The 139729-nt window shown below is 31.8% G+C and overlaps 1 protein-coding gene and 1 long non-coding RNA gene across 2 annotated transcripts; one reads left to right on the top strand and one right to left on the bottom strand.

The window, feature by feature from the left end:
- The first annotated feature begins 4508 nt into the window (after positions 1-4508).
- LOC134696708 (uncharacterized) lies at positions 4509-6119 on the top strand. Its single transcript, XR_010103000.1, has 3 exons — positions 4509-4592; positions 5087-5158; positions 5997-6119. It is a non-coding gene; the product is annotated as an uncharacterized LOC134696708 (long non-coding RNA).
- A 22427-nt stretch (positions 6120-28546) lies between these two features.
- Positions 28547-106694, bottom strand: LOC134697125 (arf-GAP with Rho-GAP domain, ANK repeat and PH domain-containing protein 2-like). The gene is made up of 51 exons (XM_063559176.1): positions 106596-106694; positions 99746-99838; positions 86177-87765; positions 78190-78317; positions 76201-76244; positions 72333-72411; positions 71721-71783; positions 70200-70226; positions 68969-69044; positions 68090-68142; positions 66207-66260; positions 64603-64683; positions 63649-63755; positions 62898-62982; positions 61685-61745; positions 61188-61241; positions 60488-60573; positions 59127-59300; positions 58756-58824; positions 57881-57914; positions 57153-57193; positions 56629-56656; positions 56227-56258; positions 55162-55237; positions 54769-54830; positions 53814-53884; positions 52009-52095; positions 51199-51270; positions 48575-48686; positions 48038-48127; positions 47671-47727; positions 47103-47148; positions 46455-46536; positions 45844-45916; positions 45157-45174; positions 43131-43221; positions 42630-42707; positions 41808-41942; positions 41422-41527; positions 40959-41046; positions 40513-40590; positions 39944-40045; positions 37530-37598; positions 36156-36264; positions 34981-35111; positions 34292-34408; positions 33551-33633; positions 32389-32412; positions 29906-29944; positions 29448-29538; positions 28547-28717 (listed from the first exon to the last, which is right to left on the bottom strand). The coding sequence occupies exons 3-51, from the start codon at positions 87744-87746 to the stop codon at positions 28694-28696; spliced, it is 5157 nt and encodes a 1718-aa protein (XP_063415246.1). The 5' UTR covers positions 87747-87765; positions 99746-99838; positions 106596-106694; the 3' UTR covers positions 28547-28693.
- Positions 106695-139729: the final 33035 nt, after the last annotated feature.

Raw genomic sequence — 139729 nt, 5'->3', positions numbered from 1 at the left:
AAACTTTTTTTATTCCAGCGTCACTGATGGGTCTTTTGTAGACGAAATGCGCATCTGTCGTAAATAAAAAAAAAAATTTATCCTGGTATCTATGATGAGTGTATTTGCATGATATAGTATCCTATTCATTTCTGTTATGCTGTGTTATTTTTCTTCTCCTCTGACCAAGCAATTGTCTTTATTACTTTTATTATTCCTTGAAGTGAAAATACATTTTCCCTTCAAAACCCAAATTTTCAGTTGTTTATACATTAAGTTTCCGATCTTCACCACTCATTATTCCACCTTTTATCTCCACATGATTGTTTTTGGCCACATCTTTTAATGTGATCTGAGTACATGGTCTTGAACTTAAGTGATGTTTTTCGACAAGTTAAGGTCATATGAGTCGTATGAGTGATAAATAAAGGCAACTGTTGCAGTAATATAAAGCTGTTCAACAACAATTAGAATCAAATCTCAGTCAAAATGGCACGATGGAAAATAAGACATAATCAGTAAATTTACAATACAGACGATTGTTCTGCTATCCCAAACAGTTAATGTGTATCTATAGTTCAATATTAGGAGTCTTATCTCTTGATGTAATCTTTGGTTCATTCTTACACCTCTCATTGTTCTCTGAGAGTTCAAAATGATTATTGGTAAGTACATCTGAAATTATAAAACTATGTGGCAGATAATATGTGAATTCATGACTTTTACATTCAGATAGTTGTACTTAAACAGCCAAATCTCGTGTGACTTCCAATAATGTTGGTAATAAGATTGACTTTCATCAATTCTTTAGTCTAAATCTTTGTATCAAAAACAATCCTTTTCTGTCTCATTTTGTTATATTAACGCTTCTTATTTTTTTTTTTACCAAAATTCAAGGTCAAATTAATAACCAGTTTTGTTGAAATCAAAAATGTCACTGCAGCAGGGTCATGTAAAATTAGTATGAAAAAATACATATTGATTGACATTTAATTAGAAGGAAAGGGAATATCTCCGTTCTAAAAAAAACATGAAACGACAAAACAAAACATCTACTGAAGAGTTTCTCTTTTGAAAAAGAAATACTCAAGCGAAGAAAAGACAATTAGTAGTGTTTATATAACATTTTATTGTAGTCAGTTTGTATGGGGTAATGCATCTTTTGTCAATTGATTTATTACCTAGGAACTGAATTCTCAAATTAAGGGGAAATGGTTTGTTGAAAACGATTTTCCTTCCAAAATTATTAAGTTTAAAAAAAAATGATTATGTTTTTGCAAATAATATGACATATTTTTAGCTCACCTGGCTCACAGGGCCAAGTGAGCTTTTCCCATCACTTTGCGTTCGTCGTCGTTGTTAACTTTTACAAAAATCTTCTCCTCTGAAACTACTAGGCCAAATTAATCCAAATTAACTTGGCCACAATCATCTTTGTGGTATCTAGTTTAAAAAATGTGTCCGGTGACACGGCCATCAAATCAAGATGGCCACCACAGCTTAAAATAGAACATAGGTGTAAAATGCAGTTTTTTTGCTTATAACTCAAAAAACCAAAGCATTTAGAGCAAATCTGACATGGGGTATAATTGTTTATCAGGTCAACACCTATCTGCCCTGAAATTTTTAGATGAAACACACAACCTGTTGTAGGGTTGCTGTCCCTGAATCGGTAATTTTAAGGATTTTTTTCTTATTTTGGTTATTATCTTGAATATTATTATAGATAGAGATAAACTGTAAACAGCATTAATGTTCAGCAAAGTAAGATTTACAAATAAGTCAATGACCGAAAAGGTTGACCCCCTAAAGAGTTATTGTCCTTTATAGTCAATTTTTAACAATTTTCATAAAATTTGTAAATTTTTATTAACATTTTCCAGATTAAAGTTTGCAGATTAAAGGAGGGCTGAAAATCAAATCCCCGAAGATTTAAGAAAACCAAATTGTCTCTTTGACACAAATATCGTTTGACTTCCAATTGTTGGTAATAAGATTGACTTTCATCAATTCTTTAAGTCTAAATCTTTGTATCAAAAGCAAATTCCTTTTCTGTCTCATTTTGTTATATTAACGCTTCTGACATTTAATTTTACCAAAACTCAAGGTCAAATTAATAACCAGTTTTGTTGAAATCAAAAACGTCACTACAGCAGGGTCATGTAAAATTAGTATGAAAAAATACACATTGATTGACATTTAATTAGAAAGAAAGGGAATATCTCCGTTCTAAAAAATACACAAAACGACAAAACAAATCATCTATATACTGAAAAAAAAGTAAATTCACAAAAAAACTGAACTTAGAGGAAAATCGATTCGGAAAGTCCACAATCACCTGGCAAAATCAAATAACAAAACGAATCAAAAACGAATAGACAAGAACTGTCATATTCCTGACTTGGTACAGGCATTTTGAAATGTAGAAAATGGTGGATTAAACCTTGTTCTATAGCGCTAACCCTCTCACTTTAATGATAGTCCCATCAAATTCTGTTATATTTACATTGATGCGTTAAATAAACAGACACAATACATAACATAGTCAAAATATGGGTACATCAGTCATCATCGTAAAACAATTTTAAAAGGAACAATTTAACAAAACACAAAAAAAATCTACTATCTACGAACACATTCATTGATTTGAGTGTCTGACGTCAGATTTGTTTTTACGTGACATAAATTTGTTGTTCAATATGCATATACACAATTCTAAAATTTAATGGCAATGTCGGCATACAGGGTTAAAAAATCAAAAGTATGTAAGAATAAATTTCAGAAAATAGACCGAATTTAAACTAGTCCAAAAGTTATATTTAGAATTTATAAGAATCCACAAATAGCTAATTCCACTAAAAGATTGAATGATTTTGACGTTTGTGGTTCGACGTATATTGTAATTCATAATAGAAATATATCATAACGACATATAATAGAACAATATCATACTGACGGTATCTGTTAAAATACAGAATCACGTTAAAAGAACAAAAGAAATACAAAAAGTCGCATATAAAAAACAAATCACAAAAAAAATGTAAACCAATACAAACACATGGACGAGATGTCAAACGGATATTACATAAAACCATTCAACAGTAAAAGTAATATTAATAATAGAACAAAGATAAATGAAAAACTATAAAACACGTGGTTAAGATGATAAACAACATCAGTACGCAGAATCTATACATCAAGACCATCGTGTATTATTTGAGAAGTTGACACGGAATATTTATTAACAAGGTCTTGGTACCTTCCGATGAAGAGTTTCTATTTTGAAAAAGAAATACTCAAGCGAAGAAAAGACATTATTAGTGTTTATAAATTTTTTATTGTAGTACGTTTGTATGGGGTAATGCATCTTATGTAAATAGATTTGTTACCCGGGAAATGAATTCTCAAATAAAGGGAACGGTTTGTTGAAAACGACGTTTCTTCCAGAATTATAAAGTTTAAAAAAACTGATTGTGTTTTTGCAAATAATATGACATATTTTTAAAAGTATCATGGGGTAAACTGATTAAAAAACCTTAAATTAAACTCAAAGATACCATATTATAGAAACGTTTTTGCAAAATACTAAGCAGTTACGGACGAATAAAAGTTGTCCAAATAAATTACCGAGCAACTGATGTTAACTAATTGCATTAGTTCAAAATTAATAATGAAGTCAAATGGTTATATAAAGTAAACGATGACGTCATACTGACAAAAAAAGTTTGCAGATTAAGGGCAGGCTGAAAATCAAATCCCCAAAGATATAAGAAAACCAAACTGTCTCATTGACACTATTTCCACGTCTTATTATTTTTATCTTTTATTCTCTTCGAACAAAACATTTGACAAAACTGATCTCTTTGTCTCGCCTTGAGAATATCTCATTTGGTGCAGTGGCGTGATCTGAAGTTATCTCAAAATTATATTTTGCATAAGAAATTAATATAGATATCTAAAAATATATCTTTTATTTTCTTTTTTCAGGTTTCTCATTGCTGCTGTTGGTTTTTAGTCATGCGTTTAACCAATATGGTACTATGTTTTCTCTTTTTTTTCTTCAAATCTGTTTGATTGTATTAGGAATTTCTATGATTTCTAAGGAATGTTAAATGTGACAGGTAAATAACACAAAATAACAATGGAGAAAAAAAAATCGGAAAGGCTAATTAGATGAGTATAACAAAAAATCTTTTATTTGTAAATTATGATAATTTAGATTTTACTTTTTAGAAAAGAGAGACGAAAGATACCAAAGGGACAGTCAAACTCATAAATCTAAAACAAACTGACAACGCCATGGCTAAAAAATGAAAAAGACAAACAGAAAAACAATAGTACACGTGACACAACATAGAAAACTAAAGAATAAACAACACGAACCCCACCAAAAACTAGGGGTGATCTCAAGAGAAGTTGATTTACATAAAACGTAAGATATGTACTAGTATTTATCCATTTGATAATTGAAAAACATGTGGATATGAGTACATGTACGTAGAAGCAATATGCATTGGGCTTTTTTTATAGACTGTGCTGTAATATGTTTTTCCTGCACTGAGATGTTAGAAGACGAAAAATGTCAACACGTTACTACATGTCAGGACAATGAGGTAACTTTAAAGCTATGTCTGAACCTTAACTTGGATAATCTAACTATTTTGAATTAGATATTTTTAAGACCTTTTCCGTTTGTTCTTATGCTCATCTAACATATATTTTTATTCTTCGATAAACTTTACAATAGTTTGACAGTAGAGGTTGTTACGTGTTAGCACTTTTCATGTCTGTCATACACCTCCTTTTTATTTTGCTCGTACTTTGTTTTTATGAGAGAGAAAAAACTCTTCTAGTTTTCTTAACCTGTCTCCAACAGAACAACCAATTTAAAGGGACATGAAAAACGTATAAGTCGAAGTAGAACTGACATATATGGCAGCTCCCGAAGCACGACGAATGGACAAATTAGCACTGCATTATTTTGAAATGGAATGTGTGCGTAATTATAAGCATATTATTTCATATTTTTTTTAAATTTTCTTAAATCAAAGTTATTTTCGAGATGTAGTAGATTTTCCTTCAAAAATGCTTCTTTGGTTTATGATAGGTTTGCTTCATACAAACATACAGGACTGCTGATAACAGAAGACTATACGACGTAGGATGTACACACAATCAGGTATGTAACGTGGCTATGCTACAGTGAGTTTTAATTCACTTTGTGGTACATAATTTAATGACATGGATTTAACCAGAAATTTACAAAATTGGAAATGGCATTACAATGAGTAAGCTTTTTTTTTACATTTGGTTACACAGAAAAGTAAACTGAATTTTAAGTTTGTTACTCAAATGCAAGTCATATATAAAAGTTAACAAAAATATAAAAAAAGAAGAAGATGTGGTATAATTGCCAATGAGACAACTGTCAACAAGAGACCAAAATGACACAGAAATTAACAACTATAGGTCATCATACGGCTTTCAACAATGTGCAAAGCCCATACCGCATAGTCAGCTATGAAAGGCCCTGAAATGACAATGAAAACAATATAAACGAGAAAACTAACGGTCTTATTTATGTAAAAAAAAACTTTTCATAAAACACAGACTGAATATTTTGTATATAGTTCGTATGTTGCACTGTTTGTATTGTCGAAATGCGCATCTGGTGCAACAAAATTGGTACCGTTGATTTTATTGCACGGTACAATTAATTCACAACGTTTCGTACTTATATTATGATAGCTTTCTCCATTTAAATCACATCCACAATTCTGTTGAATATAAGGTCTAAATCTGACTTTAACGTATGAGTTTAGAATAACCTTAAATGTAGTTAATACATGTTCTAGTTTCATATGTTATACTTGATTTGCAAAATCCCAAACATAAATCAAATTCAATTTCAAAGAAAATGTATGAGAGTTTGTCTGATTTAACTATTAAGGTCATGCTAACAGTACTTATCACAAATCATTTTGTTGAAAACTAACATATAATTAATTTATTTTTAGCTTTGCCCATTAAACAGTACAGCGGTTGCTTTTGGGAGACGGACTGTAGACCATAGCCATATAATGTGTCACGAGTGTTGTAATGGGAACGTGTGCAACTCTGCCTTCACTTGTGACGACCACTCAAAACGTAACACATTAGGATTTTTTTTTTTGTATTTGCATGAATCGAACATATCTATAATACTAAAATTACGAGGTCCAATTTGTCAGCCGGCATCACGTAAAAACGACGAATCAAAGAATTCAACTTTATATATAAGTAATATAATACAAAGGTGTAGATTAAAAATTACACCACTCCAGGCCCTTTTGTTTTCCACGTAATTAATATTGCCAATAATTAAGAAGTTCCGGGTCGAGTCCGATACCGATACCAATAGTATATTTACCTGTTACCTATTACCTTATCTGTACGTTCCGCATCTGACAGGCGCACCACCAAACGGTGTATTCAGGATTAATATGCTATATACACGGGTCATAATCACAGGGTAACGTTGACACTACTAAATTGTCAAATTCTTACCTATTGTAGTGTTTTAATCAGTAAGACTTTCTAAGATAACAATACGAATACTAAAAATTTGTACTGAAAATAAGGCGCAAAGGTACAGTTTTCAATTTGTTAGCGGGCATGACGTAAAACAGCAAATCAAAAAATTCAACTTTATTTATAACTTATATGGGACAATGCTGTTGATTAAAAAATACTCCATTCCAGGACCTTTTGTTTTCCAAATAATTAATATTATCAATAACTGATAAGTTCCAGTTCGACGGGTTCAAAAAGAAAGATTTGAAAGCAGAGAAATAATCGGCATGACTTTATCAGATTACAAAACTAATACTAAAATAAGGCTCGCGCATAGTTATATACTTTAATTCAGTCACGAACCCGCGATATCACGGGTGTGTTCTAGTGTTATTAATAATTTTCTTTCATCTTGTAATGGTTAGTTAGCAACCTACATCAAATCTGTCAATAAACGGTGTTAAAAAGCTTATTAAAGAGTCAAGGCTATACAATTTGATCCAAAGCTTGTGTTTTTGTCTATTTTGGATCGCAGGGTAATAACATTTAACGTGAACAGTCTTTTCTGTTGACTAACCTTTCAAATTGTTTTACGTAGCTAAACTTCTTGACTGTTTGTCTTGTGGTGGGGTTGTCGATGTCCACAACTGTAGCACTTCAACGACATGTGAAATAGATGAGGTAATATATTTCGAAAGATTTTAGAATGAAACCTTTAAATGTGGAAACTTGAGTGTTGGGTATATCACAATGCCTTTTTATTATTTTTTTGTTATTGTTTATGTTGTAGATAATAGATACATGCAACAACCATATCTTGTAGTTATTGAGTAACGAATCAATATGATTAAAAGAACTTGTGAATTTTATTTATACTTGCCTTTAATTCGAAGCACTGATCTCTTCTGTCATCACGTAATAAATGCTATCATACTGAAATGTTTATATTCAATATCTGTATATATCATACGATATCGTCTAGTTTGATCTAAGAATGCAAAGTCAACAATTATAGTACTGCATCTATAATATAATTCTGTTTTTATTAACGGTTTCATAATTTTAGTTTAAACTTTCGAGCACTCCAATTTGAGCTTTAGTTATTTTATAGGTTTCAATCAATCCTTATTGGAAGGATAGTCCTACTTATTAATTTTTATTGAGATTGCTCCTAATATTATGATATCATATGAAAGTAGACGTGATTCAGACAGCAGTCAAACATTAATATATACAAAAAAAACATTATCCGCAAGCATACAGTCTCCAATAACCAGCAAGTGTAATATAGCATAAGTAAGGCTAAATGAATGTATGTAAGGATGAAATTTTGTGGTACTCTAATGAAAGTGGAGACGTGGTCAGTATGATGGTATTAGATGTATGTTACTTGTTATGCACTAACCTTAATTGTACTTTTTTTTTTCAATAGGTTTGTTTAATTCAATAGGTTTGTTTTATTCAATAGGTTTGTTTTATTCAATAGGTTTGTATAATTCAATAGGTTTGTTTAATTTATTAGGTTTGTTTTATGCAAAAGGTTTGTTTTATTCAATAGGTTTGTTTTATTCAAAAATATCGGACATCAACGAACAAAGAATTCTTTGATCTCGGATGTAAACGTTCAACGGTAAGTACAATCTACTAAAATGATTATCATTAGATGTAAATATTAACTACCGTGATTAAGTTTGATTTATTTCACACTCGTTTAACTACATTATGATTTCTCGAAAATAAAGTCGTTTTACTCAAACTGACTGTATTTGTGAATACATTAAATTATGTTGATGGAAAAGGTAACTGTGTTTCAATATTTTGACTCGTAGCCTCCATCGAAGTTGATGCATTTCTGCATACAATAACCCTATCGACACAACTGGGTTTGCTCTCTTCGGTCTTGAACGAAACCCTGAATTGATTACCATTCCTTGATCTTTTTCTTCTAAACTAATTTTTGAAATAGCATTGGCAAACAGTAGTCGCCTTAATTAACAATATTTGATAATCGACAATTAAGTTAGAAAGAGGCAATTGTAACTGTTAACAATATCAAAGCAATACAATGGGTGAGCTGAGGCTTGATTTTTTTTCTAAGTTTCTATGAGATATTCTGCACAAGGAATGGATTGCTTGAGCAGTTTTTGACAAAACTAATAGGAATTTGGGTCATCAATGCTCTTCAGGTTCAAATTTTGTTCGACTGGAATACCTTATTAGATGGAGAGCACGTTTGAGCACAACGTTTAGACAAGTTTAATCCTGATATCTATGATAAGTTTAGTTTAGTGATTGTGTATGTTCTTCTTCGGCTTAGTATTTTTTTATGATATTTTTTTAACAAACAGTTAAGATAAATGCAGTTTAGGGACAATTTATAGGGTAAAGTCAACATTATCGTCGGAAAAATGGATCTTTTGTAACAAAAATTGATAAAAACATTAATCTATTGATTAGATGTGTCTTAATAGAAACCCGTCAAATACTTTTGGTCGACGTACAGAAGAAGAGCGACATTTATTGTGTGAATTTTGTTGTACAGATGGATCCCTTTGTAATCGCAATTTGGATTGTGGACGTACTCATAATACCTGTGAGTATTTAGTCCTGTGTATTTATTGTGTAGTGACAAACGCAATGAATAAATTCGACAATATATGGATTTCAGAGGCATGTTTTAAAATATCTTGACAAATAAAAAAAACGCCTGCGATGGAATTCATTTAAACCAATTCTCAGATCTGCAGTGACATCACAACATGTAACTGACCAATCAATGATTAGCATTTTTGTTATGTAAACAATGTTGATAGGTGCTGCGGATAAGATTCCTCTAGATTTTCCATAGACTTATTGCAAATTAATTTAATTGATATATATCATAATAAAATTGAGAATGGAAATGGGGAATGTGTCAAAGAGACAACAACCCGACCAAAATAAAAAAACACAACAGCAGAAGGTCACCAACAGGTCTTCAATGTAGCGAGAAATTCCATAACCAGTTGAATATAGTAAATTTACTCTTTTAATACTGTTAAAGACACTATATACTATCTCCATTTTGATTTTTAACATACTATAACCTCTGGTTAAAAAATAATCGGCAATATAAATAATCAGTTATCCCCTTCAAATAGATGAAAAATCTAGAGGATTCCGGATTTCATCACCTCCTGACAAATGTAAATGCCAGGATGTCCGGATCTGAGAATGTTTTAGAAAGCTATCATGTACTTTAGTTATGTATAAAGCGATTAGCATAAAAACAAATACGAAAAAGGAGAATGTGCATAATTTGCATTTTATAAATCATTGTTTTATCATCGATATGGGATATTGTTTAATTTGTTATTATTTAATCAAAAATTAAAATGACTCAAACTCAGCAAAAAATACAAAACATTAAGTCCCTAATCTAGTGGCAAAATCAAAAGCGCAAACACATCAAACGAGTCATATTTCTCTTATCGAAAAAGGTGGATTGTACCTGTTTTGTTAGCTAGCTAACTATCTCTCTTGTATGACAGTCGCATCCAATTGCATTATATTGACAACGACGTGTGAACAAAACAAACAGACATAATTAATAAAAATGTCAAAACGCAGTGTACAGCAGTATTCCTGGCTTACATTTCAGATCCATCAGAATGTGCCGACTTATCTTTTCAAAAAGATGGTGTATACAGCATTTATCCACAAGGAGAAGATTATCCAAAACCTGCATATTGTGTCATGAGAAATGGTATTAAATGGACGGTACGTGTCGTGTTTTTTTTCCTTTTCATTTTGATTGCAACTATAATCCTTATTTTAATCCATATACAAAAACTGTCACATTTCCGTCTTTTTCGCTCTACATGAAGTTCTACGACTCAAGACTTATAGTTTTCACAATAAGATATGTACATGACAAATTTCGGACATAATCAATTTTTGAATTATCTATTATGAATGAAGGCAAAATATTTAAAGTCTGCAGATTTTGAAAAGACAAGAAGTGTTTTGATAACATTAACGGTACCAAATATTCTGCACACGAAGCGCGCTACGACAATAAATGTATCTTTACATATTTTTCCAAAGTATGTGAAAATCAAAAACTATAAAAAGAACGAATAGCTTATAAACTAATAAAAAAAACAAATATATATAGATTAATACCGGACAACATGGACAAGGAATGAAGTTTTCATAAGGAGATGTATTCCATTTTTAAAATAATCTTCAAAATTTGAGCAATACAATATCCCTATTTTCAATCTAGTTTCGGACTATGCTGATGAGTCTATAATGTATTTGTTTTGATACAACAAGATAGCATGGATACAATTATAAAATGTTATTTTCCCTTTAAGCAAGTTTAAATCCTTTTTCAATGTTAAGCTACCTTGTTAGTAATAGTTATCTTTTTTGAAGGTTATTCATCGACGGTTTGATGGCTCAGTGGATTTCAATCAAACTTGGGAAGTATATAAACAAGGTTTTGGAAATGTGACAGGAGAATTTTGGCTAGGTATGATAATAGCACTATTTATGAGCATCTAAAACCTACTAATCTAATTGATTATCGCAACTAAGTAATACGTAGTTTCACTGTCTTTTTGCATACTATATGTTTTGTGGTATGCGTCGATGCAACAGCCAATCAATACCAAAACAAATAAAGTAATCTAGTGTTAAACACAATACGTTTAAAAGTATACGAGTTTCGATAAAATATGTAATCTGCAATAAGCCCCAAGTCAAAATAAGACGTGAAAAGATTCACAACGACTGACAGGAATCACGAATTATCACGCAATATCATGCTGGACAAATATATACACGTTGGACTCTAAATAAAAGCAACAGTATTCCGTTTGAAAAGTCGAATATCAATTCGCCGTTTCAGAATCTAATGCATCCTGGGTAATATTTTCAAAAGCGTACACCAAAGCGTTTTGATTGGTTGAAAACGTCCTAAACAATCGAAATTCAACCAATGACGTAACGTTATTTTCATTTTGGGGTACGAACAATGAAATTACCCATGATGCTTTAGATTCTGAAACAGCCAAATTGAGAGGAAACAAATCACGGTGACAAACTAAAACTAAAGTATGATATTACTCTGAAATACGATAATCACGCTAAATTGTGATGGTCTTCGCTAGTGTACGATGGTTGCTTATTTAAGCCCGATTATATGACATGTTACGGTGCGAGAGTATGGCATGCTAAAGTGCGATGGCATAACTAGCTGATTTGCGATGTTTGTTTGTTTTGTTTAGTACAATGACAAGTGCGCAAGTACAAGGGTTTGACATGATAAAGTCAATGGTTTTTCATGCTAAATTGTAATGACATACCACGCTAAAGTGCGATTGAAATAAATAAAGTACATATAAACTCATCATAGATACCAGGACTAAATTAAGTATATACGCCAGACGCGCGTTTCGTCTACAAAAGACTCATCAATGACGCCCGAATCCAAAAAAAGTTAAAAAGGCAAAATAAAGTACGAAGTTGAAGATCATTGAGGACCAAAATTCCTAAAAGTTTTGCCAAATACAGCTAGGGTAATCTATGCCTGAGGTAGAAAAGCCTTAGCATTTTTAAAAATTCAAAAATTTTTAAACAGTAAATTTATAAATATAACCATATCAATGACAATTCATGTCAGCACAAAAAATGCTGACTACTGGGCTTGTGATACCCTCGGGGAAATAAATATCCACCAGCAGTGGCATCGACCCAGTAGTTGTATATAAACTCATCGTAGATACCAGGACTAAATTTAGTATATACGCCTGACGCGCGTTTCGTCTACAAATGACTCATCAGTGACGCTCGAATCCAAAAAAGTTAAAAAGTCCAATAAAGTACAAAGTTGAAGAGCATTGAAGACCAAAACTCCTAAAAGTTTGGCCAAATATAGCTAAGGTAATATATGCCTGAGGTAGAACCTTTAAGCCTTAGTATTTCAAAAAATTCAAAAATTTGTAATGACACTTTTAAAACGAATTAGAAAACAATTGTTATATAAAATGAATATTAACTGATAGAAATTCAGATACAATATAATTAATAATAAAATCCCACCGACAAAAATCTAGGAGCTACAGGAATCGTTTTCAAGGCTCATCGACATACATCTTATTTAGAAATCGTTAAGGTAATAATGGTCATATTTCTCTTCGACACTTTCTGCTTGTAATCATCATTGATCTTCAAATATTCGACTGTGAGCGTCGTAAGAAATTCATTAAGTGTTGTTTTCATTTTTTATTATTGATATGTACTGGTCAGATAGAATTATCTTATGCCAAAATGACAGTTGCCGTTGTAGAGAGGTTGTGATTTTGCATAATTGATAAGGATTTTGAGTATTTTTATGGCAGTTTTATTGTTGAAATGTTCATGTTCATTGTTCATGTTATTTTCTTGTGTATTTTATAACATCACTGATGACCTAAGGTGTCTGTATCAATTTTATATATTTTGTAGCATGTATGCGCTAGGAAATTAGTATATACCACTCATATTACTGAAATAAAAACCTCATTATAAATTTTACAATAGGAAATGAGGCAATACATTTAATATCAACAAATGGAAAACACAAGTTACATATTGGTTTAGAATTGAGAAACGGAAGCCGATTTTACGCAGATTACTCTTTGTTCAAAGTAAATAATGAAAGCAGTCAATATTTACTGAATGTTACAGGCTACAGTGGAACAGCAGGTAGGAATTGAAGGTTACTCGTATGTTTGTAAATAGAAATTTCAAATGCCAGTTAAAAGACAATTGTTCAGAGAACATATAAATGTCTTGCCACATCAATTAAATAACATTTGGACGAGAAGCTACTTTCGTTTTACACAATGTTACTTTTGACGTTAAAGCAAAGGTTTCTTTATAAGTAAGGTGACCAGACCCATTTTTTTTAAAGATTTAATCGTCAAACATACTATATGGCTATATTATATATCATTGAATTCGGAAAAATTAGTACTTTTGAAATATACATGTCGTCAAAAAGAAATGTGGTAACAGTTTTGCATGAGGTCAAAGATCAAATTCTGTTTTTATTTTATTTTTTCCATTCTTCCATACAACAATTTAGTTAAAATTTCAGAAACATGCATTTTTTTCAAATCAATTAACAATGAATTATCTTGAAAGTGTAAAAAGTTTTAATTTAATTTAGGAAATCGATTTTTCTGGAAATTGGCGTTTTTCAAACGCTTGATCTATTATACACATATTCTGTTAAAGTTACAGTAGTTACCTTGCCGGTTGCCGTTCGACCTCATCAATAAAGGATAAATATTATTATTTTACCCGAAGCCTACTATCATGAAGGCGTTTTTTGCATAAGCTCATTCATGTAATTCATTAAAACTAAAAAGCACTCAATACCAAGAAAACAGTTGCAATTCAAAAATGCAATCAAAGAGATCCACACAACAGAATTATGCCAGGAGTATTTTTTGGTTCATCTGTCGAGGAACATGATTTAAAATTTCCATATAATTATGAGCCTTTACAGGACATATAAAATTGTGTTGTGAACAAACACATGACTTTTTACATGGAGATTTTCCCTTCAATGAAAACACAAGATCCTGCAAGAATTCAGCTGACATATGCCCTTTGAAATACACGAAATGTAATGAATCATTTAACTCTCACCAACCGTATAGTAAAATTGACGGAAAAGGGGTTTAGCAATGTGTAATGCAGTCCAAATTTTTAGTTGGAATCGAAGTAAGTCAAACATGCTGTTTCAGTGTTGCCTCACAGGGAGGTAATCTAAAGAAACGTTTCTGGTGTCAAGATTGATGCACATTTTATAATTATTATGATGGAATGGTTTCAAAGACATTTTTCCAATCATAAAGCTTTAAAATTAACTTGCATGCCTAAACAAGGGCTTCATTTTTGCCAATATTACCGAAACTTTAAAAAAAACCACTGAAATAGTCGTGCGTTTCCTTCAGAGTCTGGTAGACAGTTTGTTTACCTACTCTAAACATAAACGAAGTTGTGTCGTATCCGGTAAGTGCATGTATAGCAGGCAATAATTTACAAATTGTTGGGGAAAGACAGACACATAGTTAGTGAATGGTTGAAAATCTTCGGTCATCCTTTACACTGCTAATGTTCCCAATCTGCACCCACAGCTCGCTTATATGTTTCATGTATTTATAGTAGTAAACACACAGAACAATCACATTTGTATTAGAGGTCCGTATGATTGTTCTTCCGCTATTTCCCATTTCTCTAAACTTCGTGTCTAAGTTTAAGGCATTACGTATCAGCCTCCTCTTGAGTGCTAAACAAGTTAAGAAAGTCATTAACAGTGTTGGTATAAATAACTTTAGCAGTTTTGGAATTTACAAACGTTCTGGCAATGTAAAGCTCACATCAGGTGGAATCATAGGGGATTTGTCAAACTTTTCCAGTTAGGATTACTTCTCTCCTAAATATTTTTGATACATTTTATGGAAGCTGTAGACTTTTTGTGGCGTTCCCTTTCGGCAGACTTCATAGAGTTGTTCATGTCGTAGCGGTCAAAACATCTGCTTTTTTGTGCGCTGTAGAAATTTATTGGGACATATTTTTTTTTTTATAGCTGCAAGGTCACCGAATGTTTGACCTTTTTTAACATCAGTACATGATCTCTGAGTTTTTAGTGCTGGTGTAAAGGAAGGCAGGGAAGGTGCACAAGTTTAAATTTAAGATTTGTTTTTGTGGTCATGTTAGCAAACATTGTTAGTTTTGACTTTGATATTGGACTATAAAACTCCGTATTGATCTAAGGACAAAGCACAAGTGATGAAATGTGTAGACATGTTCAAGCCTTCCTCGACAGCTGTGAGCAAAGAATCCCAAATATCTCTTGTAGCATACATTCTAGAAGAGATATTGATAAGACAGGGAAGATGGGATTTCACAACAAAGGGATCAGATCAGCCACTGATCATTCAGATGGTCCACAATGGCAATAACATATTCTTCATCTCTTTTCATTGCTGTTAATTATGGTTCCTCTTGAGAATTTGCATCATTTCCAGCTCTTTTCAGTTTAACACGACTAAGGGATTCTAGGAAATGTCTTGTAAGGGTCCATCAAACAAGCGCACACTTTTGATTTGTTATGCCTACAGTGCCACCCTTGAGGCTTTTATAATGGTCTTTTCTGTTGCCATGTCAGTCCATATACCGTTAAAATGTCCAGATTTCTGTCCAAAGACAAAGTAGCCATTTATAAAAGGTGATCGAATATTCTCAGAAAGTTGAAGAATATCGAGTATGTAAACTTGCACCCACCTTCAGTAATTGGTACGGTTGGTTACAAAAACATAAGATAAAATTTTAGATGACGATCGCAAGGAAGTTACCAATTACCATCTCGTTCTGCTCTATCATTTGACAACAAAATGTCTACTACTTCAAGGAAAATATCCCCGTATTTGAATGTATGGGATACAGCACATCCCCATTACTTATATGTATTTATAAAAGGCTATATATGAGATTCGAATTGCTCCGTCATATGAGCGTTAGGACTTGTGTCTTGCTTGAATTGTTAAAATAATGCTTCTGAGATAAATGAATTTGATATAATTATTTAAAGAGGTATGAAATATCATATAAATGTTAATTATTTCACATTTTACGTTTAAGAAAAATGATGAAATTGAATTGAAACGTACTCTATTAAATGCAAAATATTCGTAGTGTTTATCTTTTATATAGACTCTTTAATGACGGGCTAATTTTGCTAAACTTTATTTGAAATCGATAAAATAAGGTGTAACAGCAATGTATATAATAACAAAAATTATATCACGGATGTTAATTTACAATGAAGACCTAAATACTTTTCTAAGTCGATTTTTCGTTCAATTAAACTAACGTACTTCAAAGCCCATTTTACGAAAACCTTTGAACTACTAGTACCTATACTGTGATGTTTAGCCGTATACTCCGAATGACGATTAAACTCCTTAAATAAGCGACTTTTTCTTACTTGGTCACCGTAATCTATACTGATTTGATAAATGAATGTTTCAATTTTTGTTTTGCCTGTCAAAAGGTAGATAATCGTAAATTTCGGGTTAATAAATGACACTTTCGGTGTAAAATGATAACCTTATCTACACTGATTCCAAAAATAAATGGTTCCCATATACTTTTGCCTTTAATATGGAAGATAGTAGGTACTTCCGGTTCAGTGAAATTTACTTTCGATCTCAAATGATAGATTTATGTATGCGTATCTAAAAAAAACATTTGTTGTACTTTTCACATAAGCAACACGACGGGTGCCACATGTGGAGCAGGATCTGCTTACCCTTCCAGAGCACAAGAGATCACCCCTAGGTTTTGGTGGGGTTCGTGTTGTTTATTCTTTAGTTTCTCTGTTGTGTCATGTGTACTATTGGTTGTCTGTTTGTCTTTTTCATTTTTAGCCATGGCGTTGTCAGTTTGTTTTAGATTTATGAGTTTGGCTGTCCCTTTGGTATCGTTCGTCCCTCTTTTCCAAGAAATAAGTGCAAAACTAGCTATTTCCAGTTTTCTGAAGGTCGCTTCCGGTTTTCAATTTCAAGGTCACAGGGCAATCAACAGTTTGCAAAAGACCTTATGGCTTTATCAAATACCAAGTTGGAGTAATAATCAATTAACCTTTAATTGAATCATTTCAGCGCCAATAATAAGATTTTTCAGACCAAATGTATTCTATCTTATTCAAAATAAGGCAAACATTAATATTTTAATCTTGACCTTTGACCTTGACCTAGTTGTTTATTCTTTAAACTGATGACCTCAAATCAACAGATGCTTGGTCTCTATCCCTTATGGTTTACCACTTACAAATGCATATGGGTAAATAACTTTCAAATGAAGTCTTCGTATTGCTTCCGTCTAAATTGAAAAAAAAACACATCCTAATGCTGAGTTTACACGTAATTCGAATTCAATTCGCATTAACTAATTTGAATTAATTTAATTCGCATTCGAAACGTTTTACGTCCTAACGTCAATTATAATTCGAATTACAAAGCGCGTCAAATTCGCTGTACTGTCTTAACGACGTTAACCTTTAATTCGTTTTCACAAAAGCGTATTTCAAATGCGAATTGGATAATTCGAATTAAAAAAAAGAAGAGTGTGTAAACGCGATAAGAGAATTCGATTCGCAGTCGATTCGAATTCAATTCGAATGAAATGTCCGTGTGAACGAGGCATGAGAATATAGCCAGCTATTTGTTAAAATTCCGGTTTTGACATGAATATCAATTATATAGTCTTCTTTTTTTTATTAATTTCCTGTTTACAAAAGTATAAAGTTTTCGAAATACTAAGGATTTTTTTTTATCACAGGCATATCATTATGGGATTGACTTAGTATAGGAACGTCGTAAGAAGAATGATAAAAAGTTTTAATAGCAATATCCCTCAACTTTACTTTCCGTTATGCAGATGATGTTATCTCACTAAATAATTCAAAATTTGGTGACTATGTTGATCGAATCTATCCCATCGAACTAGAGATAAAAGATACAATAGATACAGTTAATTTTGACTTACATCTAGAAATGGATAATGAGGGTCGGTTTAAAACAAAACTTTACGACACACGAGATGATTGTGAACTTTTCTTTTCTAAGTAGCAACATTCCCGCAGCACCTGCCTACAGGGTATATATTTCCCAATTGATACGATATTCCTGTGCTTTTATTTCCTATCATGATTTTATTAATAGAGGGTTGCTGCTCACAATGAAGCTATTTAACCAAGAGTTCCAAATAGTGAAGTTGAAATCATACCTTCGTACATTTTACGGACGCCACCACAAGTTGGTTGACCGTTATGGAATACCCGTTTCACAGATGATATCGGATATGTTCCTTTCGTCGTAACTACAATCCCCTTCCCTTTTAAGAATGTGACCAACCGAATTAAACTATTTGCCGGATTTGCTATAACATGAGCAACACGACAGGTGCCACATGTGAAACAGGATCTGCTTATCCTTCAGGAGCACCTGAGATCACCCATAGTTTTTGGTGTGGTTCGTATTGTGTTTTTTTAGTTTTCTATGTTGTGTCATGAGTACTTTTGTTTGTCTGTTTGTCTTTTTCATTTTTGGGCATGGCGTTGTGTAATTCGGTAAGTCGTATTCCTGAAAGGGAAGGGGATTGTAGTTACAACGTAAGAAAAACATCCGATATCATTTGTGAATTTATAAATTTTGAACTCGTGTTCTTATATCTGTATATAGCAAGTTAAACACGATAGTGCATCATAAGTGTCTTTGGCTGGTTGAATCATTATTCGTATACTCAATGTACATTATATTGTATATATATATATGTAGCAGACGAAAGAGGTTATTCATCTATGGCCCATGTATGTTATTGTACATGTATTAGAAGATAGCTCTAACTGCAGAGTAGATTGTTTTTCTTTTTCTGAAAGAATTTTCAAAAATTTCGAAAATAAAGTGTTTTGTATTTATTGATTGACCAATAGACAAAATATTTAGCACATTGTAGTGTATATTATAGGATCAAGTCTTATAGAAATTTTATCTTTTTCTGTTTATAATAAAATTATTGTAATTCAAATGTAATTGTAGATGACGCCATGGACAATGTTTATTCGGCGTATAGAGCGAATGGTGCTCCATTTTCAACAAGTGACAGAGTAAATAATAAAAATACTTGCGTCAAGGCATTTGGTGGTTGGTGGTATGTTGGATGTAGTATATCTAATCTTAATGGTAATTATTCTAAATACACAAACTCACTGCAATGGTGGAACATGAATGATTTTGGACATACTGGAATAAGACTGAGTGAAATGATGATAACTAAATATTAAAGCACTATCTGTATCTAGTATACTCATAGTTGTGCAGGTTAAGAACAACTTAAAGGTCAGATATTTACATGCAAACAGTAACACGATGAATTCCATGGTGTAGCTGTGGACCTGCTATGGTTTCAGTATCTTGTGGCTTTTGTATTCGGTGCTGTAATATTAAAGTCACACTGTTGTTTACATCTAAAATGAACTTGTCTACAATTTCAACAAGAACGAGATTTTTTTTTATTCCCAATTTAACATACGGATAAGGAGAATTTTGTTGGGAAGTGCATAATTTAAATTGTACATTTAGTATGAAAAAGTAAAAACACAAAAATACTGAACTCCGAGGAAAATTCAAAAAGGAAAATCCAAAATCAAAAGGCAAAATCAAAAGTCCAAACACATCAAACGAATGGATAACAACTGTCATATTCCTGACTTGGTACAGGCATTCTCTAATGTAGAAAATGGTGGATTGAACCTGGTTTTATAGCTAGCTAAACCTCTCACTTGTATGACAGTCGTATCAAATTCCATTACATTGTCAACGATGCATGAACAAATGTTCAGTTCAAGGAATAATTTAATAAAGAATTGAATGCTTCTTTTTATAACTTCACGTGGTTGTAAAAGCGTTGACCGAAGTAAATTTTGTTTGAAGCGCGGGAGCGCTTTATTCTAAAAATTTGCGCACGGTCAACGCATTTACACCCTTATGAAGTTACACAAATAAGAATTCAATACTTATAATCACTTTTGCTTAGCTAGGATCATCCAAATATGATTTCTATCAAGTTTTTCTTTTAATTTCCTGTGCACTTTATTGAGGGACATCGTGTCATCTTCATTGTGTAATAAAATAATTTCAGAAGGACTCGACATTGCTGTAAGCCAATCAAAATAACTGTATCATAATGAAACATACATCTTATGTAATTATTTTTGCTTAAACTACTTTGTTTACTGCTCGATTACGTCCCATTCATTTTCATGCTCTTGACTCATTGTTTTCTTTTTCTTCCCATTTCTTTTCCGGGGAACCAAATGTTAAGGCCCTAGGCTTACCTGTATAAACGAATGGGATATAAGAGGTATTCTATGTACCAAATAAAGTCACAAAACACAGAAGAACGCTATGATAAGGATTCTCAAAACCATAACACATCCATGTATGATAAAACCACAACTTGAAGCGATTAGAAAGAGACACATCAAGGTAACAATAAAACAAACTTAAAGGAGATGCACAAACAACAAAAAATTAGACTTGACGCGTCGACATGCAAATTCTCATTCAGACAAAATGTAATAATCATGATAAAAAACAAATACTAATTTGCTTTACTTGTATTTTTAAGTGTGATAACATGTTTTTGTGAATAGACACATCGTATCGATTTACCAATTCTTTATGTTGAACCCTACATGTAGCCGTATCTTTTCGACCATTTTGAAGCAACTCAGAAAACCCCAGTTCTTTGGTAGGGTTCGTGACGCCCAGTCGATCTTTAGTTGTATTTCTTTTTGTATAGTTTTATGTTTTTCGTCGTATTTCCGTTTCTAATGTTTTCCTGTCATGCCATGAGTCTGAAAATCCTTTTATAAAATTCCCTTCTCTTTTATTAACTGTCGATATCAATCGTTTTTGTTCATAACTCATAGATGCTTTTTGTATGGTCCCTAATGGGATAAATGAATCTAGAAGTTACAGAAAAGAAAACACGCAGTTATCAAGGATACTATTATAAAACAGTAGGTAGGAATATGGCAGTTGATATCAAATAGTCCGTGTACCTTTGTTGCAGTTCTGTGTTTGTTGTTCCGTTGTCTTCCTTTTATAGTTGATTTGTTCCATTCGGTTTTATTTCTCCTAATCAATTTATGACTTATTAACAGCGGTGGGGTACCGTTGTCGTTTATTTGTTTGTACATTAAATGTTCTTGATAACCATTTTTTTCTTGATAATTATTAAAACTAATCAGATATTTATTTATAAGTAGATGAACGCACTATTTTCCATTTAATTTCATTTGGATTTTTTTTTATACCTTAATAGCATTCAAATGAATACACTATGAATTCGTAAATCTGAATAATTCGAAATTTGGTGACTTAATCCTTAGGCTATATACTTTTCAAATTTATTTTTTTATCTTCTAACAAACTTTTCCAATCATTTAATAATAGACATAAATTTTGACAAAGAATTCACATATATAGTACATTTAATCAAAAGTTTCGGTGTGTATATAGATAAAGGGAGTGTATGTGAAATTATATCCCAAGTGTATATACCAAGGAACCATTCCCGTATCCAGACTGTCCAAGTTAGATGGAAGATGTTACAAAAAAATAAAAACAATCAGTTGCAAAACCAATTTGAAAGTTAACTGGTTGAGAATTATTCATAATATGATTATTTAAGAACCTAAACGATGCCATTAACAGTCATTCGTTTTGGCAACAATACAAGTTTTATTGGATAAAAAGGTAGAAGTTGTTTACTTATGGTCGATTCGTTGCTTGTTTGATTGATAGATTGGCTCGTTATAGAAAACGCTTATACATCTTTCATTTGTTGATAATATATGACTGAAAATAAGAATTGTTTCCTTATAGGTCTGTTATCAATAATGATTTTATGTAGATGAAAATCCAATTTGGCCATGAAATTCTGTTCGTTTTGGGTGATTTATAATTTTCCATTAATTTCTTATTGCGTCAACCTTCAATTGACCGATATGTGAGGCCTTATTAAACGGGTCTACTTTTATAATGTAGATGTTTATGTAGTTATCAAAGGTACCAGGATTATAATTTAGTAAGCCAGACGCGCGTTTCGTCTACATAAGACTCATCAGTGACGCTCATATCAAAATATTTATAAAGCCAAACAAATACAATGTTGAAGAGCATTGGGGATCCAAAATTCCAAAATGTTGTGCCAAATACGTATAAGGTAATATATGCCTGGGATAAGAAAATCCTTAGTTTTTTTAAAAATTCTAAGTTTTGTAAACAGGAAATTAATAAAAATGACCACGTTATTGATATTCATGTAAACACCGAAGTGTTGACTACTGAGCTGGTGTTACCCTCGGGGACGAAACGTCCACCAGCAGTGGCATCGACCCAGTGGTGTAAATAGTTATCAAAAGTACCAGGATTATGATTAGGACGCCAGACGCGCGTTTCGTCTACACAAGACTCATCAGTGACTTACGTGTTCATAAATTGCCAGACGTTCTACTCAGATGAACTATCAGTTTGGAATGCATTCCTGTCAGCTTCTTTCATTTCAAATCCCCGGTACGCCAATTCGCCGTTTCAGAATTTCAGAATCTAATGCATTCTAGGTAGTATTTTCAAAAGCATACACCAAAACGTTGTGATTGGTTAAAAACGTTCTAAACACTGGAAATCGATCCAATGACGTAACGTTATTTTCATTTTGGTCCACAAATATAGTCATCTTGATTCTGAAAAAGGCGAATTGGCCACGTTGTGAAGCGGGGATCATCAACTATCCAATATGAAGATATAACTTGATTTTAAATGGATATATATTTCAAAAGTTTCCCTACCAGGTTTAACAAATATCTTCATAAGAGTACATTTATTTTGTAATGATAGTAACACCACAACTTTTAATGAGAGATTTTTAAACATTAATATAACCTGAAAAATCTAAATACTGGTGCCAATTTTAATCCTTTGTGAAATTATTCCTTTCATTTAAAGGCTAATTTAGTAAATGTTTGCCTCTGATCATGCATATTGTGGAAGGTACAAGTCAGAAAGGTAGGGCTAAGTGTTTGAAAGTGTAAATACATTCAGGGAAAAATTGGTTATGAGAGATCGCGTCGTCTGTCAATTGCAAATTCTTATATTTTCCTATCAACTATAAAAATCTACTATTAGTGTTTAATCAGTCTGTAGATACAACAAGAGTCAATAAATAATGCAGTGAACCCAAAGACGTTTGTTTTGAATTGTTACTTTAATAACTTATGAAGAAAAATGGTGGATTAAACCTGGTTCTATAGTAACATGTAGCTTAACCTCTCATTTGTATGACAGTCGCACACATTTCATTTATATTGACAACAATGTGCGAACAAAACAAACAAAACAGGTCAAAATAGTGTACAGCAGTCAACATTGTTGTATAAACTATAAAACAAACAAATATGTCAACAAAGTCAAACAAAATGGCAGATGACATAGCACATAAGCAAAATGGAAGGACAAGAATACTAATTATAACAGCAAATAGCACAGCAACACATTGACGGGAAGAATAAGTGTCGAGCCACGCCAAAAGGATATTACCAAAATGCACTAAACATTAAAGATAAATACTTTACAAAGACAATTAAAATAACACTTTAACACGTTATTGACGTATATTTAAGTTTATGAAGAAATTTTCTTTCAAATTATATCATTATATAGTCGAAATCAACTTCATGTAACACTTATTTTACTCTAAATAATTAATAATGAAGCTCTGACTATATTAAATCATTTTGTTTGTCAATAACTGTAAATAATATGATAGAGCTGACACTTTTCCTGTAATAAATAAACTGTTATCACAGAGATATGTCTCAAGTTTTTGTAATTTCCATAATGGAAATGGTGAAATTAAAATAGCAACACTTTAAAATGTAAGTTTGGCAAATATTCAAAGTCAATGCACCATGGCTGAAGGTTCATCGCTAAACAAACACCATGGAAATGAGATGTGCCAATGCAATACAACTGCATACCAAATACTATTAACTTAAACAAACCTAAACACATACTAATACATGTAAACTAAGCAACACTCAAAGTCAATAAACCATAACTGAGGGGACAAATAATATCCATGGTAATGAGACGTGCCAATGGCAATGCTGATACAACTGCATTCCAAATTTCATTGACCTACCACTAGTGGTTTCCCTAAACTGACCCAATCAAACTAATTTATGAAAACTAAGCAAGTTTAAAAGTTAATAGCCATGAGTGAGGGGGCGGGGTCAATAAATCTCCATGGAAATGAGATATGCCAATGCTTATACAACTGCATACCAATTGTCATTAACTTACCACTATTGGTTTCCCATAAACTGACCTAATCACAAACTAATACATGAAAACTCAACAAATATTTCAAACTCAATAGACTGTGATTAAGGGGGCGGGACCAAATCATCTCCATGGAAATGATATGTGCCAATATTAATACAATTACCTACCAAAAAGCGGTTTACCATAACTAGACCCAATCACAAACTAATACATTGTTGAGGTGGATTAGTGGTGACTTTAAAAATACACCAAACAGTATTACATGCTTTCAAGAAACAAGAGGAGGATGTAGATCCCGGAAAAAAACATAACAAATATTATACATAGCTGTTAATGAAAAGTCTAACTAAATTCAATTAAACAGACATAGAATAGACACTATAACACCTGTTCTTTTTAGTGCAGGGTAAAACTAGCTTGGATAATATGCTTTGTTTATTTGCCTTTTGTGTGTCTATGTTATATGCATCGGACTTTGTCTAATGCTTAGTTCGTTTCTGTGTGTTACATTTTAATGCTGTGTCGTCATTTTCTTGTATTTAATGCTCATGATTTTGTCTAATGCTTAGTTCGTTTCTGTGTGTGTTAAAATTTAATGTTGTGTCGTCATTTTCTTGTATTTAATGCGCATGATTTTGTCTAATGCTTAGTTCATTTCTGTGTGTGTTACATTTTAATGTTGTATCGTCATTTTCTTGTATTTAATGCGTTTCCCTCTGTTTGGGTTTATGACCCTGATTTGTTTTTGTCTATCGTTTATGAGTTTTGAACATCGGTATACTACTGTTGCCTTTATTTATATGATGTGGCTCTGTACCTTGTACATCCCAACTTGTGTTATTATGCTATGGTAATTTATTGTATACATGTTTTTCATTTTTGCTAATGTGCTTTGTGTAAAGGCCTTTTTGAGCTTCTTTGTTACATATTTGTTTGTTTTCATAGTGATTAAGATTAAAACACAATATTGACTGCTGTATCCCTATTTTTTAAATTATGTCCTTTTGTTTTGTTCACACATCATTGTCAATATAATAGAATTGTATGCGACTGTCATACAAGTGAGAGGTTTACCTAGCTATAAAACCAGATTTAATCAACTGTTTTCTACTTAAGAAAATGCCTGTATCAAGTCAGATATTTGACAGTTGTTATCCATTCGTTTGATGTGTTTGAGCGTTTTATTTGTCCATTTGATTACTGACTTTCCATTTGAAATTTTCATTGGAGATATTTGGTAATTTTTCTTTTTCAAAGCTCTGTCTACTTTTTGAAAAAGAAATAAAAACTTTTAAAATAAAGTTTAATAAAAATTCATCTTAATCAGATGAATCCAATATTTTTACAAACAAAACATACATAAAATTATGCATCATTAACAAATATTATATAAACTTCATATAAAATATAATAACAATTTAACTTATTCAAATATAAATTTATTGTGCAAGATATAAGCTAATTGGAGAATTCTGCAATTGATGCCATGCACAATTTCTTAATATGTTATCATTTAACTTCAAATATCCCAACTATCAATTTTTAGAAAGATACAAAAGGTGTGGCATAATTGGCAATATAAGTTAACTGTTGAAAATTCAAAATATGGAACCAATGAAGAATGAAAAGTTTAGACCAAATAAGCATACATGTAACCAGTTAAATAAAGTTTAAATATGTTAACAATAGATTTGGACAGCGAATTAGAATGTCTTTTGAGTAACTTATTTCAAAATTTACTTTCTTTGATTAATAATAAGGTTGCATTAAATCACAACGGTGTTGTGTTCTGTAATCAGTTTCATTTTATTACACAAGCATGCTCATAAGTTGTTATATGGATGGATAATACAAAGTTTCCCTGTAATCATGGATAATAATGTTTATTTCACCTTATACAGGGAAAAGTAGCACATGTTACCTGCCTATCATCACGAACATTATTTTGAGTTCTGTAAAAATGGTTCACCAAGTTTTGCTATACAAATTGGTCTAACTAAGGCAGTATTGCAGAAGTTTTCAATTTGCTTCTTCATCCTAAATCTAAAGGTGCATCATTAAATCTCTTATAAAATATAAATAAACAACATCATTAATTTTGCACCATTTATAGCTTTGTCATGTTGCTCAATTCTGTCTGTTTGTCACCACTTTAATTTGGTGTTAATAATTTGATTTTAGCAAGACTTTAACAAATGTCTCTATTAGTATACTGACATATGCATATTTAGCGTATATTCTAACACACGCTCACTTCTTTCTTTCTCAAAAGTAAATAAAAAAAGATAACAATTTCTCTGTCAAATGGAAGACTGGTAAATATTCAACCAATTGTAATTTCTATATCAGAAGGTTGTTGATTGAATACAAATGGAAGACAGGTAAAAAATTCAACAATATTTAACAAATTGTAATTTCTATATCATCAGGTAGATGTTTGAATACAAATGGAAGAGTGATAATATCTGAGATCACATGACTCCTTATAAAATTGTCTTCAAAACTTATTATTAAGACAATTTTAATTTAGAATGAAAATATCTAAAAAAAAAAAAAAAAAAAAATAATAATTTGTAATATTGATCTGTATTTTGTGGTCAAATAGGAATACTCAAGGAATGTAGACAACTATAGTGGAATGTAAATTTCAAGCAATGATCATTTTTTTATAATTTATAAAACATTGAATTATATTATGCAAAACCTTAAAGTAAAGCACCATTGATTAATCAAACCTAAGTGTAACAAAGCAGATTTGTGGCATTACGGCCCAACATAGTATTGCAAAATTAATGTTTAAAAAATTGTGACGGTCGTAAAATAGAATATCAGCATGAATTAAAACACCTTTTTACAAGCCATGAATAATTCTGCAATGAAATTGTTCAATAATAACTGATGTTGCAGAAACATCAGTTTTTATGGAAGACCTAATGCAAAAGGCACGACCAACCTGTATTGGAAAAAGTCAATATATAATGAAATGAAAAATGTGTTGACTACATGTATATGATAATCTAGTAATAACTTCTGGTTTTGACTGAGATAAAGTAAATTGTATAACCAACCTGTAAATTAACAGTCATGCAATTAGATATAATTTTTACAAAAACAGTGATGACTGCATGAATATGTAATGGATATTTACAATTGCTCTATGAAATTGACCTTCAAAATATATTTAATGTCACAGCATTACATGCATAATATATATTTTTGATGATAAAGATTTTAAATGGTAAAAAGGCAAATGTGAGATTAAAATTCTAATAGATTCAAAACCCAAATCATTATAAACCACCAATGTTGACTCAATGATACTGGTTCACAAATATATATTTAGAACAATATGTTTCAGGTATTGTTCATAGAATTGCATTTTTGATGATTAGAATTTAAATGGTAAAAAGGCAAATGTGAGATTGATATTCTAACAGATTAAAAACCAAAACCATTGTAGCCCACCCATGTTGACTCATTGATACTGGTCCATAAATATCAATATAGAACAATGTTTCATGTTTTGTACATAGAATTGCACAATAATAGAACACAATCCCAAATTACATCAATATAAATTATTATGACAAATTAATATTATAGTATGTAAAAATATGAAAATAAATTATAAAGCAAATTTAACGGCCAGCACTATCATTACACTATCATTAGTATCACATTTACTCAAACTCCATAACTAATCCACTCTATTATGACTCAAATTTTCACTAACATAAACAACAAAGTATGCTAAAACTTCAATTCATCTGGTACAGCATGTTTATAGCATTCTTAAGCTATATTTTGGCAATTTCACAAATCACCTTAATCTTTCTTTCACAATTTGGCTGTATTCAAATTTGACAATTTTCACTAATTATTCACAATCCAATTTTTCACTTAATACACTGTAAATTTTCATAAAGCTTTTAAAATCACAAAATCTTTTGGCGTTTTCTTCCTTCTTCAAACTTTTATCAAAATCATATAAAGCTGTTCATAAAGACTGAAATGTATTTTGGATGAAAAACAAACTTTACATTCTTTTGAATTTCTCCCTTCTTAAAGCACTCAGAAGATCGAGTATCACTGCTCTTCCACACTGAAGGAAAAAGACACAACAAGAACACAGTTTTGTGTTCTTTAACTGGTGCCCTGTTGAATGGTTATCAGTTCATATTGCACAAATCCTATTTTGCAAGTCCTTGTCATGATAAAAATCCATCTGGATGCTGCAAAAGATTAAAATGATAATACTTAATTATATTTTCCATGCCAAATTACCATTACCTAAGTAACTGCTTCATAATACAATGTATCACTATTTGTCTGCCATTATTGGACATCACAAAAATTCCCTTAAATTTTCGCATTATCTATCTATCTATCTATCTATCTATCTTCCCGTCAAGGAGTGGACTCATATTTGAGTGTATATACTCCAGCGTGTGTGAACAGCTAAAAACCTTCAAGTATGTACAGTTAAAAAGAGATCTGTATGTACAGTTAAAAACGGTGCTGTAATTTAGATGTGGAGTAGTGTCGACACGCTGACATCTTGGATGGCGTGTCAGAAGTGTTCCACAGACAGAGAAGCTCGGATATCTGGAGGTATGTTGTTCCAGGATATGATGGTGGCTGGGATGAATGAATATTTAAAGCAGTCCAGTCTGGTTCTTATCTGCCTGATGTTATTTGACATGGAACCGTGGGTTCTGGTATCATGATGACATTAGGAAGTATATGATACCTCAATGGAAAAGTGATTGCTGTTAGCCTTTGTGAAAACCAAAACAAACACAAGTCAGTGTTCAAAACACAACATAGAAAAACTTAAGATGGTACTCTGGAAGTTGCAAAAAATTGTGAGTGGTTCCTTATTTACAAAAAAACCTTATCACACTAACTTTTAAATTCTAGTCTATGGTTTTCAATATATTTATTTTTGACTTTCTACACTACCTTAGCTTTTAACAAGGCTGCCATCCAATTCACCAATTCAATTTCTGTTGTACAACAAATAGTCCTACCAAATAATGGCATATCTCCCTTCCTGAAAAAATACAGAATTTATATACCTTAGAATAATTTTTAAATCAAACCTGCAATTTCAATAGAACAATTATCTGTGTATATACTAGACAATCCCTGCTTGCTCTTTATTGCTATGCTCCAAGAATCATGAAATTGTGATCAAAACCCTAATTTAGCATATATTTTGAAAGTTCACATGATAATGATCATGTGGTAATGTTACACTACCGACTTACGTAAAGGTGAAGATTGGCGCAATTTAAAATCATTTCAACCCTGCAGCATTTATATGAACCTGTCCTACTTGAGGAGCCTGTTGTCCAATGGTTGTCGTGTGTGGTACATAAGTGTATTTTTTGTTATAAAAAGGAAAAAGAAATACTCACCCAATTTTTTCTCCTTTTATAAAGAATGAAAAGGCAAACCTTAAAAAGAAAAGAAAAAAAAATCATATTTACAGACTTGTTTAACTTATATGGTGGCCGTTAATATCATCAAATTGAATATTTTGTAAAAATGTGCTAAATTGTGTTCATATACCATGACCATGCCAAAAAAATCTACAGAATCTTAGAAAAAACATTTTAAAAAAACCCCAATATTCAGTGAACAATGGCACAATATTATCAACTCTATTTAAAAGTGTTTTTTTTCAATTTTTCACCCATCTTTCTGAGCAATTAATCTACATGTCTAAGCTTTTTTTGGTGATTTAGAGAGTAGTGTGAGAATGCAAAGTGTCATGAGCTAAAATCATTGACAATGCATAGAAAAATAGCAATTGCAGGTCTTCTGATTAATGTTGTTCCAGGGCTTTTGTCCTTTTATAGGATTGTGCCTGAAAAATCCTTAATTTTTTTCAAACCATAGAAAAATCTGTAAGTATAAGTGCATTTATACAATAATTAAAAATAAACAATTAAGTCAGTGTTGGACTCTAAACCAAGAAAAATTCTTCCCAGTTCAAAATTTTAGTTTTTTTTCTAAATTAATGTAATTAAATAAGATAAGTACTGTGAATTCAATTTTCCTGGAGTGAGGATAATTTTATAGATATTTTTAAGTGTTTTTTTGATCTTGAAAAAAAATGTAACATCCTTGTTTCAACAGTTTACATACATGTTCCAATATGAAATCCATGAAAATTGGTATCCCACTAAAATAAATCCATTTTACTACAAAGGGTATAACTACAAGTTCTCTGTTATAGTATTGTGTTAGGCATAATCTACACTGGTAGTTCATAATGGATACAGATTGCCGACCACCTAATTATATACAACATCACCAATCAAATGAACTCCTCAAAGTTATTGAGTTATAAACAAGGAATTACTTGCATCTGGAATAATTTTAAATTCTGGAAAATTGATAAGAAATAATTGATGAAAATGTGTGCGTAGATGGGGGCTCAGTTAGTCCATTCTGATTTTTTTATGTGCCAGGCTAACTTATTTTAGTTAGGTTCGTTTATCTTACTTTTGTTATATATTTTCCAGAGTTTAAAATTATTTCAGATTTAATTTCATAAAATTCCTTGTTGCTAGATTATCTTTTTAACCATACAATAGTTTTTACAACCTCATAACAAAACCACACGATTCAGTGAAATTTGTGAAACTGACAATACAAATATCACAGATGAAAAAGTGAACTTTATTGATTAGTAGAATTTAAAACACAAGACTGGCAAAATGTTAAGGGTACCAAATACCTTGACTTAAATTATTTGATTTTCATAAAACTTTGACAAAATATTAACTTTGACCCTTTGACTAAAATTATCTGAATATACATGAAGGATTGAACTTAGCTCATATATATGTCCTCATTACTAGTTTGTCAAAATGATAACATACTTTACTAACATAAGTAAAATTACTGAACACGATAATTTCGATGCAAAAAAAAGTTTCAAAATGTATTACACTTTAAGTTAAAAGTTTTTCACGGTCAATTCTAAAAAATTTACTTCAAGCAAACGGAATGAAGAAAAAAACAAGAAACTAGACACACAAATGTCTTTGTTTAACTGAATACTGTAAATTCAGAAATTATTGTGTGCATTTCTTATTGCAATTCTGTCATTTTAGACTAAAATGCAATTTTTAATTTTTGCAATAATCATGATGAGAAAAATTCTGTTTAATTCATATAAAAAATTTCAAAACACAAGTTTAAATCATTGAGATTGTAACCTTGTCACATTTTTTGCAATAACAAACACATGGCAATAATTTATGAATTTACAGTATTAAAATCACAACAAATCATTACGGTATATATATAAACTGCAAACTGATTTACTCATGGCTTCTAGTGTAACTAATAATCTTTTGCACTTTTACATTATGTACACCCTTTTCTATTGAGATAGATGTTTTCTGAACCACATATTGTTGATTCATTTATTTAATCAGATACAAATTTATCTTGGAGTGAAACACATATGTTTTCCCATAGGTATTTGATTTTATGGTTTTACCAATTTTACTTTGTTGAACACTTAAACCTGTGGTTGACCTGTACTTAGTGCAGTGGCGGATTTAGCCATTTTAAAAAGGGGGGTTCCCAACCCAGAGTAAAAGGGGGGGGGGGGGGGGGGGGTTCCCATGCAAATGCATTGATCATCCAAAAAAAGGGGGTTCCAATCCCCTGAACCCCCTGGATCCGCCACTGTAGTGATCCATAAAAAAAAAGAAATTTGGTACTGCAAGAATAATATTGCAAGGCAAATAGGCAGAAAAAAAAGAGAAGATAATGTATATGAACATCCAATATGGGAAGATTTTAATCCATTAGCCCTTACAAAAGAAACCATGAGATATATCCCCTAGTCTACCAAGCATATTAGTACACACATACTTACTGTAGATTTTGGGGTTTAGAAAGTCTAGTATGCAGAAAAGGAAAAGAAAATATATTTATACATAATATAGAGGAATATATTGTCTTCTCTCGCTAATTTTTGTCACTTGTCAATCTGAATTTAACCAATGAGCTGCGTTGGATAGAAATCAACTTTTATGCAAATTAAAATCAAAACATCTGTTAACCTATTTTGGATTTAAAAAAAGTTACAGTGGCAAGTATTGGACTGTTTGCAAATTGAATTGTTAATCCAGTGCTTTTAAGAGTTACCACATTTTTTTTTATTTCGTTGTAATTTCGTATGTAAATGTTCCAAAATCAATACAAGGTAAGAGTATTTAACATGTATATCTTTAAGTACACTTGGTATAAAGAATGATTTCTATGTAACACAGCTCTAATAGCTATTTAAAAATTTGAAAGGTAAGGGAACCAAAATCAATTAGGTGGAACTTATTAATTTATTTGTGATTTGAATGAAGCTCAACCTAGCAATATTGATTATAACACCTTATGTTTTTTTCTTAAAAGCTCTATATAAAATTTAAACTGACATTTTTCCCAAACAGCATTTGGGTTTTATTATTTCACCATATGAGTGTATTCTATTATTAGTATTCTGAAATATAAAGATATATCGAAAGCAGAAAACAACATAGAAAATAAGGTTAAATCTACAACTTTTTTTAATTACTTGAATGTTTATTGAAACATGTGCATGTTGTGTAAAGCAAACCCTGTTCTAATTATACATCTAATGACATACAAATGCATGATAAAAACCAGTATTGCTATTTTGTGCATTTTGTCTTTGATCTTTTTTTGTGATAATTTTTCATACTATGCTAATCACTTGAGATTGAAAATTATCGCTAGAAACTAAGCAGGCACATGACGTTGCTAATGAAATTGACAACATTTTCATAGGTAAAATAGCAATAAACAGATTATCATTGGTCATCCCATACCGGCTCAAGCGGGAACATCAATCTCGTTGAGACGATAAACGATAATCTATAATTCTGTCAAAATCAATTGAATATAAAAGCTACCACACTATATAATATTACAACTTGCAAAATATAAAGCTGTAAGTAAAAATAAATACAAACAAGATGCTATCATGTGACAGAAACCCATCACTGATATAATTGACTCACTTTTGAGCATTTTTCTTAGGATCAGCACCAAAGTATATAAGCATATCTTCTATTTTCCAGGATTTTGATGGCGTTGTATTGTACTGTAATAAAACAAGCAACAATTATAAATGTGTACAATTCATAGTTTGAAGGTATCTTATTAACTATATATATAGATATCAGTGTCATAAATATATTGTTCCAATAATAATTTTCTACATCTTTGAACATTGGAATCCATGAAAATCTAGATCTGTATCACACAAATAATAACGAATCCACATTACTGTTAATTTAGATGTATGTGTGTATTTATAATTGAGATTTTTGAAAAATGGTCGAACAAGCTAAATCAAATATTGTGATTTATGGAAAATCTGCATGCTGATACATAAAACAAGTACTAGAATTTGAATTCTTACTATACATGTAGCGGTACTTTCTTTGTCACATTATTTGCATTGAAAATAACCTTGCAATAATTTCTGAATTAATAGAACAGTTACCTTTCAATGTACATTTTCTGTAAAATCTAAAAATCAATGCGATGTTTTTATTATTGCAAAAAATGCATAAGGGCTATATATAATTTAAACTAGTATTTTCTTTTTTTTATATGAATTAAAAAGGATTGTTTTCCAATATCATAAAAATTAAAATTGCATTTTAGTCTTAAATGACAAATTTGCAACAACAAATGCAAGCAATAATTCCTGAATTTACCGTACACAGTTCTATAAATGATAATAATGAACTTACCCCTAAATCCTTGAACAAGGACAGTTTTGATTGGTTGAATCCAAAGGAAAATTTCTTAAATTTCTCTTTCTTTTCTTTATATTTAAACTCTGCAAACAGTGCATGGTTGGGATCATACTGAAATACAACAAATCTTGCGTAAAGATACATAACATAAATTATTTGTGTTTAATGCTGCATTCAAAACTATTGTGCTATTTCATGGTGTCAGTTATTATTGGTTGAGGAAGCCAGAGTTCCTGTAAAAAACCACTGACCTTTGGTAGGAAAACTGACAATCCTAGCCAATTGAGATTAGAGTTGAGTGCGACCCAAAAAGTGGGGTAAGAACTTTCAACGTCAGTGTTGACTGGATAGTGATTACAGTAGTTGAACTAATAAGACCACTCAGCAACAGAGGTCCCCTATGAAACTACATTTTCTCTTATTCTTAGCAGATTCAAATGTTTCCCAATTAATTTTTTTTCCTTTATAGAACACAATATATTATTTCACTTCCTCTCAGTTCTGCTTTGGTTGAGCGTTTAATACTATCTTCTAAATTTCCTAAGAAGTGCAAATATATATCGAAATGTGTTCTCTTCCCAATTGCTCCAAGACACTACAACATCTAAAAATACCACCCTCCCTCCCCCTCCTTCTTCTTCCCATCCCCTCCTCTCCCACTCCCCCTCCATTTCTTAACTTACCACTTCGTCCAGTTGTAAGAGTCTCTCAGCTGATTTCATCACCAGATGTGTGTTTTTTCTATACTCTTCCTCCCAATTGCTCCAGGACATCACAACATCTAGCAGACACTCACTTGGATGTAATGGTCTTTCTATAATTACAAATAAAAAACATATGTAGAATGATTATCAACAGAGAATTAATGACAATTCACCTAAATTAAAAGGGGGATGTGAAATTTCAAATAACTAGTTTAACCACACCAATTTTTCATTTGCCTGTCCAGGAACCTAGTCAACAGTTATTGTTTTGATATATATCTTATGTTTTAGTTATTGTCCAGGAACCTAGTCAACAGTTGTTGTTTTGATATATCCCAGTTATTGTCCAGGAACCTAGTCAACAGTTGTTGTTTTGATATATCTCTTATGTTTTAGTTATTGTCCAGGAACCTAGTCAACAGTTGTTGTTTTGATATATCTCTTATGTTTTAGTTATTGTCCAGGAACCTAGTCAACAGTTGTTGTTTTGATATATCTCTATGTTTTAGTAATTGTCCAGGAACCTAGTCAACAGTTGTTGTTTTGATATATCTCTAGGTTTTAGTTATTGTCCAGGAACCTAGTCAACAGTTGTTGTTTTGATATATCTCTAGGTTTTAGTGGAGAACTCCATTGTAATGTTTTGATTGTTTGATTAAAATAATTTACAGCTTTTTCTGGCTGGGGACAATTTTGAACTTGACAATTACAGTTATTGCTGGGTTTTTTAAGTCCATGTGTCATTGGTATGATGATTATGTGCATAATCGATCCTTCTTATTATTTAAATAAAAGAACAGAGTTCAAATGTTCCCGAGTTACATTGATTTAATATTTGCTGTGAAAGGGTGAACAAGGCCATTTTCCATAAAAAATTTATTCCAAGGGACTTAACCCTTTTTAAAAAGTCAATTGTCCACCATTTTAGAATTTATCTGAGATATTGCTGATACTAACCTGTAGTATTACTTTTATAAAAATCTGGCAAGAATTATACCTGTGAGAATTTTAACAGACGGACAGAAACAAGGACAGAAGGACGCCTGGAATTTCCATGACCCCCACAACACGTTATGCTTGGGACAATAAATTACAATAAATGTGAAACAGATAGATGACAATGTATAAACTTTCAATGATTCGATCATATTTACCTAAAACATCAGAATACACAACCTCATACAAGACCCACTGTCCAAGTGATAATCTAAACTTCCTCTTCATATGTTCTACTGCCTCTCCAACAGAGCCTCCTCTCTTAGCCTGCAAGACAAGGGAATACAAAAATTGTTAATTCAGTTATTATTGCATGCATTTATTAATGTGTTTGTTGAACAATGAACAAATATATGACTTTTAATTATTGAGATTTCAGGAAAATTTGCATACAAATATATGTATCAGATACCAAAATTCAAGTTCTTGTTAATTTGATAATCACAGTCACATTATTAGCATTAATAAAAACCTTGCAATAACTTTCTGCATTTGTAGTATCAATCTGTAAAAGTTAAAGAAAGGCAAAAATGTTCCTCTATATGATGATTTGTCTGCTGTAACATTGGCTCATTTGAAATAATTTTTTACAATTTCTGGGCCAAAATCTGGTATAATATTTTATTTTTATTCCTGGTTTTAATTCTTAAATTCCTTTAAGGAAGTTTGCTACTCAGTTTCAAAATAACAAGCTTTTTATAACACTAGTATATATTGATAGGGGATTGAAAAATAAAAATATATAGGTCAATGTGCTTGTTTTCAGGATATTAGCCATTGAAATTTTGGCGGGAAAATGTTCTCTCATAATTTTTCATAGCTTTATCATTGACTAGCTAGTTTAAGTTTTCAAAAATAATTAAAAATAACAACTATTTTATAAGACTTTTACAGATGGCTTATAATTATACATGTAAAAGATTTATAAAAAGAAAAATGGGGGTCAATGGGCAAAATATTTTAAGCCATTCAAATTGATAAAACCAGATGATATCAAAAATCTGACAAAAATGCAAAAACATGACAAGTCAGCATCCTTCAGATAAAATTCACATGTAAGAAGGGATATCAACTTGATCTTGTGCTTATTTGAAGTAAGTAACAACAATTTCTCACTTTCCAGTACATTCTGAAAATATGTTTCTATAATTTTTTTCTCTTTTTTCACATTTCCCAACAGATTGTGAAAATTATTGTTCTCCTCAAATGATTGCTTGAAATTTAATGAAGGTGTCAAAATTTCTTGGTTTCTTCTGAATTTCCTATATTATATCCTCATGAAAAAAGGCAACGATGGTCATCTACAAAGAAAACAAGTTTCTGAAAATATGTTTCTCCTGGTATAAAGATAACCTTCTTATAGTTATTTATATTCCAAAGAATAAGTTGTGCTTTAATTTCATAGTAATTCTTTTAAACATTCTTACTCTTCCTGTCCCCCTCCCCCCTTTTTTTTTGGGGGGGGGGGGGGTTAACACTAAAAAAAAATGTTTGTTAGAACTGCCTACCCCTCCTCCTGATATAATACTTACACTATAAACCTCACTCTGATTTGTTCTGTGCTGGTAAAATATAGTAACCATCATGTCACCAATCTGACTCTGAAATAATAAGACCAATCAAACAAGGACCATAACTATGCACAAAATCATCAGACCAGGACAAAATTTAAACTTGATCTGTAACACGTCATTATAAATTATCAAATCATATTCTTCAAGCATGATGAAAAAAAGTGTGGATAACTGATTTGCCAGACTGAGGTATGGACAGACAGCCGGACAGAGAACAAACCTAAAGTCCCCTTCAACTTCATCGTTAGGGGACTAATAAGCAATAAACCACATGTATATATAAAGCCAGAATGTCAGAGACACAGGAGCTACTTATATAAAAATTCTTCAAAGTACTTATTTTCAAAAGTGTAAAAGACATTGCTGATATAAATCTACAATAAAGGATGCATTTTAAACAAGAATGTGTCCAAAGAACATGGATGCCCTACTTGCACTATCATTTTCCATGTTCCATGGACCCTGAAATTTGGGTCAAAAGTCTAATTTGACTTTAAAATTAGAAATATCATATCATAAGCATCAAGTGTACTAAGTTTCAAGTTGATTGGACTTTCAGCTTCATCGAAAACTACCTTGACCAAAAACTTTAACCTGAAAATCCCACTTTCATTTTATATGTTCAGTTGACCGTGAAATTGGAGTCAAAAGTCTAATTTCGCTGAAAAATTAGAAAGATCATATCATAAGCAACAAGTGTACTAAGTTTCAAGTTGATTGGACTTCATCTTCATCAATAACTACCTTGACCAAAAACTTTAACCTGCGGACGAAAGAACAAACAGACGGATGGACAGACGAACGAACGAACAAAGCCACAGACCAGAAAACATAATGCCCCTCTACTATCGTAGGTGGGGCATAAAAAACTCGTAAGAGCTGAAAACATGAGAGCGCTAACTATTCAATTTTCCAAAAAAAAATATTTTCAAGATACAATACTTTTTCCAATATTATTTATCTGGACTCAAAACTGATGTAAGAACTCATCCAAGACATTGCAACTATAAACCTATGGTATTTATAGAATAACTAATCAAAGAATTTAAATAGAAAAAATATTCCACAAGTGACCTAACAACACATTAATTCACAAATGAGTGTAGTGCATGAGTTAGTTATCAGAGTTGTTCAGTCACGAGCTGAATATTTTTCAATATTTGAATTCTTTGATTAGTTTATATTCTTTTTATCAAATCGGTAAATGACCTTTTTCTGAAGAAAAAAGTAGAAAATATAAGAAAATATATTATTCTAAGCATTCACAATTTGTTTTGATCCAACGTCATGACAACAATAACTGTTATATGATATCAAACCATGTTTATTTCACATGTGAAAATACTGTTTTTTTTTTTATTTCACTGGGAAATCAATGTAATTCATTGCAACCAGTTAAATGAAATTTTGTAATTGGTCCATTCATGATGTAGACTAATTTAGAAAAGCACTTCAGACATACCAAATTCATAAAAAGTTATTTTCATATTGTCTTTTGGTCAGTCTTTTCACTAGCAATTGTATCACATTACCTCATTGTTAAAGAGAGTCAGTTAGAGCATAATGAATGGCTGAGTATAATGAATGGCTGAGTATATACTATGTAAGCAATACAAGTAGCTCATCAATAAAGCAAGTTAAAATGCAAAGAATGTCTAAATTTAACCAAATATAAAATCATGAACTGGTGTGTCAACCAGAACTCAGTAATGAAATCAGTACTTAGTGTTTAAACCAGTGTTTAAAACCAGAACTCAATGAACAAACCAGTACTCAGGTGTTTAAACAGTAACTTAGTGTTTAAACCAGTACTTAGTGGTTAAAACCTGAACTCAGTGTTAAAATCTTAACTCAGTGTTAAAACCTGAACTCAATGTCCAAACCAGTACTCAGTGTCTAAACCTGAACACATTGCCAAAAGAAGATCTAGATTTAAAACAAAAACTCAGTGTTTTAACAAGATCTCAGTGTTTAAATTAGAACTCAGTGTCTAAACTAGAACTCCAGGTTCAAACCAGAACTAGGTGTTTAAACCAGAACGCAGTGTTAAAACCAAAACTCAGTGTTAAAACCAAACCTCTGTGTTAAAACCAGGACTTAGTGATTATTAAGAACAGTGTACAAAATCACACATTTATTTATCACAAGTGCATCGTGAATCAATATCCAAAATATCTAGCAGAAAGCCATTAAACTGCAAAGCACTGCCAAATCAAATCGTAACTCACAAATTCTACCGGCTTTTCAAATGACATTTGTTTGATCCTAAACAGAATACGTTTACGTTCTTCTTCCAGTTGTTGGGCTGCTGTCTTTTCCTTCTAGAGAACAGAAAACACATGTTTAAATATTGTTGTGTGTTGTGTACTTACAAGATGTACTGCTGAATTACGATGCTGCAATTCGGCCATTTTAATTTTTTGCTGGACCGCCTGCAGCATGCTCTCTGACCTTTCAATTTTCTGTACCTCTTCCTGTTAATATAAAGACTTAAATATATATTGTGGAATTATTTTTCGTTGATTCCAATTTTCGTGAATTGAGGGAAAATTGTATTTTCGTGGATAATTGATTTCATGGTTTTAACAAATCCGCATTCAAGCCTATTGACAGTTTGTAACTTGTCTATTTGTCCTAACCAAATTGATTGACATAATTTTCACCTGACAGAGGCTTTTTTTATATAAATTAGCAATTTATCCATATATAAAGGGGCATAAGACTAGACCGCATATAAGTGTCACCAACCAAGTTAGGACATATAGGCGGACAAGGATAAAACTTCATTCCCCCTTCTCCACATAAAAAAGAATATGCAGTGGGGTTAATCAAAATATAAAACTTAGGACAAGGTCTTAAAACTCCATGCTCTAAAAAAAAGTATGTTTGATTTCTCAGTTCAAACCTTTGATACAAAGCACTGTTTTTATAATCCACTAACCTCAAACAGAACACTATGATGTGTAATCAGATCTTCAATCACTCTCATTTCTAACGGTAAATGATTCTGAGCTATCATCTACAACACAAAAGTAATAAATCTGTAGCAGCTAATCAAGGTGGTACATAACACTACATATAGTATAAATCAACTGAAAATTTAACCATGTTTTATTGTAAAGGAAATATTAAGCATCTCAATCATCAAAATAAATGTTTGTTAAACTGCTATATATTCCTTATCTTCTTTGATAGTGATCATCAGTGGCGGTTCTAAAAATTTTCATAATTGGGGGTCCATTGACTGTCAGGTCATGCTTCAGTGATTCCCTATATAAGCAACCACATTTTTCCCAGAAAGGGGGGGTGGGGGCGTGCCCCCTAGGCTCCCCCCTAAATCTGCCTCTGATCATTATCTTACTTAATGATGATATATGTATACCTTACCTCAGCCCCACCTTTCATTAGCGTTGAACCAAATGCTAAGGCAATATTCTTTACATCCATCTTGTTCTCAGCACTGTACGTGGACAAACTGAAATTCAACAAAACACATCAATAATAGCTCAAACTGATATGGTGTGGATTGGTAGACTTCCCTCTACTATGGATTATTTTAACCTGAAGCTGGACAAATGGAGGGACAGACGAAAGGACAAATGAATGGACACACAGACCAAAAGACATAATGCCAATAAAAGAAGCATAAAAAAAATGCAGTCTTGATCTACAGGTTTGATGCTGAATTTTACAAAATTTTTAGTCAGATTCTATTGGCCTGTAAGTTCATTTTTACAGGTCTGAAACCTTTTTAACATGCCTTTCTATGCTGGTGGACCTGAGGTTGAGCACAAGACTGTATATATAATTTAGCTAAAGATAAACTAAATCTAATACTGTACATACATACCTTGCTAGATGTAGTATAAGTTTCTTCACTGTACATTTGTTCACCAGTGGTAATTGATTAATTTGGAACTTATAGAAGGACAGTTTGGATTCTACACTCTCCATAGCTAAAACAGATAAGGTAGAAACGTTGTGGCATTTATATAATATTGCAGATAATTTAGCATAATTAAAGCTTAATAAGGATGGAATATTGTTCATACAATGAAATGTTACTTATTAAGTAACAATGACATAATTTTTTAGCTTTATTTTTTAAAGTATTAACCGGAGAAAATTCAAATGAAATTTTCATTCTATTGAAACTGGTACCACAAACATGTAAATAACTGGTACCTAGCCTATCTTTGTTGTACTGAAAACTATCTAAACTGGTAACTAGCCTACCTGCACATTTGATCCAGTCTTGGTAAGCTATCTTTGTAAACAATGGATCTTTAAGCTGTCTAAAGAATCTTTTTAAACAATTAGCAACCTCATTGACTGAGTGTAAATCCATTCGTAAACTTAAGCTATGTGCATCTGAAAAAAAAATATGCTAAATTAGGTACTGATTATTTGGAGATCTTTTTAATATATTCATGGCCTTTTCATACTGTATAGACATATTTCTATTTTTGTAGAACTGATGATTTTTTATATTACAGCTGATTTCATTGAGTGTTTAGGCAAAGGCAATATCTTTAGTCACTAATACAGACAGATAGATTGGTAATTAGTTGGACTAGTCTACTCTTTAACTCTTAACCCAATAAAAAAGCAAGCTAACCAAAGATATTATCTTTAGCTGTAAGATTTCTTGAGCCCTTGACATTTTCCTCTACTGGTTATCTCCATATCAAAATTATAACATAAATTTCTCAATTAATCGAATAGGGGGAATATCCTTTCCATTAAGCCATCTGATTTCAAACTTTGATAATCCTTCTCTTCAAATAAAAATATTAATGAATGAGAATAATGAAATTTGAAATTAAAACAATAAATATTATGGGTGCTGGATTTTCTTGCTGTATTGAAGACCATTTTTGGCCTTCAGCTGTTTTCTGCTCTTTGTTCAGGTTTTTGTCTCTTGGACATATTCTCCATTTCCCATTCTCAATTCCATTTATATCTAGTTCAAAGTGGAACTGCTGAATGTATTTAAAATGTTCTACAGAAAATAATTAAATCATTATGTAATCATGACACAAAAAAACATAAATTTACCTGCTAAAAACCGTGACAACACATTCTGTATTTTAGAATCTTGGGCAGCTAATCTATATACACCTTCATCTTTAAAACCTAAAAATAAATAGAATTATACGGTAAACTGTCTTTTCAATCCACACAAGATAAGAGGTGAATTCATTTTTATTAATGATTTTGTTTGGACCTTGTTGAAACTATTTTTCGTAATTTAAAGCAACTTAATAATATCTTTGGCCAAAAATTATTATTTCTGCCTCTATGAACTTTAAGGTGGTACATCACACTACAAGGAGATAACTCTGTAAAAATCAGCTGAATGTTTTAATCACATTCTTATATTGCAGAAATATTAAGCTTCTCAATGATCAAAATTAGTGTTTGACAATCTGCTTTATTTTCAATGGAATTTTTGGTATCAAGTGTGTGGTTAATTTATTTGAAAATTTCATATGTTTTGTAAGAGGGTTGAAGTAAATATTTTCTCATTTATTTTTTTCACTTTTCCCTTCAACTTACCATTATCCTCAATAAACTTGATACATTTATGTACAATAACAGGGACATTCTCTGGAGTTAATTGTTGGTCCTCTATGGTTGGGCCTCCTCCCTATAACAAAACAATAGTCTTGGACTAATAGAGTACAACATTGTCAAAACAACCCCCCTGCAATCATAAAACTTTCGAGTACAATTATTTTACTCAGACTCAACAAGAATGTGACCATAGTACACAGATGCCCCACTTGCACTATCATTTTCTATGTTCAGTGGACCATGAAATTGGGGTAAAAACTCTAATTCAGCATTAAAATTAGAAAGATCATATCATAGGGAACATGTGTACTAATTTCAACTTCATCAAAAACTACCTTGAACAAAAACTTTTAACCTAAAGCGGAAAAAACGGACAAACGAACAGACAGATGAATGAACAAACGAACAGACCCACAGACCAAAAAACATAATGTCCCTCTACTATCGTAGGTGGGGCATAAAAATCAACCTTTCAAAATACTGGTCTCTTTGACAACACAGGTGTAAATAAGTCTAAAATCATATATGATTTGTATATGTATAAGTGATGAGGCTGAAAGTTTCATGCATGAATAATTCCAATCATGAATGAATGCCAATTAATAACAGAAAAACATTTTCAATTCATCTCAAATTAGACTTCAAATAACTGACCTAAATATTAATCATTTTTTATGTCTGTCTACTTGAGTATTCATTAATCTTCTGTATCATGCTATCCAGAAATATCCAGATATCATTTTTTTTTATGATATCCCCTTTTTGAGGGGTGTGTTGCTCAAACTTTAATATTTGAGTTAACTGCAGATTTTGAAAGGGTTTTTGTTGCTCATCTTTAGTTTTCTGTGGAGAGTTTGATGGAATGTTGTTTGTCAATTCTTTTATTTTTACTTCCTTTAACTTTTAAGTCAGTGTTAGTTGTTTGTTTTTCCTTAACTTACAAACTTGATTAAATTCTTTTCTAAATTAGAGTAAATTTAGTTTCTTGTGTACAATTTGGAAATTAGTATGGCGTTCATTATCACTGAACTAGTATATATTTTTTAGGGGCCAGCTGAAAGACGCCTACGGGTGCAGGAATTTCTCGCTACATTGAAGACCTGTTGCATGGTGACCTTCTGCTGTTGTTTTTTCTATAGTCAGGTTGTTGTCTCTTTGACACATCCACATTTCCATTCTCAATTTTATTTGCATATGAAAATAAGAAGTCAAAGTATGATTGCTGATGAGACAACTCTCTGTTTAAGCAACCAAGGTAACAGCTTTAATTGTAATATTACGAAGAAACAAAATTGAAAAAACGTTGATAAAAAGAGGCAGCAGAAGATTTTAAATCATGTAAATCTTCCTATGATGATGAAAATATAGAGAGAAAAATGATGGAATGTTTCATTTCAGAGAAATTATTCTGTTGGAGGATTTTTCAAAGAGAGCAGGACTGCGACGATAGAATAAGCATTGCATGCTGTGCGTCCTATACGAGCCAATGAAACAAGTGACTGAAAGGTCATGATCAAACACATGAATCATTCATGCTGTAAAGGTCACCATGCAAACAAACAAAAATGATGCAATTGTCATATGTAAAAATATAAATAACAAAGATCAATTGAAACCTTTACCAATATTTTGTTAGTTTCATTCTAAGAAAATAACAAAAGAAATTGAAAACTTGACCGATATTTCATGTTAATTTCATTCTTAGAAAATGACAAAAATTGAAAACTTCACCAATATTTTATGTTAATTTCATTCTAAGAAAATGACAAAAATTGAATCTTGACTGATATCTTATGTTAATTTCATTCTAAGAAAATAACAAAGAAATTGAAAACTTGACCGATATTTTATGTTAATTTCATTCTTAGAAAATGACAAAAATTGAAAACTTCACCCATATTTCATGTTAATTTCATTCTAAGAAAATGACAAAGAAATTGAAATCTTGACTGATATCTTATGTTAATTTCATTGGAGGAAAATGACTAAAGAAATTGTTATCACTTACCCGTCGTAACTTATAAATCTGATTAGAAATTAGCCATTACCATTTTTACCATAGTTTCAAATATGAATCTTATATAATAAACTTCCACAATCATTAGATCAATATCAATACATTAGGGGAAGGGATTTCATCTTTTTACAATTATGAAGATGAAAGTATTCTCAATGATATAAATTAATTCACCTATTATATAATTTCTTACAATTCTTATAATATAATTGCCACAATGTGAGAAAGATTCAATGAGTGTTAAAATATGCTTTCCCTCATATCATTCCATTACAAAAATAAATTCCTGTGATTTCATAAAATAAATTGAGGATTTATTTGTCAGTTTTGCCAAAACCCCATCAGAGTTTTCACATAAAAAGAATTACAATCCATGAGAAGTTATTATGCTAAATATAAGAAAAACTTTCTCACATATATACACTCAAATATGAATCCACTGTCCTTAGTTCTAATGATTTCTTAATGCTTCAGCCACATTTATTTTGCCATTATCATGCGGATGGATTTAGTATAAAATCTTCTTTTCTTCAGTAGAAAATCTTAATTTAAATCACTGATTCATGCACAATCTAATAAAAAATTATTTTCATCTATCTAATTGTTACAGTTCAGGCATTAACATGACTTAATGAAAGACTTTTAGGCCACTTTTCAATTATATAAACATGAGTTTACCTTCATACTGTTTCCGAAGGCTTCATAAAGTCTTTCTGTATCTCGTTGTAAATCTGCTTGGAAGTACAGTGACCTAAAAAAATTAAGTTATCATCTCAAGCAATGATGTGGATTCGTGATAAATTGCAAAATATCAAAAAAAGTATAATATGATTAAATTTTCTATGTGTATTCTACTACATGATACTCAGCTTAGAACTGTTTATTTTTTTTTATTTTTTTTTCATTTTCCCCAAATTTCACATTTTTTGCATGTTTTTTTTCTGTCTGTTCTTGGGTCTGGTTACAATGTTGTCTCTTTCACATATTCCCCATTTCCAATAACAATTTCAAATGATTGTTTGGTCAACTTTTCTGTTATTCTGCAAAATATTCTTCATAAACCTATTACCTTAAAGTATCATTTTATATTTTAATGTTGTCTTATAGATCAAAGATATCAATAACCTCAGAGAGGTGGGGTAGAGGCACTTGCTATAAAAAGTGTGGTAATGATTAGCCGATGGAATGGGTAACACACATAATAGGGTGGGGTACACAATGTCTCAGCTGCTTGAGTGACCCCTATCACATAATAATTCTAAGTGCCCTCCCCCTTTCCCCAAACCTACCTTCCAGGAATGTCAATGGTGAAACATTTACCACTCTCTGCCGAGAAAGGACATGGTTGACCTGCTACATGCTCAACATATTCTGTAATGAAGTAAAATATATATATCTTCATTTTATTGAGAATAAACAAGAGATAACAGAAAATCCTCTAATAAAAGGAATTAATCTGTAGTTGGAAATTGAACAAGCAATGTTTTGTATCTTATTTTTATCAAACCCTTAAACTTTTCAGTTTTACTACTAAAGTCGCCGTCACGTAAAATTGGCACCATGATTTTTGTCAAAATTTTCTTAAATATCGACCGCATTTATTTAAGATCATGTTTTTTAATTGGCGGAAGAAAAATCCAATCCAAATATATACAACTGTCCTACCTTTTATTGTGTTTGAACAGTATTATCCAGCTGACCTTCACATTTTTCAAGGTATAATGTAATCATGTTATATCTAATTCAGCCTCAATCAACAAAATACATCAAAAATGTAAATCACTAAAACAATTGGGAAAATTCAAGCTTGCAAAAAAATCCCCTTGTCAGTTCGTTAAGCCTTTTTTTGTATTTCATAAAAAAAATCTTCTGACTACTATTATTGCAATTATTATTGTAATTTGATGGGCAAAAGAAAATAATAATTGTAAACTTACGAATATTAGAAACTTTTCTGAGATCAATTTCTAGTAACTTTTGTTCCTGTAAAATAATTACATTTTGCATCAGTAATTATTTAAATATATTTTGTTATTCTAGTAGCTTAGAACTAGCTAGATTTCTTAATGAGGTCACATCAACCATTAAATTGATAACCTTTATCTGTATGTTGTGCATGTGGTGTTTAAAATTTTGGTTGTTTTTTGGATATTTGTCATGCCCCATCAATGAGGGGGAATAGGACCTTTATCGGGACTGATTGTTCTTAAGCTCAGGATTTCGGGATTGACCCTTTCCGGATCCTGGATTTCTTTTTTCGAATTTCGGGACCGAGAGATTTCGTATTTTTTAAACCCGCGATTTTGGGATTTTGTGTTTTTGAGCTTGGGATTTCTGGATCAAAACCCCTCCTAACCCCCCTCATCAATCAAGGGCTTCACTAAAACTCCTATTATTCTACATTGAAGACACAGTTACATGTACTTATCTGGACACTTTCAATTCAAGGCAGCACATATCAGTCGCATCAATAGTTGCTTTAAGATATAATAATAATGAACTTACATCATCTAAATATCTCACTATCTTTCTATCTACAAGTATCCATGTTTTCTGCCATTCCTGAAATCATATAACAAAAGTTATTGTAATGAAATTTTATTTTGGGGGTTTCAAAAATTGAAATTACAATTTAAAGCTAGGCATAAACATTTTCTTCTTGTTAAAATTTGATGTCTTTTTAACTGTTTTTGCCAGTGATGAGGCAAATAGAGATTAGGTGTATTTGCATACACTAAAATATTGTTTAAACATATTGTTCTCAAAAACTTTCTTGTCATAAAGGGATACCCCATATCTTTTGATTTTCTATTATATAAACCAATATAAATTGGCATGTTGGAATTTCTCAAAATAGCTAGACTTTACTTACCGATGCAACCCCTGCCTTCATGTAGAAATTTCCTGCCAGCGAAAACTCTTTGTCATGTATTTCTTTGATAAAATGTATAGGACAAAACAACTGAAAATATAAATATCATCAATATGTATTCATGCATGTGTATAAAGTAAGCAATCTTCATTAACAATTCATCTTGATCTGCAATTTGATAAACAAACATTGTGGATAATTAGTCCTTAAAAAATGAACTTCATGGGGTATGAAAAAGTAGCAAGAGGATCATATAAATATTGTCTGTATGTGTTCACCAAACAAATTTTATTTCTTGCTAGAACATTTTTACCAACATACTGTTACACTACTGTTAAAGATAAGGGTGAAGGTTGGTACTTCAAATGTTTAAACCAGCTAGATTTGTTTGTACCTGTAAGTCAGGAATCTGATGTTCAGTAGTTATCATTTGTTGTTGTGGTTCATGAGTGTTTCTTCTTTTTACAAATTGTGACTTGAATGGAGAGTTGTCTCATTGGTACTCATACCATATCTTCTTATTTTTATGACATATACCTTAGTAAGCGTTCTCATCCACGTCATCTTCTCCTCCTGTGTCGTGGCTGCAAACAGGTAAGTTCTGTTACTAGTAGTTTTTGTTGTACTCAACTCAAATGCATTGGGGTATCTACAATCACAAAAAAGTCATAAAGTTATACAAAATCCTATGGTAAATTGATAACATAACTGATTGAAGCATCTCTGAAAAGACTTTATGATGTTGGTATGATATACATAACATGAATTCAATTGACTTCCAATTTTTTTTGGCATAATTATACAATTAGTCTTTTTAGTTCAATGTGTAACAGGCAAGACCTATTGGTGGCCTTAGGCTGTTGTCTGCTCTATGGTCGGGTTGTTGTCGCTTTAACACATTCACCATTTCCTTTCTCAATTTTATGTATAACTCCTATCTGTGTTATTCTCCTATCTTTGTTATTGAAGTAACATTCTAACTATTTTCTAAGGCTACAAAAATTGTATTATGAATGGGGTATGTAAATGGTGTGTTTGACTGTTTATCTCTACAGACTCAATCTAGAGTAATAAATATGAAGAATAAAGGTTATTAGTTCTTCAGGCAAACTATTCTTTAAGATAGCTTTGGCTGTTTTGTTAAAACACTATTAATTTTCATGCTTTCAAATCTTTCTTTCTTTTAAGCTATCTGAATTTCTCTTCTTCGCCTTAATAATGATTAACCTTGAGAACTGTTTGGGAACAAAGATAAAGAAACTGGTATAATATAAGTTTCTTCATTTTTTTTCTTCAGATGAATAGTCTACCAACTTTCTGAAGCAATAATGTTATAACTTACATTTTTAGTCAGATATTTGTTTAAACTTATATTTACATCTAATAAAACATACAATTCTAGATATTTTAATCCTTCACAAATTTTTCATTGTTTTTTTAACCAACAAGAAACTTTTTTAATTACTCCAGTATTTTTTTTTAAGACATGCACATTCTTAAAACTTGTATATTAGTAAGTATAAATTATTGCATCCACTAACATCATATGTGTATTAAAGGGATATAAATCACATGTTAGTAGAACTGACAGTCTGTAAAATCAATATTTACACAATCACCGTAATTAGTAAATTAGTACTTCATACCATATTCATAAGTATTTCATGCAGTAAGGCCTAAATTAATATATTGTTCGTTTCCCCTATCCCTACCCTGCCAAGCCAGGTGTAGGTAGGTAGGTAGGGAAATAGTTTTATATTTCCAAAAAGCTTGAACATTGTAGCACGATCCTGTAAGCCAGAAAATCCAAAATAAAAAATATTGACTTAGTTTTGACAATAAAATTTTATGAGTAGCACCAATTTTGCAGGGTCGGTCGGGTTTGGGGAAACAAACAATATTTTATTTTAGGCCTAACTTGCTGTAAAATTTACTGTTAAAAGGATCACATTTCATTAACGGTATCATTGTTCCACAACAGTGACATAGTATTCTAATACTGTATACATATACATAAACAAGTTACTTCATTTTTTAAATTTCCTGTACATTTCAGAATTACAAAAAATCAATTCTATAATAGACACTTTTGGGGTAAATTTGAATGCACACCATTTAAAACACTTCCATATTTAGAAGTTGTTAGTTTCTTAAATTTTGCCTTAAACAAAACATTACTGTAACATTTTCAGTGTTTTTGCTGTTGTGTTTTGTGTACTATTGTTTGTCTATTTATCTTTTTCAATTTTAGCCATGCAGTTGTCAGTTTATTTTCTACTTATGTGTCAAATGTCTCTCTAGTATATTTCTCCTCTTTTTCAGAAACATGTATCATGCATATTCCAAATTATTCTAGTATCCATTTTGATTATATGCTTTTCTTACTATCATTTAGTTTAAAGTGTTTAGAGTTCAAAATAATAACCATACATTGACATAGTCTTGAATATAAATTCTGTTTGCTCAATTAAAGCTTTCATACATTTGTATCTATATAAAAGCCCAATATACTAAATATGAATATGTGTTATAAATCTAACGTTATCTGTTAATTATATATCTCTGAATACTTTCTGTTAGTAGAAAATAACAGTGTCAGAAAAAGGGCCTTTTATAGCTGACTATGCGGTATGGGATTTGCTCATTGTTGAAGATCGTACGGTGACCTATAGTTGTTAATGTCTGTGTCATTTTGGTCTTTTGTGGATAGTTGTCTCATTGGCAATCATACCACATCTTCTTTTTTATAAGGTTCCCGAAAATCTTTGAAAGGAAAAATTATCATTTTATGTTATTTTAAACAATTAAGAATAATAGAATAAAATCCTTAGATGAAGGATGTTTATATGAGTTCCAATTTCTCAAAATTGAACCCATTTAATTATATTTTGATCTTCATTACATGGGCACATCACAAATTTGGAAAAAAAATCTGCCAGTAAAAAAAATTAATAAAAAATCTCATTATCACTAATCTATAAGACATTAGTTCTTGAATATTATAATATTTGACATATAGCATTACAATAGACAATATACACTGTTAATAGTAAAGATACAAAATCAATAACAATACATAAACACATGCTGTACATTCAGATAATAATAAAGGAAAGCAAAGGGAAGTAACTATGTTCAGAAAGGGAGATAACTAGACAAACCTCTTCATACTATCTGGGCGTATACTCCTCCTGACTGACAACTGGCGTACTCTATTAAGATTGAGTACTGACCTGAAGGTTGATACACATAGACAAATATAAGCAGGTGCAAAGAATTATACAACAAGTCTAATTATACCATTGAATGAGATAGTCATGCTGAACATTTTGTATATACTTCTGTAAATTGTCCATCAAAAGTCATTGATGAAGTAAATCAAAAGTTTTGAAAAAAATACGAAGTCACTTTTATTGCTGAATGGAAAATTCTAAAAGGCAAAGCAAATTTCACTGTTTTTTTTTGTGGTTTTCCATTTAGATAATAGCTCTTATCATACCTTTTCATTTTTATTTAAAAATTCCTTTCAAATAAGGGTGATTTTTAAAAGTGCTAAATGTTGAATCTCTCTTGCCCCCCCCCCCCCAAAAAAAAAAATCAATAATACTTCCATCAAAAGAAGAAATATAATTATAGTATTTCTTTGTATAAATAATAAGATCAGTCATTCAGGAAATGAAATTAATGGAAAGGGTTAGAAATGAACTAAAAAAACTGAGAATACATAATAATAACATTCAAAGGGAATCAACCTAAATATTAAAAAAAAAAAGATTCCAATATACATATTATTCCCCAACATAAGAAAGATTCCATTATACATATCATTCCCCAACATAAGAAAGATTCCATTATACATATCATTCCCCAACATAAGAAAGATTCCTTTATACATATCATTCCCTAACATAAGAAAGATTCCATTATACATATCATTCCCCAACATAAGAAGATTCCATTCCAAAACAGACCTGTCACTGGCTGGGAATTCCTGTTTGAAGTCCAACTGTATTATTTTTTGGAACAATTTGTCAAAATTGACCGTCTGTCGACTCTGCCTGGGCAAAGATCATAAATAAAGAGGCATAAATCAATGGAAACAAACACGAATGGACTATTTCATTGGGATACACCATCATTTCTCAGGTTGCACAATTCTGTTTAACAAATAGTAACCTTTTCCAACCAAAGTTTGAATTGCACATTTTACATTAAGCCAGCATGTATTTTAGAGTGTCAGTTTTGATGCCTTCTTTTATCTTATTAATTCCTTATCCTAGTATTAATTTAAGGCGTTATTGCCAAAACTGTTTATAGTTTACAAAAATCTTCAATTTTCATTTTGAGTTCACAACAATATCTGTAAAAGTACATAGTAGCAGAAGCTTAAAGGGGTAAACAGTTCTGGTTCCTGCCCTTTCATGAAAAAACTGTTACCCATGACAAAACACCATTCATTAGCAAAGACAGGCAAATTTTAAGACAAATAAAAAATCTTTTTAGGTTGAGAAAAATAATAAGTTTTTGTATAGAATGCACAATCTTGTTTTACAGTTAAATCCACATCAAAAGCACTCTTAATTAAACAAAAATAAGCATTAAAATTAAAACACTCTCATGCACCAGTGAAATATGTATCTTCACACCATTCTCAAACAAACAAAGAACAAATGTTCTAATGGAACACTTACACAGAATTGACAAACCAGGTTGGAAAAATCATACTGTATTGAAAAACAATTTTAACAGATAAAATATTTATAACCCTATTGATTTAGCATTTCAAGATAATTTAAACACAATGATTTTCATTCTTTACAGCAAAATGAAGAGTGTGTATGTTAAGGTATTATCTATGTTTAGCTTACTTGCTAGCTGAACCATGAAGTCATTATAAAATTAGTTAGGTATACTACCCTCCTTTAAGAGTAGACTAGTCTGACAGGTACCCGATATATCTGTCTGCATGACTAGACTTCTATGGAATTAGAAAAGTATACCTAACTTAATAATGACTTCACGGTTCAGCTAGCAAGCAAGCTAACCAAAGATAATACCTAAGCATACACTCTCAAATGCATTTTGCTGTAATAAAGGCAACAGGATTTCTGTTTTTTTTCTTACTTTAGGGTATCAGTACTGAGGGGTAATTTAATTCTTTATTTATGGTTCACATATACCTTTAAAATCCTCTTATTTGGTTATCCAATAATAATGATAAATTGACAAAATATGAATTCTTTTTAAGCGGCCAATTATTCTGTAAAGATCACAACAAAGGGGAGACGACCCTTTAGTTGGAAAATTTTGTCTTTTGCTTTTTGTGAAATGAATCAATCATGAATGGAAACAAGGAATGTCTGAAAATGAATTAATTATTGTAAATTAAATTTGGCAAGCAAAATACTATCTACCAAAGATAAATAAAGCACATCTAAGCCTATGTTACCCCAAGCTGAAAGATGACCTTGATTTAAGTCATTTCTCTATGTCTCTACTTTCCCAGACATGTTTCTATCCCATGCAAGTATACATATTTCTCTTAACTTTTGTTTTAGTAGGACATAATTCAATTGAAGTCTGAATTTCTATCCATGACAAATTTGGTAAATTGAGATCTTAAAGCAATATCAAATTTCTATTTGGCAAAATATTTGGGTAAGGGATATAATTAAGCTTCATGTTTGGGTAAGGGAGATAATTTAGCAATTTATTTTGGCAAGGGAGATAATTAAGCAAAATATCTGATTTATTTCTTCGATCAAACAGTACTTACTTTTCCACATTAGTGACGGCCTGAACACACAACATACTCTCATTATCTATACTGTCTCTAGCTGTCGATGACTGTTAATGAAAATTATAATGTTAGATATATTTCTTTTCATTTGACTTCAGGGAATTCCCCTGTGTTAAATATAGCTAAATATATTCAAAACTGGTAAGAGTTGTAAAACGGGTTATTGTACATTTGGATTTAGATATTTTATAATATAGAAAAGAAGATGTGGTATAATTGCCAAGAGACCAATGGCTTTATATGCATGGTAAAATCTTTTAACAATCTGATGTGTGGGGTTACTTTATATCAATTAAAGAAATTGTTGAGCTGTGAGTTCATAGAAGGTGCTCACAAGACCAACAACATACAGTTTGTCAATTATGATCATATACTGTAAATACAGAATTTATTGTGATGTTTTTATTATTATTGAAAAATGCATCAGGGTTATAAACGCAATAATTTAAAATGGCGTTTTGAATTTTTGTTTATAAATTAAACAGGATTTTTTTCAGTTTCGCAATAGTAAATACACGCAATAATTTCTGAATTGACAGAATATGATTGATTTATATAATGATGTGTTGGACAATTTCTTGATTGCAAATGTCTATTTTAATATTGTTATTAAATTATATTAGATTATTATGTTATTAAACATTGTTTGCAAGAAAAAGGCCAAATTACTGTGAGCAACCAAACCTATATTAGAGTCTTGTTTTATCTATACAAAAGAAATTTTAGCAACTGTTTCTTATACAAGAAAAAATGAAATGAATATAAATTTTTCGTGAATCTGTAAACTTGGATCTTTCTTTATTTAACAACATCAAGTAAATTTGAAATCTCAACATCAAATCTCTGCGAAATTGGCTAGAACGAACTTCACATGGAATAAAGTATCTGGGAAAATAAGTTAGTTTACAATTTTATATTCATCTTGACTTACCTTTTCATTGACAAAGTATCTTAAACAACCATGTTCTATCACACAATATCTGTCCATAAAAGCTGAAAAGAAATGTCACAATATTTTTAAACATTCCCCTGTAAGTTGTACGAAAAGTATACAAAAGTCACAAAAAAATTGTAACACTTAAGGATTAAATTTAAATGGTCTGCCCTGGCTTCAAAAAACCCTTATACTGTGACTTCCAGGTTGTATTCTTTAAGATAACACTATTTTTCTGTAGTATAAAACAATGCTCCAATTTTGTTTGCATTCTTGGCTTTCAAATATTTAGCTTTCAGTGTTCCTGATGAAAGATAATGCTGAAAGGTGCTTTGAATGTAAGCAATTTATAAAGTGTTGTTTTTTATTTTTGGTTCTTGTAGGACTTACCATTTCTATTTCTGGGTCCTGTTTTTAACAAGTGACCTTCCATAGTTATTTCTGCTCGTAACCTTAATGCCAAAGCCTACAATGAGAAAATGGTTACAAAAATATAGTTTAATTTGATGCACAAGTTTTTCTCAGTTTACTGTGAATGTTTTCTTTCATGGATCAATTTCTTGGTTTGTGACAACATTTTTCATTTGTGAGATTTTAAATTTGTGGTTTTAAAATAATTTTTTTCTCTCAATGGTTATATGTTATGTATAAAGTTGGTACTCATGTGTCTTTTCTATGAACATTCTTGTTTCAGGGTCATTTGAAGTCTGCTTCTGCAGGATTTCCACTCTGTGACCCATTAGCAGAGTTGGGGTAATTGTAATTGTAATCGTTAATCAGCTGTAATTGATTACAATTTTCAAAGTAATCAGTGTAATCATTAATCAGCCTCAAATCTGATTACATGTAATTTAATTTAATCAATTACTTTTCAAAATAGCCTGTAATCCTGATTACATTTTGATTACATTCTGATTACAATGAAAAAAATCTAAAACTGTTTATGTCAATAAAGGATTTTTTCATTATTCATATTTTATAAATATTTTACATGTTAAATTATTTTTGTTTACTTAAAGCATGCTAATTGATTTGCATATTTAAGCAAAAAAATAAAATGTTACAGTATTGAAAATTCATCATTAGCCAAAGCAGAGACATATACTACAAATATATGTCTCTGGCCTTTGAAAAAAGATATAATTGTACATATATGCACAATTTACAGATGTACACATATACATTTAAAATAATAACTGTTACATTCAAGTAATAATTTTCATTATAGACCCTAAATTATATTCTTTTGTTAAAATTGTGTTTTTTGTCAACTTTGAATTGACAGGTAGGATACCAATTAAGGGTTTTTTTTATTGCAAGTACCAATTGAGCATAGCTGTAGGACAATACATATGCCATTAGTGCCCTTAAGCTGTTGTCTGCTCTATGATCGGGTTGTTGTCTCTATGACACATTCCCCATTTCCATTCTCAATTTTAATATCTGTTAACAAACCTCATCAATATCAGCAGAAGCTCTGGATGTTCCTGGAAATAAAATATTTGTTTTTCAAATTTTAAGGTTAATGTAAAACTCATTATCATGATTATAGAGGTGCTCCTAATAAAAGGAGACTTATAAAGCTAGTTTATACTAAGAAGAAGTGTTGTAAACAAACAGGTACAATAACTGAATATTAAATGGTCAAAAATGCCTTATTCATATGCATTTATTTAGTTCCACAATATCATGAAGATAATATCTTTTGAATTTGGTACAATCAATTAAAAAGGCTATCAACATCAGGACATTCGGTCTTGTGGAGAGTTGTCTCATTGGCAAATATACCACATCTTTTTTTTTATAAATAAATTGATTTTCGATGACCAATTTCAAATAGCTATTTATTTCACTTACTGTCACCTCCATTATGATACAGAAATTCCTAAAATAGAAAACATAATGAAAATGCACTCAATATCTTTATAGACTATAAATTGAATAAGGATGAGAAAAAAATATGGATGAAGTGTAGTCTATATGATAACTATTGCATTAACAAATACCAATAGCTGTTTTGCTGTTTTCAGAAACTTGTGCATTCTGAGTATGATTTTCAAAAGTGTATACCAAAGTTGTTATTGTTTAATAACAAATTAAATTCTTCCAATGACATGACAATATTTGTATTTCTGGAAACAATCACTCAATTTACCCTTTAGATTCTAGATGAAAATGTCTCAAGATAGCAGTAATCCTCAATGTTGAGGTTTTAAAAAAAAAATCAAACTATTCACAAATTATATCCAAACAACCCCCAATCCACACCCCTTAAAAATAGTTTAATAGGAAATACTAAGCCTTGTACAAAAGTTACTTTCTAATCCTTATCTTTCAAACAGGTCATTCTTTTCAATCAAAAAAATAAAGTGTTTACTTACAGTCTGCAATCTTTGTCCTTCGTCTTTAGCAAGGTCAAAAGCTGCAAAGAAGAAACATATGTTATCATTTATTAGATTTGATTTGAACTTCTTAAAATTTTCAAACACCAAAGACATTAACCCTTTATTTAACCATACAATATCAATGTTTGGTATAAATTATCTTCCTATAGATTTCTATTCTTGATAAACACATATAGGTTTATGTAGTCAACTGCATGTGAACAAGCAATTTTGATGAAACAATTTCTTTTAATCAACTGGTGATTTTTGCTAAAAATATTGAACTTTTATAGAGTTATCTTTCTTTATACAGTAATCTCCCTTTTTATTTACATTCAATCTATTTTCTTATCTATGATTCGGCAATAGTGTTATGAATCGCATTCCAACATCAACATCATAAAATAAACTGGTCCTGACCAAACAAAACTGTCATTTAAATTAGTTCGTCCAAGTTTCAAAGTTTTAAAGGATCATCATTTATCACTACAATATTTCAAATATATGTCATATAACTTAATACAAGATTTTAAAGCTTACTCAACCATTTAAGTTTTGCTCATTGTTAATGGGTTTAATTCTCTTGTGAACAGTTGTCTCATTGGCATATACCACATCTTCTTTTTTATATATTAAGGTATCCTGATAGTGTTTACTTTTTTGTACTTTTGTTAATCATCTCACTGGCAATCATAAGACTACTTCTTAATATGTTGATATTATACCTGTTTTTCCTGTAGTACTGTCAGTGAATAAAATCTACAAAAAAGAAAATTAATAGTATCTTCAGTAATATAATATGTTGCACAAAATTACAGGAGCAATCAATTCAATTTTATCAATGTATACATAATTTAATGAAATGTTTCTACTTTGGAAAAAGAAAATTTCTGTGGATTCATTTAATTTTCGTGGTTACAAATTTTTGTGGATTGAGTAAATCTTGAATATTCGTGGATATTTATTAATTTTGTGGTTTTTGGCAAAGTCTACACACATTCTTCTAACAAATTGTTTTTCGTTGAACATTTAAATTCATGGTTTCCCTGTACCCATGAAATCCACTTAAATTTATATTCAACAAATATTAATGAATCCGTTTGTCAGTTTGATGAGGGTTCTACAATTTTGTATTGGTTAATTTACAAGCTGTCTTTCTTTAATCTTTACATACATAAAAACCCAAAGGATATGGGGTATCCATTCATGATACAAACACAGTCTATTATTCCTTGTTCTTTATACTTTTCTCTTTTCTTTATCTTTCAACCTATTTTTTCTATTCTTTTTTTTTTGTTTTCATATTTCTGTAGTATTGGCCCATTATTCTTTATTCTGTCAATCCCACTATTTGATAGCAAAATCATTGTTTTTTTATTAGATACTATCCCACAAGCATCCAATATTTCAGTGTAACCTGTCAAATCAGACAACTGAGTATTCAAACATCCTGCTTTAATCGCCACATTTTCATGGCCCAAAATATGCCTATTCTTGCAGAAAAAAACTATTCTGACACCCTGCTTTATCAGATCTTTATTTTGTGACCCCCCAGTGAGTCAGATAAGACAAATTACACTGTATTCACAATCTGACTTACATCTGCCCCAGAGAAAACAATTCTCATGGTCTGTAAAATGTCCTCTGTTACAACAACCCGAAGTAATTCCTGAAACAAGTATTATTATAAAGTTAGTCAACAGTTTTATATCCTCAAATTAAAATCCTCAAATTAAAACAATATCATAATGGCAATGCAACATCTTTTTTTATTCCCCCCCCCCCCCAATTTTTTGTACATTAATTAGGCTATCAGTTTTCTGAAAAAGGTTCATTATTCAGTGTGTTTTGTGAAATCGGTAAAAAGTTCAACGTACAAGAATTTTTAATTGTTCGTTCATTGTGAAATGGCAATTTTATATCGCATTCTTGCGTGCAGATACCCCCTTTACACCCCTCTTTAAAGAATACCTCATTCAGTCCTCCAATGAGGGGATGTTGATCGATCCACAACTTCCTCTCATATTTATCTTGAATGAATTGTTTTCTATTAATAGGAGACGAGTCTGTATTGATACCATGTACAGCTTGTAATCTGTTCTCCCAGAACTTGTTGGCATTCTCATTTCCTATAGCCTTCATCAACTAAAACAGAGTTTACATCTAAATTAGTGGGTGATCTGCTCTCCCAGAATTTGTTGGCATTCTCAATTCATATAGCCTTCATCAATTAAAGTAAAATATATAAATAATACATGATGGATTCATAATTATTCGTAAGGTAATCTACTTTCACAAAATTTGTTGGCATTCTCATTTTCTACACCCTTCATCTACTAAAACAAAATTTATATATAATCTGTGAATTCAAACTTGTTTGTTGGGTACCAATTTTCGTGAGACAGATGAACCACAAATTCAAAAGTTAACAAAGTACCTATTTTTTTAAAGGCTTTAAGCAGATTTCATATAAAATAAAAACAGAAAATCAATTATCCATGATGTTTTTGTTCATCAACATTAATTGGTAAATCATATCTATGCAAATAAAAGAATCCACAGTAGGCAAAACAAGCAAACAGAACAGTTTTAATAGATTTTCAACTGAAATATATGTTACCACTCTTTTTGAAATACTAAGACTTTTCTACCTCAGGCATAGATTACCTTAGCTGTATTTGGCAAAACTTTTATGAATTTTGGTCCTCAATACTCTTCAACTTCGTTCTTTATTTGGCCTTTTAAACTTTTTGGATTAGAGAGTCACTGATGAGTCTTATGAAGACGAAACGCGCATCTGGCATATATATAAAATTTAGTCCTGGCCTTGAAGGCATAAAACTTTGCTCAGTGCTCGGAGCATTAAAATTATGCTCAAAACATGAAATCCAGCAATTTGATTGGTTGAATTTCGAGTCTGAGTACAAAAATCAAGCTCGAAAGTTTTATGCTGTGAAGCCAGGTATCTATGATGAGTTTATTCAACATTGACCTTCACACTGATGATAACATAAGGGTAAATTTGCAAAACCCACTAATTAATATTGTCAGGCAGTTCATGTGATAACTGTTGAAGATGAATACCATTTTATTTTAGAATGTAATAGGTATAGTGATGTTAGAAAACAATATATTAAGAAATGTTATAAGCAAAATCCATCCTCTTTTGAACTTTTACAGTTGTTTTCAGTTCACACTGTGATAGAACTTTTAGAATAATCTAGGTTAATTTTTGTTCAATATGGAAAATATATGTAGGTGTATTTTTTATTTATCACATGAATTTCTTGTCATTCTCCACCATATGTGTAATATTACAGTATAAGTCTTACTTCTATTAAACTAGGTGTCCATATAGTTGTATCCATCCGTAAAGATTTTATACGTGATATTCTGTGGTCAAAATCTCGGTGGATTCCTGAAAAACAAAGGAAGTTGGTTTATATATTGATTCATTTATAACATTCTTATAAAAAAAATTATTATTGCACAATTTTTCTTCTTCTTTTATTAGGCAGATAGATTCTTGTTTGTACTTTAATCACCATTTGTTTGGAATAATAATATTGATATTCGATCTAATCATGTATATCATGGAAAAAGATGCCTATTTCAGCATCTCATCAATACCACTCTCTATATAGAAAGTGCCTTAAAAATAAAAACCTTGTGAACCTATGTAAAGAACATAATATGGCAAAGATACCACTTTCGAGTTTGTTGCAATTCCGTCAAAAACTTTGGTTTCAGTAAACATGATTCGTGTGATTAGGGGCATCATCATTTCCTTTCCATTTTGAAAAAGTGGTTGTCAACTGCTCTATTGCACAAATAAAATGATAAATTAAATTCTTATAATTGATAATCATCACTGCTGGCAGTGCTGGGATAAGAGGCTATCCTCTCTATCTTGTAAATGATGTTGTAAATGCTCTGTAATTGACAAAATCTTCCAGCAAAGGACATATTCTGTAAGTAATATGTGTTGTGTAAAAGTAATATGTATTGTTTAGTCAAACTATTATAATTTACCTGCACAGTTTTTACACAGAACAATACCAATATTGATGGAAGCCCAGTGAGCATCTGTAAAACAGAGACAAAATGTTAGTAAATACATATTTATAAATATCATTATAGAGCAACAATATATCTTCAAAATAGCAAAGTTAGCATATAACAATTTAATATGTATAGATAAATATTTCTAAGGGGCCTCAAATTGAGGTACTCAAAGATCATATATGTAAACAAATCAATCCCAGTTCAGTGAAATGCTATACATGTTTCATTTTTTTTTAAACTAAGCTTCATCATTTGTGCTGATTTGAAGAGAAGAGGACAGTAGAAAAATTGTGTGAAAACTATCATGTTATCAAATGTTTGCAAAAAACTAAATTTTCTATAGCTTATTGTGTAAATAATAAGTATTTTTTTATCTCTTAAAATAGCATCAAAAAGGGGATTTTGTTATATAGTGCACTCTCTCTATAAATACTACACAATAATTAACTTATAAATATATTTACCTGGTGCCCTACAGTCAGCACAGAAATGGTTACTTGGGTTTTCTCTTACACTGTCTAAAACCTGAAATTATGAAGAGAGCTATGTGAAGGACAAAATAAAAAGATTGTAACAGCATTGGGGTTTTTTTTGTGGACATTTTAGAAATTTTGTATGGATGATAGATATTTGAATTTATCCATATTCGGGGTGACTTTTTAAAAAGATAAATATATTGTGTAGACTATGTGTTGACCTCTAAATGTGTTTGTGTTTTTGTTGGATTGCTGCCTCATCTCTATTTCAATTTATACAAGGCTGAATAGCAATTCAATCTGAGTTTTAGTAAAAAAAAAAAAATAATTATCATTCTTTAAAAGACATTCTTCATTCAGTACTAAAAACTAATTTAAAAAAAAATCTAAGATATCATTATGAGCTGCATGGCATAGAAATCGACCTTATGCAAAGGAATATCAAAACATCTGTTAACCTATAGGGGTTTAAAAAAAAACACAATGCAAAGTCTTTGACTATTTGAAAATTGGCTTGATATAAATATCCTATAAAACAAACGAAATTCTTTTAATGTATTTGAATGTTTAAAAATCAATCAAAGCCTTAAAAATGTATAGGTGCACTTGTGTAAGGTTGATTTCTAGCCAACGATGCTCATATATTAAAGTCATAAGAAACGAGTGACCGATGAAAAATAATGTTCTTCCAATTCTTGAACCAATGCATACAAACATCATAAACTTAAGTCTTCTGTGCACGAATTTATAATTTTTTCGTTTAAATTTCATATAATCGTCAATTTATTTTTCAATCGGTCAGTGTTGTTGTGAAAATATGGCAGGTAATTAAAGTTCGTGTTTTGAAGCCAAAGTTTAACGATTGTCACCTGTTTTTCAACAATCGACAAAAAATCAACAAAAAAGCAAGGAAATTGAGCACGTGTTTAACATGTAAATTCAGATAATAGTTAATTTAAGGACATCCATACATATTGTGATCACTGGATTTTTACGAGATGGGTCACAATGAGGTCACTTTGCATACAAAAATATGTCGGGGGGGGGGGGGGGGGGGGGGGGGGGGGAAAGTATATGTACATCAGTTTTGTAATGAAAACTATCCATTGAGTTATAAAAAAACATATGCATTATTTTTTTTGATTTGAGGTTTCTTATGACTTTAAATAAGATACAATTTGAAATGTATAACACCACCTACAGTATTATCTCCAAGACCGTCTGCTATAGCGTCCTCCATGGCCATCTTCCAATAAACACAGTCTTGTTTCTCTGTGAAAAGTAATCTGGAAAAAAAAATTGAAATTGACAGAAAATTTCATGGAAACTAAATGTTAAATTTATAGCATAACAACTTTCTTGAATGTCGTACAGTTCAGTATAATTATTAAAACTTTATCCTTAAGTCTCTGGTTGGTAGTTGTGTCATATTTTTTCATTTCAATACCAAATCACTATAAAACACTTTTCACAATATCTATCAAATTAAGCAGATTACTTTTGACCCCTCAATAAACAAAGGTCTGTAATTAAATTGAACTAGATAGATAGTTTATTCTCATAAAACCATAAAAGTACAAAGGTTACAGAGAAGATGAAAAAAAAAATATACAGGATAAAAATACATTAAATTTCTGATGAGATAACATATAAAAGAATATATTTGTATTCAAACAAGTCTATGTTTTTGTAAACATTTTTGTTGAATTGCTGGGTTGCCACATTAGATTTTACATGTTTCAGTTACTGTAACTGCAGAAATTAATGCATGCATTTATTATAATTATGAAACCTTGACAACTGTGAAAAATGTTAAATATTATCAATGAAATTGCAAATTTTATGTAGGAATATCACTTCAGAAATAATGAAAGTGATATATTATTATTGTAAACCTTATGTTGTTACATTTTTCACAGTAATAAAAACATTGCAATAATTTTAGAACTTACATAAAATGCCCATAGTGAGTGGACAGTTGCATTTTGTTCCGACTAACTTCCTTCACAGACGCTAACTTCATGTCGATTTCATTTATTGGTGAAGCAATCTTGTAATCCTGTCAGATAAAGAAACAAAACATGTTAAAACAAGAATGTGTCCCCAGTACATGAATGCCCAACTCACACTATCATTTTCTATGTTCACTGGACTGTGAAATTGGCATCAGAAATCTAATTTGACATTAAAATTAGAAAGATCATATCATAAGAAAGATATATACTAAGTTTCAGGTTGATTGGACTTCAACTTCATCAAAAACTACCTCAACCAAAAACTTAAACCTGAAACTGGACAGACGAACGTACGAACGGACACACAGACCAGAAAACACAATGCCCCTCTACTCTCTTCAAGTACGTTAATGTAATTCATAATAATTTGATATAAAACAAATGTAATGTTGTATGCATACTAAAGGTTAAATGCAATATTGTCTATTCATAAACTGCATTGAATGACTCACTATTAATTCACAATGAAAAACTACAATAAATGTAAATTTGAGGAAAACAATATTGTTTTTTTTTTAATTTTTTTGCTCACATTTGAGTTGTTTTCAACATTGGTTTGACATTTTCTGCCTGCCTTATACTTTAAAATCCAAGTGACATCAATTGGTCATTTTATTGTTGCAAACATTAAGTCATGAACCTGATGTTTAGTAGTGTTTCTCAGTTTTTCATATACCAGTAGATTAGACCTGTGGTTTTCCTGTTTGAATAGTTTTAAACGTTCATTTTTGAGGCCCTTTATAGCTTGCTGTTTGGTGTGAGCCAAGACTCCATGTTGAAAATGGTATTTTGACCTACAATGTTTTACTTTTTACAAATTGTGACTTGGGTAAGGGGTTGTCTCATTGGCAATCATACCACATCTTCTTCTGTTGTTGGGATTTTACTAACCTGATGTGAGTCATAGTAACATAGTTTTCCTGCTTTTATTGCTACAAACAGTTCTCCTTTCCTCTCAAATTTAATGAAACCCTAAAAAATAATGTTTTAATTGAATAAATTATATTTCATTTTTTTGGTACAAAAATATACAATCTAATATTATTTTCAAAATTATCAATCATTTCTTAAGTTTACATTACATCTTCTAGTCTGATAATTTTTCATGCTGCTCCACTGAGAATTTTTTTTCTCAAATCAAGAACCTGATAAAGTTTATATCACAAATCACTTACCATTTAAGGTGGTACCTAACACTACAGGGAGATAACTCTGTAAAATCAGCTAAACGTTTTAATTACATTGTGTTGTTAAGGGAATATTAAGCATCTCATTGATCAAAATTAGTGTTTGTAAAACTGCTATATAACCAGTGTAATTTTTCTGACAAAATGGTTGGTTCAAATTTTTTGAAATTTTCCTATTTTTGTCAAAGGGTCAAAGTAAATACTTTGTCCAAATTTTATGAAAATTAAACCAGCCAAATTAATTATAGTGAAGGTGTTGGGTACCACCTTAAGGTCTAACACCTACTTTTCTTTTCAATATTTTTATTGCATATAGATTAGAAGCCATATTAGAAAGATCTATAAAAAAATTATCATTTTTTCATAGTTTTTGAAAGAAAAAAAGGAACCAATGATAAATGTATGAAATGTCCAGAGAGAATTATTTCCAGCCAAATTTTTAATGGTTCACATCTTGAAAACAGCACACAAACCCTTATTTTTTCCAGCTTTTTTAGTTCCCCTTTAAATAAACTATCAATTTATAAGTCCTTTAAAATTTGTTATTTTGAAGGAGAGGAACAAACACCTTAAAAGTGATATGATTCCTTACTATGATATTAAACATCCAATTAAAAATGAGGTTATGGGGTCAAACTTGATTAATATCTGATTTCCTATTGATATGCATTTGTAAAATAAGGAAATTTACAATTGAAACACTTACAATTTAATTGTCATATTCAATAGATTAAGATCTACATTTCCAGCGGTATAAAATAAGGAAAGTTTACAATAAGAAAATATACAATACAATTGGCATATCAAATAGATTAAGATCTACATTTCCAGTGGTATAAAAAAGGGAAAATTTACAATTGGAAAATGTACAATTTAACTGTCATATCAAATGTAATAAGATGTACATTTTCAATAGTATAAAGTAGAAAACCTTCAATAAGAAAATTTACAAGTTGATTGTCTACATTTTTAATGGTATAAAATATTAAGGAAAATCAACAATCAGAAAAAACTTTTAATTTAATTGTCATACGGTAGAAAATAAGGAAAATTTACAATTTGAAAACTTTATTGGCATATCAAATGCATTTTAAAAATCTATATCTTAAACAGTATGAAATTTGGAAAATTTACAATTGGAAAAAAACATGCATTTAATTGTCACTTTAAATAGATTGAAACATACATTTCCAATGGAATAAATTTTACAAATTGAAAAGCATACATTTCATTGTCACATTGATTTAAGATTCTGATCTACATTCTAAAAGGTATAAGAAAAGGAAAATTAACAATTAGAAAACTAACCATTTTATCTGGATCACACATCTGTCCACCTTCAGGCTCACCATTCTTTGGTTTCTGGAAATAAATATTAAAAATAAATTATTTCAACTTTAACCAGTAAAATTTTAAGGGGACATTACCCACTCATGAAAAAGTAACTCTTGTAAAAGTCTATTTTAACAGCAAAGCAAAATGAATGGCAATCAAATACTTCAAATTCATAATTTTAACTATATGTTACTTGAAGTAAATTACAGAATATTTCTAAAATATATTCAGAAAATAAAGAGTGCAGATATCTGTCAAAAATTCTAAATCTGCAAGCAGACAGTATTGTTTTTTTTAATATTTTTTAATTGAAAAATTGGTTTACTGATACAACTAGATATCATTGAGATGGGAGCCATCTCTGTGGGCCCCACTGTCAACAACGTGGGGTAAATAAGTTGTACCGATAATCTGATATGAAGCATTATTTGAAGTTATTAAATAGTCTCATGTGTGATTTTAATCTAAGATTTTAAGTTAAAACTGATAAATATTCTCATCTTACTTTCATAGTATAATAGTGATATGACTGCATGATGTGAACTCATTGTTGACTACTCTAAGGTGACTTCTGGATATATGGATTGATGTTTGAACAATATGTTTAAAGGTGCTGCCCAATTGATATTTGTCACATATTTTTAGAATTATGCCTTCAATATATTATGACCCACCAAGTATAAAGCATGAAATATTAACGGTTCTCGAGAGGTAGAGCAGACACAATTTGTTAAGAACAACGAACGGATGGACAGACGGACAGACTGACCTTAGACCTAGGATGCATACATTATGACACATTCTCTGGTGTTGGTTAATATATATGTTAAGTTGAAAATGTTTGTCAGGTATAAAGTATGAAATAATAACAGCTGTCCTCTCAAAATATAGTGTGGATCAAATTTGTTAGCGATGGACAGACCAACAGACAGACAGACCTTTGACCTAGGAAGTGGAACATACACCATGACACACCCTCTGGTGTTGGTTAAAATGGATGTCAAGTATAATATTTGAAATCATAACGGTTCTCAAGATATAGAGCGGACACAGTCTTCGCCACAGGACACAGGGGTGTCAACTGAAACCAAAGTTTTTTTGACATTGACCTTTGACCTAGGAAGTTGTACATACATCATGACACGCCCTCTGGTGGTTGATAAAATGGATGTCAAGTATAAACTTTGAAATCATAACGGTTATCTAGATCACTATAGGGCGACCGGCCTAAAGGCGGGCCCTAATTATAATTTTGGTTAATAATCATGTTAAGTATTAAGTATAAAATCATAACAGTTACCTAGATATGGTGCGGACACTATCTTCACCAAAGGACACGGGGTTGTCAACTGAAACCTAAGTTTTTGACCTTGACCTTTGACCTAGGAAGTTGTACATACATCATGACACACCCTCTGGTGGTGGTTAATATTCATGTTAAGTATAAAGTATGAAATCATAATGGTTCTCTAGATATGGAGCGGACACAAAAGTGTTACGGACGGACAGACGGACGGACCGACAGACGGACGGACGGACAGACTGATCACTATAGGGCGACCGGCCTAAAGGCGGGCCCTAATTATAATTTTTTACACAAATCAGTTGTTGTTTTTCTCGTTTGAACTGTGTTTTTCATTTTGTCATGTCAGGGCCTTTTATAGTTTGTCAATTGGGTTAGCTAATTGTTGAAGGCTGTACAATGACCTATAGTTGCTATATTCTACAAATTGTACATAATCAACTCAAAAACATTTCTCTCTAGATATAACACCAATGATAGCACATGGCTACCAGTCTCCACATTAAAAAAGAGTCTTATACATCAATAATGTATTTTATATTTCATTACCTACCTCATAGTTAATTATAGCTTCCATTAATGTGTTGGCCCATAGAGTACATTCATCTACAAAATAATAAAATAAAATATTAATAATCTTGAATAAAAGTAACTGCCTTCTGGATTCTAAAAGTATTACAATTAGCGAAAAATATAATGAATTCACAGTAGTGGGAATATTGAATCATGTTCATCTCAATAATTTTGCACCACATACACAGCTACTTTTGCATAGGTACTATTTCTGTACCAACAATCTGTAGTACTGGAAATCTACTTTTAATATTCAGTACTATTTTGCTACTTTAAAATCATTGTAATTGTTAGGTACCCATATTTTTTCAGTACTTAATTTGTACTACAGATTTTTTGTTATAACATTAAACATTTGTTAAATTTTCAGCATTTTGAAACTTTGTCTATTTCAAATCTCTTAAAGTTATGATGTTCAACATGGAATACTGTGATAAATGTTGGTATTATTTCTGTACCAATATTTAAAGTGCAAATTGGATACTGTAAAATATAGGTACCTAAATGTTACAATAATTTTATAGTAAAGAAAAAGTACTTAATACTAAAAGTAAACTTCCAGTACTACAGATTTTATGTACAGAAATACTGTAAATTCAGAAATTATTGCGAGGTTTTTATTATTGCAAATAATGCCACAGAGTTGTAAACGCAATAATTGAAACTCACATTTTGTAATATTATAACTGAATAAAGCATGTCTTTACTCTAAATCCTAAAAATTAAAATCGCATTTAAGTTTAAAATGACAAAATCGCAATAATAAATGTACGCAATAATTTCTGAATTTACAGTAGTACCTATGCAAAAGTAGCAGTGTATATCTTCATTGGAACAGTATTTTATTAAAATATCTTACTCAAAGTTTCTGCTGCAAATAAGAATGTTCTGTTCTGGTTGATTAGGTTGAACTTGAACCGATCTGCATTTTTATCCTGCAAAAGATAAAAAAATTGCCAAATAAAATATCTAACGCTATAAAAATAAGCTTGAAGCAAGAAATAAATACTAGAATCGAACAGTCCCCATTTTTTCAGATTTTATTTTCTACTTAAACCAAGTATCTTGTCAAAATTACTGCAGTGCTAATCTTCGTAAACAAAATTTCAATCCTGGTATCTATGATGATTTATTTTTATAAAGTGCAAATTTTAGAAAAAAGTTTAAATTATAAATAAATAATGCAAACAGCTGGGAAAACTTACACCAAATGTTTTCTACTTGTTTTATTTCACCTGATTTAGCTAATTGCTGAAGATGACTGGCTGGTTAAGTTCTAAGTACATATATATTAATTTAAGAATGTTTGATGTAAAGACGGACAAGGATTAAACTTAATGCCCCCTCCCTATGGCGGGGGCTTAAAAATATGACATCAGGTCAGACGACTTTCAATGATATAGATAACAGAAAGAAGTGAAAATCATTCTAAAATAAAAATGAATGAAACAAATACATGTATAGTAAAAAATTCTGCAAAATCATGCTGGCTCAAACATATCTACTATAAAGTAACATCAATAAAATCATGACCATGCAGTGAACTATTGTTATTTGTGTTTACTTCATATCTTTGTATCTTAAAAAAGTTTTTTAAAGTTTGATACAAATCTACAAGAGTGATAGAAACTTAAAGATATATTTGGTAGAAATTGTTAACATTTTTATAAGTGGTCTGTCACACTAAGAAACTCCTAGAAATTGAATGATATGAAAGGCAAAATGCATAAATGTGATACGTTAATGATTATAGAATACCCGGTACATGAGATTCTTAAAAACAAATTTAAAAACATTTGAATTCATTTTTAAGAAAAATAATCTTTTTATACATGTGAAGTGTTCTATATGTACAAGCAGACAACACATTGTAAACCAACTATTTTTCTAGCCTGTTTAAATTGATTTTGCCACAATTTATTTTTGTCACAATTTTAAACTAGGAAAAGAACCTTGTCATTTAAAATATTTGCAACAAGTTTACATTTTTCTCTTTTTTTGTAAACGTAAAAATGCATAAATAAATTGCTCAAGAAAATTATTTGGTTTACAATATCATAATTAAAATCATGCTAATTAGAATAATTTACCATTGCAAACTGCATGATTTTGGTTACCTAAATGAATATTAGTTCTATAATAATATCAGAGGTCCATAATATCCCAAAATGAGGTCCAGGAGCTTATTTCACAAAACAAATTACGACAAAAATGATCATAGGTTATACTGAATTGTTAATGACTTTTGAATATGTTTCTTGTAAGATTTTTTTGTTAAATGAGTCATAGGAATGAATAAAGTTATATATTATGGTCTTCATGTATATACCAAGATGTTAAGAAACTATGGTTCAAAAGATACAGATCCTGAATGGGTCAATCCTAAAATCTCAATCTTAAAAATACCCGATCCCAGTGTCCTGATAGAGATCCTATCCCCCCTCAATTCCTGTACTCTTTTTGATATCTTTTTTCTAATGCAAAATGTTATATAACATAAATGTGTCCCTCCTGCACTATAGTTTTCAATGTGCAGGGGTCAAACTCTAATTGGCATTAAAATTAAAAAGAACATATCATAAGGAGCAGGTGTACTATAGTCGCCGTCAGCTGAAATTCGTAGCGGTTATCAATTAAAATAATCTAAACTATCAACCGCGTTCTCTCGAGATATAGTTTTTCTCATTCCATTCATAAATCGCAAAAAGAAAAACCACCACTGACCTACCTTTTAAGTGATTGCACTGTGATAATCCTGACCTTCACATTTTCCAAGACTATTTTCAATGGTGGAATCCGCCATTGTTTTTTCCGGAAGTGTTCCCCTGGAGTTCAATTTCATAACATTTGCATAAAGCGCGGGAAACCGTATCACATCAATGAAAAGAACATTTCAGGAAACTGCGTAAATGACGAATTTCACATGTAAACAAATGATCCTCATAGAAACGAAGATGGCGGAATTACAATGGAAAACATTCTGGAAAATGTGAAGGTCAGGATTATTACAGTGCGATCACTTAAAAGGTAGGTCAGTAGTGGTTTTTCTTTTTGCGATTTATGAATGGAATGAGAAAAACTATATCTCGAGAGAACGCGGTTGATAGTTTAGATTATTTTTACCGATAACCGCTACGAATTTTAGCTGACGGCAACTATAATTCAAGTTGATTGGACTTTAACTGCATCAAAAACTACCTTGACCAAAACCTTTAACCTGAAGAGGGACACAAGGATGAATGGAGGGATGCAGACCAAATAACATAATGCCCCTCAGTGGGGCATAAAAAGTCAAGCATAGGCCCAAATTTTAAGACCATTAAAACTGCATAAAACAAGATAGAATTCTGCTTCACTGATTCAAGGCTTTAACATAAAGTTCCTTATTTACAATGCAAAATAAAATATTTTTAACATAAGTTTAAACAAAATACATGGTAATAAAATTGAAAATGAAAACAGGTAATGTGTCAAAGAGACAACAACCCAACCAAAGAGCTAAAAAAAAAACCAAGGCCATCAAAAGGTCTCTTACAAAACATGAACTTCCAGCATCTGAAGTTTTCCTGTAATTTTTAAAGCTATAGTGATAATACAATTTGACGTCTTACCTTGACACAAACTTCAACTCTATTCATACAAGCAAGTGGTATTATTCTCTTAGATATCTGTGACTACAAAAACAAAAGTAAAATAATGAGCCTCAATAGGCTCTGTGCTGAAGACCATACCTTGACCTATAATGGTTTATTTTATAAATTGTGACTTTGATGGAGAATTGTCTCATTTGCACTCATATCAAATATTTCTATATCAATAAATGTTTTCTATCGAGAAATGACTACCACAAAAAAAAACACTGTAGTATAATAAAATTGATAAAAATCAACCTTACTCTGTGTTTTTGTTATTCCTGTAGTCTTTGTATTTGTATTCAACTGATTTTTATAGTTCGTTCTCATGTTGTTCTGTTACACCAGTGTCCCAGTTAGGGTTTGGATACTGCTAAAATGTTTAACACGGCCACATTCTGTATAATGTTCCTGTCCCAAGTCAAATCAAAAAGTTTCTATCCATGCCTTAATGTTCATATAAAATAATATTAAAGCAATGTTTCATCAAAATCAAATGATGCATGATTTCTTCATTTTTGTCAATTTAAGTATTCACTTATATAGTTGATCAAAACTGATTATCCTAATCCTTCCATGATTTATTTTTACCTTATGATTAGGATAATATCTGAGTGTCTTCCCATCAAATACAACCCATCGTCTTCTCCAACCTCTATTTGCTTTCACTCTAAAAAAAAAATTAAATATAAGTATCAGCTTAATTGAAGTCTGGAGCTGGCATGTCAGTTCACTGCTCAATAAGTTGTCTTTTGTTATTTATGTACTATTGTCCTTTTGTTTATTTTCTTTGGTAACATCTTCTGACATCAGACTCGGACTTACCTCGAATTGAATTTTGATGTGTGTATTGTTATGCATTTATTTTTCTACATTGGCTAGAGATATAGGGGGAGGGTTGAGATCTCATAAACATGTTTAACCCCTCTGCATTTTTTGCGCCTGTCCCAAGTCAGGAGCCTCTGGCCTTTGTTAGTCTTGGATTATCTTAATTTTATTAGTTTCTTGTGTACAATTTGGAGTTTAGTATGGTGTTATTATCACTTAACTAGTATATTTGTTTAGGGGCCAGCTGAAGGACGCCTCCAGGTGCAGGAATTTCTTGCTGCATTGAAGACCTGTTGTGACCTTCTGCTGTTGTCTGTTCTATGGTCGGGTTGTTGTCTCTTTGACACATTCCCAATTTCCTTTCTCAATTTTAATCATTCACTGAATAAGCTCTCAAAGACTTGCAGGTCAACCAATATAGGAAATCCCTTCAGAGACAGCAAATTCATAGTTCACCTACTGTAGATTCATTTATTGTCGTAAGAACCAATTTTCTTGAATTGAGAAAAGCTTACATGCTCATGGATATTTAATTTTGTGGTTTTGCCGAAGTATGCATACAAGCCTATTGAAAATTTAGTATGTCTTGAACATTCAAAATTCCCTAGTTCATCTGTGCCCACGAAAACTTGTATCCAACAAATAATAATGAATCCACAGTATTTTGCTTCAGTGTCAGATAGAAATCTTTAGATTCATTTCATTTACAGTGCTAATCCTGTCACCTTTGTGGTGTAACACTAGCAATGGCTAAAACAGTTTACCAAATTGCAGTTAGATTTCTTTTACAACTAACTGATCAACTGGTATAATATTTTAGCTGATTGGTCAAGTGAAAGGTTGTCAGTATGAAGTGAGTGCTGTGAAATAAAATTTATTACTTACCATCCAGTTCCAGTTAGATGATGACTTTGACAGAAATTTATTCAAAATGATGAAATACCATAATATGAAACCGAGACATGAACATTTCTATCATAAATAGATCTAATTGTTAATTAGTTCAAAACTTTGAATGTAAGTTTATTAAAAAAAAAAAATCATAAAAGTACTGAACTTAGAGAAAAATCAATTCGGAAAGTCCATAATCACATGGCAAAATCAAATAATAAAACACTTCAAAAACGAATGGACAAGAACTGCCATATTCCTGACTTGGTACAGGCATTTTCAAATTTTATTATTTATAGCTCTGTTTTCCTACAGCAAGTTGTGCATAACTGTAATTTAAACACTTTTTCAAAAAGCAATTTTTTAATCTTCTACCAAAGGGAAATAATTCAAATTACCATAAAATCAGCAATATATTGTCCTGTCCAACAAATATCAACTTCCCTCATTTTATAATTAATTAGTTTGTAATATTATTTCCCTAACTGTTAAACTCTTAACCTTTGTTCTTGAAAGAACACTTAAAATTTATTTTTAAGATGATAAAAATTTTGAAAAAAAAAATGTTCAAATTATTTTGTGAAACACATTCAAAATTCTATTAATCATACAAATTCCTTCACAGGTATCACCTGCCCTAAGTCAGCAATTTTATATTAACATGATTTTTTTTTATTGATATGGTAAAATTATAGATAATTGTTTTGCAAAACATTGAATTATTCAATTTAGTACAAATGAGTTTCCAGAATTAGATAACATGAATAAGCATTATTTGTCAAACCCTTTTGTAATTTTTCAATGTACTAATTTTGAATATCATGTTGGTTTTTTTTTGGTATTCAAGTTGTAATGATCATTCTTTTGTAAGCAAAATCATAAGCCTGGTATTATTTATTAAACTTTTAAAATACAATGACCAAATAAAAATTACTTCCCCTTAAAGCCAGTTGATCAGTAATTCTTATAGAAATTTATCCAAATCACAATTACACATCTACTTCATTTTAGAATACAAAGCTATAAAAATATTCACCTACAAAACAAGTTTTGAACTATTATTTTTTTAAATCTATTTATGATGATTGTTTTCATGTCAAAGGTAGGACCTTCTAATTCATTGTCTCATATTAAAGTAAGTCATTATTTTGTTTGGAATTCATGACTAAAGTCATCATCTAAATGGAACTGAATGGTAAGTAATAAATTTTATTTCACACCACTCACTGCATACTAACAACCTTCAACTTGACCAATCAGCTAGACTAATTTACCATTTGATCAGTTAGTTGGAGAAGAAATCTAACTGCAATTTGGTAAACTGTTTTAGCCATTGCTATTTTGATACCACAAAGGTGACAGGATAAGCACAGTAACTTAAACCAAACAATTATTAGGGGGAGGGGGGGGTTCCAACTATATGTCCCCATTCAAATACATTGATCGTCCCAAAAAAGGGGGGGTTACAACCCTGGAACCCTCCCCCTGGATCTGCCACTGATTGTATCCAGCATTATATCTTATTCAAATGTTAAATTCATTTCCTGAAAACAGACATGAAAGTGAAAGTTAAGATTATCCAATGTCTAGTACTGTGGATTTATCATTTTTCATTGGATACCATTTTTTTGGGGTTTCTTGTGTACAGGTGAAACACAAATTCAAATGTGATAGCAATTAACATATTTTCAATATGTTTTGTATGCAGAGATTGGCAAAACCTTGAAATCAAATATCCACAAATATGTAAGTTTTCAGCAGTATATCAGTTTATTTTGTTTACATCTACATCATTTGGTCTCTAGTAGATTGTTGTCTCATTGACGATCATCCACCTTCTTATGACCCTTGGAAAGCACTTTAAAGCCACCATATGTGAATTATTATCCTGTATAGGTTAAGATATATGAAGCACATGCAGATCTAGCGGATTTTACAGGAGGCCCAGCCCCCCCCCTCTTTCTGGGGGAAAAAATGGTTGATTATATAAAGAATCACTAAAGCATGACTGGAGCAGGTCCCCCTTAGGCTTCCCTCCACCTTATGAAAATTTCTGGATCGCCCTGGTGACTGTGGAGGTCTCCAAAATTGCTTCTATAGATGGATAATACATTTTCAAAGTGCCTTCTTGGGTTCATGTACATTTTTAATTGAATACAACAGATTATAATCATATTTGTGACACATTTACTATTTATGGTAAACAACCATACAATATTTTAGCAATTAGCTCAAGTGGTCCTTAATGTCCAAGGCTAAAATGGTTTTTTTAAACAATTACAATCTGCACCGTAAAAACTTGTGACCTTGACCTTCAAACTAATGGTTCCAGCCTTTTTAGCAAATAAAAGACTTGACTTTCTTTGTTTAAAATATCATTTTTGACAAATCCTTAAAGTTTTAGATAAAATATCAACTGGAAATAGTTGTGAAGATCCCCCTTTTTTCCTTAAAGATTTTTAAGAACATAATTTTTGGAACATAATTTAACACAACTAGTACTTTATTATTGACTTATCTGTACTTAATTAAACTTGTTTATTTGTGTTGCAATTGCAATCTATTTCCTTGCAGGTAAAATATTTCTTCCTACTTCCTGTCAAACAAACAAAATATGAATGATAATTTCAAATAAAGGTTACAAATGTTTATTTCAAACATCAATCAAATAAAACCACTTTCACAACTGGTACACCTTAAAGTCAAATACATTATGTTTCCATAGTAACACTATACATACCCTCCTTGTTTCCATAAATATCCAGATTTCTGTTTAGCTTTTCTCTGCAATGTAAATAATTAATTATTTTTTTGTCACTTTTTCATCTAATTTATAAACATCCTGTTATGAGATTAGGAAGGATAAACACCTCTGTTTATATATGTACTGTAAATTCAGAAATTAATGCGAGGTTTTTATTATTGCGAAAAGTGCGTCAGAGTTGTAAACGCAATTATTTAACTCGCATTTTGAAATATTTTATATGAATTAAACAGGATTTTTCTCACAATCGTAAAAATTAAAATCGCATTTAAGTCTTAACTGTCAAAATCGCAATAATAAATGCACGCAATATTTTCTGAATTTACAGTATAATATTCAATATTCATATTTAAACATATAGAATTGTTGATCTATATACATACATGAAATTGTATTCATAGTATTTTGGTTGCACTTTGAATGTTTACCTCCAAAATTCATTTACGGTTTTATTAAGCATTAACATAGTTTTTAATTTTTGTGTCATTTGGCAATCAGAGCAAAAGTCTTTGCATAAAGATTTTTGCAACCTTAAAGAGGTAAACAGGCCTCACGGTCATAAAACTTTCGAGCATGATTTTTTTACTCAGACTCGAAATTCAACCAATCAAATTGCTGAATTTCATGTTTCGAGCATGACTTTTGTACTCCATTAGCATTGAGCTAAGTTTTATGCCTTCAAGGCCAGATGTATTGATATTTATTTGCATCTCTTTATGTGTAATCGACGCAGCTCAAGTAGCAATTAAAAACTAAAGGGTATGCATTTAGACATGCAAAATATGGAAGAATAGCTATAGGGAAACTATAACTATAACCACAAGTATTTTTTTTATTTTTTTTTCAATTAACAAAGTGTTATGTGATTTATTTTGAAATTTATTGCCTTATTTTTGTACATCCTCATTTCAACCACATTTATAATAACAATTACTTCCTCTGATCATTAAGATATCACACCAAAAATAATTGAAATTATCTCAAGTGAAATCTGGGTCAATCTAAGTATTTCAAAAGTGGTATCAGCCTTTTCATATATATATTGATCATTTTCAGGAAAGTAAAATACTAAAAATAGAAACATAATCCAATCTTTATGCTTAGTGCTCTATGTGCAGACAATATGTCTGCAGTCTGCAGCCTTTACTAAAACATGTATGATGATGTCACCAATGTTTGACTTATGATTAATTTCGTTCTCATGAAAACTGAAATATTTGCCACTGGACTTAAAGCTAATACAAATGAATTATTTATAAAGTTCCATCCATATTGGAATACAGTGTATGAACAAAAGGAGCTATGGGTATAAAATCAATGCGATAGTCAATATGAAAAAAACACCTTTTATTTTATTGTCCTTCCTTTTATAATTGTGGATATAACAAACCTTCTATATGATAAAGAACTAACAAACTATAAAAATGTATTCAAAGAATCTATTTAATAGAGTCAAATAATATTTGTATGATTTTTGAATGTAAACATCATATAAATAATACAAGGGTTTTAAATACAAACTCCCAGATGTCTGAGACCAATTTTATTTTTATAATTTCCTCAACATGCTCAAGAAATAATGATATCCTCCCCTTACAATATATACATGCATATTTAATGACCTTCCTCCTTGCACTTTTCCTGATTGTAAGAAATTCTGTCAATATTCCTTGACATCTAGTGACCCTTCAAAGTCATAAATTATGATAGAAGTTTTAAGTTAACGTTGCATTCTTTAATTTTAAAAATTTCCCTTTTTCTTTTTTTTACCATGGCGATTTTCATCCACTATCGAGTTCCCTTTGGTTTCTGAGCTCATTTTTTTTTCAATCTCAGGTCTGTAACATGTATATTACTTACTGGTGAAGGGTCCTGTAACATGTATATTTACTTACTGGTGAAGGGCCCTGTTACATGTACATTAAAAATATTGGTGAAGGGCCCTGTAACATGTATATTACTTACTGGTGAAGGAGAAGATGGAACGATATCCACCGATGGATTTATGGGTCCTGTTGCCCCTGGTATTAAATCCTCTGGACTACTGGGGTCAGATAAATCCCCGTCTGATGTTTGTTCATCTGAACTGTTGTCTAAAAAATAATCAGAACACATTAAAACTGATGTCAAAAAACTTTATTTGGTACACCAGACACTTTTTTTTAGTTTTCCAAGATTCATCAATGACACTTGAATCAAAACAGTTCAAATCAAATATATTACTAAAATTATAAATTGTCTTTAAATAATATTTGTGTGGTTATGCAGTTGTAAACTTGAATTCTACTGGCTGCCTTGCCATCTGCTAAATAACCATGTTCGCCGTACACAACCCAATCAAATTGTCCCAATAGAAGAAACCTTCTTACAAAACATGTGCCTGTAGCCAATCAGAAATCGCGTTGTAATATGTTGACCTTTAACCAACGTGCTTAAACTATTAACCTGAAATCATGTGCTCTATAAAAAGAACAAAGTGAGGTACACGCTGTTTTGTGATAACTTTCGTGTATTGCCCTACATAAAGCCAGTTGACTTGTTAGTCTGTTCGCTTGTGGAATTTTCCACTGGTTGACATCTATACATGCATATGACGCAATCAATGGCTTTATTAATCTAGAGAAATTCAAATAAAATATATTTAATATACATCTGTGTATTATATTATACAAACTAAACAGTAATAACAGAGTTTTAAAAAAAGGTTTTCGTCCAGAAAACACTTAAAAATATAAATAAAAAAAAAAAATAAGATGGAATGAAACAAAGTGAAATGCTCCCGATCACATTAAACATAACGGTAAAAAAAATGTTCTAAAACTATCAGATCTGTTCTTCTTCTTCAAATAAAGTCATTCTTTTTTATAAACAATAGTTACGGAACAGTTGTTGAAAACTTGTGGACAAAGTGTAGTACGATTTATGTTTACGGCAGTTTCAGAAAAATCGTTAAACAGTTCATTTAGATTAACACCTTGCAATGATTCATTAAATGACTGTGTGCTGTTTCCTTGTTGGGTTGTACTTAAATGTTTTGGCTTAAACGTATTGCATGGCAAAGGTCCACTAAATGGCAACGGCGGCGCTTTGTGTTCCTTAGCAGATGTATACAGGGTCTTTTGTCCAACGTTGTAAGTAACGGAACTACGTTCTGTGCTCATAAGTGTGGTGCTGGCTGTTGTAATATTCGGTAGAGGAAGAATTGTGGAAGAAGGACCAATTGCTAAAGTTTTAGGAGGCACTGAGCTTGGTAAAGCACGAATATTTGATGATGTTTCACCAGCAGTTAAAGCTAATGCTTTAGAAGGTTCAGTGATGCTTTCTGTTAACGTCTGTCCCATACGTATCTTATCATCATTATCAACCCGCTGATACAAAGAAAGGGATGCTACTGACTTATGTCCAGTTACGGCCATGATCTGTGCATTGCAATATGAGTTTTTAGCTAGAACAGTAGCCCCGGTAGCACGGATTGAATGGTTAGTGTAAATTTCAGACAAGTTGCACTTCTTGCTCAGGTATGACATGAAATTGCCAAGCGTTTTTTCGCCCACAGGAATGTTATAATACCATGAAGGGTCCTCTTCCCAAAACTGATCTTTTGGTCTCTGCCATAGTTTGTCACACTCTGGATTTAATTTATTTACATACTTTTCAAAGGAGGACACGGGGCAATATTCAGAACCGGAATTTTCTGGCATTATCCCTGACGTTTTTTCTTTGTCACTGCTGCGATGGTTTTTTGTCAATTCATCTAAAGTTTTAACCACATATTTAAGCCCCGTCTTCGGATCTTTTTTTACAGAAAACGTGGATTTTGTCATTTGTGGCATATTTTCCATTCCCCGTCTACAAAAATACAGGCGAATATCAAACTGAACTTTATTTTGAAGTCCAAATGGAGTATTTGGTGATAAATATATTGAGGTATACATTTTTCTTCTGTCAGTTTCGTCAATAGACGGATAATGCTCGACGTCTCCTAATCCCATGCGTTTAAGTTCTGCCATTGCTGCTTTAAAATTTTCTCTGGAAGCGCTAAAACTTTCATCATTCACGATGTCAATTTTTTTATTGTACGGTGGAGCCTTTAAATATCTATTCAATGAGTATCTCAAGCATTGCAGTGAATTTGTTTTATAACGATTTCCATCAGCTTTACGCACATCCATATAAAAATGACCCAACACTTCATCTAGTTTTAAGGTGTCATACTGTTCAAATCCAGGATCCATTTTCTTTACTTTTAAATACTCCCTGAAAATAGTGGCTGCTGCTATATTCTGCTTTATTGTTTTGTCAGCACTCATTTTCAAACGTTTTTGTTCAATTTCTTCATCACTAGTATCAACAAATCGTCTTTTACCAGACTCCATCTTCAGTTAACATAAAAACACATGAAGTATGCACTACATGGAAAATCAATAGATCATCAGGTTACACAATACACATTAAGAGTGAGGTCAGTGGGCGGAGTTAACATGTTGCGTAGTGAAATCAAGGTCACTTGTGTATTAAACGTTTAATTAATTATATACCTAGTACGGTTAGCATAACCACACAAAAATGTTATCATGCTTTGACCCAACTAGCATGATTATTTAGACGGAGTCGAAAATTGTTGAACGGTTCGGGCTTTCGCCCTCACCGTTCAACAATTTTCGACACCGTCTAAATAACCATGTTAGTTGGATCAGAGCATGATAACTTATAATGTCAGGTGTCTTTAAAAGATAACATTTGGTGTTTTTAAAAGTATCACATAAAATATACACCTCAAATGTATCTCTTAAAATCATTTAGCATTTGTAATTGACATGAAGTTTTATCTGAAGTTTCCAGTCCAGGTCCAGTCCATTTGTCCATTTCATATTTTACCCTTTGCCAATAATATTTTTTATAATCAACTAATAATAAATAACCATAAATAGGATTAGTAGTAATATATCATGACTTATGTTATTTAATATGCATGTTATTTATTGCATATTGTTTATTATAATTTGCACAGGTAAATTTTAAGAGATAATGCATGGGTACATGCTTTATTTGTATATATGTTTAATCAAACAATGTGACCTACATGTAAAATATAATGATTTGCTAATAAAAAATATGTCCCATTTAACATGTACATGAACACAGGGTAGCATACCTTTCTTGACACATGTACAAATGCATCTGAATTGACATGACAATTTGTTAAGATTTTATTGTCAATTTTATCATTGTTTTATTGTTATGTTGCATTATTCCATATATATTCTATCAGTCTGACATGTACAGAACATGCAAGATAATTCAATCAAAAATCCCTGTGTGGCGGACGAGTGTTGAAATGTTTAACAAAGATACTGCTTACACCATTGTACACCAAGTTGAAGAAGCAACAACCTTTTTCTGACAAAAACTTCATTTTAATACTTTTTTTTTTTAGATATATTTTTTTTTACATAGAACATGTAGAATACATCCACATAGTTTATATGACCTCATTCTTTATTCGTCTGTCCCAAGTCAGGAACCTTTAGTTCAATGGTTGTTGTTGGTTCATATCTGTCATATTTGTTTTCGTAAATTGTTTAGTTATAAATATTTTTTTCGTTTTTTTTTCGTTTGATTTGTTAAGGTTTATTTTTATGTCTAGGCTCTGGTTTTTTCTCATGGTTGAAGGCCATACAGTGATCTATATTTCTTATATCTACTCATTTGAACTCTGGTGAATAGTGTCAAATTCAGAATGGAAATGGGGGATATATATGTCAAAGAGAAAACAATAGACAACAACCATGACAACCCAACCAAAATTTGAACTTAGTCTCATTATCAATTATATCACATCTCCTTATTTTAACATTGTAAGTCAATCAAATGTTATTGTTTTTCTGTTTGTCTTTTTCATTTTTAGCCATGGCGTTGTCAGTTTGTTTTAGATTTACGAGTTTGACTGTCCCTTTGGTGTCTTTCGTCCCTCTTTTATAATCAATTCAAAATTAAAAGTGATATTCCTTCCGGAGTTAAGATTTCATTACAGATAAAAAAGTTGCCATGTGACCTAGTACTATATATGTCAACTTATGTGTTGTATATCTTATATCAGGAAGACAATACATGTACTGTAAAACCATCCCTTGATAGAAACTAGAAATCAAAACTATTAAATAAACTTTTTATACATAACTCTATCACAGGACGTGTGATGTGTACCAAAACTTTAGTTTTTGGTCTAAGAAGCTTTACATTCATTACATTTTTGTTAAATTCAGAAATTTTTACAATTTCTGGAGAAACGAAATTGTGTCACTTCTGCATGTTCTGGCAACATGCATCTGGGGTTTAATAATATTTACCAAATAAGTTGATGAAACAGCCTTTTTTTTAATTTATAAAGACATTCATAGATATAGACATGTTCAGTGGTTGACGTTTGTTGATGTGGTTCATAAGTGTTTCTCACTTTTTTATATAGATTAGATTGTTGGTTTTCCTGTTCACACAAGTCATTTTTGGTGCTCTTTATAGCTTGCTGTACCATGTGACCGAAGTCTCTGTGTTGAAGACCTTCTTTGATGATAATGATGATGGTTTACTTTTATAAATTGTGACTTAGGTGAGTTGTCTCATTGGAACTCATACCACATCTATTGGATGGAGAGTTGTCTCATTGGAACTCATTCCACATCTTCTTATATCCAATTAATTTCTTAAGAAATGTGTTGAAACCATTGACTTTGTAGATTTATATTCATAATTACATTTTCCAAAGTTATGATAGGTTTCACAGTAAATCTATCTGCATCAGGAAGAGAACTATCACATTACATAAGGTCATTAGTTTATTAACCTTGACAAGGAAAGTTTGAGCACCTGATATCACCTTCAGATTTCTGTGAAGTTCGTGTTGCTTAGTCGTTAGTTTTTTATGTTGTGTCTGGTGTACTAGTATTTGTCAACTTGTCTTTTTTTGTCATGCTTAATAAATAGTGTTGTCAAATTGTACACTATTGACTTACCAGTTACTCGGATAATCGGTTAACCAGTAGTTTAAGTTGGTGTTTGAAAGCCTTATATCTTTAGTACCCTACACATAGCTATAAGATGTGGTATTATTTTCAATGTAACAACCTTCCATCCAAGTCATAAATTTACGCTTTTTGAACTGAAGTTTGTCCTTATAAGTCCTTATGAGACTTGTTTGTGAGAATTCCTTGCGAAGTTTGACTTTATATTCAGCTACACTGTATCAACTATGGCATAAATTTGTATCAACTTCAGATTGAAAAAAATTTAAAAACTTCTTGAACTTGTACATGTTGTAGAAGCGAATATATGTCTAAAACCAATTATTTTTTTCTTTTCTCTTGTCTCCAAAATTAATGTGGGGTGTTTCAATTTGAAATGATTAAGCATGTTACTCGTACTATCATGTATACATTAAGTACATTCACATTGGTTTGCAATTCACAATATCATGAATATGTGAGTTGGCATTTCATTTAAAGTATATCAAAGCCTTACATGACGGAGGTTGTACATTTAGTAGTAGGTCAAACACGCTATTGGCTCAAAAATAAAATAATGAAGTAAATTGTAAAATTTAATCATAATTACTGATTTAAAGTAACTGTTTAAACATGTTAAATAACATAAAATTGAGAATGGAATACTAATTATGTTTCATTAAGATCTTGTCCCAAGCTGAGCGACAAGTTCTAATTTATTTGATGTTTTTCAGATTTACAATAGCAATCAATAGACTGGACAATTAATCTGTCAAATTAATTACTTTAAAATGAAACACAACTGTTTAATGATTTCAATACAAATTTATATCAGATCTATTAAAATTGAAAAACTCTCCGGTTAACCGGTTAGCGTTTTTGGTTTTCGGTATTCGGTCGTTCGACCCGTTAACCTTTGACCACACTATTTTTTGGCTATGACATTGTCAGTTTATTTTGGATTTATGAGCTTGAATATATCCCTCTTGTATATTTCGCCTATCTTTTCTTTGGCAACTTCATAATCAGGTCAATGATCCAGGTACAAAAGAGGTGTTGTAAGAGAGGATGCAAGTGCCCCCCCCCCTTTTTTTTTAAACTTGTTTCTGTTCAACTGAAATTCTATCAAGTGAACCAACAAATGAAGTGATTCAAGTGTCCCATCACCATTTTTATAATTTTTTTCTTGTTTCAACTGAAATTCTGAACACCTGAAGTGGTAATTGTGTGGTTTGACGGTAAAAATTGAGGGGAAATCGTGAGAAATTCACTGTTGTCTTTTAAAAAATAATTAAGAATATGTAATTATAACTGCTAAGAAATAAACAATTGGTCATTCAAGGCATACATAAGTTCCACATTGATTGAAAAAAAAAAATAGTTATATCATGACAAATTGTATTTGTGTTGGAAGCAGGTGTCAGAGCCTGCAGGAGATAAACACAGACTTTCAGGAGAAAAACTGATGTTCTTAGTTGAATGCACTTGCAATATGCAGCGTAGAAGTTTACAACCACAATGTTGAAAGGAAGGGGATACAGTCATCATACATGTACAGTAGATGACAATAAATATTATCTAGGTTTATTTTACACTTAATAGGACATTGACTCTGTTTATATACGTTCATGTATATACCCTCCTATCTAATCACTTGCATTCTCATCTAATCATCAGATTAGGATCAATTGAAAATAAAAATGTTTCAACATACCTCTTCAAAATCAAATTTAATTATGTTTATTAATATATTTAGCATAAGAATTTTGCAATTTTTTATTATTTTTAGGTAAAATATGAATTGATGGTTCTATTCTAGCAATTCCTTGTGAAACAAAATTTACACTGAAATTTGTTATTTATTTTCTTCTTTTTTTTTGCACAAATATGACATACATGACATATATTTTAATGAAATTACGATTGATATTTCTTACAACAAAGAAGCCTTACACCTTACCTGAACAATTAGAGTAGTAGTCGCTACTAACACTACTAGTTACAGAAAATGTTTCTTCCTCTTCGAAGCTATTCTGTTTTTCGTCCATTGTTAATTAAATTTCTCTTTTGTTTATTTACAATGTATACATTACTGATCAGGAAGCATGATTATGTACATTGCGTTGTTATCATGTAGTAAATTGTCAATTTCTTAAACACACAGGTGATTTGGTCATATAATAAAAACTTTCCATATAAATCTGATATCTATGTTTATAAGTATATAGTTCACACGGCTGATATAAACAATTTATCCTATATATATGGGTAGATATATATATATATCACGTTAGTATATATGTATAAAGAATTGCACTTTTAATTATCATCTATCATCCATTGAAATGTTGCCCAAAATATGTTTTTTCGTAAAAAAAGTTGCCATTAGGAAGAGATTCAGCACAAAACCATCAAATTTTGTTGTAATTGAATACATATTACAATGTATTAATTGTGTATTTTCTTCCTTATTTAAATTATCATTGACCTCTGATCTATTGCAATTTCCTCCTCAGAAAAATATAATTATCTTAAAATCATGTCATTATCTAATTATTGAGGCTATTAAGATATGACACTTACAAAAGGTGGATTGATTGTTGTTTGCTTAGAGCATGAAGAGTTAATTTCCTAATGCTTGTAGAGTACGACATTGGTCAATTGGTTGCTTTCTTTGTTAGTGTAAATGTTTGCTCAAGCATTGCCATTGATATTGACACCAGTAAATAATATAAACCTCCAGGATAACATCTGATCAAATTAAAGTATATTAAAATGGAAAATGGAAATTGTATACCTACAGTTGCAGACTGTGTTGAAGACCCATTGGTGGCCCTCGGATACCAGGAATAAATAGATATATGTGGTACCTATTGCTAAATAATTAAACACTTGCCTACACATGCAATTCATGGTGAGAATATAATATACAATGTTACAAATTTTCTTACCATTTTGTACTGGAGATGCCAACGAATAAAGAGAGTATCCAGAATTACAGCTTACTGCTGCTTTAGGTGTCTGCCCTCTCTCATGCCACTCAGGTGCAGGTGGCACTCGCTCTAATGGATCACCAGAATTAAAATCGTCACGAACCTCATATATACCAAACGGATCAAACGCGGGTTCTGTCTGCGCACCAGGGTCAAATATATTGTCTGCTCCAGGTTGGTTGAAAGTTTGACATTCATTTTGAAAGTTCATATCACTGAAAGGATCTTCGCCATTGAAGGGATCTGGTCCAGATGTTGACGTGAGCGTTTTCATTTTGGTTGAAGTGAAATATCCTTTTTCCAAATATTTGTCTGAATATAGCGGATCACTTTCGTTATCATCATTTCTTTTAACACTTTTTTTTTTATTTACACTTGAATAGGTTACAGATGAATTACTTGAATTTGAAATTCTTGGCGGGACTGGCGGTAGAGATTCTCCAGGGGGTAATTCAGGGGGCGGAAATGATGGAGGGGGCGGAGATTCTGAATTCATTGAATCCTCATTTACATAAATATGTTTAGGAGATTTCGCAATGGATAATTTCCCTTGGTTAATATTCACAGGTTCATATGCACTTGGCTCATTTTCCGAGTTTTTTGTGTTTTCGTCAGTTTTAAAATCAAAGGTATCTTTAACACAGGGTACGGGTAAAAATGGTGGAGTGAAGGGCGACATATCACTTGCCCTTCTGGGCATCAGAGATCCACTACCGTTTTGTGTAGGATTTGACGATGCCCATATAGCATCATAAGTGTCTGACAACCTTTCTGAGTTATTGTGTACAAAAGTGTCCGAAAATCCTCTCGGTCTTTCTGGTGTACTACTGTTTGATTCCGATGTAAATACATTCATTAGTTCATCAGAATATTTTTTTGTCGATTTCGTACGCTCTTTTGGAGAATGACTCACAGCAAAAGGGTCGAAATCATCAGCACTAGATTCATCAACTGTTGCCCCAGACAAGTGAAACATATTCAAGTTACATTTCCTAGGAGAAGCAACAGGGGGTGGACTTTGTGGAATTGAGTCTAAATTATCCAGTGATTGTTGCTGAAGAAACTTTTCTTTTTGTTCTTTTTTCATTTTAGATAAACGCGGCCTGGGGACGGGTTTCTTTTTCACCTCACCTCCATCTGCACTTTCTACTGATTTCAGAGATATATTATCCTCACTTGAGTTTGAAGCAGCGCAGTTAACATAAATGTCTTCATTTTCTTCTTTTTTCTTTATAATAGTATGTGGAGAAGGGCAACCTACATTTTCATAAATATCGTCCTCCTGCTCCTGTCCTCTGACAGAACCATTTTCTTGTGATGGCATGGTTGATGACTTTGACATACTGCTCAGAATTCGCTGTTTGTGGCCTATTTTTGTTATGCCAAGGTCATTGAGAAAGCTGTCATCCAATCCAAATTCCTTTAGCTGTTCTACTTTGGTCAGTCCCAGACTGGCAAATTTTTCATTGTATAGTTCAAGGTCAAGTAATCTCAGCCATTCTTGAAGGTCAAGGTTCCCTGCTGCCATTATTGTTCAAAAGTATCATCTGAAAAATATCAAAGTTTCATTTTGAAAATATTCTGTCAATGGACATTCTTACTTTTCTTAGTTTTTGATTATCTTTAAAGAAATCACTTGCACTCTATATACGATGGTGACTTAAGCTTACGAATGTTACTTCCTGTATATCACGGTATATATATAAAATATATCACAAAAGAACCTGTTCAAATAGCCCTCAAATCAACAAATACATTGATTGAAAAAAAGTGTCTTCTAATACATTGTATATATATAATATGATTTTTTATCTAATTGTTTTAAAGGGATAATTGCATGTCATGCATGTATCTACTTAGAGCACTTGGTATTCAACTTTTGGGTCAATTTCACGTCCACTTTACATGATATTAACCTTCATTCATATATATATGCCATTTTGAGAGAAAATAACAAAAAAATGGTAAAGTTTGCCAGTGTATTTCTATTGCCTTTAAAATCTTATTTTCATGCAGTTTACCTGTATTAATTGTATTGCTCTCTCATAGTTAATTACCCCTACCTTGTCCCCAACAATATACCTTAGAGCTTCCTCGCTCAAGGATAATTACCCCACTTTGTCCCTACATTGTACCTTAAAGCTTCCTCGCTCAAGGATAATAACCCCACTTTGTCCCCACATTACCTAGCTTTTAAAGACTTTTATTAATTTTACATATCTCTTTACTTCCTCCTTCAAACTTAAACTATGTCTTCTTATATTGACAAAGTATTTAATTTTAGATCATAAGTCTGAAGAATTTAAATTTGATTTGTATATTTTTTATTTAAATTTTGCAATATTTACAGGTATCAGGAAGTGTGTGATCATTTCCTACTTAAATAAAATTGATGTCATATATGTTTTATATGCGAACTTTACCTACTGTGGATATATTTATTTTGCATGGATTTTTATTTTCATGGATTGGTGAAAAGTTGAAATTTTGTAAATATTTTGGTTTCGTGGTTGTACTGGAGTCTGCTTATATTCTAAGCCTTATATATCAAAATTGTACTGCTTAGAAGCTTTTAATTTAATGTGTGGTTCACCTAGGCCTTTATCCATGAAATACATGAAAATTGGTATTCAATAAAAATCTTTGGTCCCTTATTTTAACTTTTCTGTTACCAACTTGTTTTGAATAAGCATATACATGTATTTTGTCTGATGCCAAGACTTTGGTTTACTCTCTTAAATCATTACATTTACCCTAAAAAAAAATGTGCCCATCTTTTTTTAAGGAAATTTTTTATGAGCACAGTTTGTCCAAAAAAAAATTCAAATGTAGTTCATGTAAAGTATTTGTATAACATCTCTTTAAGGCCACACCAATTTAATTTCTTGTTCTACGGATTTTTGGACTCCAAAATTTGGGGCGAGCTAGCGATTTGAAAATTTATTAAAAAAATACCTAATTTGCAAATTTTTGAGGCGAAGCTTGAAAAGTAGAGGCGAGCGATTATAATTTTTTTTTGTAAACATAAAATAGTAGGTTTTGACAATATTAAAACTTGATTTATCACTTGCTCTTTCTTTAATTTCTGAAGTATTGTTTCCCTATTCACAAAGAAATAATCAAATCTGGTCTATGTATGACAATGAGACAATTCTCCATCCAAGTCATATTCAGTTTGGGGGCAACCCTTAATGTTATAAATTTATCCCTTTTACATGTTTTATGAGGGATCAATATAAGTTATTATATATTTGTTTGTACAAAAGGGCTCATATTTTCTCAAAGAACTATAAATCTATCTGGTATTAAAAAGTCAAAACATGTGTCCAAGAATTTTTGTACTATTCCTGGACTTTAACCATGTTAACACATTTACTTTACAGTTTAATAATTACATTAGATGTAAGTTTCATTATAATACGTTATTCTGATTGGCTAACATGTTATTCCGTAAACAATTGCATCAGACAATAACATTTATCATGCATGATGACACGAGGTCCCACAAAAAAGTGCACAGGTGAATTAAATAAAACTGGATAAAAATCGTGTTTTCATGATTTTAGCTAAAAAATGTAATTATAAGTATTGAATACTTCTTTATGAAACTTTATAGGGTTGTAAAAGCGTTGACCGTGCATACATTTTTAGAATGAAGCGCTTCCGCGCTTCATACAAAATGTACTGCGGTCAACGCTTTTACCACCCAATAAATTTACAAAAAGAAGTATTCAATTCTTAAATATGATTATTCAAAATAAGTGGACCCTCTTTTAGAAAAAGTTGTTTAAAATATGCTGTAACTCTCCTCTTTTTCAGTACGAAATTCTAAGTTTTCAAAGGTTTTGTATATAAGAACTAAACAAATCCTTGGTCTTGTTGGTATTTCTATTTTTTTTTCTACATCAGTAAAATGACCCCTTGTCTGAGGGTGGGTTGTTCTCAACCTGATAATAGCAAACACAGGTCAAAGTACGGCCTTTTACACAGGGCTTTGATACGGACCAAACAGCAAGCTAAAAAGGACCCCCAAAATTATTAGCGTACAAAATTCGAACAGAAAAAACCAACGGTCTAATTTATATATCCAAACGGGAAATTACCAATGAACAACATCAACAAACGATGCTGAACAGGCCCCTGAATCAATCAGGACAGGTGCATAAACATGCAGCGGCTATGAATAGTTTTGTTTCGCCAGCATACAATATAATTGCAGTTGAATGCATATCCTTCAAAAGTTCTCTGTACTTTATTTTAACAACAAACATTTGTTGATGGGGAATATAAAGAAGAGGGAAAGAAACCATCTTTTTGTTCTTAAAAGGTATTTCCGCTGTTCTTAATTTATATCGGAGCACTCCCGCTTTGGATAAATAGGTTTCATCCTAAAACAAATATTCTCATAGATATTAACACAGTGTGGTGTGGTGCTTTTATGTTTAAAATCGTTATATACAGGTTCGACTGTGATTTTAAAAACAGATGTTGATACTTTTTTAGAATATTTACAAAAAAAACAGTGCGGGAAATGGACATGATTACATTTCCGGATGTGGGAAGCGGGAATATAAAAAAAAATAAAAAAATTCTGTTTTGAAAAAAATAGGTGCGAGCAGGTCCGTCGAACAAGGAATCAAATTGGTGTGGCCTAACTATCTTCTTTTTTTTGCAACAAAATAAAATATGCATAATATATAAGAAGATTTAGTACAATTGCCAATGAGACAATTATCCAGCAGAGACAAAATGACGTTGACATGGTAGATGAAAGAATTTTATATTTTAGCCTGGTTTCAGTGGAAATCAGGATTCTCTAACCCATGAACAATATCTTGTCATCTGTATTAAACTCACTATATCATGAAAAAAATTATGCTATATATTTTGGTGTCAAAGGAGTAGGTTCAGTATGCCCCCCCCCCCCTTTTTGGCCCCAAAAATATAGCAGTTTTACAAAATTGTTAAGATGTAAACTTTTAGTTATTCATTGGAAAGTAAAATGCTTCTGTTACATAAATATGGGCTGTTTTTTTTTATAATACAATGCACATATATCGGATACCAGCATCATTAAGTCATGCTAAATTACTAAAATCTTCACAATTTTAGCATTTTAGTTAAACTTTAGACGTTTTCCACCTTTATTGAAAGTGGCCACATTCGTGTTCATTCTTAATTTTGAAATGTAAGTTGTATTTTTATAATATATATACATAACATATATAAAGGTTGTTGATGAACACGGATGCAGCCACATCTGAAAAGTGAAATTTTTTGGCATATTTGATAGATTTTTCATATTTAAGCTAGAATCTGTTTTTAACGAGTAAATCAGTTAAAATCTTTCACATAAACTTATTGAATCAACTGAAATAGACACTTAAGTGTTAAATAAAGGCAACAGTAGTATACCGCTGTTCAAAACTCATAAATCCATGGACAAAAAACAAAATCGGGGCAACAAACCAAAACCGAGGGAAACGCATTAAATATAAGAGGAGAACAACGACACAACACCGAAACGCAACAGCACACAGAAACGGACCAAGCAACAGACAATACACCACGAGAATAACAAATATAACATCAAAACCAAATACATGAATATGGGATAGACAAGTACCGTGCCACGTCTTATCTCAAAAATAAGAGAAAACAGAAACGACTCAACGTTAAAATGCAACACACACACAGAAACGAACAATATCTAAAATCTTTCGTCCGATGAACCTGAAATTTGAGGTCAAAATTGGCCCTTACCGGACCTACTCCTTAAAGGCTTTCAATCATCAGGTTCATCAATGTCCATATTCTCATTCTGAATACAAAATATTGGCTAGTTAAACTAGAGGCTCTCAAAGAGCCTGTGTCGCTCACCTTGGGTCTATGTACATATCAAACAATGGACACAGATAAATTCATGACAAATTGTGTTTTGGTGATGGTGATGTGTTTGTAGATCTTACTTTATTGAACATTCTTGTTGCTACAATTATCTGTATCTATAATGAACTTGGCCCAGTAATTAGTGGAAAATATTTTCTAAAAATTTATAAAAATTTACAAAAATTTATGACTATTGGTCTATGTGAATATTAAACAACAAAGGGCGCAGATGGTAACATGACAAAATTGTGTTTTGGTGATGGTAATGTGTTTGTATTGAACATCATTGCTGCCTACAATTATCTCTACTATAATGAACTTGGCCCAGTAGTTTCAGTAAATCAAAGAGCAGAATGCTCTGAGGGATACGATTGCCATAGTTTTCATTGACACATGTATAGCAGTTCTGCCAAATTTTCATTAAACAAATGCATGAGATTTGGCCAAAATTGAAAAGATCAAAGAGGAAAAAAATAGATCCAAGAATACTGCTGCAAAAAAGCATGAACATGCGCGAGTCTCAAGCATTTTTGGCCAGTAACCCTGGTATAGCTGGATAGTATTATTCTCTTAACTAATTCAACTGCACATGCAAAATGTAACAATCTAAATAGTCACTCAACTTAAAGAATAGCCAATCCCCGTTACAAGTGTATGAGCCATGTACTTATTGTGTTTTATCGAATTATAGTTATCCTGTACCATTGTAAACGCGTACCACTAAAAAAAACTTTTACCAATGCAAACTCGTACCATTGCTAACTCGTACCAACTTATTTAAATGCATTCAATTGGTTTTAAATGATGAATATACATGATATACGTTACTTTCACCCAATACCTCTTAAGTCTGTAAAATGTATATAATTTGAAAGTACAATGACCAATTTGTAGCTAATGTTCCTTGTATATTGGATAGAAAATACTGTGGCAGATGTAGATAATTAAAGTATAAACAGTTTCACCCGAGGAAAATTTTTCATGAATAATTAAATCTTAGCAGTTAGTCAAAATGATTGCCAAAATTATTTTTACTGTCTATAAATAACAATGAAATGTAACTGATTCCTGTTAAGGGGGTCCGCATTTTCCCCGCAAAAAAAGCACATGGCTTTCAACAATTGTAAACATAGCATTCAATTTTTGATCATGGATTACAACTTTAATTAACTTAAATTGGATATATATATTTTCAACATGTTCAATTTTAATAAGGTACAGTTAAAGCAATGTTTTAACTTTCCTCTGGATTAAGTTCTACAGTGGCGGATCCAGAACTTTTCCTAAGGGGGAGCCCGCTGACTGACCTAAGAGGGGGCCCGCTCCAGTCATACTTCAATGATTCCCTTTATAATCTACCAAATTTTTTCCACGAAAAAGAGGGGGGGCCTGGATCCGCCTTTGTTCTAGTTTGAAAGATCAGTTAAAACATTAATGTTTTAAAACATTCTGTATTTTTCTAAGTTTTCATTTAACTCCTGTGTAAAATTCAAGTAATTCAACTTTATTTCTATTTCTAAAAGTTTACAAACAGAAACCCATAAAACATCATATTTTTTAATATATTTTTCTGAATGGTACGACTTCCCAGTAGTACAAGATAACTTTTTTGGTTCCAATGCCGTGGTACGAGTTAACTTGCTTCCGTATCTTATCACCGTAATTCTAGGAGGAACCCTAAACTGGACCCCTGTTGTGTTCACTTATCGCTACACTGACCTTCGGTGCGAAGCTATATATAGAACGGCGGACCAGTTTAGGAGGAACCCCATTTCTTACTCTTTAATTATTGAAGTTCCTTTGGGTCAGAGGGCATGACTCCGTTCCGTACACACTCCTCTGTTTACATTGAGATCGTTCTTAATATAATACGACGTTTATCGGCATTAACGAGTTAATTCTTCTTGACGAATACTTGGAAAAGGGAGACAACTCGAAACGATAATATGGAAGATTCCATTTCTGCTGAAGGGGTGTTATAGGTAATTTTTACGATGAAACATTTATCTTAATTTAAATTATGCATATGATTTAAAATTATGCAACAACAATAGCCCTCCATATGCAGACAGACATAGAAAGAATCCCATGAGTTTTAAATTAATCAATGAAGCGGGGAATCACTCAATCTGATACCCCTTGAAATCAGGAAAACTACACGCATGTGGGGTCTCACTAATTAGCGACAAAAAGCGTCAAGAAGCGACAAGAAGAAAAAAATTAGTGACAAAAAGCAACAAGAAGCTATTTAGCGACAAGAATACATTTTGTTATCACGTATATCAAAATAATTTTTTAGGATTATATTGAAAGATGAAGAAATACAAAAAATCGAGGAAGAGATTGTGTACTTTTTATTATCATATTGATAGATGAAGAAATTAAACATGTGTAAGAGCAAAGGAAATGTAAACGCTATAAAATGAAAATAAAAACAAAGATTTGTCACCTTCCTTTTGAAGGATTTAATAAAACAAAAACATGAAATACTATTTCCTTCTTAACTATACAATTAATTTGTCCTGATAGGACCAACATTAGCTGTGGCTTCACTCTAAGGTAATACACAATTAAGAGCATCAAATGAGATTAACTAGGTGTGTGTCCTTTGTTTAATTGCTACAATAACATCCATTAACACCTTCATCAATTACACGCACCAGAATATACAATTATTGTACCGAATAGTGAACACCTGTTGAAAACTCAAGATTGTCATCAGTTTCCTTTAATCTTGAATCTATATGCATAAACATGATAAATATCGTTAAATGAGACAATACACTAAATAAAATGATAAAAAATATTCACATTTTAATTATGTTTTCCTCTTGTTTGATTTCAGTTCTTAATTTGTATTTCACAATTTGTGTATGTATTTTCTGGACAATTATGCACAAATAATGCATTTTGCAAGTTAATTATATATTGTACAAAATTATAGTTTTAAAAGCAAATAAAAAGACAAAATATATTATTGTTCTAAAACACAAGTAAAAGTAATACCATAAAACGACAGGGTAAAGGTAATATTTCCTGTGATACATTATAAAATATCATGTAAATAAATGTAGCAACTGAATTAGATTTACAAGTTTCATTTTTTTCCCTATCTAAATTAACTTTCTGTCGTTGAAATTTTTTCTTTTGCATATTTTTTTAATATCTATTTCGAATAAGTAATATAAATATAAAATGTTTTCTTGTCGCTAAATAGTTTCTTGTTGCTAATATTATTCTTCTTGTCGCTTCTTGACGCTTTTTGTCTCTACAATTCTTTTTGTCTCTAATTAGTGAGACCACGCATGGGCATTAATACATAAACAAACCGCGACTTGCGATTTGGAACAAGAACGTTTATTAAATGATATGATGAATGGTTCTCCATTTCTTTATGAGAGTACAGTATCAAATATCAGTTTCATAACGGTAAAATATAGAAATACTCCACTTCAGTTCTTGTGACAGAAATAGAATTATCGATCGGCTTTCAGAGAACTCTCGCAAGTTATCAAAATTTGGGAATTCCCTCTGACGTGTTTCTAAATTTATAAAAACACTAAACATAAATACTGTTTAATTCTGATTTTCCGTATTGTTAAAAACACGCATATAAGTCAAGGAAAATATCACACATGAAGATTATGAGTAAAACATTACAGGAAAGTTGTTTATGTTCAATTGTTTTGCTTGTTTTTACCTTTTAAAGCAAGACAATCATAAGAATCTGAGATGTTGCTGAATGTTTAGAATAAAACGAATGACGTGAGGGAGTGTATCATAGGGTCAACGGTAAAAGTCAACAGATTGCTTGACAGCAATCGTATCCCAAAAATGTTAGTAAAAATTTACAAAGTTATTGAAAATGGTTAAAAATTGACTATAAAGGGCAATAACTCCTAAAGGGGTCAACTGACCATTTCAGTCATGTTGACTTATTTGTAAATCTTACTTTGCTGAACATTATTGCTGCATAGATGCCAACCCCCTTTTGACACAATCAGTAACAAACTATGAAATTTTACGTATTTTTGATTTTTTTTCAGTAATCATTCATAAACGTGCACTTACCAATAAAAATTACTGACAAGTGGTTGCAAGGTGATGTGCACTAAAATTTGTCGTTTAAAATGTTGTCTGTAGTATGTATTCCATTAATTAATTGTTCAGATGTTCTCGACTCGTACATTTTTGATTTGTCAAGGAGAAGTAGAGAAAGGGGGAAGGCTACTCATAAAATGCAAGTTTGCCTCTTCGGAAGTCAGTTAGTTACTCGACAATAGGTTGATAACTCCTGAGAAACGGGAAGCATTACATTGGCGTTTTCTAAATACCGGACCAGGACGGAAAAGTAATGATAAAAATCCGCGTTTTACAAAATTGAACGGCGATGATTGGTAATCCGTAACTATTCGACTTTGACCGTAGTAGCGTAGTTTTTATAGCAAAATCGGAGAAACTACGCAAAAATCGTAATGGTTGGCATCTATGTTGCTGTTTACAGTTTATCTCTATCTATAATAATATTCAAGATAATAACCCAAAACAGCAAAATTTCCTTAAAATTACCAATTCAGGGGCAGCAATCCAACAACAGGTTGTCTGATTCATCTGAAACTTCAGGGCAGATAGATCTTGACCTGATTAACAATTATACCCCTTGTCAGATTTGCTCTAAATGCTTTGGTTTTTGAGTTATAAGCCAAAAACTGCATTTTCCCCCTATGTTCTATTTTTAGCCATGGTGGCCATCTTGGTTAGTTGGCTTGGTCAACGGACACATTTGTTAAACTAGATGCCCCAATGATGATTTTGGCCAAGTTTGGTAAAATATGACCCAGTAATTTCAGAGGAGAAGATTTTTGTAAAAGTTAACGACGATGGACGCCAAGTGATGAGAAAAGCTCACTTGGCCTTTTAGGAAAGGTGATGAGCTAAAAAGAGATCAATTAATATGCATTAATGTTTTTGTAGAGTATATATGAACAGGTTTTAAAGTCAGCAAATTTCTGAAATTTACTGAATTGAGGAAGTCAATTTATGTCTGCAAAAATTTCAGGACATTTTTTTCATCTATACTCATACTGACATTTATTGGTCATGATTATGTTTTAAAAGAAAAGGAGATAACCAGAAAAACAAATGTGAAAAGCAAAGCAATCCAGAATTACATGTTCCCAGCAGTGTTTGTGTATGTTTCAAGTTTATATTATTTTTTTCTAATTTTCATGTGTATTTCTTGTTTACATTATTTTTTTCAAATTTATTTTGTGTATTTCATTTTCATCATAACTTCAAATCAAACATGTCAAAAGGGGGACAATACAATTGTCATTTTGTAAAGGTGAATTTATATCAAAAACAAACAAAAATACATCCTGGGTATATGTTTTTGCATAAACATGCACCTAATTAAATGCACTTTTATCTCCTGTTCATACATTACATCCCATGCATATAAAACACACATGAATATTAAAAGGATGTAAAAAGTCATTGTTTTAATGAACACACCATCTATTCATGTGGGTTCCAATTTTGATAATGGAGGAAAAATTGTCTCAGTGTGTTTATTTGCCAAAGTCTGCATAAAGGCCTATAGAACATTTTATACTTTATTAAACTTTGGTTAAACTTATTAGTCAAAATGTTCCACAAAAAGTGATATTCCATAAACAGACAAGAATGTGTCCCCAGTAAAGGGATGCCCCATCAGCACTATTGTTTTCTATGTTCAGACCTTGAAACTGGGGTAAAATGTCTACTTTGGCTTTAAAATTAGAAAGATCATATCATAGGGACCATGTGAACTAAGTTTCAAGTTGATTGGGCTTCACCTTCATCAAAAACTACCTCAACCAAAAACTTTAACCTGACAGATGGACAAAAGGACCAAAGGACACACAGACCAGAAAAAACCTAATTCCCATAAAAGGGGCATGAAATTAATCCATAGTACAATGTAAATGTAATAAGAATTTAAACAGCAGTTAGTTGTTCTCAGGGGCGGATCCAGGCATTTTAAAAGGGGGGTCAAACTATATATTCCCATTTAAAATACATTGATTGTCCAAAAAAAAAGTGGGGGTCCCAACCCCCTTAACCCTCCACTGCCACTGGATTTGCCACCAGTATTTGAGTCCTTTATAAACTGTTGTTCTAAATGAAAATCAATCATAGTACATTTGTACTAATTACAAAATGTATATATTACAGTAAGCATGGTATTAGGAGAATCTTTAAAAAAACTCTTGAAGTTATAAGTAAATTATTTTGAAGATCCTTATCTTAATTTCAAAGTTTAAATTAACTCCCCTTAATGTTAATGGATTTTGTGGATACAGATGAACCACAAATTTAATGTTTGACTATTGCAGTATGGGCTTTGCTCATTGTTGGAGGCTGTTGAGGAACCTATAGATGTTCATTTCTGTGTTATTTGGTCTCGTGTGGAGAGTTGTCTCATTGGCAATCATACCATATCTTTTTATTTTTATATAAAGTTTTTTTTTCTTCACCCCAACAATCAAAGAACACACATGTAAGTTTACAAAATAAGGAAAACTCAATTAAACACTTTAGATACATGTACAAACAATATAAATCTTTATTTTTTTTGTGGGAGTTTCACTTTTGTCAACTTGATAAACAAAAATCAGGAAATAAAAAAACTTTAAAAATTAACTTTGAAATGATTTGAAGTACATGTACTCCTACATAGCTAGTTCATATAGTTTTAAATCTACTTGTTATAGTAAAACCCTTGACAAAAATCTGAAAATTGGGAGAAGTGACCACAAACATTTATAATTGGCATTCATTGATACAGCATTTCCTCCTCTATGTAACGGGTCCTACATGTAAACTCAACCTAGACACCCAGGGTTAAAATATTGAATATGAGTGTTTCTTTGTACAAAAGACTCAACAGTGAAGCTTGAAACAACAAAGTTTAAAAGGCCCCATGTAGTATAAAGTTGAAGAGCATTTGAGGACCCAAATTCAGAAAGGTTTGGAAAAATACAGTTATTCCTGAGGTAGAAAATAGATCCTTAGTTATGATTTCCAAAAATTGAAAGTTTTGAAAACAGTTTATTAATTGTTGTGGCAGCTATTACCATATATGTCAATGATAATTCATGTCACAAATAGACATAAATGCTGACCACTGGGCTGCAACTTGTGTGAACAGGGAATGAAACAATTTATTTAAAGTATATATTTAAAATAGTTAAAATTTTATATAGATGTACACAACATTTGAAATTTCATCAAATATATAAAACATGTCTTATCTTACTATATATATATGTTTTCTGTAAAACTGTCTAACCCTAATAAAATAAACTTAATAAAAGTATACCTTTTATGAAAATTTCCCTGTCCCAAATTCCAAAATTGAAACGTTTGTGTACATACATATACGTAATATATATATATTTTACAATTTAAAACTAATCACTATTATGTCATGACTATGTAACTGTGCACTATACATTTGACAAGGACTATCTTATTCTGAAACTAAAAATAACATTTCAAATTAAATGACACAGAGGCCTTAAAATTCTCATAAAATCGAACAATATCATAATTGTATCACTATGTAACTTTATATTGATTAAAGTATATACTTACCCCTATAAGTGTATATCAGTGTATATAGGTCCATTGTTATTGTGTGTGGGCGTGTGTGGAAAACCCCTTCAAGGTAGATACAAACTGACTCACCTGAAACATTTAATAAAGTATTGAAAAGATGTAGGTTTAGTGTGAATAATATGATAATGTCTTCTATCAAAAGAACTTTTAATGGTCAAGATAATTAAATGAAGGCAATTGCACTTTAAGCCTCCTCCTCACCTGTTTTTTTTTATAAAAACAATCTATCATTTAATAACCAAGGTGTCAAAATAAAATAGTCTATTTCTTCCCTGACTAAAATATAGGGTGTAAATTTTAATAATAACCACTAAAATACTAAAACAGCATGAACAGGGAGAAGAAGCCATATTTTGATTAACTTTTCTTAGCAATGAATGTTTTTGTATTTAAAAAATAAGATTGATGCACATGTGTCAGTCATGCTTTAATATAAATGAAGACATGGGTAAACTAGGGCATATAGGTTTTGGATACAGTCACAAAATGTGACACTTGATAAAATGTTAACATTTTAGGGACAACTCCCCCTATCATGCATGTAAGGAAGATATATTTTTCTCACAAAAAAAGACAAAAAGCACTTGCAATGTTGATTATTTTGCAATTTATACTATTACTAGTAAAATATCTCCTACTTCATGTACTAAACAACAACCAAGAAAAGCCCAAAAAAGATAATAATAAAAAATTCCAGGTCAGTGGGTCAGACAACTGCATGTAACTAAGTACAGTACACAACATCATATTTTTTAAATATTTACAATGATTCTATATAAATGTACAGATGTACATGTATTAATAGCTATAGAAAGTAGACCAACAAAAACTTTACTTTTAAATAAACGATCAAGAAGACATCTACTTAAAGCTCCATCGAGGGGAATTTAAATGTTTAAAAAGAAATATACAAGGAAAATATTGACTTCCTTCTCTCAATACCATATAGGAAGAGTGGTCGTCTATATTGATGATATCAATGTTATCATTAAAATCAAAACTACATATAATCATGATAATACACCACTCCAGGAAATAAACTCAGCAACTAGTGTGCAATTCATTGATTTATATTCATTTGTACACACACACATCATACACATGTTGCAATGGCATAACTCGCAAAATAAATAAAACATATCATGTAAAAAATGTATGTTTTTGAATTTTGCATATATAAATACAATAAGATATGCATACATAAATGATTTATGTAAATAGTAGCTCTCTCTCAATGAGATAGGTTCTGGAACATCAAAACAAATTTAAGCATTAAATATTAAATCCATGCATATGGGACAGATTAAACCCTTGAGTGATTTTAATGTTTAAAGGGACATAACTCAAGAAAGGTAAAAGTGATGCTACCCTGAAATTCGTACTTGATCTGAGTTTTGTGGTTATACATGTATGAATGTGTATGAGTTTAAAAATATTTGAATGAGGCAAACTATAGTTAAAAAACAGAAGAAAAGAATTTCAGGATGTACAGACTGACATGGGTAAAACGTAATGCCCTCCTCTACAGATACAGAGGGGGCATGAAAATGACTGATTAACAAGACATTGCTCCTTGACAACAGTGATGTGCTGGATACAATATGAATCGAAAGTAATAAAAACATGTGCACAACATCTACATGCTCCAGTTGCATGGAAGACTTTAAAAAAAAGTTCCAGGAAACAACACAGATTATTTTTCTCAAATTCTGTTAAATCGATGTTATATTATGTATAATATGGTCTTTTAACTTTTTTAAACCAGATCATTAAATGATGATTTTGGGTGTTTAATGCCACCATTAGCACATTTGGCTACATTTGTACATTTAAAATATATAGTATATATGGCGTTGTCATGTGTATCGCTAAGAGGAACTTATAGTGAGAACCAACAGCAGGAAAACCAAGTCAATTAAGATTCGAACTAATTATTACCACCTTTAGCTATACAGTCGATGAACTACTTAGACTGTAGACCACTTGGTGACCAAGACCCTTCAGTCCATTTAAGAAGCTTACATCTCTATCTTTAAATCATTGACATCTGACCTTAAATTTACTCACCTGAATGCTACATGTACCATGTGTACAAATGATGTACTTTTTAATATATATGTCCCATAAAAATTATCCAATAATTCTAACAATTCACAAATTTAAGTCATCCACATTGAAATTCTTTGTAAAATTGTAACATTTCCTATTTAATTTTTTTATGAATCTACTCAAAAACCTTTATTTCTGGTTTCAAAACATACACAATAATGTACTATACTGTACACCATAATGCAGAAATATACTATAATGTACTACAGGTACTATTATTATAACTATAATAACATTAATGACTAATTGTCTTTCAAAATGCACTTGAATGAATGATTAAAACTACTGTGATTTTCTGAATGGATTGCCGCACACCAAACTTCCTTTATATATTATAGGAACACTTAAGAAATGTTGTTGTGTTTTAGTTACCACATCCACTTAATATGTGTTGATCATGCTGATATTCATATTTCATCTTATGCTTATTAGGTATCATGTTTGTAAAATGTAGTTTCAAGTTTAGAAAGTAAATATGCATTTAAGTATGACTGATTACTCTTTCTTCTTAACCAATATCTATACTTATGGTATGGACATTGCTCATTGTTGAAGGCTGTATGGTGACCTATAGTTGTTAATTTCTGTGTCATTTGGTCTCTAATGGAGATTGCCTCATCTTGTTTTTTATAATTATAAATATTTCTGAGAAGTGAAAATTAATCTGTGTACATTCTTAACCATGCATGTATATAATGGTTACTGGTACAAAATGTGGTATTATATGATAAAAACATGTCCATTAATTTTGTTATAGCCTTGGCGAAAAAGAAATAAATGGTGAAAAATATATTGTTTTGGCAAAAGAGGTGGCGAAAAAAAATAATTGATCCAGGGGAAAACCTGGTAACGTGTATATTTAGGTAAACACATCGGCTTTTTAATATTTCATTTTTTTATTAAACTAAATTTATTACCCTTACATCATGTACATGGCTTATGCCCTTCCTTTATCTAAAGAAACTTAAAATTTAAATATTTTGAAGTATAAATTTTTCTTTTTAAAGATTATTTTTTTCATCTTTTCTCTACAACATGTACAAGTTAAAATTGAGACTAGAAATGGGGAATGTGTCAAAGAGACAACAACCCAACCATAGAGCAGACAACAGACAAAGGCCGCCAATGGGTCTTCTATGCAGCGAGAAACTCCCCCACCCAGAGGAGTCCTTCAGCTGTTTATCTTCAGTATCTGTGCTTATCAATGCATGAAAATTAATGATGATTATTACTCATTGATTCAGGAAGAGAAATAGTTTCATTAGATGTTATCATGATTATTCAAGGATTATAAACACTTTGGATGTCAATTCAAAATGTTTTTTACGGGATAAGTTTGCCAATATGGTCCACCTTTATGATGTTATTTACCAGATAATGGGGATTGCCTGTATCCCTGCACATTTAAAGTTCATCAGGTGTCTTCGTGATCAACATAAGGTACTTAATCACAATTCCTTTATGTAATTGTAAAAATTTAATTTGAGCCTTGACGGGAATTTGCCCCAAAGTGGGTCAACAGGTGCAAAAAACGTCAATTTTGCCGATTTTTCACCTCTTCTCTTGACCCAGAAGACCCAGGGTTGCTGGTTAAGGTATCCAGCTGTAGCCTGTGTGTAGAGTGGACCCTAGTGAACAAATAGACCCCAACAGTTGTTATGTCGGAGTGAATCTGATCTTGATTCATCGGTCTACGGAAGGTCATTTGGACCCAAAATACCGAATTTCACGATTTTTGCCGATTTTTGACTTCGAATGGACCCAAAACCGGAAGTAGTTGTTTCCTATGCGTATTTCAATAATAACAATGATCAGTAGTTATATGGCTGTGGGTTTGCACTATCTTTGCCAGTTTTATGCCTCTGAACTTCTTGTGTAAGATACAGATGTGAAGCCTACCCCTCCAGAAAACCGAGTTTTAGCCAATTTCAATTTTCCAAGTCCGTATTTGTGCTCAAAATGCTACTTATACATGAGAAACGTGAATATGGATAGCCTCAGATTGACGGAACATGCAAAACTTTTAAAATAAGTATCATAAAGTGGACTTCTAAAAGTATGGAACGCCATTAGAGCCAAATAACGGTTATTAGGGTCCGCCCGTCAAAAGACGGGTACCGCATGGTAAGTGTTAATTTAGACCAATTTTAAAACTGGACCAAAAATTAAGAATCTACATACACAGTTAGATTTGGCATATCAAAGAACCCCAATTATTCAATTTTTGATGAAATCAAACAATGTTTAATTTTGGACCTCGATTTGGGCCAACTTGAAAACTGGGCCAATAATCAAAAGTCTAAGTACATTTTTAGATTCAGCATATCAAAGAACCCCAAGGTTTCAATTTTTGTTAAAATCAAACTAAGTTTAATTTTGGACCCTTTGGACCTTAATGTAGACCAATTTGAAAACGGGACCAAAAATTAAGAATCTACATACACAGTTAGATTCGGCATATTAAAGAACCCCAATTATTCAATTTTGATGAAATCAAACAAAGTTTAATTTTGGACCCTTTGGGCCCCTTTTTCCTTAACTGTTGGGACCAAAACTCCCAAAATCAATACCAACCTTCCTTTTATAGTCATAAACCTTGTGTTTAAATTTCATAGATTTCTATTCACTTATACTAACGCTATGGTGGGAAAACCAAGAAAAATGCTTTTTTGGGTCCCTTTTTGGCCCCTAATTCCTAAACTGTTGGGACCGAAACTCCCAAAATCAATACCAACCTTCCTTTTGTGGTCATAAACATTGTGTTTAAATTTCATTGATTTCTACTTACTTTAACTAAAGTTATTGTGCGAAAACCAAGAATAATGCTTATTTGGGCCCTTTTTTGGCCCCTAATTCCTAAACTGTTGAAACCAAAACTCCCAAAATCAATCCCAACCTTTCTTTTGTGGTCATAAACCTTGTGTCAAAATTTCATAGATTTCTATTAACTTAAACTAAAGTTATAGTGCGAAAACCAAGAAAATGCTTATTTGGGCCCTTTTTGGCCCCTAATTCCTAAAATATTGGGACCAAAACTCCCAAAATCAATACCAGCCTTCCTTTTATGGTCATAAACCTTGTGTTAAAATTTCATAGATTTCTATTCACTTTTACTAAAGTTAGAGTGCGAAAACTAAAAGTATTCGGACGACGACGCCAACGTGATAGCAATATACGACGAAAATTTTGAAGCGGTCGTATAAAAATTGTATTTTCCATACAAAAAATGCATATTTAAATATTCTGTAAAAGTTAACTTATGGTTCAGCCAAATTTGCAGTAGCATTGGATAATTTAATAGTGGGCCCCAATGAATTTTTATTCTGTAAAAAAATACTCCTTTAGCCAGACAGGGGATCACTGGAATCAGTGTCAGTTCACCAAAAACATGTTCGCTCCCTTTCACTTTTGCACCCTACACGTTAGTGCTCAAAATCCCTTTGCACCCTACACGTTTGCATCCTTTTTAAATTGGTTTTGTGTTTAATAACTTTGTAATCAAGTTTAGGCAAGTGTATTGCTAAAACAATGTCAATGAACATGATGAATGTATGTTGTCATTGTCTCAAAATAAAGTGAGACAACAATTTTTTTTGTGTTCAATAAATCTTAATCATGTTTTGAATAGTGTATTGTTATTAGAAAAAAACATTTTTTCTAAATACAGTCACATGAAAGTGAGATTCTGACAACATTTTTATTTTTGTGTAAAAAGAAATATTAATCATGTTTTGGTTACACAGTGTCAATGAACATGATGAATGTAATGTATTGCTATAAAAAAAAATCATTGTTTCAAAATAAAGTGAGATTCGTTTTTTATTGTGTTAAATAAATTTTAATCATGTTTTGTTTAGTGTATTCAAGGATTTGTAATTTTGTATAGTCTTACTATACAAATCCTTGGTGTATTGCTATAATCTTTGTTTCATTGTTTTCAGATCAAAGGGACCAAGCTGTTACAAGCAATTTTCTTTTGTGTTTTTCAATTAAAATCTTCAATGTTTTACTCATACCAAGCTAAATACATGAAATACATGCAGTAAAAGCAAGTATTCACATCAATGCAATTTTAAACAACAACCATGATTTTCTAATTATTCAACTAAAATATGATTTTAAATTGGGTGAGAATGTGTAGGGTGAGAACGGACCTTGGGTGCTTGAACGTGTGAGGTGTGAACATGAAGGTTGCAGAAGTGTATTGGGCACAAACAGATTTCATACGGGTCACTGATTCCCAATTTTCTTACCCTTCTACAATTTCCATAATCCTGCTCCCAGAACCACTCCCCCCTCTTGAGGCTTGACTCCCACATCTATACCCTTCATTCTCATACTCCTGATCACCATTTCTAATCTGAGAAGGTTAGAGATGTAAATAACAATGAATAAAGTTGTACATTTTGGAAGTAAAGTGAAGGGAAATATTTTTAATCAACAAGTACATTTAGTACCTGTCAAAAAAAGTTTTCATTTTGAAATCGTTCCTGACTTAAATTAGGGAGACACCAGCTCTTATTTTAGTTTGACTGCAAATTTAACAATGAAATTATGAAGTGATTCATTTTCAGAAGTTCAGTGACAGTGTCAGTGACATTCATCATTGACACTTTTTGACAAAAGAGGTGCCATTTTAGTTTTTATTTGTATCTAATAACAACATGAATATTTATTCGTTTTAACAGACAATGTTTTATATGAACAGGTGTCTTACCATCTGATCGGAACGAATGTGTATTGGAATTTGTCTATTATAGGAATGTAAACATTTTTCTTTACAGGTGCTTGTTTATTGACTTCCTCTATTTTTAACTTCCGGTTAAACAAGAACTTTTTTGATTGGTTAAAGCTAGTTTTAACGCGGCAAAATTTAAAAATCGCTACATCTCTTAATACAATGTTAATAGAAATAAAAGTTCATTTTACAAATTCTTTGGGAAATAGAGAAAAAAAAACAGCTCTGGTAAAACATGTTTACAATACTAATCAATAAAAAAATATATTTGTTTACACTATAAACGGAACAGGTAAAATTGCAAAATTTCATAAAAAAACAATAATGTATTTATTCCCTCGGGTGGTCCACTTCCAATAAACAAGGTGATAGGGAAATGCCGCTGGAATATTATAGGTCCCCTTTTCGGCCTTAAATATATGTGAATAGGTCGGGGAAACTATCAGAAATATATGATAAGGTCAATTTAGTTCACAAAACTTCGTCATCTATCTTGGGCAATGATGTTCCTGGCTATGTTTAGTCTCATGTTTTATCAACCAATATCCTCTCTTTTGGCACTCTGGTATTCCACTGTTACATAACCGTCCGTGGCACCAAACGAAACGCAAATAATGTGGGAAATTAAGGTAACACTTTTTCCTACACAATAAATTAAGTATATATACTGACCGACTTTAGAAACGCAACACTAGATTATTTTTGTGTTATTTTTGAATGAATGTGTCAACGTGAAAAGCGATGACTGCCTGTTAAAAACGCCAAAATGATTGTCAGAAAGGTCAACAAATTCTGTCTGACATTTTTGGGGTTCTGTTTTACACCTTCTGATTTTGCATTTGTTTAACCCATTAATTGGTTTTGGCAATTATTCGGTTGGATCTTGAGGGCTTTACAGGTTTTCCTTCAGTCAATTCTTTGGCAATGCAGTTCATGGGAAACATTTATGGCATGAATCTGTACTCAATGGCACTCGGAAATTTGGTTAGCAGTTGACGTTGCTGCCGTAAAACATGATTGGCAAATGACGTTGCATAATCAAATTCTGTTGATGTTTCATTGTCACTACACGTTGATCTGTTCATTGATGGCCAGCAACAAATCTTGTCTACTTGTATCGTTGTCGGAAAGACAGTAGGACGAGTTTCTGAAGTCATACGGTATGGTTGCAGCACAATTATATGTTCATGTTTGCACGATATTCTTAAGGGCTAATTCAGTTCTTTGTTTTTTGTGTATTTCTCAGACTTGACAAAATGGAGATGCAACATGTTAAAAAAAACAAGTAAGGCAAACGATTAAAAGAACTGTTTCACAAAGCAAAAAAAAACTAAATCAATCTTTCATGGGACCAAAATTTCGCTTTAAGAAATTCGTGCGACTTCAAAAATTCGGTATGTTCAATAACCACAGGTTAGTCAGATTTTGATTTTTTGTAAGGAGAAAGAAGCATGATAAGCATGAAAAGTAGTTGTAAGAGAATCAAAAAAGATTTGGTAAAAAAAAATCGATAAAATGAGTGTTGCGTTTCTAAAGTCGTTCAGTATATATTATCATAAGTGGTATGCCCCCGGCAACTAAAAGTTGAGATTACCCCTGTACGTCGTTCTTATCGTCCGTTCCATTATGGCTGTATAACTATTCAGACAACTGCTCCTACAGTTAAAATGCTAGGAATTTTCACTTTCCTGGAGTTGTGTGTGTACATATATTGAAGGTGTGCATGAGGTCAGGGTTTCCTCTTTTTGCAAATATTCGAGCTTTTTGGAGTATATAAAAAAGAAGATTTGTAAATATTCGAACTTTTTGGAGTATATAAAAAAGAAGATTTGGTATGATTGCCAATGAGACAATTATCCACAAAAGACCAAAATGACACAGACATTAACAACTATAGGTCACTGTACGGCCTTCAACAATGAGCAAAGCCCACACCGCATAGTCAGCTATAATAGGGCCCGATAAGACAATGTAAAACAATTCAAACGAGAAAACTAACGGCCTTATTTATGTAAAAAAATGAACGAAAAACAAATATGTAACACATAAACAAACGACAACCACTGAATTACAGGCTCCAGCTGGGCCCGTATGCATAAAGCTACTGAAGTTAAGAATTTCCTTAGTAAACACTTAAGTTAAGGAAACTCCGCCCTTTTTTTCTAAGTGGCATGCATAAAAAATCTTATTTCCTAAGTAAAATCTTAGTTGTTTTAAGTCACGCCCACAAAACTTAAGTGGTATGCATAAAACTCCATATACTAAGGAAACGCCTGAGATAACACTTAAGTCTAAGGTATCTATAGAGCTTCCTTAAGTTTTCAAAAAAGGTTAAAAATCAACCGAAAGTATGCGTTTTTTTGCAGAACCTTAATGGGTTACCTACAGTTAAGTTGATGAAATAACTTTATCAATAATAAAATAATAATTATTCGTTTATTTGTTGCTAAATGTAAACGATCATCGATGATCGTAATTTTCTTCAAATAACGTATAATCAACCAATCAAGAGATAACAGTGGGTAGTTGTATACTATTTCTCACATCTCGTGTGTATACCGAAAAGCCCTCAGTTTTTATACTCGTGTAATTCGTGGTTCTATTTTATCTTTTGTTTACTCTTTACGTGCACGTTTTTAAAAATTTTAAAATACACCGCGTGGGTATCATTTTTTATATCATGTGTGTGTGTGCTTTCAAACCACTCGCTTCCAATTCTTGACATGCTTCACATTTATACCAAGACAATACAAACGAAAGAACGAACACCAAAAACCAGAAACTGAATACATAAACACTATACCGTAATGAACAGACAAAACTAGTTTAAAGTTGAATGACAAACGCCTGAATCTAACAGAAACAGGTCAATCTATAGACACAACAAAAATATGTAAAATTTTCGGGCCCACAAACACTGCCACTTGTATGTCGTTTTTTATAGTCTTTGAGGAAGAAAGAAAGACATAAACCATGACGAACAGACAAACACGTCTACAAAATAGTAAACAGATAACTAAAGACAGAACAACTGATAACTACTAAACACCTGAAGTAAACTGAGTGTTCGTTCTTACGTAGCCTATATGATTCAATATTGTGATTCTGTGATATTCTGATTTCTGATTCTGATTTCCGATTCCTTCTCTGTTAGCTATATATAGTGGCACACACCGTGTTGGTCTTAACAAGTATAAAATCGAGCTTAAACTGTAAAGTCAAAATGGAAAATATGCGTGGGTGTCTGTAAAAAGTAAAGAAACAAAAAACTGAACTCCAAGGAACTGAATTCAAAAGAAAAAACCGCTATCAAATCAAATGACAAAAGCTCATACACATCAAACTATAACGGAAATCAACTGTCATATTCCTGACTTGGTACAGGCATTTATGCAGAAAATGTAGGATTAAACCTGGTTTAAAAGACTACTAAACAACTAGTATCTCAATTGTTTGTAAAACAATTGAAAGGTCTTTCCTGTAAAAGTGATGTTTTCGTAATGTTCTTTGTATGACCTTTCGTTTGATATACGACAAGCATACCTTCTGAAACTTTTCGCTTTTTACACTTAATGACCCCATCCGCCTTCATTTTTGAGATCTGAACATGATATATGTAACACAGGGTAGATGAGCTTTCATTTGATATGCGACAACGCCATGTTCTAAAAAGTTTGATTTTTGCACTTAATAACCCCATCCAATCAATTTTTGGAGGTTGGGAATTTCATATTTCAAATGTACACATCATGACCTTTCATTTGATATACAACTACCCTATCGTAAAAAAAAATCATTTTTTGCACTCAATGACCCCATCCAACCCATTTTTGAGAGACGTCAATTTGAAATTTGAAATGTACGCTTTATGTTCTTTCATTTGATATGCGACAATCTTACCATCTGAGAAATTTGAATGTTTTCACTAAATGACCCCACCCGTCCCCCTGGGATGAAAAGGGGGTTTAAAATTGTCATTTTTAAGTAGAGTTTATTAAGACCTTCAATTTGATATATCAGATGACCCCATTTGACAAAGTGCAAATAATGATGCAATATCAACGATATAAATAGAAGTTATGAAACTTACAAAGTCAATGCAAAACATGAAAATTTCAAATTGATTTTTTGGTGTTATTTTCCATGGAATGTTTTTGGTATTTGGTCAAACATTATAACTAGGTCAACCTCTTCAATTTCTAAAACATTTTAAGTGGTAAGCTGGTGTTGATTCAGAAATACATGCCTCCGCTTGCAAAACTTCAAACTGCATTATCTCTAAAACGACAATAGATATCTCAAATCTGTTAAATGATAAATGATCTACAGTTAAAGGACAACATTATAGAAAAAGAATTGGGACAATTTCAAAGTTTACCAAGGTCACAATTAATCATCAAATATATGATGCAATACAAAACTTGAGAACCGGAAGTCGTAGAGACATGGGACTATCATCATTCAACTCAGGACCGTTTGACCTTTCAAATATCACAAGGTCAAGGTCATAGTATACTGTGAAGGTCAAGGTGAAATTTCATCATGACCTGACATTGACCTCAAATTGAAGGTCTTGAACTACTGATCATCTTTGCAGTTTATAGTAGGTTGATATCTGTTACCTTTAAAAAGATATACACACAATACTATACTTTTAAGAATCATCCCGTCGTAACTTTTGAACAGACAGTCGGACTCTTTTGAGCTCAGTGTATAAAATGTAGAGCTCGTCGAGAGGAACATTTTATACGCTGTAAGTATGCAGCAAACTCTAATTGTTTTCTTAATATGAAAGCTTCAAATTGCAGCGTAATTTGTTTTTGCACTCTGTGACCTTTGACCTTGGGTGCATATTAAAGGTCACATGAACCTAAGATGATTGGTGTAGGTCCCAAGTCTTTACGACTTCCGGTTCTCGAGATACAATTTTTCAAAAATTGTGTATATTTTTTCAAGGGAAATAACTCCATATAAGGGTTAACAACAAAATGATTGTATATGTTAATTAACATTGCCATCTGGTCTTGTACATGTTGCCGTTTTCAAATGGACTCTATCTTGTATACTTTTTGAGAAAAATGTAAAAGAAAGAAATTGCTTCAAAGGGAAATAACTCTCATAGGGAATGACGAAATCTTTAGCAGCCTCATATGGTAACACATCATGATGAGATCTAACTATTGTTAAAATAAGGTCATGATATCTTCAAAAACAACGAGGGGGGGCCATGTCGAAAAAAACCAATAAAAGGGAGATAACTTCTAAAGGGGATGATGAAATCCTATACAGCCTCATCTGGTAATACTTCATGATGAGGTCTACCGATGGTCCATATTTGGTCTTGATAACTCCAATAGAAACGAGGGGAGGCCATGTCAAACAAATGCTGGATGAAAAAAACAAAAAAAAAACAGGAGAACTAGTATCTCAATTGTTTGTAAAACAATTGAAAGGTCTTTCCTGTAAAAGTGATGTTTTCGTATTGTAATTTGTACGACCTTTCGTTTGATATAAGACAGCATACCTTCTGAAACTTTTCGCTTTTTACACTTAATGACCTCATCCGCCTACATTTTTGAGATCGGAATTATGATACATGGAACAGAGTAGATGAGCTTTCTTTTGATATGCGACAACACCATGTTCTAAAAAGTTTGATTTTTGCACTTAATAACCCTATCCAACTAATTTTTGGAGGTCGGGAATTTGATATATCAAATGTACACATCATGACCTTTCATTTGATATACAACAACCCTACCTTAAAAGAAAATTTATTTTTTGCACTCAATGACCCCATCCAACCAATTTTTTGGAGACGTCAATTTGAAATTTGAAATGTACGCTTTATGTTCTTTCATTTGATATGCAACAACCTTACCATCTGAGAAATTTGAATGTTTGCACTAAATGACCCCACCCGTCCCCCTGGGATGAAAAGGAGGTTTAAAATTTTCATTTTTAAGTAGAGTTTATTGAGACCTTCAATTTGATATATCAGATGACCCCATTTGACAAAGTGCAAATAATGATGCAATATCAACTATATAAATAGAAGTTATGAAACTTACAAAGTCAATGCAAAACTTGAAAATTTCAAATTGATTTTTTGGTGTTTTTTTCCATGGAATGTTTTTGGTATTTGGTCAAACATATAACTATGTCAACCTCTTCAATTTCTAAGACATTTTAAGTGGTAAACTCTTGATGATTCAGAAATACATGCCTCCGCTCGCAAAACTTCAAACTGCATTATCTCTAAAAGGACTATAGATATTTCAAATATGTTAAATGATAAACGATATACAGTTGAACAACAACATTATAGAAAAAGAATTGGGACAATTTCAAAGTTCATAAAGGTCACAATTTATCATCAAATATATGATGCAATACTAAACTTAAGAACCGGAAGTCGTAGAAACATGGGACTAGCACCATTCAACTCAGGACCACTTAACCTTTCAACTATCACAAGGTCAAGGTCATAGTATACTGTGAAGGTCAAGGTGAAATTTCATCATGACCTGACATTGACCTCAAATTGAAGGTCTCGAACTACTGATCATCTTTGCAGTTTATAGTAGGTTGATATCTGTTACCTTTAAAAAGATATTCACACAATACTATACTTTTAAGAATCATCCCGTTGTAACTTTTGAACAGACGGTCGGACATTTTTGGGCTTATTGTATAAAATGTAGAGCTTGTCGAGAAGAACATTTCATACGCTGTATGTATGCAGCAAAGTCTTATCGTTTTCCTAATATGTAAGCTTGAAATTGCAGCGTAATTTTTGTTTGCACTCGGTGACCTTTGACCTTGGGTGCATATTAAAGGTCATATGAATTTAAGATTATTGGTGAAGGTTACAAGTCTCTATGACTTCCGGTTCTCGAATATAAATTTTTGAAAATATATTTTTAATTTCTAAAGGGAAATAACTCCTTATAAGGGTTAATAACAAATAAATTGTTTATGTTTATAAACATTGCCATCTGTTCTAATACATGCTGTCATTTTCAATTAAATTCTATCTCTAATACTTTTTGAAAAAAATGCAAATAAAAGAAATTGATTCAAGGGGATATAACTCTCAAAGTAGATGATGAAATCCTATGCAGCCTCATATGGTAATACATTATGATGAGATCTACCTTTTGTCCAAATAAAGTCGTGATATCTTTTAACACATTTTGGGGGGACCATGTTGAAAAAAATCAACAAAAGGGAGATAACTTCTTAAGGGGAAGGTGAAATCCTACAAAAGTTCATCTGGTAAAAGTTCATGTTGAGGTCTATTGATGGTTTAATTTTGGTATTGATAACTCCAATAGAAGCGGTAGGAGGGCGAGCCAAACAAATGCTGGAAGAAAAAAAAGAAAAAAAAACATTAGAAAAACAATAAGGTCTTTCCTCACGGAGAGGAAAGACCTTAACTAGTATCTCAATTGTTTGTAAAACAATTGAAAGGTCTTTCCTGTAAAAGTGATGTTTTCGTTATGTTCTTTGTACGACCTTTCGTTTGATATACGACAAGCATACCTTCTGAAACTTTTCGCTTTTTACACTTAATGACCTCATCCGCCTACATTTTTGAGATTGGAAGTATGATATATGTAACACATGGTAGATGAGCTTTCATTTGATATGCGACAACGCCATGTTCTAAAAAGTTTAAATTTTGCACTTAATAACCCCATCCAACCAATTTTTTGGAGGTTGGGAATTTGATATTTCAAATGTACACATCATGACCTTTCATTTGATATACAACAACCCTATTGTAAAAGAAATTAATTTCTTTGCACTCAATGACCCCATCCAACCAATTTTTGGGGGACGTCGATTTGAAATTTGAAATGTACGCTTTATGTTCTTTCATTTGATATGCGACAACCTTACCATCTGAGAAATTTGAATTTTTGCACTAAATGACCCCACCCTTCCACCTGGGATGAAAAAGAGGTTTAAAATTTTCGTTTTTAAGTAGAGTTTATTGAGACCTTCAATTTGATATATCAGATGACCCCATTTGACAAAGTGCAAAAAATGATGCAATATCAACTATATAAATAGAAGTTATGAAACTCATAAAGTCAATGCAAAACATGAAAATTTCAAATTTATTTTTGGGTGTTTTTTTTCCATGGAATGTTTTTGGTATTTGGTTAAACATATAACTATGTCAATCTCTTCAATTTCTTAAACATTTTAAGTGGTTAGCTGTTGTTGTTTCAGAAATACTTGCCGCCGCTCGAAAAATTTCAAACTGCATTATCTCTAAAACGACAATAGATATCTCAAATCTGTTAAATGGTAAATGATCTACAGTTGAAGGACAACATTATAGAAAAAGAATTGGGACAATTTCAAAGTTAACCAAGGTCATAATTAATCATCAAATATATGATGCAATACAAAACTTGAGAACCGGAAGTCGTAGAGACATGGGACTATCACCATTCAACTCAGGACCACTTAACCTTTCAAATATCACAAGGTCAAGGTCATAGTATAAAGTGAAGGTCAAGGTGAAATTTCATCATGACCTGACATTGACCTCAAATTGATGGTCTTGAACTACTGATCATCTTTGCAGTTTATAGTAGGTTGATATCTGTTACCTTTAAGAAGATATACACACAATACTATACTTTTAAGAATCATCCCGTCGTAACTTTTGAACAGACAGTCGGACACTTTTAAGCTCAGTGTATAAAATGTAGAGCTCGTCGAATGGAACATTTTATACGCTGTAAGTATGCAGCAAACTCTTATCGTTTTCTTAATATGAAAGCTTGAAATTGCAGCGTAATTGTTTTTTGCACTCGGTGACCTTTGACCTTGGGTGCAAATTAAAGGTCACATGAACTTAAGATTATTGGTGTAGGTCCCAAGTCTTTACGACTTCCGGTTCTCGAGATACAATTTTTCAAAAATTGTGTATATTTTTTCAAGGGAAATAACTCCTTATAAAGGTTAACAACAAAATGATTGAATATGTTAATTAACATTGCCATCTGTTCTTGTACATGTTGCCGTTTTCAAATGGATTCTATCTTGAATACTTTTTGAGAAAAATGTAAAAGAAAGAAATTGCTTCAAGGGGACATAACTCTCATAGGGAATGATGAAATCCTTAGCAGCCTCATATGGTAACACATCATGATGAGATCTAACTATTGTCCAAATAAGGTTATGATATCTTCAAAAACAACGAGGGGGGACCATGTCGAAAAAAACCAATAAAAGGGAGATAACTTCTAAAGGGGATGATGAAATCCTACACAGCCTCATCTGGTAATACTTCATGATGAGGTCTACCGATGGTCCATATTTGGTCTTGATAACTCCAATAGAAACGAAGGGAGGCCATGTCAAACAAATGCTGGATGAAAAAAAAAAAAAAACTAGTATCTCAATTGTTTGTAAAACAATTGAAAGGTCTTTCCTGTAAAAGTGATGTTTTCGTAATGTTCTTTGTACGACCTTTCGTTCGATATACGACAAGCATACCTTCTGTAACTTTTCGCTTTTTACACTTAATGACCTCATCCGCCTACATTTTTTAGATCGGAAGTATGATATATGTAACACAGGGTAGATGAGCTTTCATTTGATATGCGACAACGCCATGTTTTAAAAAGTTTGATTGTTGCACTTAATAACCTCATCCAACCAATTTTTGGAGGTTGGGAATTTGATATTTCAAATGTATACATCATGACCTTTCATTTGATATACAACAACCCTATCGTAAAAGAAAATTTATTTTTTGCACTCAATGACCCCATCCAACCAATTTTTGGGGGACGTCAATTTGAAATTTGAAATGTACGCTTTATGTTCTTTCATTTGATATGCGACAACCTTACCATTTGAGAAATTTGAATGTTTGCACTAAATGACCCCACCCTTCCCCCCTGGGATGAAAAGGGGGGTTAAAATTTTCATTTTTTAAGTAGAGTTTATTAAGACCTTCAACTTGATATATCAGATGACCCCATTTGACAAAGTGCAAATAATGATGCAATATCAACTATATAAATAGAAGTTATGAAACTTACAAAGTCAATGCAAAACATGAAAATTTCAAATTGATTTTTTGGTGTTTTTTTCCATGGAATGTTTTTGGTATTTGGTCAAACACATAACTATGTCCACCTCTTCAATTTCTAAAACATTTTTCGTGGTAAGCTCTTGATGATTCAGAAATACATGCCTCCGCTCGCAAAACTTCAAACTGCATTATCTCTAAAACGACAATATATATCTCAAATCTGTTAAATGATAAATGATCTACAGTTGAAGGACAACATTATAGAAAAAGAATGTGGACAATTTCAAAGTTCACCAAGGTCACAATTAATCATCAAATATATGATGCAATACAAAACTTGAGAACCGGAAGTCGTAGAAACATGGGACTATCACCATTCAACTCAAGACCACTTGACCTTTCAAATGTCACAAGGTCAAGGTCATAGTATAATGTGAAGGTCAAGGTGAAATTTCATCATGATCTGACATTGACCTCAAATTGAAGGTCTTGAACTACTGATCATCTTTGCTGTTTATAGTAGGTTGATATCTGTTACCTTTAAAAAGATATACACACAATACTATACTTTTAAGAATCATCCCGTCGTAACTTTTGAACAGACAGTCGGAATCTTTTGAGCTCAGTGTATAAAATGTAGAGCTCGTCGAGAGGAACATTTTATACACTGTAAGTATGCAGCAAACTCTTATCGTTTTCTTAATATGCAAGCTTGAAATTGCAGCGTAATTTTTTTTTGCACTTGGTGACCTTTGACCTTGGGTGCAAATTAAAGGTCACATGAACTTAAGATTATTGGTGTAGGTCCCAAGTCTTTACGACTTCCGGTTCTCGAGATACAATTTTTCAAAAATTGTGTATATTTTTTCAAGGGAAATATCTCCTTATAAGGGTTAACAACTAAATGATTGTATATGTTTATTATCATTGCCATTTGGTCTTGTACATGTTGCCGTTTTCAAATCGAATCTATCTTGAATACTTTTTGATAAAAATGTAAAAGAAAGAAATTGCTTCAAGGGGACGTAACTCTCATAGGGAATGATGAAATCCTTAGCAGCCTCATATGGTAACACATCATGATGAGATCTAACTTTTGTCCAAATAAGGTCATGATATCTTTTAAAACATTTAAGGGGGGCCATGTTGAAAAAAATCAATAAAAGGGAGATAACTTCTAAAGGGGATGATGAAATCCTACAAAAGTTCATCTGGTAAAAGTTCATGATGAGGTCTATCAATGATCCATATTTGGTATTGATAACTTCAACAGAAAGGGGATGAGGCCTTGTGAAACAAATGTTGGAAGAAAAAAAAGAAAAAAAAAGAAAAAGAAAAAAAAACACTAGTATCTCAATTGTTTGTAAAACAATTGAAAGGTCTTTCCTGTAAAAGTGATGTTTTCGTTATGTACTTTGTACGACCTTTCGTTTGATATACGACAAGCATACCTTTTCAAACTTTTCGCTTTTAACACTTAATGACCTCATCCGCCTACAGTTTTGAGATCGGAAGTATGATATATGTAATACAGAGTAGATGAGCTTTCATTTGATATGCGACAACGCCATTTTCTAGAAAGTTTGATTTTTGCACTCAATAACCCTATCCAACTAATTTTTTGAGGTCGGGAATTTGATATTTTAAATGTACACATCATGACCTTTCATTTGATATACAACAACCCTATCTTTAAAGAAAATTTATATTTTGCACTCAATGACCCCATCCCACCCATTTTTGGGAGACGTCAATTTGAAATTTGAAATGTACGCTTTATGTTCTTTCATTTGATATGCGACAACCTTACCATCTGAGAAATTTGAATGTTTGCACTAAATGAACCCACCCTGCCCACTGGGATGAAAAGGGGGTTCAAAATTTTCATTTTTAAGTAGAGTTTATTAAGACCTTCAATTTGATATATCAGATGACCCCATTTGACAGAGTGCAAAACATGATGCAATATCAACTATATAAATAGAAGTTATGAAACTCACAAAGTCAATGCAAAACATGAAAATTTCAAATTTATTTTTGGGTGTTTTTTTTCCATGGAATGTTTTTGGTATTTGGTTAAACATATAACTATGTCAATCTCTTCAATTTGTTAAACATTTTAAGTGGTTAGCTGTTGTTGTTTCAGAAATACTTGCCGCCGCTCGAAAAATTTCAAACTGCATTATCTCTAAAACGACAATAGATATCTCAAATCTGTTAATGGTAAATGATCTGCAGTTAAAGGACAACACTATAGAAAAAGAAATGGGACAATTTCAAAGTTCACCAAGGTCACAATTAATCATCAAATATATGATGCAATACCAAACTTAAGAACCGGAAGCCGTGGAGACATGGGACTACCACCATTCAACTCAGGACCACTTGACCTTTCAAATATCACAAGGTCAAGGTCATAGTATACTGTGAAGGTCAAGGTGAAATTTCATCATGACCTGACATTGACCTCAAATTGAAGGTCTTGAAATACTGATCATCTTTGCAGTTGATAGTAGGTTGATATATGTTACCTTTTAAAAGATATACACAAAATACTATACTTTTAAGAATCATCCCGTTGTAACTTTTGAACAGAAGGTCGGACATTATTGGGCTTATTGTATAAAATGTAGAGCTCGTCGAGAGGAACAATTTACATGCTATATGTATGCAGCAAAGTCTTATCGTTTTACTAATATGTAAGCTTGAAATTGCAGCGTAATTTTTTTTTGCACTCAGTGACCTTTGACCTTGATTGTATATTAAAGGTCACATGAATTAAAGATTATCGGTGAAGGTCCCCAGTCTCTACGACTTCTGGTTCTCGAAATACAGTTTTTCTAAAATTATGTACATTTTTTCAAGTGGAATAACTCCTTATAAGGGTTAATAACAAAACGAGTGTACATGTTTATTAGCATTGCCATCTGTTCATGTACATGTTGCCGTTTTCAAATCGATTCTATCTCTTATACTTTATGTGAAAAATGCAAAAGAAAGAAATTGTTTCAAGGGGATATAACTCTCATAGGGGACGCTGAAATCTTAATCAGTCTCACATGGTAATACATCATTATGAGATCTACATTATGTTCAATTAAGGTCATGATATCTTTAAAACCAACGAGGGGGGTTCATGTTGAAAAAAATCAATAAAAGGAAGATAACTCCTAAAGGGGATGATGAAATCCTTAACAGGGTCATTTGGTAATACATCTTGGTGAGGTCTAGCTATGGTCCATATTTGGTCCTAATAACTTCAACAGAAACAAGAGGCGGGCATGTCAAAAAAATGTTGGAAGAAAAAAAGGAAAAAAAAGAAAAAAAAACACTAGTATCTCAATTGTTTGTAAAACAATTGAAAGGTCTTTCCTGTAAAAGTGATGTTTTCGTATTGTAATTTGTACGACCTTTCGTTTGATATAAGACAGCATACCTTCTGAAACTTTTCGCTTTTTACACTTAATGACCTCATCCGCCTACATTTTTGAGATCGGAATTATGATACATGGAACAGAGTAGATGAGCTTTCTTTTGATATGCGACAACACCATGTTCTAAAAAGTTTGATTTTTGCACTTAATAACCCTATCCAACTAATTTTTGGAGGTCGGGAATTTGATATATCAAATGTACACATCATGACCTTTCATTTGATATACAACAACCCTACCTTAAAAGAACATTTATTTTTTGCACTCAATGACCCCATCCAACCAATTTTTTGGAGACGTCAATTTGAAATTTGAAATGTACGCTTTATGTTCTTTCATTTGATATGCAACAACCTTACCATCTGAGAAATTTGAATGTTTGCACTAAATGACCCCACCCGCCCCCCTGGGATGAAAAGGAGGTTTAAAATTTTCATTTTTAAGTAGAGTTTATTGAGACCTTCAATTTGATATATCAGATGACCCCATTTGACAAAGTGCAAATAATGATGCAATATCAACTATATAAATAGAAGTTATGAAACTTACAAAGTCAATGCAAAACTTGAAAATTTCAAATTGATTTTTTGGTGTTTTTTTCCATGGAATGTTTTTGGTATTTGGTCAAACATATAACTATGTCAACCTCTTCAATTTCTAAGACATTTTAAGTGGTAAACTCTTGATGATTCAGAAATACATGCCTCCGCTCGCAAAACTTCAAACTGCATTATCTCTAAAAGGACTATAGATATTTCAAATATGTTAAATGATAAACGATATACAGTTGAACAACAACATTATAGAAAAAGAATTGGGACAATTTCAAAGTTCATAAAGGTCACAATTTATCATCAAATATATGATGCAATACTAAACTTAAGAACCGGAAGTCGTAGAAACATGGGACTAGCACCATTCAACTCAGGACCACTTAACCTTTCAACTATCACAAGGTCAAGGTCATAGTATACTGTGAAGGTCAAGGTGAAATTTCATCATGACCTGACATTGACCTCAAATTGAAGGTCTCGAACTACTGATCATCTTTGCAGTTTATAGTAGGTTGATATCTGTTACCTTTAAAAAGATATTCACACAATACTATACTTTTAAGAATCATCCCGTTGTAACTTTTGAACAGACGGTCGGACATTTTTGGGCTTATTGTATAAAATGTAGAGCTTGTCGAGAAGAACATTTCATACGCTGTATGTATGCAGCAAAGTCTTATCGTTTTCCTAATATGTAAGCTTGAAATTGCAGCGTAATTTTTGTTTGCACTCGGTGACCTTTGACCTTGGGTGCATATTAAAGGTCATATGAATTTAAGATTATTGGTGAAGGTTACAAGTCTCTATGACTTCCGGTTCTCGAATATAAATTTTTGAAAATATATTTTTAATTTCTAAAGGGAAATAACTCCTTATAAGGGTTAATAACAAATAAATTGTTTATGTTTATAAACATTGCCATCTGTTCTAATACATGCTGTCATTTTCAATTAAATTCTATCTCTAATACTTTTTGAAAAAAATGCAAATAAAAGAAATTGATTCAAGGGGATATAACTCTCAAAGTAGATGATGAAATCCTATGCAGCCTCATATGGTAATACATTATGATGAGATCTACCTTTTGTCCAAATAAAGTCGTGATATCTTTTAACACATTTTGGGGGGACCATGTTGAAAAAAATCAACAAAAGGGAGATAACTTCTTAAGGGGAAGGTGAAATCCTACAAAAGTTCATCTGGTAAAAGTTCATGTTGAGGTCTATTGATGGTTTAATTTTGGTATTGATAACTCCAATAGAAGCGGTAGGAGGGCGAGCCAAACAAATGCTGGAAGAAAAAAAAGAAAAAACTAGTATCTCAATTGTTTGTAAAACAATTGAAAGGTCTTTCCTGTAAAAGTGATGCTTTCGTTATGTTCTTTGTACGACCTTTCGTTTGATATACGACAAGCATACCTTCTGAAACTTTTCGCTTTTTACACTTAATGACCTCATCCGCCTACATTTTTGAGATCGGAAGTATGTTTATGTAACACATGGTAGATGAGCTTTCATTTGATATGCGAGAACGCCATGTTCTAAAAAGTTTAAATTTTGCACTTAATAACCCCATCCAACCAATTTTTGGAGGTTGGGAATTTGATATATCAAATGTACACATCATGACCTTTCATTTGATATACAACAACCCTACCTTAAAAGAAAATTTATTTTTTGCACTCAATGACCCCATCCAACCAATTTTTTGGAGACGTCAATTTGAAATTTGAAATGTACGCTTTATGTTCTTTCATTTGATATGCAACAACCTTACCATCTGAGAAATTTGAATGTTTGCACTAAATGACCCCACCCGTCCCCCTGGGATGAAAAGGAGGTTTAAAATTTTCATTTTTAAGTAGAGTTTATTGAGACCTTCAATTTGATATATCAGATGACCCCATTTGACAAAGTGCAAATAATGATGCAATATCAACTATATAAATAGAAGTTATGAAACTTACAAAGTCAATGCAAAACTTGAAAATTTCAAATTGATTTTTTGGTGTTTTTTTCCATGGAATGTTTTTGGTATTTGGTCAAACATATAACTATGTCAACCTCTTCAATTTCTAAGACATTTTAAGTGGTAAACTCTTGATGATTCAGAAATACATGCCTCCGCTCGCAAAACTTCAAACTGCATTATCTCTAAAAGGACTATAGATATTTCAAATATGTTAAATGATAAACGATATACAGTTGAACAACAACATTATAGAAAAAGAATTGGGACAATTTCAAAGTTCATAAAGGTCACAATTTATCATCAAATATATGATGCAATACTAAACTTAAGAACCGGAAGTCGTAGAAACATGGGACTAGCACCATTCAACTCAGGACCACTTAACCTTTCAACTATCACAAGGTCAAGGTCATATTATACTGTGAAGGTCAAGGTGAAATTTCATCATGACCTGACATTGACCTCAAATTGAAGGTCTCGAACTACTGATCATCTTTGCAGTTTATAGTAGGTTGATATCTGTTACCTTTAAAAAGATATTCACACAATACTATACTTTTAAGAATCATCCCGTTGTAACTTTTGAACAGACGGTCGGACATTTTTGGGCTTATTGTATAAAATGTAGAGCTTGTCGAGAAGAACATTTCATACGCTGTATGTATGCAGCAAAGTCTTATCGTTTTCCTAATATGTAAGCTTGAAATTGCAGCGTAATTTTTGTTTGCACTCGGTGACCTTTGACCTTGGGTGCATATTAAAGGTCATATGAATTTAAGATTATTGGTGAAGGTTACAAGTCTCTATGACTTCCGGTTCTCGAATATAAATTTTTGAAAATATATTTTTAATTTCTAAAGGGAAATAACTCCTTATAAGGGTTAATAACAAATAAATTGTTTATGTTTATAAACATTGCCATCTGTTCTAATACATGCTGTCATTTTCAATTAAATTCTATCTCTAATACTTTTTGAAAAAAATGCAAATAAAAGAAATTGATTCAAGGGGATATAACTCTCAAAGTAGATGATGAAATCCTATGCAGCCTCATATGGTAATACATTATGATGAGATCTACCTTTTGTCCAAATAAAGTCGTGATATCTTTTAACACATTTTGGGGGGACCATGTTGAAAAAAATCAACAAAAGGGAGATAACTTCTTAAGGGGAAGGTGAAATCCTACAAAAGTTCATCTGGTAAAAGTTCATGTTGAGGTCTATTGATGGTTTAATTTTGGTATTGATAACTCCAATAGAAGCGGTAGGAGGGCGAGCCAAACAAATGCTGGAAGAAAAAAAAGAAAAAACTAGTATCTCAATTGTTTGTAAAACAATTGAAAGGTCTTTCCTGTAAAAGTGATGTTTTCGTATTGTAATTTGTACGACCTTTCGTTTGATATAAGACAGCATACCTTCTGAAACTTTTCGCTTTTTACACTTAATGACCTCATCCGCCTACATTTTTGAGATCGGAATTATGATACATGGAACAGAGTAGATGAGCTTTCTTTTGATATGCGACAACACCATGTTCTAAAAAGTTTGATTTTTGCACTTAATAACCCTATCCAACTAATTTTTGGAGGTCGGGAATTTGATATATCAAATGTACACATCATGACCTTTCATTTGATATACAACAACCCTACCTTAAAAGAAAATTTATTTTTTGCACTCAATGACCCCATCCAACCAATTTTTTGGAGACGTCAATTTGACAGCATACATATGAAATTTGAAATGTACGCTTTATGTTCTTTCATTTGATATGCAACAACCTTACCATCTGAGAAATTTGATTGTTTGCACTAAATGACCCCACCCGTCCCCCTGGGATGAAAAGGAGGTTTAAAATTTTCATTTTTAAGTAGAGTTTATTGAGACCTTCAATTTGATATATCAGATGACCCCATTTGACAAAGTGCAAATAATGATGCAATATCAACTATATAAATAGAAGTTATGAAACTTACAAAGTCAATGCAAAACTTGAAAATTTCAAATTGATTTTTTGGTGTTTTTTTCCATGGAATGTTTTTGGTATTTGGTCAAACATATAACTATGTCAACCTCTTCAATTTCTAAGACATTTTAAGTGGTAAACTCTTGATGATTCAGAAATACATGCCTCCGCTCGCAAAACTTCAAACTGCATTATCTCTAAAAGGACTATAGATATTTCAAATATGTTAAATGATAAACGATATACAGTTGAACAACAACATTATAGAAAAAGAATTGGGACAATTTCAAAGTTCATAAAGGTCACAATTTATCATCAAATATATGATGCAATACTAAACTTAAGAACCGGAAGTCGTAGAAACATGGGACTAGCACCATTCAACTCAGGACCACTTAACCTTTCAACTATCACAAGGTCAAGGTCATAGTATACTGTGAAGGTCAAGGTGAAATTTCATCATGACCTGACATTGACCTCAAATTGAAGGTCTCGAACTACTGATCATCTTTGCAGTTTATAGTAGGTTGATATCTGTTACCTTTAAAAAGATATTCACACAATACTATACTTTTAAGAATCATCCCGTTGTAACTTTTGAACAGACGGTCGGACATTTTTGGGCTTATTGTATAAAATGTAGAGCTTGTCGAGAAGAACATTTCATACGCTGTATGTATGCAGCAAAGTCTTATCGTTTTCCTAATATGTAAGCTTGAAATTGCAGCGTAATTTTTGTTTGCACTCGGTGACCTTTGACCTTGGGTGCATATTAAAGGTCATATGAATTTAAGATTATTGGTGAAGGTTACAAGTCTCTATGACTTCCGGTTCTCGAATATAAATTTTTGAAAATATATTTTTAATTTCTAAAGGGAAATAACTCCTTATAAGGGTTAATAACAAATAAATTGTTTATGTTTATAAACATTGCCATCTGTTCTAATACATGCTGTCATTTTCAATTAAATTCTATCTCTAATACTTTTTGAAAAAAATGCAAATAAAAGAAATTGATTCAAGGGGATATAACTCTCAAAGTAGATGATGAAATCCTATGCAGCCTCATATGGTAATACATTATGATGAGATCTACCTTTTGTCCAAATAAAGTCGTGATATCTTTTAACACATTTTGGGGGGACCATGTTGAAAAAAATCAACAAAAGGGAGATAACTTCTTAAGGGGAAGGTGAAATCCTACAAAAGTTCATCTGGTAAAAGTTCATGTTGAGGTCTATTGATGGTTTAATTTTGGTATTGATAACTCCAATAGAAGCGGTAGGAGGGCGAGCCAAACAAATGCTGGAAGAAAAAAAAGAAAAAAAAACATTAGAAAAACAATAAGGTCTTTCCTCACGGAGAGGAAAGACCTTAACTAGTATCTCAATTGTTTGTAAAACAATTGAAAGGTCTTTCCTGTAAAAGTGATGTTTTCGTATTGTACTTTGAACGACCTTTCGTTTGATATACGACAAGCATACCTTCTGAAACTTTTCGCTTTTTACACTTAATGACCTTATCCGCCTACATTTTTGAGATCGGAATTATAATATATGAAACAGAGTATATGAGCTTTCATTTGATATGCGACAACGCCATGTTCTAGAAAGTTTATTTTTTGCACTTAATAACCCTATCCAACTAATTTTTGGAGGTTGGGAATTTGATATTTCAAATGTACACATCATGACCTTTCATTTGATATACAACAACCCTACCTTAAAAGAACATTTATTTTTTGCACTCAATGACCCCATCTAACCCATTTTTGGGAGACGTCAATTTGAAATTTGAAATGTACGCTTTATGTTCTTTCATTTGATATGCGACAACCTTACCATCTGAGAAATTTGAATGTTTGCACTAAATGACCCCACCCTTCCCTCTGGGATGAAAAGGGGGTTTAAAATTTTCATTTTTAAGTAGAGTTTATTAAGACCTTCAATTTGATATATCAGATGACCCCATTTGACAAAGTGCAAATAATGATGCAATATCAACTATATAAATAGAAGTTATGAAACTTACAAAGTCAATGCAAAACTTGAAAATTTCAAATTGACTTTTTGGTGTTTTTTTCCATGGAATGTTTTTGGTATTTGGTCAAACATATAACTATGTCAACCTCTTCAATTTCTTATACATTTTAAGTGGTAAGCTCTTGATTATTTAGAAATACATGCCTCCGCTCGAAAAACTTCAAACTGCATTACCTCTAAAACGACAATAGATATCTCAAATCTGTTAAATGATAAATGATCTACAGTTGAAGGACAACATTATAGAAAAAGAATTTGGACAATTTCAATGTTCACCAAGGTCACAATTAATCATCAAATATATGATGCAATACCAAACTTGAGAACCGGAAGTCGTAGATACATGGGACTATCACCATTCAACTCAGGACCACTTGACCTTTCAAATATCACAAGGTCAAGGTCATAGTATAATGTGAAGGTCAAGGTGAAATTTCATCATGACCTGACATTGACCTCAAATTGAAGGTCTTGAATTACTGATCATCTTTTCAGTTTATAGTAGGTTGATATCTGTTACCTTTAAAAAGATATACACAAAATACTATACTTTTAAGAATCATCCCGTTGTAACTTTTGAACAGACGGTCGGACATTTTTGGGCTTATTATATAAAATGTAGAGTTCGTCGAGAGGAACATTTTATACGCTGTATGTAGGCAGCAAAGTCTTATCGTTTTCCTAATATGTAAGCTTGAAATTGCAGCGTAATTTTTTTTTGCACTCTGTGACCTTTGACTTTGGGTGCATATTGAAGGTCACATGAATTAAAGATTATTGGTGAAGGTCCCAAGTCTCTACGACTTCCAGTTCTCGAAATAGATTTTTTCTAAAATTGTATACAATTTTTCAAGGGGAATAACTCCTTATAAGGGTTAATAACAAAATGATTGTATATGTTCATTAACATTGCCATCTGTTCCTGTACATGTTGCCGTTTTCAAATCGATTCTATCTCTAACATTTTTTGAGAAATGAGCAAAGGAAAGAAATTGTTTCAAGGGGAAATAACTCTCAAAGAGGATGATGAAATTCTATGCAGCCTCATATGGTAATACATCATGATGAGATGTATCTATTGTCCAAATAAGATCATGATATCTTCAAAAACAACGAGGGGGGGCCATGTTGAAAAAAATCAATAAAAGGGAGATAACTTCTAAAGGGGATGATGAAATCCTACACAGCCTCATCTGGTAATACTTCATAATGAGGTCTACCGATGGTCCATATTTGGGTTTGATAACTCCAATAGAAACGAGGGGAGGCCATGTCAAACAAATGCTGGATGAAAAAAAAAAAAAAAAAACATGCGAAAAACAATAAGGTCTTTCCTCGCGGAGAGGAAAGACCTTAATTAGAAAAACTAGTATCTCAATTGTTTGTAAAACAATTGAAAGGTCTTTCCTGTAAAAGTGATGTTTTCGTATTGTACTTTGTACGACCTTTCGTTTGATATATGACAAGCATACCTTCTGAAACTTTTCGCTTTTTACACTTAATGACCTCATCCGCCTACATTTTTGAGATCGGAATTATGATGTATGGAACAGAGTAGATGAGCTTTCATTTGATATGCGACAACACCATGTTCTAGAAAGTTTGATTTTTGCACTTAATAACCCTATCCAACTAATTTTTGGAGGTCAGGAATTTGATATTTCAAATATACACATCATGACCTTTCATTTGATATACAACAACCCTACCTTAAAAGAACATTTATTTTTTGCACTCAATGACCCCATCCAACCCATTTTTGGGAGACGTCAATTTGAAATTTGAAATGTACGCCTTTATGTTCTTTCATTTGATATGCGACAACCTTACCATCTGAGAAATTTGAATGTTTGCACTAAATGACCCCACCCGTCCCCCTGGGATGAAAAGGGGGTTTAAAATTTTCATTTTTAAGTAGAGTTTATTAAGACCTTCAATTTGATATATCAGATGACCCCATTTGACAAAGTGCTAATAATGATGCAATATCAACTATATAAATAGAAGTTATGCAACTTACAAAGTCAATGCAAAACTTGAAAATTTCAAATTGATTTTTTGGTGTTTTTATCCATGGAATGTTTTTGGTATTTGGTCAAACATATAACTATGTCAACCTCTTCAATTTCTAAAACATTTTAAGTGGTAAGCTCTTGATGATTCAGAAATACATGCCTCCGCTCGCAAAACTTCAAACTGCATTATCTCTAAAACGACAATAGATATCTCAAATCTGTTAAATGATAAATGATCTACAGTTGAAGGACAACATTATAGAAAAAGAATTGGGACAATTTCAAAGTTAACCAAGGTCACAATTAATCATCAAATATATGATGCAATACAAAACTTGAGAACCGGAAGTCGTAGAGACATGGGACTATCACCATTCAACTCAGGACCACTTAACCTTTCAAATATCACAAGGTCAAGGTCATAGTATAATGTGAAGGTCGAGGTGAAATTTCATCATGACCTGACATTGACCTCAAATTGAAGGTCTTGAACTACTGATCATCTTTGCAGTTTATAGTAGGTTGATATCTGTTACCTTTAAGAAGATATACACACAATACTATACTTTTAAGAATCATCCCGTCGTAACTTTTGAACAGACAGTCGGACACTTTTAAGCTCAGTGTATAAAATGTAGAGCTCGTCGAGAGGAACATTTGATACGCTGTAAGTATGCAGCAAACTCTTATCATTTTCTTAATATGAAAGCTTGAAATTGCAGCGTAATTTTTTTTTGCACTCGGTGACCTTTGACTTTGGGTGCAAATTAAAGGTCACATGAACTTAAGATTATTGGTGTAGGTCCCAAGTCTTTACGACGTCCAGTTCTGGAGATACAATTTTTCAAAAATTGTGTATATTTTTTCAAGGGAAATAACTCCTTATAAGGATTAACAACAAAATGATTGTATATGTTAATTAACATTGCCATCTGTTCTTGTACATGTTGCCGTTTTCAAATGGATTCTATCTTGAATACTTTTTGAGAAAAATGTAAAAGAAAGAAATTGCTTCAAGGGGACATAACTCTCATAGGAAATGATGAAATCCTTAGCAGCCTCATATGGTAACACATCATGATGAGATCTAACTATTGTCCAAATAAGGTTATGATATCTTCAATAACAACGAGGGGGGACCATGTCGAAAAAAAACAATAAAAGGGAGATAACTTCTAAAGGGGATGATGAAATCCTACACAGCCTCATCTGGTAATACTTCATGATGAGGTCTACCGATGGTCCATATTTGGTCTTGATAACTCCAATAGAAACGAAGGGAGGCCATGTCAAACAAATGCTGGATGAAAAAAAAAAAAAAACTAGTATCTCAATTGTTTGTAAAACAATTGAAAGGTCTTTCCTGTAAAAGTGATGTTTTCGTATTGTAATTTGTACGACCTTTCGTTTGATATAAGACAGCATACCTTCTGAAACTTTTCGCTTTTTACACTTAATGACCTCATCCGCCTACATTTTTGAGATCGGAATTATGATACATGGAACAGAGTAGATGAGCTTTCTTTTGATATGCGACAACACCATGTTCTAAAAAGTTTGATTTTTGCACTTAATAACCCTATCCAACTAATTTTTGGAGGTCGGGAATTTGATATATCAAATGTACACATCATGACCTTTCATTTGATATACAACAACCCTACCTTAAAAGAAAATTTATTTTTTGCACTCAATGACCCCATCCAACCAATTTTTTGGAGACGTCAATTTGAAATTTGAAATGTACGCTTTATGTTCTTTCATTTGATATGCAACAACCTTACCATCTGAGAAATTTGAATGTTTGCACTAAATGACCCCACCCGTCCCCCTGGGATGAAAAGGAGGTTTAAAATTTTCATTTTTAAGTAGAGTTTATTGAGACCTTCAATTTGATATATCAGATGACCCCATTTGACAAAGTGCAAATAATGATGCAATATCAACTATATAAATAGAAGTTATGAAACTTACAAAGTCAATGCAAAACTTGAAAATTTCAAATTGATTTTTTGGTGTTTTTTTCCATGGAATGTTTTTGGTATTTGGTCAAACATATAACTATGTCAACCTCTTCAATTTCTAAGACATTTTAAGTGGTAAACTCTTGATGATTCAGAAATACATGCCTCCGCTCGCAAAACTTCAAACTGCATTATCTCTAAAAGGACTATAGATATTTCAAATATGTTAAATGATAAACGATATACAGTTGAACAACAACATTATAGAAAAAGAATTGGGACAATTTCAAAGTTCATAAAGGTCACAATTTATCATCAAATATATGATGCAATACTAAACTTAAGAACCGGAAGTCGTAGAAACATGGGACTAGCACCATTCAACTCAGGACCACTTAACCTTTCAACTATCACAAGGTCAAGGTCATAGTATACTGTGAAGGTCAAGGTGAAATTTCATCATGACCTGACATTGACCTCAAATTGAAGGTCTCGAACTACTGATCATCTTTGCAGTTTATAGTAGGTTGATATCTGTTACCTTTAAAAAGATATTCACACAATACTATACTTTTAAGAATCATCCCGTTGTAACTTTTGAACAGACGGTCGGACATTTTTGGGCTTATTGTATAAAATGTAGAGCTTGTCGAGAAGAACATTTCATACGCTGTATGTATGCAGCAAAGTCTTATCGTTTTCCTAATATGTAAGCTTGAAATTGCAGCGTAATTTTTGTTTGCACTCGGTGACCTTTGACCTTGGGTGCATATTAAAGGTCATATGAATTTAAGATTATTGGTGAAGGTTACAAGTCTCTATGACTTCCGGTTCTCGAATATAAATTTTTGAAAATATATTTTTAATTTCTAAAGGGAAATAACTCCTTATAAGGGTTAATAACAAATAAATTGTTTATGTTTATAAACATTGCCATCTGTTCTAATACATGCTGTCATTTTCAATTAAATTCTATCTCTAATACTTTTTGAAAAAAATGCAAATAAAAGAAATTGATTCAAGGGGATATAACTCTCAAAGTAGATGATGAAATCCTATGCAGCCTCATATGGTAATACATTATGATGAGATCTACCTTTTGTCCAAATAAAGTCGTGATATCTTTTAACACATTTTGGGGGGACCATGTTGAAAAAAATCAACAAAAGGGAGATAACTTCTTAAGGGGAAGGTGAAATCCTACAAAAGTTCATCTGGTAAAAGTTCATGTTGAGGTCTATTGATGGTTTAATTTTGGTATTGATAACTCCAATAGAAGCGGTAGGAGGGCGAGCCAAACAAATGCTGGAAGAAAAAAAAGAAAAAAAAACATTAGAAAAACAATAAGGTCTTTCCTCACGGAGAGGAAAGACCTTAAAAACATTAGAAAAACAATAAGGTCTTTCCTCACGGAGAGGAAAGACCTTAAAAACTAGTATCTCAATTGTTTGTAAAACAATTGAAAGGTCTTTCCTGTAAAAGTGATGTTTTCGTTATGTTCTTTACACGACCTTTCGTTTAATATACGACAAGCATACCTTCTGAAACTTTTCGCTTTTTACACTTGATGACCTCATCCGCCTACATTTTTGAGATCGGAAGTATGATATATGTAACACATGGTAGATGAGCTTTCATTTGATATGCGACAACGCCATGTTCTAAAAAGTTTAAATTTTGCACTTAATAACCCCATCCAACCAATTTTTGGAGGTTGGGAATTTGATATTTGAAATGTACACATCATGACCTTTCATTTGATATACAACAACCCTATTGTAAAAGAAATTATTTTTTTTGCACTCAATGACCCCATCCAACCAATTTATGGGGGACGTCAATTTGAAATTTGAAATGTACGCTTTATGTTCTTTCATTTGATATGCGACAACCTTACCATCTGAGAAATTTTATTTTTTGCACTAAATGACCCCACCCTTCCACCTGGGATGAAAAAGAGGTTTAAAATTTTCATTTTTAAGTAGAGTTTATTGAGACCTTCAATTTGATATATCAGATGACCCCATTTGACAAAGTGCAAAAAATGATGCAATATCAACTATATAAATAGAAGTTATGAAACTCACAAAGTCAATGCAAAACATGAAAATTTCAAATTTATTTTTGGGTGGTTTTTTTCCATGGAATGTTTTTGGTATTTGGTTAAACATATAACTATGTCAATCTCTTCAATTTCTTAAACATTTTAAGTGGTTAGCTGTTGTTGTTTCAGAAATACTTGCCGCCGCTCGAAAAATTTCGAACTGCATTATCTCTAAAACGACAATAGATATCTCAAATCTGTTAAATGTTAAATGATCTGCAGGTAAAGCACAACACTATAGAAAAAGAAATGGGACAATTTCAAAGTTCACCAAGGTCACAATTAATCATCAAATATATGATGCAATACCAAAATTAAGAACCGGAAGCCGTGGAGACATGGGACTACCACCATTCAACTCAGGACCACTTGACCTTTCAAATATCACAAGGTCAAGGTCATAGTATACTGTGAAGGTCAAGGTGAAATTTCATCATGACCTGACATTGACCTCAAATTGAAGGTCTTGAAATACTGATCATCTTTCAGTTGATAGTAGGTTGATATATGTTACCTTTTAAAAGATATACACAAAATACTATACTTTTAAGAATCATCCCGTTGTAACTTTTGAACAGACGGTCGGACATTATTGGGCTTATTGTATAAAATGTAGAGCTCGACGAGAGGAACAATTTGCATGCTATATGTATGCAGCAAAGTCTTATCGTTTTACTAATATGTAAGCTTGAAATTGCAGCGTAATTTTGTTTTGCACTCAGTGACCTTTGACCTTGATTGTATATTAAAGGTCACATGAATTAAAGATTATCGGTGAAGGTCCCCAGTCTCTACGACTTCCGGTTCTTGAAATGCAATTTTTCTAAATTTGTACACAATTTTTCAAGGGGAATAACTCCTTATAAGGGCTAATAACAAAATAATTGTATATGTTCATTAACATTGCCATCTGTTCCAGTACATGTTGCCGTTTTCAAATCGATTCTATCTCTTATACTTTTTGAGAAAAATGCAAAGGAAAGAAATTGTTTCAAGGGGATATAACTCTCATAAGGGACAATGAAATCCTATTCAACCTCATATGGTAATACATCATGATGGGATCTACTTATTGTCCAAATAATGTCATGATATCTTCAAAAACAACGAGGGGGTGCCGTGTTGAAAAAAAACAAAAAAAGGGAGATAACTTCTAAAGAGGATGATGAAATCCTTAACAGGGTCATTTGGTAATACTACATGGTGAGGTCTATCAATGGTCCATATTTGGTCTTGGTAACTTTAACAGAAAGAAGGGGCGGGCATGTCAAAAAAATGTTGGAAGAAAAAAAAGAAAAAAAAGAAAAAAAAAAAACATTAGAAAAACAATAAGGTCTTTCCTCGCGGAGAGGAAAGACCTTAATTAGAAAAACAATAAGGTCTTTCCTCACGTAGGGGAAAGACCTTAACTAGTATCTCAATTGTTTGTGAAACAATTGAAAGGTCTTTCCGGTAAAAGTGATGTTTTCGTTATGTTCTTTGTACGACCTTTCGTTTGATATACGACAAGCATACCTTCTGAAACTTTTCGCTTTTTACACTTAATGACCTCATCCGCCTACATTTTTGGGATCAGAAGTATGATATATGTAACACATGGTAGATGAGCTTTCATTTGATATGCGACAACGCCATGTTCTAAAAAGTTTTAATTTTGCACTTAATAAGCCCATCCAACCAATTTTTGGAGGTTGGGAATTTGATATTTCAAATGTACACATCATGACCTTTCATTTGATATACAACAACCCTATTGTAAAAGAAATTATTTTTTTTGCACTCAATGACCCCATCCAACCAATTTTTGGGGGACGTCAATTTGAAATTTGAAATGTACGCTTTATGTTCTTTCATTTGATATGCGACAACCTTACCATCTGAGAAATTTGAATTTTTGCACTAAATGACCCACCCTTCCACCTGGGATGAAAAAGAGGTTTAAAATTTTCATTTTTAAGTAGAGTTTATTGAGACCTTCAATTTGATATATCAGATGACCCCATTTGACAAAGTGCAAAAAATGATGCAATATCAACTATATAAATAGAAGTTATGAAACTCACAAAGTCAATGCAAAACATGAAAATTTCAAATTTATTTTTGGGTGTTTTTTTTACATGGAATGTTTTTGGTATTTGGTTAAACATATAACTATGTCAATCTCTTCAATTTCTTAAACATTTTAAGTGGTTAGCTGTTGTTGTTTCAGAAATACTTGCCGCCGCTCGAAAAATTTCAAACTGCATTATCTCTAAAACAACAATAGATATTTCAAATCTGTTAAATGGTAAATGATCTGCAGTTAAAGGACAACACTATAGAAAAAGAAATGGGACAATTTCAAAGTTCACCAAGGTCACAATTAATCATCAAATATATGATGCAATACCAAACTTAAGAACCGGAAGCCGTGGAGACATGGGACTACCACCATTCAACTCAGGACCACTTGACCTTTCAATTATCACAAGGTCAAGGTCATAGTATACTGTGAAGGTCAAGGTGAAATTTCATCATGACCTGACATTGATTTCAAATTGAAGGTCTTGAAATACTGATCATCTTTGCAGTTGATAGTAGGTTGATATATGTTACCTTTTAAAAGATATACACAAAATACTATACTTTTAAGAATCATCCCGTTGTAACTTTTGAACAGACGGTCGGACATTATTGGTCTTATTGTATAAAATGTAGAGCTCGTCGAGAGGAACAATTTACATGCTATATGTATGCAGCAAAGTCTTATCGTTTTACTAATATGTAAGCTTGAAATTGAAGCGTAATTTTTTTTTGCACTCAGTGACCTTTGACCTTGATTGTATATTAAAGGTCACATGAATTAAAGATTATTGGTGAAGGTCCCCAGTCTCTACGACTTCTGGTTCTCGAAATACAGTTTTTCTAAAATTATGTACATTTTTTCAAGTGGAATAACTCCTTATAAGGGTTAATAACAAAACGAGTGTACATGTTTATAAGCATTGCCATCTGTTCATGTACATGTTGCCGTTTTCAAATCGATTCTATCTCTTATACTTTATGTGAAAAATGCAAAAGAAAGAAATTGTTTCAAGGGGATATAACTCTCATAGGGGACGCTGAAATCTTAATCAGCCTCACATGGTAATACATCATTATGAGATCTACATTATGTCCAATTAAGGTCATGATATCTTTAAAATTAACGAGGGGGGGTCATGTTGAAAAAAATCAATAAAAGGAAGATAACTCCTAAAGGGGATGATGAAATCCTTAACATGGTCATTTGGTAATACATCTTGGTGAGGTCTAGCTATGGTCCATATTTGGTCCTAATAAGTTCAACAGAAACAAGAGGCGGGCATGTCAAAAAAATGTTGGAAGAAAAAAAGGAAAAAAAAGAAAAAAAAGCATTAGAAAAACAATAAGGTCTTTCCTCACGTAGGGGAAAGACCTTAAAAACATTAGAACTAGTATCTCAATTGTTTGTAAAACAATTGAAAGGTCTTTCCTGTAAAAGTGATGCTTTCATAATGTACTTTGTACGACCTTTCGTTTGATATACGACAAGCATACCTTCTGAAACTTTTTACTTTTATCACTTAATGACCTCATCCGCCTACATTTTTGAGATCGGAATTATTATATATGTAACATAGAGTAGATGAGCTTTCATTTGATATGCGACAACGCCATATTCTAGAAAGTTTGATTTTTGCACTCAATAACCCTATCTTACTAATTTTTGAAGGTCAGGAATTTGCTATTTGAAATGTACACATCATGACCTTTCATTTGATATACAACAACCCTACCTTAAAAGAACATTTATTTTTTGCACTCAATGACCCCTTTCAACTCATTTTTGGGAGACGTCAATTTGAAATTTGAAATGTTCGCTTTATGTTCTTTCATTTGATATGCGACAACCTTACCATCTGAGAAATTTGAATGTTTGCACTAAATGACCCCACCCGTCTCCCTTGGATGAAAAGGGGGTTTCAAATTTTCATTTTTAAGTAGAGTTTATTAAGACCTTCAATTTGATATATCAGATGACCCCATTTGACAAAGTGCAAATAATGATGCAATATCAACTATATAAATAGAAATTATGAAACTTACAAAGTCAATGCAAAACATGAAAATTTCAAATTGAATTTTTTAGTGTTTTTTTAAATGGAATGTTTTTGGTATTTTGTCAAACATATAACTATGTCAACCTCTTCAATTTCTTAAACATTTTAAGTGGTAAGCTCTTGATGATTCAGAAATACATGCCTCCGCTCGCAAAACTTAAAACTGCATTATCTCTAAAACGACAATAGATATCTCAAATCTGTTAAATGATAAATGATCTACAGTTAAAGGACAACATTATAGAAAAAGAATTAAGACAATTATAAAGTTCACTAAGGTCACAATTAATCATCAAATATATGATGCAATACAAAACTTGAGAACCGGAAGTCGTAAAGACATGGAACTATCACCATTCAACTCAGGACCACTTGACCTTTTAAATATCACAAGGTCAAGGTCATAGTATAATGTGAAGGTCAAGGTGAAATTTCATCATGACCTGACATTGACCTCAAATTGAAGGTCTTGAACTACTGATCATCTTTTAAGTTTATAGTAGGTTGATATCTGTTACCTTTAAAAAGATATACACAAAATACTATTCTTTTAATAATCATCCCGTTGTAACTTTTGAACAGACGGTCGGACATTTTTGGGCTTATTATATAAATTGTAGAGTTCGTCGAGAGGAACATTTTATACGCTGTATGTAGGCAGCAAAGTCTTATCGTTTTCCTAATATGTAAGCTTGAAATTGCAGCGTAATTTTTTTTTGCACTCTGTGACCTTTGACCTTGGGTGCATATTGAAGGTCACATGAATTAAAGATTATAGGTGAAGGTCCCAAGTCTCTACGACTTCCAGTTCTTGCAATAGATTTTTTCTAAAATTGTATACAATTTTTCAAGGGGAATAACTCCTTATAAGGGTTAATAACAAAATGATTGTATATGTTCATTAACATTGCCATCTGTTCCTGTACATGTTACCGTTTTCAAATCGATTCTATCTCTAACATTTTTTGAGAAATGAGCAAAGGAAAGAAATTGTTTCAAGGGGAAATAACTCTCAAAGGGGATGATGAAATTCTATGCAGCCTCATATGGTAATACATCATGATGAGATGTACCTATTGTCCAAATAAGTCCATGATATCTTTAAAAACAACGAGGGGGGGTCATGTTGAAAAAAATCAATAAAAGGGAGATAACTTCTAAAGGGGATGATGAAATCCTACACAGCCTCATCTGGTAATACTTCATAATGAGGTCTACCGATGGTCCATATTTGGTTTTGATAACTCCAATAGAAACGAGGGGAGGCCATGTCAAACAAATGCTGGATGAAAAAAAAAAAAAAAAAACATGCGAAAAACAATAAGGTCTTTCCTCACGGAGAGGAAAGACCTTAACAATAAGGTCTTTCCTCGCGGAGAGGAAAGACCTTAATAATAAACATCTCACATATATGATAGTTGCACAGAACTCGTGACTTCAATACAGTCTTACTATATTTGGGTTTCAAAAAATCATACCAACTCACTATAATGATTGTATTTTAATTACAGAATGATAAATAAAACACTAGTATCTCAATTGTTTGTAAAACAATTGAAAGGTCTTTCCTGTAAAAGTGATGTTTTCGTTATGTTCTTTGTACGACCTTTCGTTTGATATACGACAAGCATACCTTCTGAAACTTTTCGCTTTTTACACTTAATGACCTCATCCGCCTACATTTTTGAGATCGGAAGTATGATATATGTAACACATGGTAGATGAGCTTTCATTTGATATGCGACAACGCCATGTTCTAAAAAGTTTAAATTTTGGACTTAATAACCCCATCCAACCAATTTTTGGAGGTTGGGAATTTGATATTTCAAATGTACACATCATGACCTTTCATTTGATATACAACAACCCTATTGTAAAAGAAATTATTTTTTTTGCACTCAATGACCCCATCCAACCAATTTTTGGGGGACGTCAATTTGAAATTTGAAATGTACGCTTTATGTTCTTTCATTTGATATGCGACAACCTTACCATCTGAGAAATTTGAATTTTTGCACTAAATGAACCCCACCCTTCCACCTGGGATGAAAAAGAGGTTTAAAATTTTCATTTTTAAGTAGAGTTTATTGAGATCTTCAATTTGATATATCAGATGATCCCATTTGACAAAGTGCAAAAAATGATGCAATATCAACTATATAAATAGAAGTTATGAAACTCACAAAGTCAATGCAAAACATGAAAATTTCAAATTTATTTTTGGGTGTTTTTTTCTCCATGGAATGTTTTTGGTATTTGGTTAAACATATAACTATGTCAATCTCTTCAATTTCTTAAACATTTTAAGTGGTTAGCTGTTGTTGTTTCAGAAATACTTGCCGCCGCTCGAAAAATTTCAAACTGCATTATCTCTAAAACGACAATAGATATCTAAAATCTGTTCAATGGTAATTGATCTGCAGTTAAAGGACAACACATAAAAAAAGAAATGGGACAATTTCAAAGTTCACCAAGGTCACAATTAATCATCAAATATATGATGCAATACCAAACTTAAGAACCGGAAGCCGTGGAGACATGGGACTACCACCATTCAACTCAGGACCACTTGACCTTTCAAATATCACAAGGTCAAGGTCATAGTATACTGTGAAGGTCAAGGTGAAATTTCATCATGACCTGACATTGACCTCAAATTGAAGGTCTTGAAATACTGATCATCTTTGCAGTTGATAGTAGGTTGATATATGTTACCTTTTAACAGATATACACAAAATACTATACTTTTAAGAATCATCCCGTTGTAACTTTTGAACAGACGGTCGGACATTATTGTGCTTATTGTATAAAATGTAGAGCTCGTCGAGAGGAACAATTTACATGCTATATGTATGCAGCAAAGTCTTATCGTTTTAC

The sequence above is a fragment of the Mytilus trossulus genome, chromosome 14 (assembly GCF_036588685.1).
Source record: "Mytilus trossulus isolate FHL-02 chromosome 14, PNRI_Mtr1.1.1.hap1, whole genome shotgun sequence".
Classification (NCBI taxonomy): domain Eukaryota; kingdom Metazoa; phylum Mollusca; class Bivalvia; order Mytilida; family Mytilidae; genus Mytilus; species Mytilus trossulus.
This window is presented reverse-complemented; position numbering and strand designations above follow the sequence as displayed.

Excerpts from the sequence above, each read along its gene's own strand:
- LOC134697125 (XM_063559176.1), bottom strand. The coding sequence starts at position 87,746 with ATGGCAGCAGGGAACCTTGACCTTCAAGAATGGCTGAGATTACTTGAC. Across the intron at positions 61,242-61,684 it reads TGCTGACTGTAGGGCACCAG|ATGCTCACTGGGCTTCCATC; the intron begins GTAAATATATTT and ends TCTGTTTTACAG. Across the intron at positions 54,831-55,161 it reads AGGACCCAGAAATAGAAATG|CTTTTATGGACAGATATTGT; the intron begins GTAAGTCCTACA and ends ATTTCTTTTCAG.